This window comes from Lolium perenne, chromosome 2 (assembly GCF_019359855.2).
Source record: "Lolium perenne isolate Kyuss_39 chromosome 2, Kyuss_2.0, whole genome shotgun sequence".
NCBI classification, from domain to species: domain Eukaryota; kingdom Viridiplantae; phylum Streptophyta; class Magnoliopsida; order Poales; family Poaceae; genus Lolium; species Lolium perenne.
The window spans coordinates 223,728,278-223,841,747 of record NC_067245.2 but is presented as its reverse complement, the minus strand read 5'-3'; the positions used below and the strand labels follow the sequence as shown (position 1 = coordinate 223,841,747).

The 113,470-nt window shown below is 42.6% G+C and overlaps 2 protein-coding genes and 1 long non-coding RNA gene across 5 annotated transcripts; 2 read left to right on the top strand and 1 right to left on the bottom strand.

Moving 5' to 3' along the window:
- Window positions 1–26,890: 26,890 nt before the first annotated feature.
- On the top strand, window positions 26,891–27,352 carry LOC139835279 (uncharacterized). Its single transcript, XR_011751069.1, has 2 exons — window positions 26,891–26,977; window positions 27,069–27,352. It is a non-coding gene; the product is annotated as an uncharacterized lncRNA (long non-coding RNA).
- Window positions 27,353–73,787: 46,435 nt separating this feature from the next.
- On the top strand, window positions 73,788–80,651 carry LOC127335024 (serine carboxypeptidase-like 7). Of its 3 annotated transcripts, XM_051361612.2 has the most exons (14): window positions 73,790–73,989; window positions 74,189–74,334; window positions 76,311–76,387; window positions 76,487–76,609; window positions 77,126–77,231; window positions 77,956–77,993; window positions 78,486–78,587; window positions 78,755–78,835; window positions 79,318–79,473; window positions 79,552–79,623; window positions 79,697–79,815; window positions 79,891–80,004; window positions 80,189–80,234; window positions 80,371–80,651. In XM_051361612.2, the coding sequence occupies exons 1-14, from the start codon at window positions 73,847–73,849 to the stop codon at window positions 80,452–80,454; spliced, it is 1,407 nt and encodes a 468-aa protein (XP_051217572.1). In that variant the 5' UTR covers window positions 73,790–73,846; the 3' UTR covers window positions 80,455–80,651. The 3 variants fall into 3 exon arrangements, with proteins under 3 accessions (XP_051217574.1, XP_051217572.1, XP_051217575.1); XM_051361614.1 differs by lacking the exon at window positions 78,755–78,835 and having other exon boundaries at window positions 73,788–73,989; XM_051361615.2 differs by lacking the exons at window positions 73,790–73,989; window positions 74,189–74,334 and adding an exon at window positions 75,627–75,994.
- A 9,589-nt stretch (window positions 80,652–90,240) lies between these two features.
- Window positions 90,241–94,123, bottom strand: LOC127335023 (uncharacterized). The gene is made up of 7 exons (XM_071825603.1): window positions 92,592–94,123; window positions 92,172–92,491; window positions 91,856–92,090; window positions 91,685–91,757; window positions 91,330–91,584; window positions 90,927–91,247; window positions 90,241–90,437 (listed from the first exon to the last, which is right to left on the bottom strand). The coding sequence occupies exons 1-7, from the start codon at window positions 93,522–93,524 to the stop codon at window positions 90,241–90,243; spliced, it is 2,334 nt and encodes a 777-aa protein (XP_071681704.1). The 5' UTR covers window positions 93,525–94,123.
- Window positions 94,124–113,470: the final 19,347 nt, after the last annotated feature.

Sequence of the window (113,470 nt, the reverse complement as noted above, 5' to 3'; positions counted from 1 at the left end):
ATTGATACAAAGCTCATTGCAATCATAAAGGAATATAAATAAGCACTTTACTATGCTATTCTGAATTACTCTCTGGCAAGATAACATCTAACTCAAATCATAACTCAGTGAATAAGTATTCTGTGAAATATAGCCTAAGAGACCCACACGGTGCACACACTGTCACCTTTACACACGTGGGACAAGGAGTCTCCGGAGATCACATAAGTAAAATCCACTTGAATAGCATAACGACATCTAGATTACAAAGCTCATCATATGGATCTCAATCATGTAAGGCAGCTCATGAGATCATTGTATTGAAGTACATGGAGAGAGAGATTAACCACATAGCTACCGGTACAGCCCTTAGCCCCGGTGGTGAACTACTCCCTCCTCATCATGGAGACAGCGATGGCGGTGAAGATGGCGGTGGAGATGGCGGTGGAGATGGCTTCCGGGGGCAATTCCCCGTCCCGGCAGGGTGCCGGAACAGAGACTTCTGTCCCCCGAATTGAAGTTTCGCGATGGCGGCGGCTCGGGAAGGTTTTCTCGGGTTTCGTCAATCGGTGTCGATGTTTTAGGTCAGGAGGCTTCTTATAGGCGAAGAGGCGGAGTCGGAGGGGCCACGGGGCCTCCTCACACTAGGGGGGCGCCCCCCCTGGGCCGCGCCGCCCACACGTGTGGGGCCCCCAGGGCTACCCTCTGGTCCCCCTTTGACTTTCTGGAAGGTTCCGGGAAAAATAAGATGTTGGGCATTGATTTCGTCCGATTCCAAGAATATTTCCTTTGTAGGATTTCTGAAACCAAAAACAGCAGAAAACAGCAACTGGCACTTCGGCATCTCGTCAATAGGTTAGTTCTAGAAAACGCATAAAATCATCATAAAGTGTGAACAAAACATGTAGGTATTGTCATAAAGCAAGCATGGAATATCAGAAATTATAGATACGTTGGAGACGTATCACTGGCCGCGCCAGCACATGGGGTGCAGCCCTGGGGCGCCCTACTGGTCAGCCCCAGGCACTCCCAGGTTGCAATTTAAAAAATAGGACCAGTGGTATAATTTTTGTAAATTTTTGAAAACTTTGAAAAATGCACATTTCTGGGTGTTAAAATAACTGTTTCAGGGCAGAAAAAGATTTTCAAAATTTTAAACAACTAAAGCGTCTTGCAAAACAAGTAGTACTACAGAAAGTAAAACAAGTGTGGAGAAAGAAAAAAATGTTGTTTAGCTCTTCCATGCATTTAAAATGTACTTGTTAACAAGGTTGATCAAGTCTTGCCACCAAATAAATTTTACATGACATAAGAAGAAATAAACCTCAAATCAATCATGTTACCTTATATTGTATTGATATGGACCCAATCATAATATTTTGATATCCTTCTTTAGGCTCATATATAGGGCAATCAATAACTCCCACTTTGATAGTTCTCAAATTAGAAATTGTTTTAACTCCATATACTTTATCAATCTTCTTGGGAAAATAAACAGTATGCTCCTTGTCATCAACATTGAAAGTAACTTTTCCTTTATTGCAATCAATAACAGCCCCTGCAGTGTTAAGAAAAGGTCTTCCAAGAATAATAGACATATTATCATCTTCAGGCATTTCCAACACAACAAAATCAGTTAATATTAAGCAATTATTAGCAACTTGAACAGGAACATCCTCACATATACCAACAGGGACAGCAGTAGATTTATCGGCCATTTGCAAAGATATATCAGTTGGTATCAACTTATCTAAATAAAGTCTCTTGTAAAGAGAAAAAGGAATAACACTAACTCCTGCTCCCAAATCACATAGAGCAGTTCTAACATAATTATTCTTGATGGAACAAGGAATAGTCGGTATACCTGGGTCGCCCAACTTCTTTGGAACTTTGCCATTGAAAGAGTAATTAGCAAGCATAGTGGAAATCTCCTCATTAGGAATTTTCCTTTTGTTAGAGACAATATCTTTCATATACTTTGAATAAGGAGGCAATTTAATAGCATCAGTCAAAGGGATTTGCAAGAACAAAGGTTTCATCCAATCACAAAATTTATTATAGTGTTCTTCCTCCTTTGATTTTAGTTTCTTAACAGGAAAAGGCATTTGCTTTTGAACCCAAGGTTCTCTTTCATTACCATGTTTCTTAGAAATGAAATCTTCTTTAGTGTACTTTTTTAGCATGCTTTTCAGGTTCATCTTCAACCTCTTCTTTATCAGAAACATCATTCTTATCATTATCTTTATCATGTTCATTACCACTTTCAGTTTTAGCATCAGAAATAGAAATACTATTAGGATCATTAACAGGTTCAGAAGATTCTACAACAGTTTTATGTTTCTTCTTCTTTTTCTTAGAAGGAGCACTAGTTTCTTTAGTTCATTGAGAATCTTGTTCAACTCTTTTGGGATGCCCCTCAGGATATAGAGGATCCTGAGTAGAAACACCACCTCTAGTTGTTACTTCATAAGCATGTTTTTCTTTAGAAATATTTTTTAACAAGTCATTTTGCACTTTAGTGAGTTGATCAATTTTAGTTTGAACCATATGAAAATGTTTAACAAGCATCTTAACATCATTGGAGGTTCTCTCCACAATATCATGCAATTTACTAATAGCTTGAGAATTTTCCATTAAATGATTCTCTACTCTCATATTAAAGTTATCCTGCTTAACATAATTATCAAATTCATCTAAACATTGATCAGGAGGTTTTGAGTAAGGAATGTCTCCTTTATCAAAGTGTTGAGGAGAATGTACCTCAATTGTGGATGAAGGGGGAGTTATCTTACATAAATCTTCTATGGGAGGTAAATCTTCACATCTTCAGATTTAATACCTTTCTCTTTAAGAGATTTCTTGGCTTCCCTTATATCTTTATCATTTAATTCAATCATAACCCTCTTCTTCAATATTGGTGTTGGGGTTGGTTCAGGTGTAGTCCAATCATCATGATTTTGGCTTATTCTAGCCATTAATTCTTCAGCTACGTCTGGAGTTCTTTTCCTGAAAACACAACCAGCACAACTATCCAGGTATGCCCTAGACTCAATGGTTAGTCCACTATAAAATATATCAAATAAGTCATGCTTTTCCAAATCATGTCCAGGCCGAGCTCTAAGAAGAGAGCAAAACCTTGCCCAAGCTTCAGGCAATTTCTCTCCATCTTCCTGGTCAAACCTATAAATTTTCTACAAAGCAATATGTTGAGCACTAGCAGGAAAATATTTTCGAAAGAAAACATCAAGCAAACCACTTTGACTATCAATAGAATCAGGAGGCAAACTATTATACCAAGTTTTAGCATCATCCTTTAATGAGAAAGGAAAAAATTTAGCAACAAAATAAGTATGCTTCTTGATATCATCATAAAACAAGCTACTCAAAGTAGAAAGCTCATTCATGTGCTCTACAGCACTTTCTTTTTCAGTACCACAAAAAGGTGTTTTCTCAACAATAGATATATGAGATAAATCAAGAGAAAAATCATAATCCTTATCCTTAATGTTTATAGGAGATGTGGCAAATTTAGGATCAGGAGACAGTTTATATCTAACAGCATGTTGTGCAAGAAGCTTTTTAATGTTACTTGCACCAGTAGTAGCATTACATTTATCAATAAAATCATCATCAAGTTCCTCATAATCTTCATCAGGATCATCACTAGAGTGTTCAACAGACTCAGGTGAATTAACAGGTGTAACAGTATTTTCATTAGGAATTTCAGTATTTTCAATTTGTCTAGACCTAGCAATTGTAGCATCTAGAAAAGGACCTAATGAACCATTATCATCAAGCACAGTAGAAGCATCACCAAAATTATCAAAGCAATTTTCAGATTCAGTAGAAGTACCAACACGTGAAGCTTGTGGTGGTGAAACAAGTTGACTTATCACAGATGGTGAATCAAGAGCAGCAGAGGTACTCAGAGTTTTACCTTTTCTTGTAGTGGATGGTAATATGGCGACTTTAGCATCGCGAGGTTTACCCATGATGGAGGATTTGCGGCGAACACTATCAATTCAGGTGAACTTGCAAATAAAGCTATGCTCCCCGGCAACGGCGCCAGAAAATAGTCTTGATGACCCACAAGTATAGGGGATCGCAACAGTCTTCGAGGGAAGTAAAACCCAATTTATTGATTCGACACAAGGGGAGCCAAAGAATATTTGTAAGCCTTAACAGCGGAGTTGTCAATTCAGCTGCACCTGAAAACAGAGTTGCTCGCAATAGTTTATCAGTAGCAACAGTTTTATAGCAGTAGCAGTAGTGAAATATAAGCAACAGTGTAATAAAGACAACAGTAGTGATTATAGTAAACAACAGGATTAAAATAATGTAGGCATAGGGATGGATGCTGCATGGATAAGATAACTCATGTAATAATCAAGACAAGGCATTTGCAGATAATAAAAAATAGTATCCAAGTACTAAATAACCATAGGCATGTGTTCCGTATATAGTCGTACGTGCTCGCAATGAGAAACTTGCACAACATCTTTTGTCCTACCAGCCGGTGGCAGCCGGGCCTCTAGGGAAACTACTGGTAATTAAGGTACTCCTTTTAATAGAGTACCGGAGCAAAGCATTAACACTCCGTGAACACATGTGATCCTCATATCACAGCCTTCCCTTCCGGTTGTCCCAATTTCTGTCACTTTGGGGCCTCGGGTTCCGGACAGCAATATGTGTATACAACTTGCAGGTAAGATCATAAAACAATGAATATCATCATGAATCAATAACATGTTCAGATCTGAAATCATGGCACTCGGGCCCTAAGTGACAAGCATTAAGCATAACAAGTTGCAACAATATCATAAAAGTACCAACAACGGATACTAGGCACCATGCCCTAACAATCTTATGGCTATTACATGAACAATCTCATCCAATCCCTACCATCCCCTTCTGCCTACATCGGGGATTTACTCACACATGGATGGGAGAAACATGGATGGTCGATGAAGAGGCGTCGGTGGTGATGATCTCCTCCAATTCCCTGTCCCGGCAGGGTGCCAGAACGGAGTTTCTGATCCCGAAATAAGGTTTTCGATGGCGGCGGAGTTCTGGATGTTTTCTGGAAAATTGGTCGAACCCCCGTGCGTTTTTAGGTCAAGGGCTTTAAGTAGTCCAGAGGGGAGCGCCGGGGGCTGGCCGAGGCGGCGTCCCCATATGGCGGCGCGGCCATGGGCCCACCGCACCGCCACGTGCTGTGCGCGCCTCGTGGCCCCCCTCCGTCTCGTCTTCTGGCTCCGTGGATCTTCTGTAAAAATAGGCCCATTGCAATTATTTCCGGGGATTTTACTGAAAGTTGATTTTCTGCACAAAATTAAGACACCAGGGCAATTCTGCTGAAAACAGCGTTAGTCTGTGTTAGTTGTATCCAAAATACAAAAAATTAGAGGCAAAACAATAGCAAAAGTGTTCGGGAAAGTAGATACGTTTTGGACGTATCAACTCCCCCCAAGCTTAGCTTATTGCTTTTCCTCAAGCAATTCAGTTAACAACTGAGTGCGATAAAAGAACTTTCACGAACACATTTGCTCATATGATGTAAATATTCTCATTATATGGACGAGTACTTAGGCAATTCATAATAAGATAAATGCAAGTAAAGTCATCTAATAGTTATGTCAATCATGAAAAAGATACCAACAAACTAATAATAAGCATCATGGAACATATCTATCAGCAGGATTGCAATGCTCATAAAAAGATATGATAAAGTGGTTTCTCGCTTGCCCGTATTTGTACAGCAAAGCATAAATGCCCAGGCACCTCTGAAATTCATGGGAAGACTAGAAGTAAAGATTATCAAAGATAAAATCATCAAAGTTATACCACAGTTAGCCATATTCTGGGACAAACATATTACACTAAGAATGATAATTATGCTCTCAAGAAGGTGCTCAAAGAAAGGATGGTGACTCAACATAAAAGTAAAAGATTGACCCTTCGCAGAGGGAAGCAGGGATTAACATGTGCTAGAGCTTTTCATTTTTAAAACAGAAGTAAAAAAAATTTGAGAGGTGTTTGTTGTTGTCAACGAATGGTAGTGGGCACTCTAACTACCTTGTCAACCAGACTTTCAAGAGCGTCTCCCATGAAGGACGTTATCTGTACCAGCAAGGTAGATAAACCATCTTCTCCTTTGTATGTATTTTAGTTTCATTATGGATGACGCTCCTCCCATCCTTTGCTTACACAAGCCATGGCTAACCGAATCCTCGGGTGCCTTCCAACATTCACATACCATGGAGGAGTGTCTATTTGCAAATTAAGTTGCTTACTGATAAATCAGGGCAAAATATGTGAAGAGAATTATTAATGAAAGTTAATTAATTGGGGCTGGGCACCCCGTTGCCAGCTCTTTTTGCAAAATTATTGGATAAGCGGATGTATATACCACTAGTCCATTGGTGAAAGTCTGACTGACAAGATTGAAAGATAAAACACCACATACTTCCTCATGAGCTATAAAACATCGACACAAATTGAGAAGTACTTTGAAGGTTTTAAAGGTAGTAAATGAAAATTTACTACCAATGGTTTGAAATGCCATGCATAGGTATTTATGGTGGACACTTTGGAATAACTTGGTTTTCAGGGATTTGGAAGCACGAGCAGCATTCCCGCTCAGTACAAGTGAAGGCTGGCAATAGACTAGGAAGCGACAATCAAGAGAGCAATAACCGTCATAATCATGCTTGCGACAAAATGAAATTAACGGAGGCATAAAAGTGTACAAGAACTCTGAAGCAAAGTAAATCATCGAGGCTTAATTGACTTTTTGTTTTTCAGTCATATGGATGCGTGAGCATGTGCCAAGTCAATTCAAATGAATTATTCAGAGGAGGATACCACAATGTCATACCTATCTATGAATAAAACAATGCAAGCAAATATTTTATGACATGCTAGTCATTATTAATAAATTGGAGCTAAACATGAGAGATCATGAACTACTAGACTTTCATTAAATGACATATACCTCACATGAACCAACTAAGCATGCTCACATGGGTGAGTATATGTACAAAAATGAAAACAAATAGAGTCCATACCAGCCTCTCACCACAGTCGAGTTGTCGTAGATCATCATTATTGCCTTTCACTTGTGTGGCTTGAATAATATGAAATGAAAACCAAGCTCCAACCACCGGAGACCGCTGAACTCCATAATAAACTTTACAAAACCGAAGAAGAACAACAAATATTTTTGGTGTTTTCGAATTGGAAACAAGAACAAAAGAAAACAGGCAAACAAAGCAAAATCTTTTTGGATATTTGAATAGCAACCCGAATTAAAAACTAAGCAAACTAATACTAAATACTAAATAAATAAATAAATAAATAGAGAGAAACAATAGAAATATTTTTGGTCTTTTCGTGTTTTGGAAAACAGAAATAAACAACAAGCAACAAAAAGAAAGAAAGAAAATCGAAACATTGATATACAAAGTACCGACAAGATATGATATGTAGATGAGTGAGATGTCGGTGTACCTCCCCCCAAGCTTAGGCTTTTGGCCAAAGTGGAGATCAATGATACGCGTACAGCACGCGTCCGTTGGGAACCCCAAGAGGAAGGTGTGATGCGTACAGCGGCAAGTTTTCCCTCAGTAAGAAACCAAGGTTTATCGAACCAGTAGGAGCCAAGAAGCATGTTGAAGGTTGATGGCGGCGAGATGTAGTGCGGCGCAACACCAGGGATTCCGGCGCCAACGTGGAACCTGCACAACACAACCAAAGTACTTTTCCCCAACGAAACAGTGAGGTTGTCAATCTCACCGGCTTGCTGTAACAAAGGATTAGATGTATAGTGTGGATGATGATTGTTTGCAGAGAACAGTAGAACAAGTATTGCAGTAGATTGTATTCGATGTAAAAGAATGGACCGGGGTCCACAGTTCACTAGTGGCGTCTCTCCCATAAGATAAATAGCATGTTGGGTGAACAAATTACAGTTGGGCAATTGACAAATAGAGAGGGCATGACCATGCACATACATGATATGATGAGTATTGTGAGATTTAATTGGGCATTACGACAAAGTACATAGACCGCTATCCAGCATGCATCTATGCCTAAAAAGTCCACCTTCAGGTTATCATCCGAACCCCTTCCAGTATTAAGTTGCAAACAACAGACAATTGATTAAGTATGGTGCGTAATGTAATCAATAACTACATCCTCGGACATAGCATCAATGTTTTGTCCCTAGTGGCAACAGCACATCCATAACCTTAGAGGTTTCTCTCACTCCCCCAGATTCACGGAGACATGAACCCACTATCGAGCATAAATACTCCCTCTTGGAGTTACAAGCATCAACTTGGCCAAAGCATCTACTAGTAACGGAGAGCATGCAAGATCATAAACAACACATAGATTGATAATCAACATAACATAGTATTCTCTATCCATCGGATCCCAACAAACACAACATATAGCATTACAGATAGATGATCTTGATCATGTTAGGCAGCTCACAAGATCCGACAATGAAGCATAATGAGGAGAAGACAACCATCTAGTTACTGCTATGGACCCATAGTCCAGGGGTGAACTACTCACTCATCACTCCGGAGGCGACCATGGCGGTGTAGAGTCCTCCGGGAGATGAATCCCCTCTCCGGCAGGGTGCCGGAGGCGATCTCCTGAATCCCCCGAGATGGGATTGGCAGCGGCGGCGTCTCTGGAAGGTTTTCCGTATCGTGGCTCTCGGTACTGGGGGTTTCGCGACGAAGACTATATGTAGGCGGAAGGGCAGGTCAGGGGGCCACACGAGGGGCCCAGACGATAGGCCGGCGCGGCCAGGGCTTGGGCCACGCCGCCCTGGTGTCTGGCCACCTCGTGGCCCCACTTCGTCTCCTCTTCGGTCTTCTGGAAGCTTCGTGGCAAAATAGGCCCCTGGGCATTGATTTCGTCCAATTCCGAGAATATTTCCTTACTAGGATTTCTGAAACCAAAAACAGCAGAAAACTTGACAAGCGGCTCTTCGGCATCTCGTTAATAGGTTAGTGCCGGAAAATGCATAAATATGACATAAAGTATGCATAAAACATGTAGATATCATCAATAATGTGGCATGGAACATAAGAAATTGTCGATACGTCGGAGACGTATCAGCATCCCCAAGCTTAGTTTCTGCTCGTCCCGAGCAGGTAAACGATAACAAAGATAATTTCTGGAGTTACATGCCATCATAACCTTGATCATACTATTGTAAGCATATGTAATGAATGCAGCGATCAAAACAATGTAAATGACATGAGTAAACAAATGAATCATATAGCAAAGACTTTTTATGAATAGTACTTCAAGACAAGCATCAATAAGTCTTGCATAAGAGTTAACTCATAAAGCAATAATTCAAAGTAAAGGCGTTGAAGCAACACAAAGGAAGATGAAGTTTCAGCGGTTGCTTTCAACTTATAACATGTATATCTCATGGATATTGTCAATGTAAAGTAATATAACAAGTGCAATATGCAAGTATGTAGGAATCAATGCACAGTTCACACAAGTGTTTGCTTCTTGAGATGGATAGAAATAGGTGAACTGACTCAACAATAAAAGTAAAAGAAATATCCTTCAAAGAGGAAAGCATCGATTGATATATTTGTGCTAGAGATTTGATTTTGAAAACAAGAAACAATTTTGTCAACGGTAGTAATAAAGCATATGTGTTATGTAAATTATATCTTACAAGTTGCAAGCCTCATGCATAGTATACTAATAGTGCCCGCACCTTGTCCTAATTAGCTCGGATTACCTGGATTATCATCGCAATGCATATGTTTTAACCAAGTGTCACAAAGGGGTACCTCTATGCCGCCTGTACAAAGGTCTAAGGAGAAAGCTCGCATCGGATTTCTCGCTATTGATTATTCTCAACTTAGACATCCATACCGGGACAACATAGACAACAGATAATGGACTCCTCTTATATGCATAAGCATTCAACAATTATTAATTTTCTCATATGAGATTGAGGATATTTGTCCAAAACTGAAACTTCCACCATGGATCATGGCTTTAGTTAGCGGCCCAATGTTCTTCTCTAACATTATGCAATGCTCTAACCATTTTGGTGGTAAATCTCTCTTACTTCAGACAAGACGAACATGCATAGCAACTCACATGATATTCAACAAAGAGTAGTTGATGGCGTCCCCAGGAACATGGTTATCGCACAACAAGCAACTTAATAAGAGATAAAGTGCATAAGTACATATTCAATACCACAATAGTTTTTAGGCTATTTGTCCCATGAGCTATATATTGTAAAGGTAGAGGATAGAAATTTTAAAGGTAGCACTCAAGCAATTTACTTTGGAATGGCGGAGAAATACCATGTAGTAGGTAGGTATGGTGGACACAAATGGCATAGTGGTTGGCTCAAGGATTTGGATGCATGAGAAGTATTCCCTCTCGATACAAGGTTTAGGCTAGCAAGGTTTATTTGAAACAAACACAAGGATGAAGCGGTGCAGCAAAACTCACATAAAAGACATATTGTAAACATTATAAGACTCTACACCGTCTTCCTTGTTGTTCAAACTCAATACTAGAAATTATCTAGACCTTAGAGAGACCAATTATGCAAACCAAATTTTAGCATGCTCTATGTATTTCTTCATTAATAGGTGCAAAGTATATGATGCAAGAGCTTAAACATGAGCACAACAATTGACAAGTATCACATTATCCAAAACATTATAGCAATTACTACATGTATCATTTTCCAATTCCAACCATATAACAATTTGACGAAGAAAAAACTTCGCCATGAATACTATGAGTAAAGCCTAAGGACATATTTGTCCATATGCAACAGCGGAGCGTGTCTCTCTCTCACACAAAGAATGCTAGGATCCATTTTATTCAAATAAAAAAAAAAACAAACCGACGCTCCAAGCAAAGTACATAAGATGTGATGGAATAAAAATATAGTTTCACTAGAGGAACCTGATAATGTTGTCGATGAAGAAGGGGATGCCTTGGGCATCCCCAAGCTTAGACGCTTGAGTCTTCTTGATATATGCAGGGGTGAACCACCGTGGCATCCCTAAGCTTAGAGCTTTCACTCTCCTTGATCATGTTGTATCATCTCCCTCTCTTGATCCTTGAAAACTTCCTCCACACCAAACTCAAAACAACTCATTAGAGGGTTAGTGCACAATTAAAATTTACATGTTCAGAGGTTACATAATCATTCTTAACACTTCTGGACATTGCACAAAGCTACTGAAAGTCAATGGAATCGAAAAATCCATCAAGCATAGCAAAACAGGCAATCCGAAATAAAAGGCAGAATCTGTCAAAACAGAACAGTTCGTAAAGACGAATTTTATTGAGGCACCAGACTTGCTCAAATGAAAATGCTCAAATTGAATGAAAGTTGCGTACATATCTGAGGATCACTCACGTAAATTGGCATAATTTTCTGAGTTACCTACAGAGAATTAGATCCAGATTCGTGACAGCAAAGAAATCTGTTTCTGTGCAGTAATCCAAATCTAGTATGAACCTTACTATCAACGACTTTACTTGGCACAACAATGCACAAAACTAAGATAAGGAGAGGTTGCTACAGTAGTAACAACTTTCAAGACCCAAATATAAAATAAAAGTACTGTAGTAAAAACATGGGTTGTCTCCTATAAGCGCTTTTCTTTAACGCCTTTCAGCTAGGCGCAGAAAGTGTATATCAAGTATTGTCAAGAGACGAAGTGTCAACATCATAATTTATTCTAATAATAGAATCAAAAGGTAACTTCATTCTCTTTCTAGGGAAGTGTTCCATACCTTTCTTGAGAGGAAGTTGATATTTAATATTACCTTCCTTCATATCAATGATAGCACCAACAGTTCGAAGAAAAGGTCTTCCCAATATAATGGGACAAGATGCATTGCATTTAATATCCAAGACAACAAAATCAACGGGGACAAGGTTATTGTTAACGGTAATGCGAACATTATCAACTCTCCCCAAAGGTTTCTTTGTAGAATGATCAGCAAGATTAACATTCAAATAACAATTTTTCAGTGGTGGCAAGTCAAGCATATTATAGATTTTCTTAGGTATAACGGAAATACTTGCACCAAGATCACATAAAGCATTACAATCAAAGTCATTGACCTTTATCTTAATGATGGGCTCCCAACCATCCTCTAGCTTCATAGGAATAGAAGTTTCGCGTTCTAGTTTCTCTTCTCTAGCTTTTATGAGAGCATTTGTAATATGTTTCGTGAAAGCCAAGTTTATAGCACTAGCATTAGGACTCTTAGCAAGTTTTTGTAAGAACTTTATAACTTCAGAGATGTGACAATCATCAAAATCCAAACCATTATAATCTAAAGCAATGGGATCATCGTCCCCAATGTTGGAAAAAATTTCAGCAGTTTTATCACAGGCAGTTTCAGCAGTTTTAGCAGTTTCAGGCAGTTTTTCGCGCTTTGCATTAGAAGTGGGAACATTGCCAACACCAATTTTTTTACCATTATTAGTAGGAGGTGCAGCAACATGTGTAGCATTAGCATTGCTAGTGGTGGTAATAGTCCAAACTTTAGTTATATTATCTTCTTTTTCATTTTCTTCTCTTTCCCACCTAGCACGCAATTCGGCCATCAATCTTATATTCTCATTAATTCTAACTTGGATGGCATTTGCTGTAGTAACAATCTTATTATTATGATTTTCATTAGGCATAACTTTCGATTTCAAAAGATCAACATCAGCAGCAAGACTATCGACTTTAGAAGCAAGTATATCAATTTTCCCAAGCTTTTTTCTTCAACAGATTTGTTAAAAGCAGTTTGTGTACTAATAAATTCTTTAAGCATAGCTTCAAGTCCAGGGGATGTATTCCTATTATTGTTGTAAGAATTCCCATAAGAATTACCATAGCCGTTGCCATTATTATAAGGATATGGCCTATAGTTGTTACTAGAATTGTTCCGGTAAGCATTGTTGTTGAAATTATTATTTTTAATGTAGTTTACATCAACATGTTCTTCTTGAGCAACCAATGAAGCTAACGGAACATTATTAGGATCAATATTTGTCCTATCATTCACAAGCATAGACATAATAGCATCAATCTTATCACTGAAGGAAGAGGTTTCTTCGACAGAATTTACCTTCTTACCTTGTGAAGCTCTTTCCGTGTGCCATTCAGAGTAATTAATCATCATATTATCAAGAAGCTTTGTTGCTTCACCAAGAGTGATGGACATAAAGGTACCTCCAGCAGCTGAATCCAATAGGTTCCGCGAAGAAAAATTTAGTCCTGCATAAAAGGTTTGGATGATCATCCAAGTAGTCAGTCCATGGGTTGGGCAATTTTTAACCAAAGATTTCATTCTTTCCCATGCTTGTGCAACATGCTCAGTATCCAATTGTTTAAAATTCATTATGCTACTCCTCAAAGATATAATTTTAGCAGGGGGATAATATCTACCAATAAAAGCATCCTTGCATTTAGTCCATGAATCAATACTATTCTTAGGCAGAGATAGCAACCAATCTTTAGCTCTTCCTCTTAATGAGAAAGGAAACAATTTTAATTTTATAATATCACCATCTACATCCTTATACTTTTGCATTTCACATAGTTCAACAAAGTTATTGAGATGGGCAGCAGCATCATCAGAACTAACACCAGAAAATTGCTCTCGCATAACAAGATTTAGTAAAGCAGGTTTAATTTCAAAGAATTCTGATGTAGTAGCAGGTGGAGCAATAGGTGTGCATAAGAAATCATTATTATTTGTGGTTGTGAAGTCACACAACTTAGTATTTTCAGGAGTACCCATTTTAGCAATAGTAAATAAAGCAAACTAGATTAAGTAGATGCAAGTAACTAATTTTTTTGTGTTTTTGATATAGCAAACAAGATAGCAAATAAAGTAAAACTAGCAACTAATTTTTTTATGTTTTGATATAATGCAGCAAACAAAGTAGTAAATAAAATAAAGCAAGACAAAAACAAAGTAAAGAGATTGGAATGTGGAGACTCCCCTTGCAGCGTGTCTTGATCTCCCCGGCAACGGAGCCAGAAAAAGAGCTTGATACGCGTACAACACGCGTCCGTTGGGAACCCAAGAGGAAGGTGTGATGCGTACAGCGGCAAGTTTTCCCTCAGTAAGAAACCAAGGTTTATCGTACCAGTAGGAGCCAAGAAGCACGTTGAAGGTTGATGGTAGCGAGATGTAGTGCGGCGCAACACCAGGGATTCCGGCGCCAACGTGGAACCTGCACAACACAACCAAAGTACTTTTCCCCAACGAAACAGTGAGGTTGTCAATCTCACCGGCTTGCTGTAACAAAGGATTAGATGTACAGTGTGGCTGATGATTGTTTGCAGAGAACAGTAGAACAAGTATTGCAGTAGATTGTATTCGATGTAAAAGAATGGACCGGGGTCCACAGTTCACTAGTGGTGTCTCTCCCATAAGATAAACTAGCGGGGTGGCCCGCGCATCCGCGCGGCTAGATTCTTTTGCAAAGTGACATGTGCAAAGTTAATTGCCACTATTGTGTCAGCTCCGGTAATGTTCATGTTATAATATTCCTATGATCGCGAAGAAAATTGTCTAATGCTATAGTTTTTCTTTCAAAGCATCTGATTAAATATGTTTTTAGTATAACCATTCCTTTCTCATGAGCATAACAATTAAAAATTAGTTTTTTTTCCTGCAACCGAGTGAAATCAACAGTCTTTGTTTTTTTTGTTCAACAACTATAGCTTCTGCGGTAAAAACTCTACTGAACTAACCATATGAATATGTTGGCTATCCCTAGTTCAGCATGGATGATGTACAGGGGATGAGGCATTTGAGTAGGGAGTAATCTTTATGGAGAAAATACATGGTATTAATATATCATCCTCTGAACCTGATGAATCGTTTAATTGTCTTAGTGTCTTTTGCACTTATAACCGAGTGCAACAATTATGCAATGAGCGCCTTCTATTTTCTTCAAGCCATAAATTGTTAGGTGTTGTCTTGAAACAGACAAAGAGTATACTAATTAAATAAAATATATAATGTGGGAAGTAGATGTAGAAATGATATACATGATTTCGCACAGGAAGCATACAAAAATTTCGAGTAGCCCCACACATCTACACCAGCTGATAGAAGATTCTATTTCTTATTTTGAGCAGTGCAAACTTTGAAGATATTTCCTTTATTCTTCAAACGATTTTGCAGTGTCATCGGAGATGACTAACTGAAGTACATGGTGCAAAATTGTCCCCAAATAGAAACCAATTCTAGAATATGAGATATGAAGCTAATATACAAAATGTACTATGTCGAATAAACATGTAGGTCCTAGTGCAAGCTGCAGCAGCTTTATGAGATGATTGAAACCTGCAACCGGGCATCTGAGCGGGTTAGAACCTTGCATGTCGCTATCGACCGACGTCATGAACCTTCATGAACACCTGCTACATAGGACGATCTCATCGTCAGCATGACCGGTAGTATATGATGATAGTTGGAGTCGACGAACCTGTAATTAAGCACTTGAATTCATCCACGTTTAGATCAGCCATGCTCAACAACAACTACTGAAGATGCCACGGAGGATTGGGCTCAGCTTGCCCAGAAATTTGTGGTCAAAGATCATCTAAATCAGTAGTCCTAATCATATTTTATTAACACAACCCAGACTACCTATTCAAAAAGAGATAAAATCGAAAGTACTGATAGTTAGACAATAATGGAGATATTTTAGATGGCATATTGATAAAATAGAATAAAGCAAATCAGGGAGGTTGAGTAGTGGAGCTTGTGAGAGGTTTATGGTTCTTAGTTGGAAAAAATTAATACATACCACCCAAAGGATTATTGTGTTATGCACTATAGTTAGAAAGGACCAAAAGGGCCTTAATGGGTTGGAAATAACTTACATGTAGCTACTGCCAATAATGCATATCGATAGGATTAAATTGTTCTTCTTGTATGGAGATCAATCTTCATGTCGTGGATTGCACATACTTGGAATCGAACTCCTCCCAAACTATTTTGATCATTCACTCTTCTGTGACATAGGCATAATGATGTGCGCTCTAATGATAGCCCTTCTCTAAGTGCAGATACTTGCCTGCCAATAAATCATGGTCATGGCAAACAATGTATGCACAACCCTCATTCTGCACCAAAAACAGATAGCATGAATTCTTTTGAGCCTTTGAGAAGCATTTGCTTCAGCATCTGTCAACGAATTCAGACTCGGCCGTTGTTGGTAATCTTGAAGGAATCCTTATATCTCCTAGAAACACTAGTGGAAAACAGGGCTTCCGTGGGAGCCTTTTGTCGCGGGCGCGCCTGCACCCGCGACAAATGGCCTGGCCACGTCGCCCCGAAACCATGTGGAGCGCGCGGAGGCTTTTGTCGCGGCCTTTTGTCGCGGGCCGTATTACGACCCGCGACAAAAGGGGTAGGAGCGACGTGGCCACCCCTTTTGTCGCGGGTCGTAATACGGCCCGCGACAAAATGTCCCCGCCCTATATATAGAAGCAGCCAGCCACCCCCCCACCTCATTTTTTCCTTGGTGGTGAAGGTGGAGGTGTATGCTAGCTCATTTTTTCTACATGTGCACAAGAGGTGTTTGATGGAATGCTTGTGAGAGGGATGCCACTTGGTTTATTTGATAAGATTTCTCCTCTTTTTGATCCAAAAAGGTTAGCAACTATTTTCTTGACTATATATATATGCATAGTCCGTACAATACTAATTTTAGCAAGGTGATTGCATCTGATACATATATAATTGTGCTTATGATGCAGATGAGTCATCCATGGATGTACGGTAACCGATGTGCTCCCGATTTCAGAGAGGGCGTGAATTCTTTCTTGCTTGTGGCCGAGGCCAACAAGTCGAAGCAAGGTTTTATGTGCTGTCCATGTCTAAAATGTAAGAACGAGAAGGATTACTCTTGCTCAAGAGATATTAAGAGCCACCTGCTTCGGTTTGGGTTCATGTCCAGTTATAATGTTTGGACCAAGCACGGAGAAGAAGGGGTTATGATGGAAGACGGCGATGAGGAAGAAGATAATGATGAGAAGTATTATCGATCTATGTTCTCTGAATGCTTTGATACCGCAATGGACGACAATGAAGAAGAAGGAGGTGAAGAACAGGCATCGAGATGATCCTGTTGATGATGATCTTCGTCGGGCCATTTCGATGCAAGAAGAGACTGTGACACGGATAAGGAGAGGTTGCGGTTCGACAAGATGTTAGAGGACCACCACTAATTGTTGTACCCAGGTTGTGAAGTAGGGCATAGAATGCTGGGTAGCCTATTGGAAATGCTGAAATGGACGGCAGAGGTCGGTGTGGTGACTCGGGATTTGAGAAATTGATGATAATATTAAAGAAGCTGTTTCCAAGAAATAATGAATTGCCGTCGGTACATATGAAGCAAAGAAGCTTGTCTGCCCTCTAGGATTAGATGTGCGAGAAGATACATGCATGCATTAATGATTGTATCCTCTACCGCGGTGAGAAGTACGAGAATTTGAATAAATGCCCGATATGTGGTGCATTGCGGTATAAGATCGTAAAAGATGACCCTGGTGATGTTGAGGGCGAGCCACCCGGGAAGAGGGTTCTGCGAAGGTGATGTGGTATGCTCCAATAATACCACGGTTGAAACGTTTGTTCAGAAACAAAGAGCATGCCAAGTTGTTGCGATGGCACATGGAAGAACGTAAGAAAGACGCGATGTTGAGGCACCCCGCTGATGGTCGGCAGTGGAGAAACATCGGGAGAGAGTTTCCGGATTTTGCAGGTGAGGCAAGGAACTTATACTTTGGTCTAAGTACAGATGGCATGAATCCTTTTGGGAGCAGAGCTGCAGTCCACGACCTGGCCCGTGACTCTATGTATCTACAACCTTCCTCCTTGGTTGTGCATGAAGCGGAAGTTCATTATGATGCCAGTGCTTATCCAAGGCCCAAAGCAACCGGGCAACGACATTGATGTGTACCTAAGGCCATTAGTCGATGAACTTTTGGAGTTGTGGGCCAAACCAGGTGTACGTGTGTGGGATGAGCACACGGAGCAAGAATTTGACCTACGAGCGTTGCTATTCGTAACCATCAATGATTGGCCTGCTCTCAGTAACATTTCGGGACAGACGAACAAAGGATACAATGCATGCACACACTGTTTAGATGAGACGAAAGTAAATATTTGGGAAAAAGCAGAAAAGTTGTGTACCCGTTCAATCGTCGTTTCCTTCCGCGCAAGCATCCCTTAAGGAAAAAAGGCAAGCATTTCGATGGCGAGGCAGACCGCCGTCCGAAGCCTGTCCCCCGTAGTGGTGCTGATATATTTGACATGGTCAAGGATTTAAATGTTATCTTTGGAAAGGGTCCAGGCAGTCGACCTGTTCCGAAAGACGATGACGGACACGCGCCCATGTGGAAGAAGAAATCTATTTTCTGGGAGCTAGAATATTGGAAAGTCTGGAAGTCCGCTCTGCAATCGACGTGATGCACCTGACCAAGAATCTTTGTGTGAATATTCTAGGTTTTACGGGCGTGTATGGAAAGACAAAAGATACAACAGAAGCACGGGAGGACCAGGAACTTCATAAAGGACGAAACGGCAATCATCCAGGGCAGTTTGTAGGGCCTGCCAGCTATGCTCTTACCAAACAAGAGAAGGAGATCTTTTTTGAAGCCCTATTCAGTATCAAGGTTCCGTCTGGTTTCTCGTCGAATATAAAGGGGATAGTAAATATGAAGGAGAAAAAATTCCAGAACCTGAAGTCCCATGACTGTCACGTGCTTATGACACAATTGCTTCCGATTGCATTGAGGGGACTTCTACCAGAAAATGTTCGACTAGCCATTGTGAAGATATGTGCATTCTGAACGCAATTTCTCGAAGGTAATGGATCCAGAAACTTTGTCGGGATTACGGGAAGATGTGGTCCAATGTCTTGTCGGCTTCGAGTTGTTGTTCCCACCATCCTTCTTCAATATTATGACGCACCTCCTCGTTCACCTAGTTGAAGAGATTAGAATTCTCGGTCCCGTATTTCTACACAATATGTTCCCCTTCGAGAGGTTCATGGGAGTCTTAAAGAAATATGTTCATAACCGAGCTAGGCCGGAAGGAAGTATCTCAAAGGGCTACGGAACTGGGGAGGTCATTGAGTTTTGTGTTGACTTTCTTCACGACCTTAAGCCGATTGGTGTTCTGAATCTCGGTATGAGGGAGGCTGACTGGAAAAGGCACACTAGGAAGGAAAGCAACGGTGTGGAGGGACAAGATTTCTTTCAATCAAGCGCACTACACGAGTTCTATACAATTCCAGCTTGGTGGCTCCGTACATCGAGAAACATAAGAATGTTTTACGAGAAATAAACCCGGGCCAGCCCGAGTCCTTGATTACACGTCAACACATGAATACCTTCGGCGAGTTGGTTGCAAAGACATCTCATTAATGACCCATCTGCGGTGGAGCAGCTGTACTTGTTGGCCAGGTTACCATCTTCAAACATATGTACATTCCAAGGGTACGAGATAAATGGGAATACATTTTACACGATCGACCAAGATAAGAAGAGCACCAACCAAAACAGCGGTGTCCGCTTCGATGCAACAGACGAGAATGGGCAGACCACCACATATTATGGATACATAGAGGAGATATGGGAACTTGACTATGGTCCCACTTTTAAGGTCCCTTTGTTTCGGTGCAAATGGGTGAAGCTCAGCGCTATACATATTGACGATAAGTACGGTATGATAACGGTGGATCCCAACAATCTTGCGTACGGGACGAGCCTTAGGTCCTAGCCCGCGAGGTGGCTCAAGTTCTCTACCTCAACGACATGTCTAGCAAATCAAGAAAAAGAAATCAACAAAAGAATACATCAATCGAGGAGCCAAAGCGCCACATAGTTCTTTCGGGAAAAGAAACATCGTGGGAGTGGATGACAAGACAGACATGTCGAGAAGATTATAATAAGTTTAAAGAAATTCCGCCCTTCACGGTGAAAATTGACCCAAGCATCTTGCTAAATGATGAAGATTCTCCATGGCTACGGCGTAGAAGATCACAACACTAGATGGCGATGTAATAATGTATTCTTCATATATAGTTCCCAAGACAATCTCTACATTTATGTAATAATGAAGATTAAATAGCTTGGCTTGTTGATCCGCTTGGCAAGGCGTATCGATGCTCCTTTTATAGGCACGGCACCGCTTCTACTTTGTCTTATTACTTCGACAGGCCGTCGTGCGCTACATGCTTTATCTCATCGAGCGGTGCGTCCACCCACGCGTCCTTATCCTGCCGACACCTTTAGTCGCGGTTGCAGCCACCAACCGTGAACAAAGGTTCCCGACACATCCTTATCCTGCCGACAGCTTTAGTCGCGGTTGCAGCCACCAACCGTGACAAAAGGTTACCGACACATCCTTATTATCCTGCCGACATCTTTAGTCGCGGTTGCAGCCACCAACCGTGACAAAAGGCCCTCCTAGATAAGCCTCCCCCAGTCTTTTGTCGCGGTTTGAGCCTCCACCCGGGATGAAAGTTTCGCGCGCCACTTCGTTCCCGCCTATTTTCTTCCCGCATTCCCGCCATTTTCCACTATATATATGTAGGCTTGGACTCTCATATCTGCAAACCTCATCACTCTCTCCCATGGCTTCCATCGTATGTCTAACACCCCGGGAGGCGGAGGCGCTTTGCGCCTCGAACTACCCCTGCCCGCCCGGCTACCGCGTCCCGACCGGCTGGTTGCTGAGCGTCGGAGGCGTACCGGTCCCTCCTATCCCTGTAGGTGTGCCACGCGAGATGGCCATCACGAACCACTACTATTTCGAGCTCACGCCTGAGCAGCGGAGGAATCCCCAGTGGCATCCCGACTACAGCCCGACTTGGGACAGCTTCTTCATCAATCGGCGTGAGAGGGCGGTTGCCAGGTACGAGGAGGACGGCCCGCCTCCTTCGAACTTCAACGAGGCCGGCCGTCGGATGTGGTGGCGCGGCCGGACTCTCCAGAGCGTCCTGGCCTATCGTGGCCCCCGCCTGCGCTACCCTCAATCCCAGCCCACGCGTGGTCATCCGCCGAGGTTCGACAACCGCGACCCCGATGCTAGCGACGATGACGTCGGCGACTTTGATGACTACAGTGGCGACGTGTATAGGACTAGGCACGACTATGATTGAATGGCTCCAACATTCGAATCTAGCCATGTATCTTATTTTTCAGTTGAGCTCTGTACTTTAATTTCAGTTCAATCGTAATAAATTTCGTGTCAACCACTTTATTGAACAAAAACAACCGACAACGACTTTATAAACTAAATTTAAACTAATAGAACCGACAACGACTTTATTGAAATTACAATAAAATAGATAAATTACTAGTCTAGTCTCTACTCGTCGTCGGAGGTTGTCTCCGTCCAAAGGTCACCGGCGCGGGTGAGGCGGAAGCCACCGGCGCGTATCTCGGCGGTGAACCTACCGCTCGGATGCACTCGAACGCCACGGAAACCGGACGCCCCTCGACGACATGGAGGCATCCCGGAGATGAATGAGCGGAGGCGGTGGCGACGTGTGGTTGCGCCCGCACTCGTCGCTCTATATAGCGCACGCGGGGCATGGCACGTGTTAGCGGTGGCTACACGTCGCACGCCGGCGTCGGCGGGGTGAGGCACGTGGCAGCGGTGGCTACACGTCGCACGCCGGCGTCGGCGGGGCGAGGCACGTGGAAGAGGTGGCGACACGTGGCACGGGGACGCGACACGAGTGGATATGATGCGAGATGCAAATAGTTATATGGATATCATATTCATGTTCATTGGATTTTTCTGATCAATTTTCATATATAAAACTTTTCTTTTTGAGTTACCATTTAAAAGTTATTGAAATAATAGTTTTTATTAAAAAAAAACAGAAAAACAAAAAACAGAAAAAAACAGAAACACAAAAACTGTTGCAGGCCTGATCCGCGTGAAGCGCATCCAACGGCTCCAGGCCGTTTGAATCCAACGGCCTGGAGCCGTTGGATGCGCTTCACGCGGATCGGCCGCCTCCCCTCCCACCCCCTTTTGTCGCGGGTCGAGCCACGGCCCGCGATAAAGGACCCCCTTGTCGCGGGTGGTGGCACGACCCGTGATAAAAGGGGGCCTTTTATCACGGGTCGTGCCACGACCCGCGACAAAAGGGGTTAGGTATAAATACCTAACCCCGCGGGCGGAGCCCCACCCGCGACACACGGAGGCCAACACTTAGCGAAATTCACGCCGCCGAGCTGCCGGATTTTGCCGTGCCGCCGTCGATCTGCCGCGCCGTCGCCGCCGTCGATCTCCTCTGCGCGCGCCGTCGCCGCCGTAGGCCTCCTCGAGCTCCCTCTGCCGCGCGTGCCCTCTGCCGCCCGCGCCCTCTGCCGCCGTCGATTGCCGCCGCGCGTGCCGCGCGCCGTCGATTGCCGCCGTGCCGCGCGCCCGCCGCCGCCGCTGTGCCCGTGCCGGCCCGCCGCCGCGCCGCCGCGCCCTCCGCAGGTACAAGCCGCCGACCATGTGCTTGTGAGCGCCGGCGCGACGCCCCCGGCCGGCCCTCTTTTTTTTTAATTTTTTTTTCTTAGTTAGATAATTTGTATAATTAGTTAGTTCATTTTTGTAATTAGTTATTAGTTAGTTTATTTTTGTATATAGACATTTTAGTAATTAGTTATTAGTTAGATAATTAGTATGTAATTAGTTAGTTCATTTTTGTATATAGACATTTTAGTAATTAGTTATTAGTTAGATAATTAGTATGTAATTAGTTAGTTCATTTTTGTATATAGACATTTTAGTATGTAATTAGTTAGTTCATTTTTGTAAGTATTTTGTTGTAATTAGTTAGTTTATTTTTGTTGTAATTAGTTAGTTCAAATTTGTAGTTTAAATTTTGTAAGTATTTTGTTGTAATTAGTTAGTTTATTTTTGTTAAATGTAATTAGTTAGTTCAAATTTGTAGTTTAAATTTGATTAGTTAGTTCAAATTCGGATCGGCCGCCGACACACCCCTCTCGCAAACACCCGCCGACACACCCCTCTCGCAAACACACCTCTCGCAAACACCCGCCGACACCCCTCTCGCAAACAATCGACGTCGACTCCCTCCCTCGCAAAAACCCGTCGCCGACACCCTCCCCTCTCGCAAACACGCGCCCTCTCCCGCTCGCAAACACTCGCAGACACCCCTCTCCCTCACGCAAACACGCGCACTCTCCATCTCGCAAACACGCGCCCTCTCCCGCTCGCAAACACGCGCCGACACCCCTCTCCCTCTCGCAAACACGCGTCGCCGACACCCCTCTCCCTCTCGCAAACACGTGTCGCCGATTAGGGTTAGGGTTTGGTTTGTGTTTGATTAGGGTTAGGGTTTGGTTTGTGTTTGAACATTTACTTATCGATTTAATTCTTTTGCAGAAACAATGGATCAATTCGAACGGGACTTGGAACAGGAAGACATATTCGAGGACATGATCCGCGATGGTACAGAAGCCGACCGAGCCGGCTCCGGTGATGGAGAAGCCGACGGCTCCGGTCATGGAGAACCCGACGGCTCCGGTCATGGAGAAGCCGACGGCTCCGGTGACGGAGAAGCCGACGGCTCCGGTGACGGAGAAGCCGACGACGGCTCCGGTGACGAGGTATTAATGGAATTCTATATGTACATATGTATTGAGGCATTAGTATAGAGGCATTAATGCAATTCTATATGTATTCTCTTAGGCCTCCGAAGATAAGATAGAGAAACGAGGCCCGGCAAAGAAGTTGACCAAGAAAGACCACTTCACAATTGAAGTTATATCACCGGAAGGCCAACCGGTGGCACCGAGAATGTCGGAGTGAAGTTCAAAAATCAGTGCGGAGTTGTGGTTAGAGATCGTGTCCCGATCCTTTGTCGAGAATGGAACAAGACGAAGAATGTGTCCGAAAATCAGGTTGCCGATAGGTACAAGGACACACTTTTCAGAGACCTCATGGCACATTACAGTTTCCCAGTTTTGGGATCGGTGTAGGAGAATGCTAAGCAGCGAGAGCTAGTGAAGAAATGGGCTCTTAAGAAGATGGGCGAACTTTTCCGGCGTATAAGAACCGGTTATGGAAAAATTATAAGAAAGACAAGAAGCCTCCAGATTCGAGAACTACCTAGCGAAGCAGGAGCATAGCGGGAAGAATTTGTGAGGTACAAAGAATCGAGGAGGCTGTGAACTGTCGGCGAAAAACAAGAAGAATGCAAGCGAGAAGAAATATCACCATCATACGGGGCGAGGGGGCTACGGAAGAGCCATGCCTAAGTGGGATGCACAAGAGGCTGAGATGGAGCTGAACGGGATCACTCCAACCCACGCGAGAAGGATGGGACATAAGGGCTCGAAATTGGTTCCTCGCGCATGGCTGTGAGTATGACATGAAGACAGGGGAACATTGTTGAAAGTGACACCAGGGTTAGGGTACCCAGGCAAAAATGGATTGAAGTGACGACAGATATAAAGGCGGGAAAACTAAAGTTTGCTCCCGATAGAGAGAAAGACTTGCGACGCTTGTCCTCGGTAATCCTGAGAAGGGAGGACGAACAAGAGGCTTCGGCCCTAGTGTTCCGTGGTCGCTTGGGTTTCGGCCGACGCGGAGACTTATAGAAGCCGAGCGAGAGCTAAACAACGCCACTGGAGGTGCAGAATGACCGGATGGCCGAGTTCCAACGCCGACTTGACCAGCAGCAGCGGGAGCTTCAGCAGCAGCAGCGGGAGATAAATGAACTAAAAGGACAGCGCCCGCCAGATAATACCGCTGAAATATCTCAGCGACGAGACAGCAGCGTGGCCGACTCGGAGGCCCCTCCTACACGGATGATGATAGATGCCGGTCCTGGCGACCCCTTGGATGGAATCAAGGAGACAACACCTTGTGATCTCCATGAGGTGTTCAGGAAGGTTTCTGTTAAGGTGGCGGTCGGCTATGTCTTACCGGCATTTGGACCTGAAGGTGAGCCGGCAACATGGCATGGCAATCCGATTCCAGCTGGCTATGCTCGTGTCGGGGTGGATTCAGTTGTCCCGCAGTGGGAGACATTGGAGCTCCATATCCCTGGAGGTGATGGGGGGCTTACACTCAGAGAGGTGCTGGGAGAAATCATTCTCTGGGAAAAGAAGAACATCAGGCTGCCAGGCTGGGTAGCACCTAGTACCGGTCGTCCCAGCAGGTCACCATCACCTCCTCCAGGTGATCGCAGGCCACCATCACCTCCTCCTACTGATCACATGTCGCCACCATCACCCCGTGGGTACGACGTCGACCACGACATCGGTAGTCCATCTCCATCTCCAGCGCCGCCGCCTCCGCCCACTAAGACTCGGAATGCATCCAGCCGGAAGCGTTTCAAGAGTCCTGTCCCCAAGAGGTCGCCCCTCCCAAAAGTACCAAAGGTTCCTCCCCCCCGTCCTTGGGATCTTACTGTCGAGGAAAATGCGGCCGCTGTTGCGAAACACAACTATGATCATTTCCATAAGCCAAAACCTCCAGCGCCAGAGCCATACACGAGAGAAGCAAATAGAATATGCTACTAGTTTTCTGAACACACCATCGCGAGTATGAGTTACACGAGAAGAAGGATGACTATACACGCACTCTTGCGAAGGTAATTGACCAAAAGAAGGATGAAAAGGCTAAGGAGAAGGACATTGCTGGCACGAGCAAATCATCTGCTAGAAGTGCAGATGAGAAAAGGTCAAGTTCAACAAGTGCACCCCTCAAGGCCAAGCAAACGACAAAAGGCAAAAAGAGAAAGGAAGTTCCCCTCCTCGGTGCTCAGCCCAAACAATCGATCCCACCACTCAAAGTGTTTAATGTTCCCAAGGTATACCAGGAACATGGTGGTTTCGATATGGAAGAAGCTGCTAGCCTAGCGGCTGCCTGTAAAGTTTCCGTGGAGGAATTGCTACTTGCAGCAGATGCTGCACTACCCACTGCTGATATAGCTCCTAAATTTGTCTACGGGGCCGACTTGGTCAGCAGAGCAGCTGCATAAACTACCAACACATATGCGGAATTTGCATCAGTGGTACCTTGATGCATGCAAGGAGAAAAAAATGTACATCGTGGCGAGTATACCATGGGAATATTACTACCGAAAGGAGGAGATCCATATTGAGATGAATGAACTCTGGCAGTTATTCAATCTAGAAGCCCTCGACAAATCTCTCATGAGTTGCTATTGCTTGTAAGTTGTTAACTACATATAAGTTCATTTTCATTCAGTTCATGTTCGTTTTCATTGCATATATATACTCATTATATCTTATGGGTTCTCTTTTGCAGACTGAAGATCAGTGAGTGCAAAAGTAATAATATTATCAATGTTGGGTTTGTTGACCCAGATAAAATACATGTTGAAACGGTGAAGCATAAACGCGAAGAAACGGGGGGAAACCTACTAAGGTTTTTGGGGCAGCAATATTTCTGTGATTCAATATTGTTTCCTTACAACTACGAGTGAGAGTCTTAATGATCTTTTATATATGCACATTCAATTTTTCTTACTCGATGTTAAGTGTAATTCCTGACGTATATGCATAACATGTGCAGCTTCCACTGGATTCTACTAGACATTCAACCTGATAAGGGAATAGTTGAAGTAAAAGAACCATCGAGTAGAGGCCTGGACGGGTTCCGGGACTTGCGAAGTTGCTCCAAGTGTAATTTCCTTCATCGCCGCGCTTTATCTTTCGTGAGATATCAATTAATTATCCACTCATTCAATCATTCTTTTGCATGGCAGGGCTTGGCAAGCTTTGAAGAATGTTCATAAGGAGATTACCTTTGCAAAGAAGCTAACATTTAATCTGTACCGTGCCCCCAGCAGCCACAAGGGACGAATCTATGTGGATACTACGTTTGCGAGTCCATTCGCATGTTAACCACTGAGAAGCAGAACAGAAATAAATTCGACGTAAGCAATAACATTCACAACTTTATTTATTATCATCAATATTTCGTTATCAAGACTGATATAGTCATACTCATCTCATTTTCGTATATAGGTCGACTTCATGCGGGACAGACTCCAACCAAAGGAACACGCACTAGGAATCGCGGAGGAACTGGCGGGACTTTTGGTTAGAGAAGTAATAAACAACAAAGGCTTGTTTAGTCCAGATAGTTGTTCTACCTCCAAATAGACGGTCGTTAGTACCGTTTGTCGATCGTGAGCTCCATGTATATATGTAGGGAACCTACGAATATGTGTAAGGGGAATCGACTTCTGCTTCCAATCTTTGTTTGATCGATCTATATATATATAATGAATGAATGTGTACAACTTCTAGTAGCGTACAAATATATGCAACTTTTATTTTCGGACGAAAAAAATGAAATAACAGGCGGTCGGTGGCGGGGGGGAGGGGTGCTGCACCCCTCAAACCCTAAAGCAGAAGCGTTGTGCGCGCGCCACGTAGAGGGCCTTTTGTCGCGGGTGGTAATACCGCCCGCGACAAAAGGGCCTGTGCCCTGCGCGCCCCGCGGCTGCCACGTGGTGGACCTTATGTCGCGGGTCGTAAGTGACCCGGGATAAAAGGCCACCCTTTTATCGCGCCTTGCTTGTCGCGGCTGGCCGCCCGCGACAAAAGGCCCTAACCACCCGGATCAAAAGGCCTGTTTTCCACTAGTGAAACATGACTGATCAGCAACGGATTCGGGCGTTTCACCTATACAGCGTAAATCATGCTATAAACTGTATACTGCACCATGGTACCATGAACCGATATATACAGTCAAATCTGATGGAACTATGGTATAAACTTTACCCTCGCAGCATGAAAATAAATGTGGCTAATCAGATTAAATAGCATAATTATTAGTTGGGCATTGCCAACTCCTTCTTTTGACAATTCACATGACTTGCCCTGATAATCAAGGATAATATGAACCCAGCAGTTCATGTACAAAAGAATCCTCATCCCGTTGTAATTCATTGACCTGCAATAAAATGGATCGAAAATCCACATCAGAAGAAGAGGATGATATGTTTTGCAGTCCGATCCACACTCAACCTTTTCTAGCATGCTCAACGGGAAAAAAAGCCAAAGTTGTAGTGTTGTACCCGCCAAGCCGAATCTGATGGAACCATGGTATAAACTGTATACTCACAGCATGAAAACATATCTATCTAATCAGATTAAATAGCATAATTATTAGTTGGGCATTGCCAGCTCCTTCTTTTGACAATTCACATGACTTGTCCTGATAATCAAGGATAATATGAACCCGGCCAGCAGTTCATGTACAAAAAAAATCCTCATCTTTTTGTAATTTCATTGACCTGCAATAAAATCAACCGAAAATCGACATCAGAAGAATGGGAGGATATGTTTTGCAATCCGATCCACACTTGACCTTTTCTAGCATGCTCAATTGGGAAAAAAAAGCCAAAGCTAGTTCGACGTTGGACGCAGCTGTTCGTCCAATCTTGGTAGACCATGGTCCTCCATTTTTTGCTTGGCGTTAACACATATACGGAAGATGCTATAATCTTCCGCGGGCAGGAGGAACTGAGGAATGTCAGCGTTCCTGCTGAAAGGTGAAGGAAGCCAAAGATGCACCAAAACTACTCTGCTTCTAGGGATTGGAGAGAGGAAGCCAGAGACTCAGAGGATGAGGTGGGTGGACGGGAGTAGTGGAACCTTGAAGGATCTCCGTTCAAATATCGATCTGGTTCCGTGTTCCATGTTCAGAGCTCGACGACGGACACATGTGCCCACAAATGAGTAATGACAATGTCTTGTCGCCATGGATGGAGCAGTGTGGGGGCCAAAAAGCAGTGGATTCCTGAAACCGGAAGGAACGGCTCGAACCTAGGGTTGGGCTAGGACCAGGATCATTTTTTTCCTCGCGGCCGCCTGCGGCACATCACCTTCGATCTTGTTCATCTATCTTCGACCAAGATCGTTTTTCTCCTCACGGCCGCCGGTGGCGTCATCTCCGATCTTGTCCGCACCTACACCCAGGACACTTAAGAGGTGTAGCTCTTCAGAACGCAATGCATGCATGGATCCTGCTTCATCTTTGATGATGTACGTATCCATGCTGAAATTCGCATGCATCATGGCAAGGGTAGGAGGCTTCGCCAGCCCAAGGAAATTACTGACCGGAATAGGATTTCTCCTTGCCGCCGTCGCGGCATCACCTCCGACCTTGTCCGTGCCTCCTTGATCAGAATCGATTTCCTTCTCGCAAACGCCGCTCCGATCCTGTCCGCACCAGCACCCGGAAACGTGAAGTGGTGTAGCTCTCTAAATTGTATCGCATGCATGAGTTGACCTTGTTCTTTGGCGACACATGCATATGCATCCATCTTAGCTTTGCGTGCATCATGGCATCACCTGCAAGAGAAGTAGATCTCAGAAAATCAAAAGGCAACCTTCGTAAATTCGAAGCCCGTAGCGCTGTACAAAGGGCGATAAGGGCCTGGCGACTGGCTGTACAAAGGGCGATATATCAAGCCTGATGATGGTGGGCAGATTCTTGAGATGCATAGATGGAGAAGCTAGAGACGCCAGCCCCTGGAGAACCAACGGCCTGGCCGCCAACGGCTGCTGGATCGCTTGAGAACCACTCGCCCGGCTGGAGAACCAACGGCCTGGCCGCCAGTGGTGTCCACTAAGGGCGACGGCTGCTGGATCGTTTGAGAACCACTTGCCCTGCCGCCGGCCGGCCGCCCGCAGTATCCGCTGAAGACGACGGCCGCCCGCAGTATCCGCTGAAGACGATGGCCGCTCCTGTTTTCGAGGAAAGACTCCTCCTAAGACACGTACCCTAATGCATCTCCCGGCTTTTGCTTATAGCGTTCGGTCGTGGACTTCCATGCACGTAGTTTCCGTCCGTTCCCTCTATCCCTCCCGTAACCGCAACTTCGAAACGTTTCTTTCTAAAAATAAATCTAAGACGTTCATTGCTATGTTGATAATGCTTGATTAATCTGAGCCATTTATTGTTTGTTGTTTTAATAATATAATAGATAGCATGTTGGGTGAACAAATTACAGTTGGGCAATTGACAAATAGAGAGGGCATGATCATGCACATACATGATATGATGAGTATTGTGAGATTTAATTGGGCATTACGACAAAGTACATAGACCGCTATCCAGCATGCATCTATGCCTAAAAAGTCCACCTTCAGGTTATCATCCGAACCCCTTCCAGTATTAAGTTGCAAACAACAGACAATTGCATTAAGTATGGTGCGTAATGTAATCAATAACTACATCCTCGGACATAGCATCAATGTTTTATCCCTAGTGGCAACAGCACATCCATAATCTTAGAGGTTTCTCTCACTCCTCCAGATTCACGGAGACATGAACCCACTATCGAGCATAAATACTCCCTCTTGGAGTTACAAGCATCAACTTGGTCAAAGCATCTACTAGTAACGGAGAGCATGCAAGATCATAAACAACACATAGATTGATAATCAACATAACATAGTATTCTCTATCCATCGGATCCCAACAAACACAACATATAGCATTACAGATAGATGATCTTGATCATGTCAGGCAGCTCACAAGATCCGACAATGAAGCATAATGAGGAGAAGACAACCATCTAGCTACTGCTATGGACCCATAGTCCAGGGGTAAACTACTCACTCATCACTCCGGAGGCGACCATGGCGGTGTAGAGTCCTCCGGGAGATGAATCCCCTCTCCGGCAGGGTGCCGGAGGCGATCTCCTGAATCCCCCGAGATGGGATTGGCAGCGGCGGCGTCTCTGGAAGGTTTTCCGTATCGTGGCTCTCGGTACTGGGGGTTTCGCGACGAAGACTATATGTAGGCGGAAGGGCAGGTCAGGGGGCCACACGAGGGGCCCAGACGACAGGCCGGCGCGGCCAGGGCTTGGGCCGCGCCGCCCTGGTGTCTAGCCACCTCGTGGCCCCACTTCGTCTCCTCTTCGGTCTTCTGGAAGCTTCGTGGCAAAATAGGCCCCTGGGCGTTGATTTCGTCCAATTCCGAGAATATTTCTTTACTAGGATTTCTGAAACCAAAAACAGCAGAAATCAGCAACTGGCTCTTCGGCATCTCGTTAATAGATTAGTGCCGGAAAATGCATAAATATGACATAAAGTATGCATAAAACATGTAGATATCATCAATAATGTGGCATGGAACATCAGAAATTATCGATACGTCGGAGACGTATCAATCAACCCCAGCGAGGGTCAGGGTTCCACGCCGGTGGATCATACATGGCGTGGTTTAAGATCCCTGTGCAGAAGAAGAGGATGAAGGCTCCACATGCCCAAAATGCTGATGTGAAGAACTTGCTGCGTCGGATGACAAGTCGAGGGGGTCTGATACGTCTCCGACGTATCGATAATTTCTTATGTTCCATGCCACATTATTGATGATATCTACATGTTTTATGCATACTTTATGTCATATTTATGCATTTTCCGGAACTAACCTATTGACGAGATGCCGAAGGGCCAGTTGCTGTTTTCTGTTGTTTTTGGTTTCAGAAATCCTAGTAAGGAAATATTCTCGGAATCGAACGAAATCAACGCCCAGCATCTTAGGATTGCATGAAGCTTCCAGAACACCCGAGAGCCGCCAGAGAGGAGCCACAGGGGGCCCACACATGGTGGCGGCGCGGCCCAGGGGGGCGCGCCGCCCTAGTGTCTGGTGGCCCCAGACCCCTTCTGACGCCGCCTCTTCGCCTATAAGAAGCCCCTGACCTAAGTCTTCGATACGGAAAAGCCACGGTACGAGAAACCATCCAGAGCCGCCGCCATCGCGAAGCCAAGATCTGGGGGACAGGAGTCTCTGTTCCGGCACGCCGCCGGGACGGGGAAGTGCCCCCGGAAGGCTTCTCCATCGACACCGCTGCCATCTCCACCGCCATCTTCATCAACGCTGCTGTCTCCCATGAGGAGGGAATAGTTCTCCGTCGAGGCTAAGGGCTGTACCGGTAGCTATGTGGTTAATCTCTCTCCTATGTACTTCAATACAATGATCTCATGAGCTGCCTTACATGATTGAGATTCATATGAGTTTTGTATCACTATCCATCTATGTGCTACTCTAGTGATGTTATTAAAGTAGTCTATTCCTCCTGCACGGTGTAATGGTGACAGTGTGTGCATCGTGTAGTACTTGGCGTAGGTTATGATTGTAATCTCTTGTAGATTATGAAGTTAATTATTGCTATGATAGTATTGATGTGATCTATGCCTCCTTCATAGTGTGATGGTGACAGTGTGCATGCTATGTTAGTACTTGGTTTAGTTGTGTTGATCTATCATGCACTCTAAGGTTATTTAAACATGAATATCGAATATTGTGGAGCTTGTTAACTCCGGCATTGAGGGTTCGTGTAATCCTACACAATTAGTGGTGTTCATCATCCAACAACAGAGTGTAGAGTGGTTTTATTATGTGATCAATGTTGAGAGTGTCCACTAGTGAAAGTATAATCCCTAGGCCTTGTTTCCAAATACTGCTATCGCTGCTTGTTTACTGTTCTACTGCATCTGTACTATCCGCAATATTACCACCATCAACCACACGCCAGTCCTGGACAGCAAAGCACTTTTCTGGCGCCGTTACTACTGCTCATACTTATTCATACCACCTGTATTTCACTATCTCTTCGCCGAACTAGTGCACCTATTAGGTGTGTTGGGGACACAAGAGACTTCTTGCTTTGTGGTTGCAGGGTTGCATGAGAGGGATATCTTTGACCTCTTCCTCCCTGAGTTCGATAAACCTTGGGTGATCCACTTAAGGGAAACTTGCTGCTGTTCTACAAACCTCTGCTCTTGGAGGCCCAACACTGTCTACAAGAATAGAAGCACCCGTAGACATCAAGCACTTTTCTGGCGCCGTTGCCGGGGAGGAAAGGTAAAAGGTACTCACACTCCGGATCTCGGCTACTAAGCTATTTTTCGGCGCCGTTGTAAGTAATCGAAGCTATTTCCTTTAGATCCTGCAATTGCATCTTTTTGTTTCTTGTTTACACTAGTTAGGCATAATGGAAAACAACAAAAATATGAGAGATCTTTATGAACTTTATCTTGAATTAGGACATGATGTGTTTGAAGAGAGAATTAAAAAACCCATGGAACTTTATATGCATGCTAATGAGAATATTATTAATATGAATGCTTTGAACACTATTGTTGCTAATGCTATGGAAAATTCTAAGCTTGGGGAAGCTAGTTTTGATGAGCATGATCTTTTTAGTTTCCCGGGCATGGAGGAGAAAATTTACTTTGATGATACTTTGCCTCCTATTTATGATGATTATAATGATAGTGGTCTTTTGGTGCCACCTACTATGGAGAGTACATTTTATGATGATTACAATATGCCTCCTACACTTGATGAGAATAATAATGATAGCTACTTTGTTGAATTTTCTCCCACTACTACTAATAAAATTGATTATGCTTATGTGGAGAGTAATAATTTTATGCATGAGACTCATGATAAGAATGTTTCATCTGATAGTTATATTGTTGAGTTTGCTCATGATGCTACTGAAAGTTATTATGAGAGAGGAAAATATGGTTGTAGAAATTTTCATGTTACTAAAATGCCTCTCTATGTGCTAAATTTTTTGAAGCTACACTTGTTTTATCTTCCTATGCTTGTTACTTTGTTCTTCATGAACTTGTTTATTTACAAGATTCCTTTTCATAGGAAGCATGTTAGACTTAAATGTGTTTTGAACTTGCTTCTTGATGCTCTCTTTTGCTTCAAATACTATTTCTTGCGAGTGCATCATTAAAACTGCTGAGCCCATCTTAATGGCTATAAAGAAAGAACTTCTTGGGAGATAACCCATGTGTTTATTTTGCTACAGTACTTTTGTTTTATATTTGTGTCTTGGAAGTTGTTACTACTGTAGCAGCCTCTCTTTATCTTAGTTTTGTTGCATTGTTGTGCCAAGTAAAGTCTTTGATAGTAAGGTTCATATTAGATTTGGATTACTGCGCAGAAACAGATTTCTTGCTGTCACGAATCAGGGCCTAATTCTCTGTAGGTAACTCAGAAAATTATGCCAATTTATGTGAGTGATCCTCAGATATGTACGCAACTTTCATTCAATTTGAGCATTTTCATTTGAGCAAGTCTGGTGCCTCTTTAAAATTCGTATTTACGGACTGTTCTGTTTTGACAGATTCTGCCTTTTATTTCGCATTGCTTCTTTTGCTATGTGGGATGGATTTCTTTGTTCCATTAACTTCCAGTAGCTTTGAGCAATGTCCAGAAGTGTTAAGAATGATTGTGTCACCTCTGAACATGTGAATTTTTTATTATGCACTAACCCTCTAATGAGTTGTTTTGAGTTTGGTGTGGAGGACGTTTTCAACGATCAAGAGAAGAAGATGATATACTACGATCAAGTAGAGTGAAAGCTCTAAGCTTGGGGATGCCCCGGTGGTTCACCCTGCATATTTCAAAAAGACTCAAGCGTCTAAGCTTGGGGATGCCCAAGGCATCCCCTTCTTCATCGACAAATTATCAGGTTCCTTCTCTTGAAACTATATTTTTATTCGGTCACATCTTATGCACTTTGCTTGGAGCGTCGGTTTGTTTTTGTTTTTGTTTTGTTTGAATAAAATGGATCCTAGCATTCATTGTGTGGGAGAGAGACACGCTCCGCTGTTGCATATGGACAAATATGTCCTTAGGCTTTACTCATAATATTCATGGCGAAGGTTTCTTCTTCGTTAAATTGTTATATGGTTGGAAACGGAAAATGATACATGTAGTAATTCTAAAATGTCTTGGATAATGTGATACTTGGCAATTGTTGTGCTCATGTTTAAGCTCTTGCATCATATACTTTGCACCTATTAATTAAGAAATACATAGAGCTTGCTAAAATTTGGTTTGCATAATTGGTCTCTCTAAGGTCTAGATAATTCGTAGTAAGAGTTTGAACAACAAGGAAGACGGTGTAGAGTCTTATAATGTTTACAATATGTCTTTTATGTGAGTTTTGCTGTACCACTTCATACTTGTGTTTGTTTCAAATAACCTTGCTAGCCTAAACCTTGTATGGAGAGGGAATACTTCTCATGCATCCAAAATCCTTGAGCCAACCACTATGCCATTTGTGTCCACCATACCTACCTACTACATGATATTTCTCCGCCATTCCAAAGTAAATTGCTTGAGTGCTACCTTAAAATTTCTATCCTTTATCTTTGCAATATATAGCTCATGGGACAAATAGCCTAAAAACTATTGTGGTATTGAATATGTACTTATGCATTTTATCTCTTATAAGTTGCTTGTTGAGCGATAACCATGTTCCTGGGGACGCCATCAACTACTCTTTGTTGAATATCATGTGAGTTGCTATGCATGTTCGTCTTGTCTGAAGTAAGGGCGATTTACCATGAGTTGAATGGTTTGAGCATGCATATTGTTAGGGAAGAACATTGGGCCGCTAACTAAAGCCATGATCCATGGTGGAAGTTTCAGATTTGGACAACAATCCTCAATCTCTTATGAGAATATTATTCGTTGCTGAATGCTTATGCATTAAAGAGGAGTCCATTATCTGTTGTCTATGTTGTCCCGGTATGGATGTCTAAGTTGAGAATAATCAAAAGCGAGAAATCCAATGCGAGCTTTCTCCTTAGACCTTTGTACAGGCGGCATAGAGGTACCCCTTTGTGATACTTGGTTAAAACATATGTATTGCGATGATAATCCAGGTAATCCGAGCTAATTAGGACAAGGTGCGGGCACTATTGGTAATCTATGCATGAGGCTTGCAACTTGTAGGATATAATTTACATAATACATATGCTTTATTACTACCGTTGACAAAATTGTTTCTTGTTTTCAAAATAAAAGCTCTAGCACAAATATAGCAATCAATGCTTCCCTCTGCGAAGGGCCTTTCTTTTACTTTTATTGTTGAGTCAGTTCACCTATCTCTCTCCACCTCAAGAAACAAACACTTGTGTGAACTGTGCATTGATTCCTACATACTTGCATCTTGCACTTGTTATATTACTTTGCATTGACAACTATCCATGAGATATACATGTTACAAGTTGAAAGCAACCGCTGAAACTTAATCTTCCTTTGTGTTGCTTCAATACCTTTACTTTGAGATTATTGCTTTATGAGTTAACTCTTATGCAAGACTTATTGATGCTTGTCTTGAAGTACTATTCATGAAAAGTCTTTGCTATATGATTCATCTGTTTACTCATGTCATTTACCATTGCTTTGATCGCTGCATTCATTACGCGTGCTTACAATAGTATGATCAAGGTTATGATGGCATGTCACTCCAGAAATTATCTTTGTTATCATTTACCTGCTCGGGACGAGCAGAAACTAATCTTGGGGATGCTGATACATCTCCGACGTATCGATAATTTCTTATGTTCCATGCCACATTATTGATGATATCTACATGTTTTATGCATACTTTATGTCATATTTATGCATTTTCTGGAACTAACCTATTGACGAGATGCCGAAGGGCCGATTCTTTGTTTCTGCTGTTTTTGGTTTCAGAAATCCTAGTAAGGAAATATTCTCGGAATCGGACGAAATCAACGCCCAGCATCTTAGGATTGCATGAAGCTTCCAGAACACCCAAGAGCCGCCAGAGAGGGGCCACAGGGGGCCCACACATGGTGGCGGCGCGGCCCAGGGGGGGCGCGCCGCCCTAGTGTCTGGTGGCCCCAGACCCCTTCTGACGCCGCCTCTTCGCCTATAAGAAGCCCCTGACCTAAGTCTTCGATACGGAAAAGCCACGGTACGAGAAACCATCCAGAGCCACCACCATCGCGAAGCCAAGATCTGGGGGACAGGAGTCTCTGTTCCGGCACGCCGCCGGGATGGGGAAGTGCCCCCGGAAGGCTTCTCCATCGACACCGCTGCCATCTCCGCCGCCATCTTCATCAACGCTGCTGTCTCCCATGAGGAGGGAGTAGTTCTCCATCGAGGCTAAGGGCTGTACCGGTAGCTATGTGGTTAATCTCTCTCCTATGTACTTCAATACAATGATCTCATGAGCTGCCTTACATGATTGAGATTCATATGAGTTTTGTATCACTATTCATCTATGTGCTACTCTAGTGATGTTATTAAAGTAGTCTATTCCTCCTGCACGGTGTAATGGTGACAGTGTGTGCATCGTGTAGTACTTGGCGTAGGTTATGATTGTAATCTCTTGTAGATTATGAAGTTAATTATTGCTATGATAGTATTGATGTGATCTATGCCTCCTTCATAGTGTGATGGTGACAGTGTGCATGCTATGTTAGTACTTGGTTTAGTTGTGTTGATCTATCATGCACTCTAAGGTTATTTAAACATGAATATCGAATATTGTGGAGCTTGTTAACTCCGGCATTGAGGGTTCGTGTAATCCTACACAATTAGTGGTGTTCATCATCCAACAACAGAGTGTAGAGTGGTTTTATTATGTGATCAATGTTGAGAGTGTCCACTAGTGAAAGTATAATCCCTAGGCCTTGTTTCCAAATACTGCTATCGCTGCGTGTTTACTGTTCTACTGCATCTGTACTGTCCGCAATATTACCACCATCAACCACACGCCAGTCCTGGACAGCAAAGCACTTTTCTGGCGCCGTTACTACTGCTCATACTTATTCATACCACCTGTATTTCACTATCTCTTCGCCGAACTAGTGCACCTATTAGGTGTGTTGGGGACACAAGAGACTTCTTGCTTTGTGGTTGCAGGGTTGCATGAGAGGGATATCTTTGACCTCTTCCTCCCTGAGTTCGATAAACCTTGGGTGATCCACTTAAGGGAAACTTGCTGCTGTTCTATAAACCTCTGCTCTTGAAGGCCTGATGACCCACAAGTATAGGGGATCGCAGCAGTCTTCGCGGGTAGTAAACCCAATTTATTGATTCGACACAAGGGGAGACAAAGAATACTTGAAAGCCTTAACAGCGGAGTTGTCAATTCAGCTGCACCTGGAAACAGACTTGCTCGCAAGAGTTTATCAGTAGTAACAGTTTTATAGCAGTAGCAGTAGTGAAATAACAGCAGCAGGGTAACAAAGACAGCAGTAGTGATTTTAGTAAACAGCAGGATTAAAATACTGTAGGCACGGGGACGGATAACGGGCGTTGCATGGATGAGAGAAACTAATGTAACAATCATAGCAGGGCATTTGCAGATAATAATAAAACGGTGTCTAAGTACAAAGCAATCAATAGGCATGTGTTCCATATATAGTCGTACGTGCTCGCAATGAGAAACTTGCACAACATCTTTTGTCCTACCAGCCGGTGGCAGCCGGGCCTCAAGGGAATCTACTGGATATTAAGGTACTCCTTTTAATAGAGTACCAGAGCAAAGCATTAACACTCCGTGAACACATGTGATCCTCACATCACTACCATCCCCTCCGGTTGTCCCGATTTTTGTCACTTCGGGGCCATTGGTTCCGGACAGCGACATGTGTATACAACTTGCAGGTAAGATCATAAAACAATGAATATCATGATGAAACAATAACATGTTCAGATCTGAGATCATGGCACTCGGGCCCTAGTGACAAGCATTAAGCATAACAAGTTGCAACAATATCATCAACGTACCAATTACGGACACTAGGCACTATGCCCTAACAATCTTATGCTATTACATGACCAATCTCATCCAATCCCTACCATCCCCTCGGCCTACAGCGGGGGAATTACTCACTCATGGATGGGGGAAACATGGCTGGTTGATGAAGAGGCGTCGGTGGTGATGATGGCGATGATCTCCTCCAATTCCCCGTCCCGGCGGAGTGCCAGAACGGAGACTTCTGGCTCCCGAGATGGAGTTTCGCGATGTGGCGGCGTTCTGGAGGGTTTCTGGCGACTTCGACTTCTTCCCGTGCGTTTTTAGGTCGAAGGCAATAAGTAGTCCGAAGGAGGGCGTCGGGGGCCGACCGAGGCCGCCACACACTAGGGCCGCGCGGGCCCCTCCTGTGCCGCGCCAGCCTAGTGTGTGGGGCCCTCGGGCCCCCACCTGGCTTGCCCTTCTGGCTCCGCCAATATTCTGGGAAAATAGGACCTTGTGCATAAATTCCGAGGATTTTCCTGAAAGTTGGATTTCTGCACAAAAACGAGACACCAGAACAGTTCTGCTGAAAACAGCGTTAGTCCGTGTTAGTTGCATCCAAAATACACAAATTAGAGGCAAAACAATAGCAAAAGTGTTCGGGAAAGTAGATACATTTTGGACGTATCAACTCCCCCCAAGCTTAGCTTATTGCTTGTCCTCAAGCAATTCAGTTAACAACTGAGCGATAAAAGAACTTTCACGAACACATTTGTTCATATGATGTATATATTCTCATAATATGGCTAACACTTAGGCAGTTCATAATGAGATGCATACAAATAAGATCATCTAACAGCTATGTCAATCATGGAGAGGTACCAACAATTAATAATAAGTATCATGAATCATGTCTATAAGCAGGATTGCAATGTTCATAAAAGAGTATGATAAAGTGGTATCTCGCTTGCCCATATTTGATCGGCAAAACATAAATGCCCAGGCACATCTGAAGTTCATAGAAAGACTAGAAGTAGTGATTGTCAAAGATAAAAGCATCAAAGTTATACCACAATCAATCATATTTTGAGACAAGCATATTATACTAAGAATGACAGTTGTGCTCTCAAGATAGTGCTCAAAGAAAGAATGGAGACACAACACAAAAGTAAAAGATTGACCCTTCGCAGAGGGAAGCAGGGATTAACATGCGCTAGAGCTTTTCATTTCTAAAACAGGAGTAAAATTATTTTGAGAGGCGTTTGTTGTTGTCAACGAATGGTAATGGGTACACCAACTACCTCACCAACCGGACTTCCTAGAGCGGCTCCCATGAATTATTTTTATGTTTATGTGACACTCCTTCCAACCTTTCTTTCACAAACCATGGCTAACCGAATCCTCGGGTGCCTGCCAACAATCTCATACCCTGAAGGAGTGCCTTTTTATTTTAGTTTTATTATGATGATACTCCCCCCAACCTTTGCTTACACAAGCCATGGCTAACCGAATCCTTCGGGTGTCGTCCAACAATCACATACCATGGAGGAGTGTCTATTTAGGTTAATTAATTTGGGACCGGGAATCCCATTGCCAGCTCTTTTTGCAAAATTATCAGATAAGCGGATGTGCCACTAGTCCATAATGAAAGTCCGTCAAGAGTAAATGACAAGGTTGAAAGTTAAACACCACATACTTCCTCATGAGCTATGAAACATTAACACAAATTGAGAAGCATTTTGAAGGTTTTAAAGGTAGCGCATGAGAATTTACTTTGAATGGTTTGAAATGCCATGCATAGGTATTTATGGTGGACACTTTGGAACAACTTGGTTTTCAGGTGTTTGGAAGCACGAGCAGCGTTCCCGCTCAGTACAAGTGAAGGCTAGCAATAGACTGGGGAGCGACAAATCAAGAGAGCAGTCACCGTCATAATCATGCTTGCGGCAAAATAAATTAACGGAGGCATAAAAGTGATACAAGAACTCTGAAGCAATGTAAATCATAGAGGCTTAATTGACTTTTGTTCAGTCATATGCATGCATGAGCATGTGCCAAGTCGATATAAATGAATTATTCAGAGGAGGATACCACAATGCCATACCTACTTATGAATAAAACAATGCAAGCAAACATCCATGACATGCTACTCATATTAATAAATTGGAGCTAAACATGAGAGATCATGAACTACTAGACTTTCTCAAATGACATATACCTCACATGAACCAACTAAGCATGCTCACATGGATGAGTATATGTACAAAAATGAAAACAAATAGAGTTCATACCAGCCTCTCACCACAATCCAATTGTCGTAGATCGTCATTATTGTCTTTCACTTGTGTAGCTTGGATAATATGAAATGAAAACCACGCTCCAGCCACCGAAGACCATTGAACTCATGATGAACTTTACAAACCAAAGAAGAAAAGCAAATATTTTTGGTGTTTTCAAATTGGAAACAAGAACAAAAGGAAACAAGCAAACAAAGCAAAATCTTTTTGGATTTTCTTATAGCAAACCAACGATAGCAAATAAAGCAAAATAAATGCTAGAAACCAAAACAAACAAATGATGAAGAGAAACAATAGAAATATTTTTGGTCTTTTTGGGTTTTAGGAAAGAAACAAAGCAAAAAACAAGAAATGGCAAACTAGAAAAAGTCACATAAACACAAGGCAGCAGAAATTCGTCAAACTTGACAGCAGTACAGTACTCGATTTTTAAGAAATTCTTCCACTGCTCAAATCGAAAAGTGTTCAACTAATGAAAGTTAGATAACAACCTGGGGAACATGCACAAAAATTGGCTTCGCAAAATACTGTTCTGGCTATTTTTGAGAATTTTTTCGGTAACAGCCCAGAATCTGTTTTCAGGCAGCACTTCCCCAAATATCATCTCCCTCTCATTAGAAAACCACTCAAACAAACTAAACAAGTATATACAAGTATCCAGCAACCATAATATGCAAAGAATGAGTGATGCCGGTATACCTCCCCCCAAGCTTAGGCTTTTGGCCTAAGTGGAGTTCAATCCCATCGTGGGTCGCTGTTCCTCGCCGGTGGATAATGCATGGCGTAGTCATAGTAAGGTCCCTGTGCAGAAGAAAAACGTGGAGGCTCCACATGCCCAAAATGTTGATGCGAGGAACTTGCTGCATCGGATGATGAGTCGAGGTGTTCCTCGGCCTCCGTGTTGTCTCTTGCATGATGGCCTCCTCCCTCTATGTGTGCATTCAGTGCACCTTCTGTGACTGACCAATCCTCCCTGGAATCAAGGTTAAATAGAACAGGCGCGGGTAATCTTACTAGTTTTTCAGTTTTCTTAGTTATTCTCCAAGCTTTCTTATAAAATGTCATCTTATAAAACAGGTTACCCAAATTAGATGAATCAGAAACAAATTCATGTTTAATCATGGAGACTATGTCAAGTTTTTCTATGGAAAGTTGAATATCAAGATGGTGAGGTTCTACTCTATGCAAAGCTAGTAAACGAGAGGCGATGAGACCTCCACAAATTCCGCCCTTATCACGGTTGGTAGCAAGTCTATAAGCTATCAATGCCCCCAAATTATAAGTCTTACTACCTTGCAGTGCAGCAGCTAGAAAAGCTAAATCCTGGATAGATAGTTTACTACCATTCTTTCTAGCAAGAACGCATTTAGTAATGAAATAAGCAAAGTAGCGGATAGCTGGGAGTTGAATGCTAGTGATTTTACCACCATCCTCTGAGAAACTCCTTCCATGACAAATCATCTCGAAGAGGCTTAAGAGCTCTCGCGGCGATCCCCTTATCTTCTCGCATGATCCCCATTGCGGTACTCTAATTGCTGTACAAAAATCATTGAATGGCAAGTTGACAGTTTTATTATAAATCTTATACTGAACCATGGGGTTAGATTGTGACCAATTGAACTTAAAATCCGGCACAACAGACATAGTCAATTTTGCATATTGGCATGGTTCTCCATCAACAAAATCATTCAACCCTACACGAGAAATTAGATTCTGAACATCTTCCAATATTCCTGCACTTCTCATGAAATCTGTGCACGGGTAGTAAGAGGGGTATACTCCCTCTTCGCGGTTCACTCTCATGACTTGTTGCACCTCCAATTCTTGTTGGTTTAGTTGATATCTATTCCACTCCATTTTCTGAAATTTTTCAACAAACAATATAAAATTTGATTTGGTGACATATAATCAAGGGGAACTACTATAGGAACTTGCTAGAGTACTAATCATGCATCAAAACTAGTTTATACAACTTAGAACAAGCATGCAAGCTCACTAAACATGTTTCCTACAGCAGCAAAATATTCAAGATATACTCAACCAAACAAAATTCTACTTGGATAATCGGAGGAGTCACATACCGGAGAGCAAATGTGCCAAATTTCAGACAGAAATCTGGGCTGAGCAAAGAGATCGAAAAATCCTAAGCTCTTGAGCAAAAACGCAAGTGAGAGAAAGTTGGTGTCGATTTTTTCGGGAGAGAGAAGAGTCTGGGAGGAAGAGATGCTAAAGTGGGGCAAAGGGGGACCCACACGCCAGGGTGGCGCGCCCCCCTTGCTGGCCGCGCCGGCCTGTGGGGTGCCACCCTGGGGTGCCCCGATCATCCCAGTGCTCCGGGTGCATTTTCGAAAAATAGGACCAACGGTATAATTTTTGTGAATTTTTGAAAACTTTGAAAAATGCACATTTCTGGGTATTAAATTTATTATTACTGGCCAGGAAAAAAATTTGAAATCTCTAACTAGCTAAGTAACTTTGCAAAACAAAAGTGCTACAGCAAGTAAGACAAGTGGAGGGAGAAAGAGATGTTGTTTACCTCCTCTATGCATATAAAAAGTATTTGTTAATAAGGTTGATCAAGTCTTGCCACCAAATAAATTTTACATAGCATATGAAGAAATAAACCTCAAATCAATCATGTTACCTTGAATTGTATTGATATGGATCCAATCATAAGATTTTGATAACCTTCTTTAGGCTCATATATAGGACAATCGATAGTTCCAATTTTGATAGTTCTCACATTAGAAATAGTATTAACTCCACATACTTTATCAATCCTCTTGGGGAAATAGACGGTATGCTCCTTATCATCAACATTGAAAGTAACCTTTCCTTTATTGCAATCAATAACAGCCCCTGCGGTGTTAAGAAAAGGTCTCCCAAGAATAATAGACATGTTATCATCTTCAGGCATTTCCAACACAACAAAATCAGTTAATATCAAGCAGTTATTAGTAACTTGAACAGGAACATCTTCACATATACCAACAGGAATGGTAGTAGATTTATCAGCCATTTGCAAAGATATATCAGTAGGTATCAACTTGTCTAAGTAAAGTCTCTTATAAAGAGAAAAAGGCAAAACACTAACACCGGCTCCCAAGTCACATAGAGCAGTTTTAACATAATTATTCTTAATAGAACAAGGAATAGTAGGTATACCTGGGTCGCCCAACTTCTTTGGAACTTTGCCATTGAAAGAGTAATTAGCAAGCATAGTGGAAATTTCCTCATTGGGGATTTTCCTTTTATTAGTAACAATATCTTTCATATACTTTGAATAAGGAGGCAATTTAATAACATCAGTCAAAGGGATTTGCAAGAATAAAGGTTTCATCCAATCACAAAATTTATTATAGTGTTCTTCTTCCTTTGATTTTAGTTTCTTAGCAGGAAAAGGCATTTGCTTTTGCACCCAAGGTTCCCTTTCATTACCATGTTTCTTAGCAATAAAATCTTCTTTAGTATACGTTTTATTTTTAGCTTGCTTTTCAGGTTCATCTTCAACCTCTTCTTTATCAGAAGCATCATTCTTATCATTATCATTACCATTATCATGTTCATTACCACTTTTAGTTTCAGCATCGGAAATAGAAATACTATTAGGATCATTAACATGTTCAGAGGATTCTACAACATTTTTATGTTTCTTCTTCTTTTTCTTCTTAGAAGGAGCACTAGGTTCAATTCGTTGAGAATCTTGTTCAATTCTCTTGGGATGCCCTTCAGGATATAGAGGATCCTGGGTAGAGACACCGCCTCTAGTTGTTACTTCATAAGCATGTTTCTCTTTAGGATTATTTTTTAACAAGTCATTTTGCACTTTAGTGAGTTGATCAATTTGAGTTTGAACCATTTGAAAATGTTTAACAAGCATCTTAACATCATTGGAGGTTCTCTCCACAATATCATGCAAATTGCTAATAGCTTGAGAATTTTCCATTAGATGATTCTCTACTCTCATATTAAAATTTTCTTGCTTAACAATATAATTATCAAACTCATCTAAGCATTGAGCAGGAGGTTTCGAATATGGAATATCTTCCCTAGTAAAGCATTGAAGGGAGTTTACCTCAATCATGGATGAAGGGGGAATTATCTCACATATATCTTCTATGGGAGGTAGATTCTTCACATCTTCGGATTTAATACCTTTCTCCTTGAGAGACTTCTTAGCTTCCCTCATATCTTCATCATTCAATTTAATTAAACCCCTCTTCTTCAATATTGGCGTTGGAATTGGTTCAGGTGTATTCCAATCATCATGATTCCGGCTTATTTTAGCCAATAATTCTTCAGCTTAAATGCTGAGTTCTTTTCCTGAAAACACAACCAGCACAACTATCCAAATATGCTCTAGATTCAATGGTTAGTCCACTATAAAATATATCAAGTAGATCATTCTTTTCTAAATCATGTCCAGGTCGAGCTCTGATAAGAGAACAAAATCTTGCCCACGCCTCAGGCAATTTCTCTTCATCTCCCTGGTCAAATCTATAAATTTTCTGTAAAGCAATATGTTGAGCACTAGCAGGAAAGTACTTTCGAAAGAAAACATCACGCAGCTCAGTTGGACTTTTAATAGAACCAGGAGGCAAATTATTATACCAAGTTTTAGCATCATCCTTTAATGAGAAAGGAAAAAATTTAGCGACAAAGTAAGTACGCATCTTGACATCATCAGAAAACAAGCTACTCATAGAAGAAAGTTCAATCATGTGTTCTACAACACTTTCTTTTTCAGTACCACAAAAGGGTGTTTTTTCTACAATAGCTATATGAGATAGATCAAGAGAAAAATCATAATCTTTATCCTTAATGCATATAGGAGATGTGGCAAATTTAGGATCAGGAGATAACTGATGTCTAACAGTATATTGTGTGAGAAACTTTTAAATTTTTCTTGCATCAGCAGTAGCATTGCATCTATTAATAAAATCATCATTAAGCTCCACATAATCCTCATCAGGATCATCACTAGAATAATCAAGTTCAGGTGAATTAATAGGTGTAGTAGCATTTTCATTAGGAGTTTCAGCATTTTCAATTTGTCTAGACCTAGCAATTGTAGCATCTAGAAAGGATCCCAATGAACCACTATCATCAAGCACAGCAGAAACATTATCAATGTTATGAGAATTTTCAGATTCAGCAGAAGTGCCAGCAAGTGAAGCTTGCGGCGGTGAAACAAGTTGACTTATCACAGATGGTGAATCAAGAGTAGCAGAGGTACTCAGAGTTGTACCTTTTCTTGTAGTGGATGGTAATATGGCGACTTTAGGATCGCGAGTTTTACTCATGATGGAGAATTTGCAGCGAACAATATCAATCCAAGTGAACTTCCAAATAAAGCTATGCTCCCCGGCAACGGCGCCGAAACTTGATCTTGATGACCCACAAGTATAGGGGATCGCAGCAGTCTTCGCGGGTAGTAAAACCCAATTTATTGATTCGACACAAGGGGAGACAAAGAATACTTGAAAGCCTTAACAGCGGAGTTGTCAATTCAGCTGCACCTGGAAACAGACTTGCTCGCAAGAGTTTATCAGTAGTAACAGTTTTATAGCAGTAGCAGTAGTGAAATAACAGCAGCAGGGTAACAAAGACAGCAGTAGTGATTTTAATAAACAGCAGGATTAAAATACTGTAGGCACGGGGACGGATAACGAGCGTTGCATGGATGAGAGAAACTCATGTAACAATCATAGCAGGGAATTTGCAGATAATAATAAAACGGTGTCTAAGTACAAAGCAATCAATAGGCATGTGTTCCATATATAGTCGTACGTGCTCGCAATGAGAAACTTGCACAACATCTTTTGTCCTACCAGCCGGTGGCAGCCGGGCCTCAAGGGAATCTACTGGATATTAAGGTACTCCTTTTAATAGAGTACCGGAGCAAAGCATTAACACTCAGTGAACACATGTGATCCTCACATCACTACCATCCCCTCCGGTTGTCCCGATTTTTGTCACTTTGGGGCCATTGGTTCCGGACAGCGACATGTGTATACAACTTGCAGGTAAGATCATAAAACAATGAATATCATGATGAAACAATAACATGTTCAGATCTGAGATCATGGCACTCGGGCCCTAGTGACAAGCATTAAGCATAACAAGTTGCAACAATATCATCAAAGTACCAATTACGGACACTAGGCACTATGCCCTAACAATCTTATGCTATTACATGACCAATCTCATCCAATCCCTACCATCCCCTTCGGCCTACAGCGGGGGAATTACTCACTCATGGATGGGGGAAACATGGCTTGGTTGATGAAGAGGCGTCGGTGGTGATGATGGCGATGATCTCCTCCAATTCCCCGTCCCGGCGGAGTGCCAGAACGGAGACTTCTGGCTCCCGAGACGGAGTTTCGCGATGTGGCGGCGTTCTGGAGGGTTTCTAGCGACTTCGACTTCTTCCCGTGCGTTTTTAGGTCGAAGGCAATAAGTAGTCCGAAGGAGGGCGTCGGGGGCCGACCGAGGCCGCCACACACTAGGGCCGCGCGGGCCCCTCCTGGGCCGCGCCGGCCTAGTGTGTGGGGCCCTCGGGCCCCCACCTGGCTTGCCCTTCTGGCTCCGCCAATATTCTGGGAAAATAGGACCTTGTGCATAAATTCCAAGGATTTTCCTGAAAGTTGGATTTCTGCACAAAAACGAGACACCAGAACAGTTCTGCTGAAAACAGCGTTAGTCCGTGTTAGTTGCATCCAAAATACACAAATTAGAGGCAAAACAATAGCAAAAGTGTTCGGGAAAGTAGATACGTTTTGGACGTATCAAGGCCCAACACTGTCTACAAGAATAGAAGCACCCGTAGACATCAGGGTCCTCGGCCTCCTCCATGCCGTCCCATGCATGATGGTCGCACCTCTCTATGTATGTATCAAGTTCATCTTCTGTGACCGACTAATTTTTCCTGGAATCAAGGTTAAACAAAGCAGGTGCAGGCAATCCAACTAGCCTTTCAGATTTAATTACTGTCCACTTTTTCTTGAAAAATGTTATCTCATAGGACATGTTATTCAAGTTAGACCAATTAGAAACAAAGTCATGTTTTATCATGGAAACAATATCAAGTTTCTCTATAGAGAGTTGAACATCAAGAGAGTGAGGTTCTACACCATGCATAGCTAGCAAACGAGAGGCAATGAGACCTCCACAAATTCCTCCTTTATCACGGTTAGTAGCAAGCCTAAAAGCTATCAAAGCACCCAAATTATAAGTTATATCACGTTGCAATGCAGCAGCTAAGAAAACCAAGTCATCGATGGATAACTTATTTGCATTCTTTCTAGCAAGAACGCACTTGGTGATAAATTAAGCGAAGTAGCGAATAGATGGGAGTTGAATACTATGAATTTTACCACTCTCATCCGAGAAGCTTCTCCCTTGACAGATCATCTCGTATAGATTCAGGAGTTGCGGTGGCAGCCCCCTAATCTTCTCACGTGATCCCCACTGTGGCACTTTAATCGCTGCACAAAAATCATCAAAGGGCAAGTTGATAGTTTTATTGTATATTTTATATTGAACCATGGGTTTAGGTTGGGACCAATGGAATTCAAAATCCTGCACCACTGACATGGTTAGTTTTGCATATTGGTAAGGTTCACCAACAACAAAATCTTCTAACCCTGCATTAGAAATTAGATTTTGAACATCCTGAAATATTCTTGCACTCTTCATGAAATCGGTGCATGGGTAGTAAGAGGGGAATGCCCCCTCTTCACGGTGGACTCTCATAACTTCATGCACCTCCAATTCATGTTGGTTGAGTTGGTGTCTATTCCACTTCATTTTCTGAAATTTTTCAACAATCATTATAAAAGTTGATTTTGAGACATATAAATGAGGGAGACTACTATAGGAACTTGATAAAGTACTAAACATGCATCAAAACTAATTTTTACAACTTAGAACAAGCATGCAAACTCACTTAACAAGTCACCTACAGTAGCAAAATACTCAAGATATACTCAACTAAACAAAATTCTATTTGGATAATCGGAGGAGTCACATACCGGAGAACAAATACCCCAAATCTCAGCAGCAAAGATGGGCTGAGCAAGGAGATCGAAAATTTCGAGAAAGAACAGCAAGAAACTCGGGTTTGAACAATGGTGGTGTGTTTTCCCGTGGAAGGGAGTGGAGTGGTAGGTGGATGAGTGAGTGGGGGGCCAGGTGGGGCCCACACCACAGGGCGGCGCGCCCCCCATGCTGGCCGCGCCAGCACATGGGGTGCAGCCCTGGGGTGCCCCACTGGTCTGCCCCAGGCACTCCCAGGTTGCAATTTAAAAAATAGGACCAGTGGTATAATTTTTGTAAAATTTTGAAAACTTCGAAAAATGCACATTTCTGGGTGTTAAAATAACTGTTTCAGGGCAGAAAAAGATTTTCAAATTTTTAAACAACTAAAGCATCTTGCAAAACAAGTAGTACTACAAAAAGTAAAACAAGTGTGGAGAAAGAAAGAAATGTTGTTTAGCTCTTCCATGCATTTAAAATGTACTTGTGATGACGCGTAAAGCACACGCCCGTTGGGAACCCCAAGTGGAAGGTGTGATGCGTACAGCAACAAGTTTCCCTCAGTAAGAAACCAAGGTTTATCGAACCAGCAGGAGTCAAGGATCACGTGAAGGTCGTTGGTGATGGAGTGTAGTGCGGCGCAACACCAGGGATTCCGGCGCCAACGTGGAACCTGCACAACACAATCAAAATACTTTGCCCCAACGTAACAGCGAGGTTGTCAATCTCACCGGCTTGCTGTAAACAAAGGATTAAATGTATAGTGTGGAAGATGATGTTTGTTTGCGAAGAACAGTAAAGAACAATTATTGCAGTAGATTGTATTCAGATGTAAAAGAATGGACCGGGGTCCACAGTTCACTAATGGTGTCTCTCCAATAAGAAATAGCATGTTGGGTGAACAAATTACAGTTGGGCAATTGACAAATAGAGAGGGCATAACAATGCACATACATATCATGATGACTACTATGAGATTTAATCAGGGCATTACGACAAAGTACATAGACCGCTATGCAACATGCATCTATGCCTAAAAAGTCCACCTTCGGTTTATCATCCGCACCCCTTCCAGTATTAAGTTGCAAACAACAGACAATTGCATTAAGTATGGTGCGTAATGTAATCAACACAAATATCCTTAGACAATGCATCGATGTTTTATCCCTAGTGGCAACAGCACATCCACAACCTTAGAACTTTCTGTCACTGTCCCAGATTCAATGGAGGCATGAACCCACTATCGAGCATAAATACTCCCTCTTGGAGTTACAAGTATCAACTTGGCCAGAGCCTCTACTAGCAACGGAGGGCATGGAAAAACATAAACAACACATACATGATAGATTGATAATCAACTTGACATAGTATTCCATATTCATCGGATCCCAATAAACACAACATGTAGCATTACAAATAGATGATCTTGATCATGATAGGTAGCTCACAAGATCTAACATGATAGCACAATGAGGAGAAGACAACCATCTAGCTACTGCTATGGACCCATAGTCCAAGGATGAACTACTCACACATCAGTCCGGAGGCGATCATGGTGATGAAGAGTCCTCCGGGAGATGATTCCCCTCTCCGGCAGGGTGCCGAAGGCGATCTCCTGAATCCCCCGAAATGGGATTGGCGGCGGCTGCGTCTCTGGAAGTATTTCTGTATCGTGGTTCTCGGTAATAGGGTTTTCGCGACGGAGGGAATAAGTAGGCGGAAGGGCAGAGTCGGAGGGCTGACGAGGGCCCCACACCATAGGGCGGCGCGGGCCCCACCCAGGCCGCGCGGCCCTGCGGTGTCGGCGCCTCGTCGCCCGACTTCGTAACCCCTTCGGTCTTCTGGAAGCTCCGTGGAAAAATAAGACCCTGTGCGTTGATTTCGTCCAATTCCGAGAATATTTCCTTTGTAGGATTTCTGAAACCAAAAACAACAGAAAACAACAACTGGCTCTTCGGCATCTCGTCAGTAGGTTAGTGCCAGAAAATGCATATAAATGACATAAAGTGTATATAAAACATGTGAGTATCATCATAAAAGTAGCATGGAACATAAGAAATTATAGATACGTTTGAGACGTATCAAGCATCCCCAAGCTTAGTTCCTACTCGCCCTCGAGTAGGTAAACGATAACAAAGATAATTTCTGAAGTGACATGCTATCATAATCTTGATCAATACTATTGTAAAGCATATGAGATGAATGCAGCGATTCGAAGCAATAGTAAAGACAATGATTAAACAACTGAATCATATAGCAAAGACTTTTCATGAATAGTACTTCCAAGACAAGCATCAATAAGACTTGCATAAGAGTTAACTCATAAAGCAATAGATTCATAGTAGAAAGCTTTGAAGCAACACAAAGTAAGATATAAGTTTCAGCGGTTGCTTTCAGCTTCAACATGTATATCTCATGGATAATTGTCAACACAATGTAATATGATGAATGCAAATAAGCAAATATGTAGGAATCAATGCACACAGTTGACACAAGTGTTTGCTTCTAGGATAGAAAGAAGTAGGTAAACTGACTCAACATAAAGTAAAAGAAAGGCCCTTCGCAGAGGGAAGCATGGATTACTATTTTTGTGCTAGAGCTTTTATTTTGAAAACATAGAAACAATTTTGTCAACGGTAGTAATAAATCATATGTGTTATGCATAAGACATCCTATAAGTTGCAAGCCTCATGCATAGAATACCAATAGTGCTCGCACCTTGTCCTAATTAGCTTGGATTTACATGGATTATCATTGCATAACATATGTTTCAACCAAGTGTCACAAAGGGGTACCTCTATGCCGCCTGTACAAAGGTCTAAGGAGAAAGTTCGCATTGGATTTCTCGCTTTTGATTATTCTCAACTTAGACATCCATACCGGGACAACATAGAAAACAGATAATGGACTCCTCTTTAATGCATAAGCATTCAACAACAGATAATATTCTCATAAGAGATTGAGGATTGATTGTCCAAACTGAAACTTCCACCATGGTTCATGGCTTTAGTTAGCGGCCCAATGTTCTTCTCTAACAATATGCATACTCAAACCATTGGATCATGATAAATCACCCTTACTTCAGACAAGACGAACATGCATAGCAACTCACATGATATTCAAGAAAGGTGTAATAGTTGATGGCGTCGCCAGAAACATGGTTACCGCTCAACAAGCAACTTATAAGAAATAAGATACATAAGTTACATATTCTTTACCACAATAGTTTTTTAGCTATTTTCCCATGATCTATATATTGCAAAGACAAAGAATGAAATTTTAAAGGTAGCACTCAAGTAATTTACTTTGGAATGGCAGAGAAATACCATGTAGTAGGTAGGTATGGTGGACACAAATGGCATAGTTTTTGGCTCAAGGATTTGAATGCACGAGAAGTATTCCCTCTGAATACAAGGCTTAGGCTAGCAAGGTTGTTTGAAGCAAACACAAGTATGCACCGGTCCAGCAAAACTTACATAAGAACATATTGCAAGCATTATAAGACTCTACATTGTCTTCCTTGTTGTTCAAACACCTCACCAGAAAATATCTAGACTCTAGAGAGACCAATCATGCAAACCAAATTTTAACAAGCTCTATGTAGTTCTTCATTAATAGGTGCAAAGTACATGATGCAAGAGCTTAAACATGATCTATATGAGCACAACAATTGCCAAGTATCAAATTATTCAAGACATTATACCAATTACCACATGAAGCATTTTCTGTTTCCAACCATAATGATGAACGAAGCAGTTTCATCCTTCGTCATGAACATTAAAAGTAAAGCTAAGAACACATGTGTTCATATGCAACAGGGGAGCGTGTCTCTCTCCCACACAAAGAATGCTAGGATCCGATTTTATTCAAACACAAACAAAAATAAAAACAAACAGACGCTCCAAGTAAAGCACATAAGATGTGACGAAATAAAAATATAGTTTCACTAGAGATGACCTGATAAGTTGTCGATGAAGAAGGGATGCCTTGGGCATCCCCAAGCTTAGATGCTTGAGTCTTCTTAAAATATGCAGGGATGAACCACGGGGACATCTCCAAGCTTAGACTTTTCATTCTTCTTGATCATATTGTATCATCCTCCTCTCTTGACCCTTGAAAACTTCCTCCACACCAAACTCAAAACAAAATCATTAGAGGGTTAGTGCATAATCAAAAATTCACATATTCAGAGGTGACATAATCATTCTTAACACTTCTGGACATTGCACAAAGCTACTGGAAGTTAATGGAATATAGAAATCCATCAAACATAGCAAAACAGGCAATGCGAAATAAAAGGCAGAATCTGTCAAAACAGAACAGTACGTAAAGACGAATTTTTCTGGGGCACTTAACTTGCTCAGATGAAAAATCTCCAATTGAATGAAAGTTGCGTACATATCTGAGGATCACGCACGTAAATTGGCAGATTTTTCTGGGTTACCTACAGACGGGGCTACTCAATTTCGTGACAGTAAGAAATCTGTTTCTGCGCAGTAATCCAAATCTAGTATCAACCCTACTATCAAAGACTTTACTTGGCACAACAATGAAATAAAATAAATATAAGGAGAGGTTGCTACAGTAGTAACAACTTCCAAGACTCAAATATAAAATAAAAGTGCAAAGTAAAATAATGGGTTGTCTCCCATAAGCGCTTTTTTTTTAACACCTTTCAGCTAGGCGCAGAAAGTGTGAATCAAGTAACATCAAGAGATGAAGCATCAACATCATTACCAGGGGCATTGGGACGTTCCTCAACAATGCATTGTATCTGGTCTATGTAAGTAACTCCTCTTTCGTTGCTTTTAGGCTTACTATTCTCATCAAACAAATTTTCAGGAACAAGCCAAGCATAGTTATTTTCTAGAGCTTCATGCATTCCTAGGAGCTTACTAGGTATCGGTACTTTAATCTCCCCACCATCATTGACATTATTAGTTTACTTTATTCTATCCATGTCCATCTTTTCAAGTGTTCTTGCAAAATCGGTGAAAAGACCAAGCCTCTTATGCTTAATAAAAACTTTTCTAGCTTATTTAGCTATATCACCAAATTCTCTAAGAAGGACATCTAAAACAAAATTTCTATTTTCTCCCATTTCCATATCAGAGAGTGTAAGAAATATATGTTGAATTATAGGATTGAGATTAACAAATCTAGTTTCCAACATGTGTATTAAACAGGCAGTAGCACTTTCATAAGTAGGAACAACTTTTACCAAGGGTGTATCTTCAAAATCTTCATCCATACTAACATGAGTCAAAAATGCTTCTATATTATCTCTTCCAATGATAGACCCTTGTCCTACCGGTATATCTTTCAGAGTGAACTTAGGAGGAAACATGATGAAATAAACAAAAGGTAAATAAAGTAAATGCAAGTAACTAATTTTTTTGTGTTTTTAATATAGAGAGCGCAAACAAGATAGTAAATAAAGTAAAGCAAGTAACTAATTTTTTTTGTATTTTTGATATAGAGAACAAACAAAGCAGTAAATAAAATAAAGTAAAGCAAGACAAAAACAAAGTAAAGAGATTGGATGTGGGAGACTCCCCTTGCAGCGTGTCTTGATCTCCCCGACAACGGCGCCAGAAATTTATTTGCTGGCGTGTAGTTGACGTGGGAGTTAGAAATCTCTGTGGTGTAATTTTCCTTCACGTCCCCGGCAACGGCGCCAGAAATTTAGCTTGATGACGCGTAAAGCACACGCCCGTTGGGAACCCCAAGTGGAAGGTGTGATGCGTACAGCAGCAAGTTTCCCTCAGTAAGAAACCAAGGTTTATCGAACCAGTAGGAGTCAAGAATCACGTGAAGGTCGTTGGTGACGGAGTGTAGTGCGGCGCAACACCAGGGATTCCGGCGCCAACGTGGAACCTGCACAACACAATCAAAATACTTTGCCCCAACGTAACAGCGAGGTTGTCAATCTCACCGGCTTGCTGTAAACAAAGGATTAAATGTATAGTGTGGAAGATGATGTTTGTTTGCGAAGAACAGTAAAGAACAATTATTGCAGTAGATTGTATTCAGATGTAAAAGAATGGACCGGGGTCCACAGTTCACTAGTGGTGTCTCTCCAATAAGAAATAGCATGTTGGGTGAACAAATTACAGTTGGGCAATTGACAAATAGAGAGGGCATAACAATGCATATACATATCATGATGACTACTATGAGATTTAATCAGGGCATTACGACAAAGTACATAGACCGCTATCCAGCATGCATCTATGCCTAAAAAGTCCACCTTCGGGTTAGCATCTGCACCCCTTCCAGTATTAAGTTGCAAACAACAGACAATTGCATTAAGTATGGTGTGTAATGTAATCAACACAAATATCCTTAGACAAAGCATCGATGTTTTATCCCTAGTGGCAACAACACATTCACAACCTTAGAACTTTCTGTCACTGTCCCAGATTCAATGGAGGCATGAACCCACTATCGAGCATAAATACTCCCTCTTGGAGTGACAAGTATCAACTTGGCCAGAGCCTCTACTAGCAACGGAGAGCATGCAAGAACATAAACAACACATATATGATAGATTGATAATCAACTTGACATAGTATTCCATATTCATCGGATCCCAACAAACACAACATGTAGCATTACAAATATATGATCTTGATCATGATAGGCAGCTCACAAGATCTAACATGATAGCACAATGAGGAGAAGACAACCATCTAGCTACTGCTATGGACCCATAGTCCAAGGATGAACTACTCACACATCAGTCCGGAGGCGATCATGGTGATGAAGAGTCCTCCGGGAGATGATTCCCCTCTCCGGCAGGGTGCCGGAGGCGATCTCCTGAATCCCCCGAGATGGGATTGGCGGCGGCTGCGTCTCTGGAAGTATTTCTGTATCCTGGCTCTCGGTAATAGGGTTTTCGCGACGGAGGGAATAAGTAGGCGGAAGGGCAGAGTCGGAGGGCTGACGAGGTCCCCACAACATAGGGCGGCGCGGGCCCCACCCATGCCGCGGGGCCCTGTGGTGTCGGCGCCTCGTCACCCCACTTCGTAACCCCTTCGGTCTTCTTGAAGCTCCGTGGAAAAATAAGACCCTGGGCGTTGATTTCGTCCAATTCCGAGAATATTTCCTTTGTAGGATTTCTGAAACCAAAAACAGAAACAAAGAATCGCTCTTCGGCATCTCGTCAATAGGTTATTGCCGGAAAATGCATATAAATGACATAAAGTGTATATAAAACATGTGAGTATCATCATAAAAGTAGCATGGAACATAAGAATTTATAGATACGTTTGAGACGTATCAACTTGTTAACAAGGTTGATCAAGTCTTGCCACCAAATAAATTTTACATGACATAAGAAGAAATAAACCTCAAATCAATCATGTTACCTTATATTGTATTGATATGGACCCAATCATAATATTTTGATATCCTTCTTTAGGCTCATATATAGGGCAATCAATAACTCCCACTTTAATAGTTCTCAAATTAGAAATTGTATTAACTCCATATACTTTATCAATCTTCTTGGGAAAATAAATAGTATGCTCCTTGTCATCAACATTGAAAGTAACTTTTCCTTTATTGCAATCAATAACAGCCCCTGCAGTGTTAAGAAAAGGTCTTCCAAGAATAATAGATATATTATCATCTTCAGGCATTTCCAACACAACAAAATCAGTTAATATTAAGCAATTATTAGCAACTTGAACAGGAACATCCTAACATATACCAACAGGAACAACAGTAGATTTATTGGCCATTTGCAAAGATATATCAGTTGGTATCAACTTATCTAAATAAAGTCTCTTGTAAAGAGAAAAAGGCATAACACTAACTCCTGCTCCCAAATCACATAGAGCAGTTCTAACATAATTATTCTTGATGGAACAAGGGATAGTTGGTATACCTGGGTCTCCCAGCTTCTTTGGAACCTTGCCATTGAAAGAGTAATTAGCAAGCATAGTGGAAATCTCCTCATTAGGAATTTTCCTTTTGTTAGAGACAATATCTTTCATATACTTTGAATAAGGAGGCAATTTAATAGCATCAGTCAAAGGGATTTGCAAGAACAAAGGTTTCATCCAATCACAAAATTTATTATAGTGTTCTTCCTCCTTTGATTTTAGTTTCTTAACAAGAAAAGGCATTTGCTTTTGAATCCAAGGTTCTCTTTCATTACCATGTTTCTTAGCAATGAAATCTTCTTTAGTGTAGTTTTTATTTTTTAGCATGCTTTTCAGGTTCATCTTCAACCTCTTCTTTATCAGAAACATCATTCTTATCATTACCTTTATCATGTTCATTACCACTTCAGTTTCAGCATCAGAAATAGAAATACTATTAGGATCATTAACAGGTTCAGAAGATTCTACAACAGTTTTATGTTTCTTCTTCTTTTTCTTAGAAGGAGCACTAGTTTCTTTAGTACGTTGAGAATCTTGTTCAACTCTTTTGGGATGCCCCTCAGGATATAGAGGATCCTGAGTAGAAACACCACCTCTAGTTGTTACTTCATAAGCATGTTTTTCTTTATAAGTATTTTTTAACAAGTCATTTTGCACTTTAGTGAGTTGATCAATTTGAGTTTGAACCATATGAAAATGTTTAACAAGCATCTTAACATAATTGGAGGTTCTCTCCACAATATCATGCAATTTACTAATAGCTTGAGAATTTTCCATTAAATGATTCTGTACTCTCATATTAAAGTTATCTTGCTTAACAACATAATTATCAAATTCATCTAAACATTGATCAGGAGGTTTTGAGTAAGGAATGTCTCCTTTATCAAAGCGTTGAAGAGAATGTACCTCAATTGTGGATGAAGGGGGGTTAATTTACATAAATCTTCTATGGGAGGTAAATTCTTCACATCTTCAGATTTAATACCTTTCTCTTTAAGAGATTTCTTGGCTTCCCTCATATCTTCAGCATTTAATTCATTTATACCCCTCTTCTTCAATATTGGTGTTGGGGTTGGTTCAGGTGTAGTCCAATCATCATGATTTTGGCTTATTCTAGCCATTAATTCTTCAGCTTCGTCTGGAGTTCTTTTCCTGAAAACACAACCAGCACAACTATCCAGGTATGCCCTAGACTCAATGGTTAGTCCACTAAAATATATCAAGTAAGTCATGCTTTTCCAAATCATGTCCTACCGCGAGAACGCAATCCAAGCCAAGATGCAATCTATAAGACGGGTGCAACGAGGGGATGAACGAGACTAACCCTTGAAGATTTCCAAAGCCTACAAGAGGAGGCTCTCGTTGCTGCGGTAGATGATCACTTGCCGCTTTCAAAAGCGCGTAGAAGATCTTGACGGTGCCACAATCGGGCAGCACCTCCGTACTCGGTCACACGTTCGGTGTTGATGAAGACGACGTCCTTCTCCCCGTTCCAGCGGGCAGCGGAAGTAGTAGCTCCCCCTTGAATCCCGGCAGCACGACGGCGTGGTGACGGTGTCGATGGAGATCTCCGGCGGAGCTTCGCTAAGCGTTTGCGGGAGAGGTGGAGGAGGAGGGGGCGGCTAGGGTTTGGGGAGAGGGGGTGGCCGGCCACTAAGGGGTGCGGCCAAGGTGGATTTGGTGTATCCGGCCCCCTCCCCTTGCTCCTCATTATATAGGTGTAACCCCCAAGTGTTGGACTACAAGTCTTCGAATAAGACCCCAACCCAAAACCTTCCATGTGTAGGGAAACCTACCCAAGGTGGGATTCCCACTTGAGGTGGGACTCCCACCCTTCCATGAGGGGGGGTGGCCAGCCACCCTTGGTGGAGTCCACCTGGGACTCCACCCCCTAGGGTTGGCCGGCCATGCTAGGTGGAGTCCCTCCGGGACTCCGCCTTCCATAGTGATTTATTCCGGACTTTTCTAGAACCTTCTAGAACCTTCCATAAATGCACCGGATCATTTTCAAACTTATAAAATGACTTCCTATATATGAATCTTATTCTCCGGACCATTTCGGAACTCCTCGTGATGTCCTGGATCCCATCCGAGACTCCGAACAAAACTTCGAACTCCATTCCATATATTCAATATCTACTAATACGACATCAAACCTTAAGTGTGTCACCCTACGGTTCGCGAACTATGTAGACATGGTTGAGACCTCTCTCCGACCAATAACCAATAGCGGGATCTGGAGATCCATAATGGCTCCCACATATTCAACGATGACTTAGTGATCGAATGAACCATTCACATACGATACCGATTCCCTTTGTCACGCGATATTTTACTTGTCCGTGGTTTGATCATCGGTATCTCTATACCTTGTTCAACCTCGTCTCCTGACAAGTACTCTTTACTCGTACCATGGTATGTGGTCTCTTATGAACCATTCATATGCTTGCAAGCTTATTAGATGACATTCCACCGAGAGGGCCCAGAGTATATCTATCCGTCATCGGGATGGACAAATCCCACTGTTGATCCATATGCCTCAACTCATACTTTCCGGATACCTAATCCCACCTTTATAACCACCCATTTACGCAGTGGCGTTTGATGTAATCAAAGTACCTTTATGGTATAAGTGATTTACATGATCTCATGGTCGAAAGGACTAGGTAACTATGTATCGAAAGCTTATAGCAAATAACTTAATGACGTGATCTTATGCTACGCTTAATTGGGTGTGTCCATTACATCATTCATATAATGACATAACCTTGTTATTAATAACATCCAATGTTCATGATCATGAAACTATGATCATCTATTAATCAACAAGCTAGTTAAGAGGCTTACTAGGGACTCATTGTTGTTTACATAACACACATGTATCAATGTTTCGGTTAATACAATTATAGCATGGTATATAAACATTTATCATAAACACAAAGATATATAATAACCACTTTTATTATTGCCTCTTGGGCATATCTCCAACACTAAGAAGAGAGCAAAACCTTGCCCAAGCTTCAGGCAATTTCTCTTCATCTTCCTGGTCAAAACTATAAATTTTCTGCAAAGCAATATGTTGAGCACTAGCAGGAAAATATTTTCGAAAGAAAACATCAAGCAAACCACTTGGACTATCAATAGAATCAGGAGGCAAACTATTATACCAAGTTTTAGCATCATCCTTTAATGAGAAAGGAAAAAATTTAGCAACAAAATAAGTACGCTTCTTGATATCATCAGAAAACAAGCTACTCAAAGTAGAAAGCTCATTCATGTGCTCTACAGCACTTTCTTTTTCAGTACCACAAAAAGGTGTTTTCTCAACAATAGATATATGAGATAAATCAAGAGAAAAATCATAATCCTTCTCCTTAATGTTTATAGGAGATGTGGCAAATTTAGGATCAGGAGACAGTTTATATCTAACAGCATGTCATGCAAGAAGCTTTTTAATGTTACTTGCACCAGTAGTAGCATTACATTTATCAATAAAATCATCATCAAGTTCCTCATAATCTTCATCAGGATCATCACTAGAGTGTTCAACAGACTCAGGTGAATTAACAGGTGTAACAGTATTTTCATTAGGAATTTCAGTATTTTCAATTTCTCTAGACCTAGAAATTGTAGCATCTAGAAAAGGACCTAATGAACCATTATCATCAAGCACAGTAGAAGCATCACCAAAATTATCAAAGTAATTTTCAGATTCAGCAGAAGTACCAACACGTGAAGCTTGTGGTGGTGAAACAAGTTGACTTATCACAGATGGTGAATCAAGAGCAGCAGAGGTACTCAGAGTTGTACCTTTTCTTGTAGTGGATGGTAATATGGCGACTTTAGCATCGCGAGGTTTACCCATGATGGAGGATTTGCGGCGAACAATATCAATTCAGGTGAACTTGCAAATAAAGCTATGCTCCCCGGCAACGGCGCCATAAAATAGTCTTGATGACCCACAAGTATAGGGGATCGCAACAGTCTTCGAGGGAAGTAAAACCCAATTTATTGATTCGACACAAGGGGAGCCAAAGAATATTTGTAAGCCTTAATAGAAGAGTTGTCAATTCAGCTGCACCTGGAAACAGACTTGCTCGCAATAGTTTATCAGTAGAAACAATTTATAGCAGTAGCAGTAGTGAAATATAAGCAACAATGTAATAAAGACAGCAGTAGTGATTATAGTAAACAACAAGATTAAAATATTGTAGGCATAGGGATGGATGAACGGGTGCTGCATGGATAAGATAACTCATGTAATAATCAAGACAAGGCATTTGCAGATAATAATAAAACAGTATCCAAGTACTAAATAACCATAGGCATGTGTTTCGTATATAGTCGTACGTGCTCACAATGAGAAACTTGCACAACATCTTTTGTCCTACCAGCCGGTGGCAGCCGGGCCTCTAGGGAAATTACTGGTAATTAAGGTACTCCTTTTAATAGAGTACCGGAGCAAAGCATTAACACTCCGCGAACACATGTGATCCTCATATCACATCCTTCCCCTCCGGTTGTCCCAATTTCTGTCACTTTGGGGCCTCGGGTTCCAGACAGCAATATGTGTATACAACTTGCAGGTAAGATCATAAAACAATGAATATCATCATGAATCAATAACATGTTCAGATCTGAAATCATGGCACTCGGGCCCTAAGTGACAAGCATTAAGCATAACAAGTTGCAACAATATCATAAAAGTACCAACAACGGATACTAGGCACCATGCCCTAACAATCTTATGGCTATTACATTAACAATCTCATCCAATCCCTACCATCCCCTTCAGCCTACAGCGGGGATTTACTCACACATGGATGGGGGAAACATGGATGGTCGATGAAGAGGCGTCGGTGGCGATGATGGCGATGATCTCGTCCAATTCCCCGTCCCGGCAGGGTGCCAGAATGGAGTTTCTGATCCCGAAATAAGGTTTTCGATGGCGGCGGAGTTCTGGATGTTTTCTGGAAAATTGGTCGAACCCCCGTGCGTTTTTAGGTCAAGGGCTTTAAGTAGTCCATAGGAGAGCGCCGGGGGCTGCCGAGGCGGCGTCCCCATGTGGCGGCGCGACCATGGGCCCATGATACGCGTACAACACGCGTCCGTTGGGAACCCCAAGAGGAAGGTGTGATGCGTATAGCAGCAAGTTTTCCCACAGTAAGAAACCAAGGTTTATCGAACCAGTAGGAGCCAAGAAGCACGTTGAAGGTTGATGGCGGCGGAGTGTAGTGTGGCGCAACACCAGGGATTCCGGCGCCAACGTGGAACCTGCACAACACAACCAAATTACTTTGCCCCAACGTGACAGTGAGGTTGTCAATCTCACCGGCTTGCTGTAACAAAGGATTAGATGTATAGTGTGGATGATGATGTTTGCAGAGAACAGTAGAACGAGTATTGCAGTTGATTGTATTCGATGTAAAAGAATGGACCGTGGTCCACAGTTCACTAGTGATGTCTCTCCCATAAGATAAATAGCATGTTGGGTGAACAAATTACAGTTGGGCAATTGACAAATAAAGAGGGCATGACCATGCACATACATGTTATGATGAGTATTGTGAAATTCAATTGGGCATTACGACAAAGTACATAGACCGCTATCCAGCATGCATCTATGCCTAAAAAGTCCACCTTCAGGTTATCATCCGAACCCCTCCAGTATTAAGTTGCAAACAACAGGAAATTGCATTAAGTATGGTGCGTAATGTAATCAACAAATACATCCTTAGACATAGCATTGATGTTTTATCCCTAGTGGCAATAGCACATCCACAACCTTAGAACTTTCTCACCGTCCTGCATTTAATGGAGGCATGAACCCACTATCGAGCATAAATACTCCCTCTTGGAGTTACAAGTAAAAACTTGGCCAGAGCCTCTACTAGCAACGGAGAGCATGCAAGATCATAATCAACACATAGATAATAGATTGATAATCAACATAGCATATTATTCACTATTCATCGGATCCCAACAAACGCAACATGTAGCATTACAAATAGATGATCTTGATCATGTTAGGCAGCTCACAAGATCTAACAATGATAGCACAATTAGGAGAAGACGACCATCTAACTACTGCTATGGACCCATAGTCCAGGGGTGAACTACTCACACATCACTCCGGAGGCGACCATGGCGGTGAAGAGTCCTCCGGGAGATGATTCCCCTCTCCGGCAGGGTGCCGGAGGCGATCTCCTGAATCCCCCGAGATGGGATTGGCGGCGGCGGCGTCTCTGGAAGGTTTTCCGTATCGTGGCTCTCGGTACTGGGGTATTCGCGACGAAGACTTTAAGTAGGCGGAAGGGCGGTGTCGGAGGGCTGACGGGGGCCCCACACGCTAGGGCCGCGCGGGCCCCTCCTGGGCTGCGCCGCCCTAGTGTGGCGGCGCCTCGTCGCCCCACTTCGATTCCCTTTCGGTGTTTTGGAAGCTTTGTGGAAAAATAGGCCCCTGGGCGTTGATTTCGTCCAATTCCGATAATATTTCCTTACTAGGATTTCTGAAACCAAAAACAGCAGAAAACAACAACTGGTTCTTCGGCATCTCGTTAATAGGTTAGTGCCAGAAAATGCATAAATATGACATAAAGTATGTATAAAACATGTGAGTATCATCATAAAAGTAGCATGGAACATAAGAAATTATCGATACGTTGGAGACGTATCAGCATCCCCAAGCTTAGTTCCTACTCGTCCCGAGTAGGTAAACGATAACAAAGATAATTTCTGAAGTGACATGCCATCATAATCTTGATCATACTATTGTAAGCACATGTAATAAATGCAGCGATTCGAAGCAATGGTAAATATAATGATAAACAATTGAATCATATAACAAAGACTTTTCATGAATAGTACTTTCAAGACAAGCATCAATAAGTTTTGCATAAGAGTTAACTCATAAAGCAATAAATTCAAAGTAAAGGCATTGAAGCAACACAAAGGAAGATTAAGTTTCAGCGGTTGCTTTCAACTTATAACATGTATATCTCATGGATAGTTGTCAACATAAAGTAATATAATAAGTGCAATATGCAAGTATGTAGGAATCAATGCACAGTTAACACAAGTGTTTGTTTCTGAGATAGGAGGAAGTAGGTGAACTGACTCAACATGAAAGTAGAAGAAAGGCCCTTCGCAGAGGGAAGCATTCATTGCTATATTTGTGCTAGAGCTTTTATTTTGAAAACATCAAGAGAGCATAAAAGTAGAGTTTTGAGAGGTGTTTGTTGTTGTCAACGAATGGTAGTGGGCACTCTAACCCCCTTGCCAGACAAACCTTCAAAGAGCGGCTCCCATGAAACATTTTTATTTTTGGGTGGCACTCCTTCCAACCTTGCTTTCACAAACCATGGCTAACCGAATCCTCGGGTGCCTGCCAACAATCTCATACCATGAAGGAGTACCTTTTTATTTTAGTTTTATTTAGATGACACTCCTCCCCACCTTTGCTTTCTCAAGCCATGGCTAACCGAATCCTCGGGTGCCGTCCAACAATCACATACCATGGAGGAGTGTCTATTTTTGTAAAATTATGAAGGTTAATAATTTGGGACTGGGAATCCCATTGCCAGCTCTTTTTGCAAAATTATTGGATAAGCGGATGAAGCCACTAGTCCATTGGTGAAAGTTGCCCAACAAGATTGAAAGATAAACACCACATACTTCCTCATGAGCTATAAAACATTGACACAAATAAGAGGTAATAACTTTTGAAGTGTTTAAAGATAGCACTCAAGCAATTTACTTTGGAATGGCGGAGAAATACCATGTAGTAGGTAGGTATGGTGGACACAAGTGGCATAGTGTTTGGCTCAAGGATTTTGGATGCATGAGAAGTATTCCCTCTCAATACAAGGCTTAGGCTAGCAAGATTATTTGAAACAAACACAAGTATGAACCGGTACAGCAAAACTCACATAAAAGACATATTGTAAGCATTATAAGACTCTACACCGTCTTCCTTGTTGTTCGACCCTTACTAGAAAATATCTAGACCTTAGAGAGACCAATCATGCAAACCAAATTTTAGCAAGCTCTATGTATTTCTTCACTAATAGGTGCAAAGTATATGATGCAAGAGCTTAAACATGAGCACAACAATTGCCAAGTATCACATTATTCAAGATATTATACCAATTACCACATGTAGCATTTTCCGTTTCCAACCATATAACAATTTAACGAAGCAGTTCAACCTTCGCCATGAAAATTATGAGTAAAGCTAAGGACATATTTTTTCATATGCAACAGCGGAGCGTGTCTCTCTCCCACACAATGAATGCTAGGATCCAACTTTATTCAAACAAAACAAAAACAAAAACATACAGACGCTCCAAGTAAAGCACATAAGATGTGATGGAATAAAAATATAGTTTCACTAGAGGAACCTGAGAATATTGTCGATGAAGAAGGGGATGCCTTGGGCATCCCCAAGCTTAGATGCTTGAGTCTTCTTGAAATATGCAGGGATGAACCACCGGGGCATCCCCAAGCTTAGATCTTTCACTCTCCTTGATCATATTGTATCATCCTCCTCTCTTGATCCTTGAAAACTTCCTCCACACCAAACACAAAACAACTCATTAGAGGGTTAGTGCATAATCAAAATTCACATGTTCAGAGGTGACATAATCATTCTTAACACTTCTGGACATTGTACAAAGCTACTGAAAGTTAATGGAATAAAGAAATCCATCAAGCATAGCAAAATAGGCAATGCGAAATAAAAGGCAGAATCTGTCAAAACAGAACAGTCCGTAAAGACGAATTCTTTAGGTGCACCAGACTTGCTCAGATGAAAATGCTCAAACTGAACTAAAGTTGCGTACATATCTGAGGATCACTCACGTAAATTGGCAGAATTTTGTAAGTTACCTACAAAGCCTACTGCTCAAATTCGTGACAGCAAGAAATCTGTTTCTGCGCAGCAATCCAAATCTAGTATGAACCTTACTATCAAAGACTTTACTTGGCACAACAATGCAACAAAATTAAGATAAGGAGAGGTTGCTACAGTAGTAACAATTTCCAAGACTCAAATATAAAACAAAAGTGCTGTAGTAAAATCATGGGTTGTCTCCCATAAGCGCTTTTCTTTAACGCCTTTCAGCTAGGCGCAGAAAGTGTGTATCAAGTGTTATCAAGAGATGAAGCATTGAATGCTTCATTATCTATAGTGGTATTAAGAGCTTTACCAATTTTAGGCCTATAATGGTTTTTTGGTTTAGGCACCTTAGAGACGTACATGAACTTTTGCTCCTTACCCACATAAGCTTTCTCCTTAAACTTAATAGAAGAAAAAGTTGAACCCAAGGTTCCCATAGCTTCTTCAAGTTCACTAATCCTTTGGGTTTGATTATCGTGAATAGCACAAGTTTCTAAGATGGAAATTCTCTCATTAATTCCACCTAGAGATTTGTCAAGTTTATCAGTGCTATTAAGTAATTCTCCCAACTTAGTCTCAATACTTGGAAAATTTTGCTCTATGGTTTCTAACTTTTTCATGACATCTTCAAAAGAGATTTCAGTTTTAACTTCATTAATAGGTGGTATTCCAAATAGACTCTCAATAATGCAACTAGCTTCCAAAGCAGGAGTGCCTAGGAAATTACCTCCCGCGAGACAATCAAGAACATACCTATTCCAGCTAGAGATACCAACATAAAAATTCCTGAGTAGGATAATGGTGGAATGTTTCTTAGTGCACCTATTATGAGCATCACTAATTCTATACCAAGCATCTTTTAAACATTCTCCCCCTTGTTGCTTAAACGAACGAACTTCAACTTCAGGATTACTCATTTTAGCAATAGTAAATAAAGCAAACTAGATAAAGTAAATGCAAGTAACTAATTTTTTTGTGTTTTTTTAATATGGCAAACAAGATAGTAAATAAAGTAAAACTAGCAACTAATTTTTTTGTGTTTTGTTTTAGTGCAGCAAAAAAAATAGTAAATAAAAGTAAAGCAAGACAAAAACAAAATAAAGAGATTGGAAGTGGAGACTCCCCTTGCAGCGTGTCTTGATCTCCCCGGCAACGGCGTCAGAAAAAGAGCTTGATACGCGTACAGCACGCGTCCGTTGGGAACCCCAAGAGGAAGGTGTGATGCGTATAGCAGCAAGTTTTCCCTCAGTAAGAAACCAAGGTTTATCGAACCAGTAGGAGCCAAGAAGCACGTTGAAGGTTGATGGCGGCGGAGTGTAGTGCGGCGCAACACCAGGGACTCCGGCGCCAACGTGGAATCTGCACAACACAACCAAATTACTTTTCCCCAACGTGACAGTGAGGTTGTCAATCTCACCGGCTTGCTGTAACAAAGGATTAGATGTATAGTGTGGATGATGATGTTTGCAGAGAACAGTAGAACGAGTATTGCAGTTGATTGTATTCGATGTAAAAGAATGGACCGGGGTCCACAGTTCACTAGTGGTGTCTCTCCCATAAGATAAATAGCATGTTGGGTGAACAAATTACAGTTGGGCAATTGACAAATAAAGAGGGCATGACCATGCACATACATGTTAGGATGAGTATTGTGAAATTCAATTGGGCATTACGACAAAGTACATAGACCGCCATCCAGCATGCATCTATGCCTAAAAAGTCCACCTTCAGGTTATCATCCGAACCCCCACCAGTATTAAGTTGCAAACAACAGACAATTGCATTAAGTATGGTGTGTAATGTAATCAACAAATAAATCCTTAGACATAGCATTGATGTTTTATCCCTAGTGGCAACAGCACATCCACAACCTTAGAACTTTCTGTCACTGTCCCAGATTTAATGGTGGCATGAACCCACTATCGAGCATAAATACTCCCTCTTGGAGTTACAAGTAAAAACTTGGCCAGAGCCTCTACTAGCAACGGAGAGCATGCAAGATCATAAACAACACATAGATAATAGATTGATAATCAACATAGCATAGTATTCACTATTCATCGGATCCCAACAAACGCAACATGTAGCATTACAAATAGATGATCTTGATCATGTTAGGCAGCTCACAAGATCTAACGATGATAGCACAATTAGGAGAAGACGACCATCTAGCTACTGCTATGGACCCATAGTCCAGGGGTGAACTACTCACACATCACTCCGGAGGCGACCATGGCGGTGAAGAGTCCTCCGGGAGATGATTTCCCTCTCCGGCAGGGTGTCGGAGGCGATCTCCTGAATCCCCCGAGATGGGATTGGCGGCGGCGACGTCTCTGGAAGGTTTTCCGTATCGTGGCTCTCGGTACTGGGGTATTCGCGACGAAGACTTTAAGTAGGCGGAAGGGCGGAGTCGGAGGGCTGACGGGGGCCCCACACGCTAGGGCCGCGCGGGCCCCTCTCGGGCCCCGCCGCCCGAGTGTGGCGACGCCGAGTCGCCCCACTTCGGTTCCCTTTCGGTGTTCTGGAAGCTTCGTGGAAAAATAGGCCCCTGGGCGTTGATTTCGTCCAATTCCGAGAATATTTCCTTACTAGGATTTCTGAAACCAAAAAAAGCAGAAAACAACAACTGGTTCTTCGGCATCTCGTTAATAGGTTAGTGCCGGAAAATGCATAAATATGACATAAAGTATGTATAAAACATGTGAGTATCATCATAAAAGTAGCATGGAACATAAGAAATTATCGATACGTTGGAGACGTATCAGCCCACCGCGCCGCCACGTGGTGTGCGCGCCTCGTGGCCCCCCTCCGTCTCGTCTTCTGGCTCCGTGGGTCTTCTATAAAAATAGGCCCATTGCAATTATTTCCGGGGATTTTCCTGAAAGTTGATTTTCTGCACAAAAATAAGACACCAGGCCAATTCTGCCGAAAACAGCGTTAGTCCGTGTTAGTTGTATCCAAAATACACAAATTAGAGGCAAAACAATAGCAAAAGTGTTCGGGAAAGTAGATACGTTTTGGACGTATCAGTGAGCGCCCCCTGCCCCCTCCCCTCTTTATATAGGGGGAGGTCGGATTGGGTGGCCCCCCAATGCCCCAAACCCATCTAGGGCCGGCGGCCAAAGGGGGAAGGTGGAATTCTTCCCCCCAAGTTGATCCCCCTAGGGTTTCGGGGAAAACCCTAAGGGTGGCTGACTTGGGCCTTGAGGGGCATGTTCCCCTAACCCATTAGAGGAGGGTGCATCCCCTCGGCCCATGCTAGGCCTCCTAGGGTCGTGGACCCACTGGTGGGACCCCCGGAACCTTCTAGAACCTTCTCGGTCTTCCACCGGAAAAATCCCGAACTTTTCCGAAACCTAGAAATCAACTTCCCTTATATGAATCTTATTCTCCGGACCATTCCGGACCTCCTCGTGATGTCTTGGATCCCATCCGAGACTCCGAACAAACTTCGGTCTCCATCTCATATTCCGAATCTACTTATGCGACATCGAACCTTAAGCGCGTCACCTTACGGTTCGTGAACTATGCAGACATGGTCGAGACTCCTCTCCAACCAATAACCAATAGCGGGATCTGGAGATCCATAATGGCTCCCACACATTCAGCGATAACTTAGTGATCGATTGAACCATTTACATACGATACCGATTCCCTTTGTTACGCGATACTTTACTTGTCCGAGGTTTGATCATCGGTATCTCCATACCTTGTTCAACCTCGTTACTGACAAGTACTCTTTACTCGTACTGTGGTATATCATCTCTTGTGACCCAGTCATATGCTTGCAAGCTAATCAGACGACATTCCACCGAGATGGCCCAGAGTATATCTATCTGTCATCGGGATGGACAAATCCCACTGTTTATCCATATGCCTCAACTCACACTTTCCGAATACTTAATCCCATCTTTATAACCACCCATTTACGCAATGGTATTTGGTGTAATCAAAGTACCCTTCTGGTGTAAGTGATTTACATGATCTCATGGTCGAAGGACTAGGTAACTATGTATCGAAAGCTTATAGCAAGTTGAACTTAATGACTTGATCTCATGCTACGCTTATTTGGGTGTATGTCCATTATATCATTCACCCAATGACATAACCTTGTTATTAACAACATCCAATGTTTATGATCACGAAACCATGATCATCTATTAATCAACAAGCTAGTTATACAAGAGGCTTACTAGGGACTCCTTGTTGTTTACATAACACACATGTATCAATGTTTCGGTTAATACAATTATAGCATGGGATGTAAACATTTGTCATGAACACTAAGATATAACAATAACTAATTTATTATTGCCCCTTGGGCATATCTCCAACAAACACCTCCTCTAGCCGCCCGTCACAGGGACGGCACCCTGGTAGCTCGACCAACAGCCGCATGCAGCAGGGGACGCTACCTTGACTATGCCAGCTGCACCACGCTCGGCAGTCGTGCTACTGCCCAACCTAGGCTTGTCGTTGCCTTGTCAACAATAGTGCCATGAGGGGGTACTCACGACTAAGGGTTAGTAGTGCAACTAGATGATGGGATGCTTGGGACGGTGTAACTCGGTAGTTTACACGGGTTCATGTCACCTCAGTGCAGGATCGCTACGCGGCGCTAGAAATCAATATAATGACACAAAGTCAAGATTACAATGATATGAGTCTCGTATTGTTTCGTTCCCTAAAGGTTGTTCCTCGGCTGGCTTATATAATACGCTAGAACCTAGGGTTTGATGGAGGTAAAGACCTAACCGACTACGAAGTCCTAGTATACATAAACAAGTATGACATTTCTTGTACTTCAAGTCCTACGTCTTCATGAACCTTCAAGAATCCGGCTTGAGCCTCTTTAGTCGGATGGGTCTTTAACTTCTCGCAACTGGGCCACCCGGCTATGTTGATAGGAGTAATTATCTCATAATTTATTTAGTGATACTGGAAGGGAAACAGAGAAAAGCAGAAACTTGTCACAGACTATCAAGACTAAAATACACTATAAGAATCTTAGAAAATAAGAATTCACAAAACATTGCATTCACAAGTTACTGCTAACTTACTATGACAGATTTTGCAACATAGCAGGCTGTATGGCCAACCTGATATTTAAGAGAACATGACTGCATTATCATCTAAGAGAACATGACTGCAGTGTAATTTTCTAAAATATTTAAGAGAACATAATGACATATCAGTTTGGTCTGTACCAAGTATTGTTGTAGAACAAGTACAAAAATTTATCTAAATGTCAAGACCCCAACATCAATACAGTCATACAGGGCTACTAATCCATCGGTATAATGTGCAGAAATATGATACAGGGCCAGATTACATAACGTGTTGTAACTAATTAGGTGAAACATAAGGTATTCTGCCATCCTGAATCAAACTTAAACTGAACCAGAACCTCTCCATTCACTAAAGCTACTGCCCATATCTCGTATAGAATATTATATGACCACGTAGCACAACAGTAACTAATAACAGGAACTCAATTATATAATTATGAGTATATAATAGGTACATGTTATGATGCAAAGAAAGCTCCAAAAATTTCTAGTTATTTTTTCTAGTGTCTGAAAGTGTAAGACAAATTTTATTAGCCATAAAAATAAAACCTTGCTATTTCTGCTTTTCTTTGATCTTGGCTTTCTGGGTTCTCTGTGGTAATCTGGGTGGGTTATTCCCGTGTGAAGCTTGCCCTCTCCCACTTACATCTGAGACCAGTCAACACAGCATCGAACCGACATCGCGACTCACCTCCCCCAACCAACGCCACGTCACGAGCAACCACAGGCTCTCAAAAGCCTGGGAGCTTAGAGCTCTTTAGAGCAAGTACAATAAGTTCTAGTCAGTTGGATATAAAAATTAAAATAATATATTGTTGCTTAGTTGAAGGAGAGAATAGAGGAGAGAGAAGAGGAGTGAGCTCTTATGCAAGAGTCAGTTCTAACACGTGCTCCTAGTCACTATGTGAGAGTGAATGGTGGACCATGCACTAATAAAGTAGTACGATTTTATAGCTTACTATTGTACATGTTGACTCTAAGATGACTATAAATGACATGACACTTAGCTTATAGCTAACAATTGGCTCTACTATTGAACTTGCTCTTAGAGATGCCCGTTAAACAAAGAGAAGAGAATTGACAGTTGTGCATTACCATGTAACATAAATAAGCCCTATCCAATGACGCCTCAAATTCGAAAGCATGCAATCTTGAATGTTCAAGTAAGAATTGACAGTTGAACATTACCATGTAATTACCACGAAGTAGATAATAAGATAAATACTCCCTCCATTCCATGAAGGTTGTGTGATGTCAAAATTTGGTTGTATCTAGATGCTATTTAGTGTCTAGATACATTTAAATTTTGACAAATATTAGACAATCTTCGTGTGGGAGGGAGGGAGTAGTTTCCATCTCCCTTTATGGTGCCTCCCCTGCGCCGCGTGCCGCCTCTCCCTGCGAAGGGTGACGAGAAGACGCTGATGCTTCATTAGCGCGTCGTCGCCTGCCCTCCCCTGCTTCGCCGCCTGGAGGGAGAGTTCGATGGTGCGGCGAACCTACTCGTCTTCGCGGGCACGGGCATCGTCCTGCAGCTTCTTCTGTGACTCGAACGACTTGATGAGTGCTCGTTGCTGATCCGCCGCCTCGTTCGGGTCCGGCCCGTCGTCGTTGGACCAGTCGAAGTCGTCGTCCTCCTCCTCCTTCGTCACCTCCGCCTCGTCGTCGTTGTCCTCCTCATCCTCATCCTCCTTCTCCTCCATTTGCGCCGCCACAGCCACCGCCAACGCATCCGCCTCCGCTGCCAACGCATCTGCCTGCGCCTCCCAGGCCGCCTCCGCTGCCGCCAGCACCGCCTCTCGCTGCTGACGCTCCTGCGCCTCCCGTCGCCACTGCTCGATCACCTCCCGCCGCTCACGGTACTGGAGACCCCGATCCATGTGCAGGCACTCACGCTCTGAACACCACTACTCGCCCATCTCCTCCGCCCGACGGCGCCGCGCCTCTTCCGATGTGGCGGCGTCGAACACCGCTATGGTGTCCGCCAACGCCGCCTCCTCCCACGCCTCGTTCTCCGCAGCTTCCAGGTCGACGTCGAACTGCGGTGGTGGAGGTGGTGGAGGGGGGTGGATACGGTGGTGGAGGGAACTGGCCGGCGCGAGCGCGGTTCATCGTTGCGCCGGTGGTGTGTATGCGAAGAGGGATGTACTTGCGGCGGAGAAAGGGGTGCCAGCGGTTGTGGTGGCTACCATTGAGCGGAGGAGGCCTTTTATATACGCCGGCGTCGCCAGAAGAGGCAGGAAGATAGCGGGGGAAGAGGCTAGAAGCGGCGGGAACGCGCGGTGGCATGCGAACGCCGGTGATGCGTGGAGGCTTCGCAGCACCGACGAGACGTCTCGCATGCCCCTCCATCGCCATTAAGCCAAAGTTGCGACGCTTCGTTCGTGTTTCACTGACGTGTCGATCCCGCCACTCCCCGCCTCACATTTTTTGTGTCCGGCGTGCCCGAAGTATCGCGGGGATGGGCTCGGGACACCGGACACCGTATTGGGCCGCACCAGACGGAAAGGGCCTTTGGGGCGCGCGTCTTGGAACGAAATTTTGTCCGACGCGCCCCAAATACCTTTGGAGGCCGCTTTGGGAGACGCGGCTGGAGATGCTCTAACCTAATAAATACTCCATTTGTTCATTAATATAATATGTTTTTTTGTAGGTTCATCTGTTTTGGTATGTATTTAGACTATTTTTAGTGTGTAGATTCACTCATTATGGTGTATATCTAATTTATTTTGAAATGTTTATATTTGTGAATGGAGGAGTATACCACATAAACATAGTGCCATAATGTAGATATGATTATTCTTAGCGATAATAGATGGAAGGGGCAGATAGCTGCCTTTTTCGGAAAAAAGAGCTGCAGCGTATCAGGTGGAGAGAGGAATGAGAGAAGATCGAAACAAGTGGACAGCATTGCACTGCGCAGGGATAGGAAACTTCGTTCTTCCACATTTGGTAAGTTGGATAAGCCGACATGATTACATCGTTTTTCCTATATACAGGCACACAGCCACCACTTGATTTATCCGTCGTGTCACACTTGACACAACCATCGCAGCACTGCCACCATGGCCAGAAGCAGCCGCCACTTCCCGTGGTCGCTCCTGTTCCCCTGCCTCTGCTGCCTCCTCGCTCCGGTGGCCTCGTCGCCGGTCGCCGTGACGCACCTGCCCGGGTTCGACGGCCCCCTCCCCTTCTCCCTCGAAACCGGGTACCCCATCTTATTTTCCCTAAATATATATGAACTGAAGAGGTTCCATTCCATAGAATAATTATCAAGCGAGAACACTAATTTATCAAGACCGTGTCGATCGATACAAATGCTCCATGCTTGCAGAATGCAGCCTTGCTGGCAGCTGTAGCAGTTCGCTTATTTTAATTTGTCTATGGTGCGCTCTGCATGGCTGCAGGTATGTGGAGGTGGACGAGAGTAATGGCGTCCACCTTTTCTACTACTTCGTCGAGTCCGAGAAGGACCCTGCGAGAGACCCGCTGGTCTTGTGGATGCAGGGCGGACCCGGCTGCTCCGGCCTCTTGGGCCTCGCCTACGAGATGGGTAATTCACCAGCCAATAGCTAGCTTGCTTCAGATTCGACTATAAAAATGGTAACTTGCTTCTGATATGTGCCTAAAACACTTAATTAGCTGCAAATGGTTTCTCACACTGCTCCGAAAAGAAGGTCATGAATTTGTCTAAATAGTGGACAAGGCCACAAGGGGGTATACAACATTTTCATTCATCGCGATAGAAGAGTAGACTAAAACACTAGAAGAAACAGTTTGCTATTTTTATCACTTAACCATTACATCTCGGTCATAGCTCACATTTTTCGCCATCATTCTAAACTTCCCATCTTTCTTGGAGCCTGGCCGGCAGCTCTGTCACGATGCGACATCATTGTAGTTTCCGGAGCAACGCTCAGGCTCCGAAATTTCTGCAGTACACACAATGACCTCGAGGACACTTACCAAGTGGGTAAGGAATCGGCCGTCCAAGTGACCAGAGCCAACACCCTATACAACATGACGATAGTTTCCAGAGCCATCGGTACAACTTACTCTCACCACATTACCTGACACCACAACCCTTGCACCTGTCACCCTTCCCGCTAGCTAGGATAACCTTGCAGCACAAAAGAATTTCTGACAAAGGCAATGAATCATATGCTGATATTTCGAAGGAGTAGGCGACAAGGCAGACGACAGCTCGGACAGAAGTTGGAAGCTTGGGCTTCTCCCGGAGGATCCAAAAAAACTCGACAATCCTAGGTGAGCCGAAGAACCCATCATGAGGGTTAAATGGAGGGGAACAACAACGTCATTGACGCTGACCAAGGTGGACTTAGGTTTTTGACGCTCGTCAGTGAGGTGTTCCCTTTTTCAAGTGTTCGATCATGAGGGCACATAGCCTACAACATAATGATTTTTTTCTAAACACGGTGGCGACTGTTTTGTACGAGAGTAAGTGCTCGGAAGAATAGTACGAAGGGTTGAAGCGTCAATATCCTGTTTTTTTTTTATAAAAGTTGAATCATGCAATGTGTATTATAATGTTACAATTTTTTGTTCAAATACAGTATTATGTATTATAATGAATCACATCATTCCACAAGAACCTTAGGGTATTATGTATTTTAAGAAAAATTTAATAATTAATTTAGTCAATAAATATAAGATATATATCACATAGAATTATATCATTGGAAACTTGTTTTGAATATGAATCCAACGGTATAACTTTATAATATATATCTTTATATTTTATATATCAATTTAATGGTCAAAGTTTCGCTTGAATGGTGTAATATGCTAATAAATAGAGGGAGTAACAAATTTCCAGAAGGTTGGTTTGGAAATGGAGCGCCTGATAGTCCTACATCTTCCTCTCTGTTCGAACCAGACCCACCACCCGATTCGTCAGTTCCTCTTCATATCTCGTCGTTCCTCCAGCCCTAGCGCCGTCGCAGCTGCCGTGTAGCAAGTAGCAACAGGGTCTGCAGCGGCATCAGCCGGCGGAAGCGGTAGCGGGAGCCTGGCGAGGCGTGGAAGTCGTCGATGCACAGGATGACCGGAGGCTGGGGAGAGCGACAGGTTCATGGACTTGGCAGCCATCTGCCGGGCGGAAAGTGCGCCGCCCCCGTCTTGCCACGTTTCCTCGGGCGCGCGCCGCTGCAGGATACGGGAGGAGGCAATGGCGGAGGCTTTTTCGACTGGAGGTTTGTTTTGCTGTCTGCTTCTTTCACTACCTCTTCAGACTTCAGTTATGCAAGGCATTCCCCTGTGATCCTTCAGCAATCAGCATTCAGCAGGTTCTATTGTACCCGTCGTGAGAATAGGGGAATGGTCCGGTATTTAAGCGAGCCAGTATTCAGCGTATGCCTAATTTTCTCAAAAACACAAGCATATGTAATGTGTCATAGTTTTTCTGGGGGAATATTTGTGCCATAGTCACTCCTGTGAATGCTGAGAGGTTAAGGCTCTGCAACATTGCAAGACAATCCATTGGTGATGGATACTGAAATGTGCATACAGGCCCCTTCAAGTTCGACGTCGAAGGGTACAGAGGCGGACTCCCCACTTTGCTATACCGACCTGAGACATGGACCAAGGTATCTTGCCAGTCTTTTTCCTGTTTGTAAACATTACATTTCGATTAAAATTACGCCTTAATATTCATCTCTCTATTGATGGATTGCATAATTTTGCAGCTAAGCAATATAATCTTCATTGATAGCCCCATCGGGGCTGGGTTCTCCTATGCCACTTCAGAGGAAGGCCTCAAATCTAGTGATACTATGGCGGTAAAAAAACTAGTCATCTTCCTGAAAAAGGTCAGTGCCTTTGCATCTCTCACACTGCCATGCTTTTGACAAAGCTACTCAGGAGGTTTCGTAGTTAGTCATGATACAAGACTACACTTGTAGCTCTCAAGTCTTCTGTAGATACGGACATGTTGTGAAATTCAACCCAAACAAATTCATCCTACTGCATATATCTCCTCTCTGATGTAAATCCTGCCATATTGAATTACAAAGTTTACCTTAAACAGTTTATTGTAACATGGAAATTAATTTATTCCTGATCAATTTCTTCTATATTATTGTGAAATTTCTGTATCCCAAACAAATACTTTTTAATTTTTTTTGCAGAGTCAACCTTCTATCTCGTTCAAACCAAGATAAAAAGAGCTTAAAGTAATACTTTATTCAGCTGGACCCATGATCTAACCAACACTAGTTAAAGTGGAATTTAATGTTTTCTATGAGAATTGAGAAACATAGACCATTATTCAGCATCTTTCAAAGTAACATATGCTTCCATTTTCATTCTTATCTTCTTAAATGCAGTGGTTACATGAGCACCCCCAGTTCCTCTCGAATCCACTATATGTTGGTGGTGAATCCTATTGTGGTATTACGATACCCACTCTTGCCCTGGAAATCGATATATCAAGTAAGACTCTTGTACTTGTTGTTTAGATGATGAACCAGTACTATGAAGCACATTTTTCCCTTTAATCTTAACAGATACAATTTAAAGTATTCATATTGTTGTGGAGCCAAAATCTAGCACTCATGACTTTTCAGTTTAGCTTAATGCACTGACCGAGCCACCTCCCGCTGATCCTGGGGCTTCCTGAGCTCGTTAGATAAAACTCAATTGAAGTTATAGCAGGATTTTGGATTCAATCAGTTAATTCCATGGGAAACTGCTAGTCTATGTGATAGCAGTTAGACTTTATCCAGTCTCTACGAATCGGCTAGCTCCCAAACAGATTCAGTGTTTTGCTTAATTTATACCAGTTATACAGGAAATCCAAAAAAAAATTTATTACATGTCAAAACTTTATAAAAAGGAGTTACACATTAGGGAAATTTTTAGTTGGATGCCGGTATTTGAAATTCCAGGTTGTACTTCTTTTGGTGGACCAAATTTGTAAAAGCCATAAACAGTTTTTTTCCCAGTATATTTAGCTTCATTTTTCTTCTTATTAACATGTTGTTGTTGCCCCTCACATTTTATTGTTTGAGTATCATATCACCCGGGATGTAAATTCTTCGGGGAACTTGTGATTAATTTATTTACTTTTCACAACAAATTCAATGATGATTACTTAGCGTAATGTGCATCACTGTTACACTCAACATACATATAAAAATGAGTTTACCATTTTCAGACAAAGAATCTGGCGATGAACCCCTTCTTAATCTCAAGGTTTGTTGAAATCCATTTGTAATAATTAAAATGTTTAAGCTTTCCATTGAACGTGGTTATATTGGTCTGTTTCTCAACTAATAAAAGTATGTTGGCCCTGTCCATGTCTAGTTAATTCTTAGCAAAATTGATTTCTCCTAAGTTTCCGAAGCTTTATTAATTCAAGAAAAGTTCAAAAAGTTTCGAAATTTGGGGTTTTATATACCGATCTACCGTAGTGTATCTGCTCAGAATCATCCTGTGAGTTCATGTGAAAAGTAAATAGGTACATCAAAGAACAAAGATGGCAGTCCTCAAAATCAAATAAGCATTTCTATAAACTTTAACTATTTAGATGCCTGCTGTTGTTTTTCCGGAAACTATCTTTCAGATCAGTTAATCTAAATCTAATGCAACAATGTTAGCCTAGTGTGAATCCGGCTTATCACAAAGTATGCTCAGGCCTAATGTTCATCTGCCTTTATTTGTATCACTAAAGAAGAATGTTTGCAGGGGTACTTTGCTGGCAACCCTAGTACTGATGCCAGGTTTGATGTGGCCGGGAATATCCAATTTTTCTATGGCATGGGAATGCTATCAGACGAACTGTATGAGGTGATCCATTGTCTCATATAAGTACTTATAATAGCAGTAGCTGCTGCGGTAGTAGAAGTAGAAATTCCAGTTGTAGTAGTACTAAAGTAGAGGGCTGTATTTGATTTTGGTTGAAGTTTTCAAGACTTTTAAATCATACTCAAAATGCAAAGAAATTCTACCCGCAGACTGCAAACGAGAACTGCAGAGGAAATTACAGTGATCCACCTAATGCTTTATGTGCCGAGTCCGTGCAAGCTATCGCCAATGTAAGTTTTCCCTTTGATACTAGTATCCACGAAATTACTAGTGTTGATTAATTATAATAAGACCATTCAAACTACTTAGCTAGGAATCACACAGTTCTCAACTGGAGGCGTTCATGTGTGATGTTGAATAGTAGTATGTCATTATTTTGCAAAAAACATATACTCCATCCGTCCCAAAATAATTGACTTAGTTTCTGTCTAAAGCGTGAGGGAATACTATCTTTTCCTGTCAGCCAGCGCAAGACAGAAGATACAGCATCTTTCATCGATGTTTGCAATGATGTTTGAAATACGAGAACTTTTGGTTACTCCAATGAGATACTAATTTCTAATTTATGAAAGATGTTTCATCGAACTTTTGGTTTCTGTCTAAATTAATTTCTAATTTAATTGAAGATATCAATTGCAAACATCGATGTTTTCATCGATGTTTGCAATGATGTTTGAAATAGGAGTACTAATTTCTAACAATGGAAAAATAGTGCACAAAAGATATCAACTGGTCCCACGTCCTGGAGCCCTCATGCAACGCGATACGGAGCCCCAAGATTCAGCAAGCGGCTGCGAAAAGTGGACCAAGTGGGCTCATGGTGGAGTACTCTGCTGACGATGATATCCCATTTCCCTTCAAGTGTAGAGTTGAGTACAGAAATCCCCTAACATCACATTTTATCTGTGCGTGATCACTAAACTAATGTTGGTTAATTTGCCTGCAGGGCGATACCCTCGAACTATCTAATATATGGGCAAATGATGAAAGAGTAAGGAAGAGTCTTGGCGTTCGCAAGGTACTGGTTCCACGTTAATACTTTAATGAATCTTGTTTGGGGGCTAGTTGTGCATGAACATTGTGAACTGCAGGGAACAAAGGGGGAATGGATAACATGCGACCACGGCATACCATTCACTAGAGATATAATGAGTACAATAGAGATTCATTTGAGGCTACGCAGAGAAGGATATCCCGCACTGATATTTAGGTAAACTGCTCCATATCATGATAGTATTGCAATCTTATCTAAAATTAAGACAATCTGGTATAATTGATGTTGCAGCGGCGACCATGATAGTGGGGTTTCCTTCGTCGGCACACAAGCATGGATAAGATCTCTTAACCTGTCTATCACAGATGATTGGAGACCATGGTATGTTGATGGTCAAGTTGCTGGGTAAGTTGTTATATGACTGGCGGGAGCCTTTTGTTTGGGTCCAATTCATTATCAAGTTAATTGCTCCAATATATTTTTCTTCAACATAAAAAAATCGACATGTGAATGTTCTGTACAGCTTTGTTTAAGTTACAACATTATGCAGTTGCCTATCTTACATCGCTCCGATTTATTTGTCTTCCAGATTCACAAGAAGTTTCTCAAGTAACCTAACATACGCAACCGTGAAGGTGAGTCATTCACAAACTTTTACTGTTTCTTCCTTTTCCGTAAGATTATAACATAGCCAAATCTTTAGAAACTCTACCATCCTTATTAGTGGTATTTTTTTATCCTGTTTGATTATAACCGTGGACTACCATCTAGGGCGCTGGACATACTACTCCAGAGTACAAGCCCAAGGAGTGCCTTGCTATGTTTACAAGATGGATTTCGGGTGACCCTCTATGAAACATGATTCCAATTGGACGAGCGAGTGTTAGCAGCGCACGAATTAATTCTGCTGTACAATACCTGTGTTCTCAAATTCTCATCTTGCATGTGCTGGAATGCGTATATGGCTCGTACATTTTATCATTCAGACTGAGAGCAACAATTTCAGCATATTAAACCTTGCAGATCAGCAATACATGATACATCGTCTTCAATTTGATTTATGAAATGTCGTTCAGCTAACGTGCCAGAGACCCATCCGGCCTGCAAGTTATGGCCTGTACAACGGGATGATGTTAGCCTTTATTAGAGATAGTCACCTAGAATTTTTACTTAGTTGGAAAAAAGCACTAGTAGAAAAAGAGCCTTTCGTTCGGAGCTGCCTGGAGTATTAGAGTATTAGTCCAGTTCCAGTTCGTGCTTGAATCTCGGACTAAGAGCATCTCCAACAGGCTCGGCAAAAGGTGCCTGCGCTAAATAAACTGCCGATTTGGCGCGCGGGGGAGCCCGCGCGAACCTCCAGCGGGCGCGCGAAAACGCCGCGTGCGCTTTTGCGCCATCCTGCGCGCCAAACTTGCAGCGTCGATTGCCCGTGCACTATAAGAAGCCACACACGCGCACCCAACCGTCTGGAAGCTTCACATCCCCGCGTGTCGTTTCGCCGTGCCCACCTCGCTCCGCCTCGCGACGAGATGCCACCCTGCCGCCGCTCGACCTCCGGCTACCGCGCGTGGCCGAGCGGCACATTCTACGCTGAGATCCGCAGCGGCGGCGAGCGCGTCGGACTCGGGACGTTCGAGACGGCGCACGAGGCGGCGTGCACCTACGTCGCGGTCGCCTGGCGCCTCGGCCGCTCCCGCCGGACGATGAACTTCCACGATGTGTGGACGCGGAAGCAGGCGGAAGCGCTCGCGCCGCCGACTCCGGTCATCACACGCGAGCAGTAGCAGCGCGAGCTCGAGCAGCGGCTCGTCATCGCGGAGCGCGACGAGCGCCTGATGACCCACAAGTATAGGGGATCGCAACAGTCTTCGCGGGAAGTAAAACCCAATTTATTGATTCGACACAAGGGGAGACAAAGAATACTTGAAAGTCTTAACAGCGGAGTTGTAAATTCAGCTGCACTGAAAGCAGAGACTTGCTCGCAAGAGTTTATCGGTAGTAACAGTTTTATAACGATATGCTTGATAGTGAAATAACAGCAGCAGTGTAACAGAGACAGCAGTAGTGATTATAGTAAACAGCAGGATTAAAATACTGTAGACACAGGGATGGATGACGGGCGTTGCATGGATGAGAGAAACTCATGTAACAATCAAAGCAGGGCATTTGCAGATAATAATAAAACGGTGTCCAAGTACTAAGCAATCCATAGGCATGTGTTCCGTATATAGTTGTACGTGCTCGCAATGAGAAACTTGCACAACATCTTTTGTCCTACCAGCCGGTGGCAGCCGGGCCTCTAGGGAATCTACTGGATATTAAGGTATTTAATAAAGTACCGGAGCAAAGCATTAACATTCTGTGAACACATGTGATCCTCACATCACCGCCTTCCCCTCCGGTTGTCCCGATTTCTGTCACTTCAGGGCCTCGGGTTCCGGACAGCGATATGTGTATACAACTTGCAGGTAAGATCTGTAGGGATTCGTTGCATAGAAAACAAAAAAATTCCTACCGCGAGAACGCAATCCAAGCCAAGATGCAATCTAGAAGATGGGAGCAACGAGGGGATGAACGAGACTAACCCTTGAAGATTTCCAAAGCCTATAAGAGTAGGCTCTTATTGCTGCGGTAGACGATCACTTGCCGCTTCCAAAAGCGCGTAGAAGATCTTGATCACGGTGCCACGATCGGGCAGCACCTCCGTACTCGGTGACATAGGCATCCCAAATGGGCCTGCCAAATATAGTACCCGGGGTTTAACTGAAGGCCCACTACCCGAAGAACAAGAAGGTTCGAGAGCCCAAGATGTATTTAAGGAAAAGATAGAATTGTAATAGGAAGTGTTATTTGTAATCTGGCGGGATGAGTTAGAAACCGTCCCGGACTCTGTAAACTTGTATAGCACAAATCCCTCGGCTCCACCTCCTATATAAAGGGGGAGTCGAGGAACGAAGAATCAATCGAATCTACTGTCAACACAACCCTAATTTTCATAATCGTCGAGTACTTTTCGCCTGAACCTTCGAGATCTACTTGCCCTCTACTTCTAACTAAACCCTAGCCTACAATCCATAGGCATTGACAAGTCGATACCTTGTCAATTGGCGCCGTCTGTGGGAACTAGAGGCGTAAGGATCTGATCTCGATGGCACGTTCAAGATCTTCGACATCGTCGACCGCAAGCAACACAATGGACCGAGGTAAACAGATCGCTGCTAGTCTTGTCGATTTTGTTCCTCACCCATCCTCCCGTTTGGATGCATATGCGTATCTGGCGGAGCCCATGGAGATGACGTTCGGGAAGTTTCACTTCCACGTCAAAAAAGAAGGATCGTACCGTGTCGAGGTTCCGATTTCGTCGGGATCGTTGGACGTCGATTCCAATTTTTCAAGCTATACATCATCAACCGAGTCAGGAGAAGAGGAAACCTCGGCGACACGCTACGTCAGCACCAGAGCAAGAGAGAAACTTGCCAAGATCTTCAACGACATGTCGTTTGAGTCATCTGCGGACTCATATATAAGCGATGGCTCAAGCGATGTCGACAGTTACGACTTCATCGACAAATCTCTCACAGTGGGCAAGGTCTTCATCAATCTCAACGATGATGTCACCAAACCCAACGTAGATCTGAGTACAAAGTATCATCAGATTTACGCCATTGAAGATCAAGAGGAGACATCTGAGGCTTTCGATAGTCTGGGAAATCCATACGTCGATCCCTCCAATCTGCGACAAGGCCTGGGCAACAAATACGTCGGGCCAGAGCCACGAGATAGAGTTCAACTTTCACAAGCCGCGTGGGACAGAGCCACGAGAGCTATGAACGGTACAGAACCAATGGCTACCACGGCCACAACAGAGGAATTACAAGCATATCAATATAGGCTCGCACGAGCTGCCAGGGAATTAGAAAAACAGACAGCTGAGTTGAACAGGAGAAAGGAGGCAGCCTCTGCATCCAGCAGGAGAAGGGCAGATCTAAGCCGACAATCTAGAACTACAGGCGATAGCCATCGGGAGGCGCGGAACAGAGCAAGATCAAGGCTGCAACACATACCCGAAGCAGAGAGAGAACACTTGGTCCAAAACCTCGACATGTCCTTTATGTCGATAGATACAAGAGGAAACATCATCCCTAAGACACCAGAGGCTGGGTATATGGCGACACATGCTTTTATCCTTGCATCCAAACCACCTCCAGGTGATCCAAGGGAAACATTGTACAATATGGCGGTCGCAGGAGTTGGAGCTATGGGGACAGCGTTTGTATCAACGCCTCCCGAAGGAGCGGCAAGGCAAAATAGTCCACGACCCGCAGCAGCAACAACGGCAGTACCTGAAGGGCCAAGTGGAGCAAGAGACATAGCAGCACAAGCAAGAGTCGATAGAGCGCGGCAGAGCAGAAGGGATCATCGGCAATCCCCAGAACTTAACGACGAAGATATGTGTGGCTTACCATGCTTCACAAGGAGAGTCCGAAAAACTCGAGTCCCCTCAGGATTCAAGTTACCCGATAACTTCAAGAAGTTCGACGGCCTTCAAGATCCAGAGGATTGGCTAGTCGACTATCTGGAGACGGTGAAGCTGACAGGAGGAACTAGGGCAACAGCCATGCAAAGCATCCAGGTGCACTTGAGTGGAGCCGCACGATCGTGGATAAAGAAACTCGCTCCAGGATCCATCGACAGCTGGGAAAGCTTCGAGGACGTGTTCATCAAGAACTTCAGATCCACATGCAAAAAACCCGCGTCGTTAGAGGAGTTGAGAGCGTGTCGACAAAAGCCAGATGAGTCAATGAGAAAATATATCCAGAGGTGGAATATCATCAAAAACTCGGCAGAAAATATATCTGACGAGAGAGCAATAGATGCGTTTGTCGCAGGAGTCAGGCGTGGAGATTTTGTCGAAGACTTGGGAAGGACCAATCCAAAGACAGTATCCGCGTTAATGGAGATAGCAAATAAATGGGCAGATGGAGAAGACGCTGTTCACAACAAACGACACAGGTCGCCAGAAGAGGACCGCAGTCGAAATTATCAACCAAGGCGACGGTGTCCTCGGCAGTACCAGAATTATGACGCTCCAGGACAAATTTCAGCAGGTTTTCGAACAAACACAGGAGGAAACAACAGAGATGATTATCAGAGAAGCAGTGAGCAGCGAGGTGACAATAGGGATGATTCTCGCAACAACAGACAAAATAGCGGGCCTAGGTTCCCAAGGCCTTTCGTGTCCCCTGAAGAGATGATGAACGGGCCGTGTCAGATGCATTTTTTCATCGACAACAACGGTAAAAGACAGTCAGGGCACTTGCAGAAAGACTGTCGAAATTTCCAAGCAATGCTAAGGCATGCAGAAAACGTTAATGCTCGAGCAGCACAGAGAAATCCTCGAGAACCCAGAAGCGAGGTTCACCTACCACCACCTCCCGCGATTACAGACGACAATCGACACCAGCTCAGAATAGCGGCAGCACCACCACCACCACCTTACGTTGACCCCAACTCTCATGGGGCAGTGTCGATGATTCAGAAGGCAAGACCGTCAAATAGAGCCCAGAAAGTAATTTCACGACAAGTGTTCATGGCAGAGAAAATGCCTCCACCAACTGTCGAATACCTTAATTGGTCAGGGCAAGATATTGGGTTCACCATAGCAGATCATCCGCAACAAGTTCCTCGACCAGGGCAGTCAGCACTTATACTACCAGCAGTTATTGCAGGGTTTGATGTCTCTCGAGTGTTCATAGATGGCGGCAGCAGCTTAAACCTCATGTATGCAGACACACTGAGGAAGATGAACATATCCTTGGCAAACTTGAAACCAACAGACACAAGGTTCCACGGCATCACACCGGAGAAGCCAAATTATCCATTGGGAAAAATCAACCTCGACGTTCAGTTTGGAACCCGAGAGAATTATAGAATCGAGAGGCTGGAATTTGAAGTCGTGGATTTTCCGTCGCAGTACCACGCATTGTTAGGACGACCAGCATATGCTAGATTTATGGCAGTACCACATTACACATACCTGTTGTGGAGATTGCCCGGACCGAAGGGACCAATCACAGTCAAAGGAAGTTTCGCCCTAGCCGATAAGTGCGACAAGGATTTTCATCGACTGTCAGAAACTTTCGGGATGCAAGCGGAGTATTTGGCGTCAAAAAGCATGACCGACTACGACGTGCTGCCAGACGTTGGAAGGCCAAATAAGGAGTCTACTTTCAATACAGAGAAAAATTCTAAGGAGGTGAAGATTCACCCGACAGACCCGAAAAAGACGACATCCATTGCAACAAATATGGATATCGCATAGGAAAGCGCGCTCGTCAAGTTCCTCCGTGAGAACTGGAAAATCTTCGCATGGTGTCCAGCTGACATGCCAGGAGTACCCAGGGAACTTGCCGAGCACCACTTAAACTTGGATCCACTAGCAAAACCAATCAAACAACCTTTGCGGCGTTTTTCGGAACCAAACCGCAAGGCCATGCTATCAGAAATAAATCGACTTGAGGAAGCTGGTTTTATCAGAGAAATATCTACAGAAGCCACATGGGTAGCTAACCCAGTGATGGTGCCAAAGAAACACACGACAGTCCTTCGCATGTGCGTCGACTTTACGTGTCTCAATAAACATTGTCCTAAGGATCACTTTCCCCTCCCAAGGATCGATCAAATCATCGATTCCACGGCAGGCTGTGAACGTCTTTCCTTTTTGGACGCGTACTCTGGTTACAACCAGATCAGATTAAAAGAAGATGATGAAGCCAAAACAGCGTTTATTACACCTTACGGCGTGTTCTGCTACAAGACAATGCCCTTTGGTCTAAAAAACGCGGGAGCAACATATCAGAGAATGATGCAGAAGTGTTTAGCGACACAGATCGGGAAAAACGTGCAAGTATACATCGATGATGTCGTTATAACATCAAAAAAGGGGGCAACGCTGATCGAGGATCTCAAAGAAACTTTTGACAACCTCGACAAATTCTGCCTGAAGTTGAACCCGACGAAGTGCTCTTTTGGCGTCCCAGCAGGGGAACTTCTGGGGTTCCTAGTTTCAGCAAGAGGGATTGAAGCAAATCCCGACAAAATACAAGCTATAGTAACAATGAGGAAGCCAACAAAGTTGAAAGAGATCTGACAGCTAACTGGGCGAGTCGCAGCATTGAGCAGATTCGTCGCCAGGCTAGGAGAAAAAGCGTTACCATTTTACGCTTTGATAAAGCAGGGAGATAAATTCCAATGGAACGAAGAGGCCGATAGAGCTTTCGAGGATTTGAAACGCAAAATTTCGACACCACCAATTTTGGTGGCGCCAAAGGAAAAGGAACCTCTCCTGCTGTATATTGCAGCCACACCTCAAGTGGTTAGCACAGTCCTAGTAGTCGAAAGAGAAGAAGAAGGCAAAATCCATGGAGTACAGAGGCCAGTATACTTCGTGAGCGAAGTTCTGTCGCCCTCAAAACAAAGGTACCCTCAGTACCAGAAGCTAGCATATGGAGTGTTCACGACAGCACGAAAATTGCGCCACTATTTTTCGGCACACCCGATCATAGTGGTCAATGAAGCTCCCTTGTCAAATATACTGAATAACCCAGAAGCTACGGGTCGTGTCTCCCTTTGGGGAATAGAACTTTCCCCTCGGGACATCACGTATGAAAAAAGAAAAGCAATAAAGTCGCAAATACTGCCAGACTTCATCGCAGAATGGATGGAGTTGCAAAATACAGGACCTCCAGATTTATCGAGAACTTGGACCATGAACTTTGATGGGTCCAAGAGACTAGAAGGAGCTGGCGCAGGAGTAATACTCATATCACCTGAAGGCGACAAATTGAAGTACATCCTCCGGATGACGTTCCCTAACGCATCTAACAATGAAGCAGAATATGAGGCTCTCATACACGGGATGAAGATGGCGAAGGCCTGCGGTGCAACTCGACTAAAAATCTTTGGCGACTCACAGTTGGTGGCACAGCAAGTTATGAACCAATGTGATGCAGTCAATGATAGCATGATGGCATACAAGGAGGTGTACAACGAGCTCGAGAAGTTGTTTGATGGATGCGAAGTAAATCATATTAGTAGATTGAGCAACGACGAAGCCGACGTTCTTGCAAACATCGGGTCGCAGTGCCTTGCGGTCCCGCCAGGTGTATTCTGGGAAGAGATAACAGAGAGGTCCACCAAGTCGACAAAAACAAAAAAGAAGGAGAAGAACCCCTCGGGGGCTACCAAGGAAGAGCAAGAAGAAGAAGAAGAAGAACAGGACCTGGTCATGATGATACAAATACCATGGATGCAGACGTTTATATCATACATCCTCAGGAAAGAAATACCCGACGATCCAGTTGAGGCAAGGCGAGTAATTCGACGCTCCAAAGCTTTCACGGTAGTCAAAGGGGAACTATACAAGCGGAGTATTTCAGGCGTCCTGCAAAGGTGTGTCACACCCGAAGAAGGAAGAATAATTCTGAAAGATGTACACGAAGGAATCTGTGGCCACCACGCAAGTAGTCGAGCTATCGCAGCCAAGGTTTTTCGGGCAGGATTCTACTGGTTGACAGCAATCGAGGACGCCAAGGACATAGTGAGAACTTGCGACGTGTGTCAAAGGTTTGCCGCAAAACCTCACTCTCCCGCAGCAGAGCTAGCACCAATACCACTGTCATGGCCCTTTGCTCAATGGGGACTTGATATGGTGGGCAAGTTACACAAATCTTGGCCAGGAGGAAAGGAGTACATGCTAGTAGCTGTCGACAAATTTACAAAGTGGATAGAAGCGAAGCCGATAAATTCACCAGACGGAGCATCTGCAGTACAATTCGTAAAAAGGCCTCGTCTTCAGATTTGGAGTGCCCCATAGTATCGTCACAGACAACGGCAGTAACTTCACATCCCAGGAATTCAAAGACTATTGCGAAGAGGTGGGCATCAAGCTGAACTTTGCGTCAGTTGCACATCCTCAAACCAATGGGCAAGTCGAGAAAGCCAATGGAATCATCTGCAATGGCATCAAGAAGCGCTTGTTAGGACCACTGGAAAAAGCACGACATACCTGGCCAGAAGAATTACCAAGCGTGTTGTGGAGCATCCGAACAACACCAAACACAGCAACACAGGAAACTCCGTTTTTTCTGGTTCATGGAGCAGAGGCAGTACTACCAATCGAGATAGAGCACAACTCTCCACGTGTCATTGAATATGATGAAGAAATGTCGAGAAGAGCGCTCGAAGATGACATCGACGCACTTGATGAAGCTCGAGATGAAGTATTATCTCGGGTAACCAAATATCAACAGGACCTGAAGAATTACCACAGTCGACGTTTGCGACCGAGGTCTTTTCAGGTGGGAGACCTAGTTCTCCGGCTCACGCAAAAAAGCCATGAAAAACTCGAGTCACCATGGCTTGGTCCTTACATCGTCACAGAAGTAATCGGAGGAGGAGCATACAGAATAAAGGACAAGAAGACAGGGGTGGAGGAGCAAAACCCCTGGAACGTGGCACAGCTTAGGCGTTTCTACGCCTAAGTATCAAAAATATAGTCCTCCTTTGTAAAGCTACAATGTACTGAAACGCCCGCGAGTTTTCAGACGCACTCTTTTCCTTTTTCGGGGCACCGAGTGGGGCCGGGAAAGGTTTTTAATGAGGCGGGCTCGCGGTGCTGCAATATAATAAAGATAGTGGAATTATATATCTTTTCTCGACAGGGTCAGGGGTTTTTCCCCTAAATGATACAATATAGATATAAACATAGTGTCGACAAACGAAAAAGAAGCATCTCGCCTTGGTAAAAATACCTCGCCAAAATAAAAAGAGATACAGACAAAATAGTGATCAACAAAAGGCTCGGGGGCTTGCACCCACTAAAAATAGTACACAGTGTATATTATTTTGCCTTGGGACAACCTCGCATTATAATAAGCAACAATATAGCAATCAAAACGCCCGGGGGCTTGGCGACAAAAAAACAATACAGTGACTTTACAATATAGATCATATACACGGGACATAAACTCTGGACAAGTTCATCTTCAAGGATTTCCCAAGATATTGTCTATGGTCAAGCGCTCATTGTTTACAGTGCGAGTGCTGTGCTCAGCATAGCTACCCTTCACGAAGAATTCGGAATCTAACCGAAGAAGTTCATCCATCATATCTTCAGCAACAGGAGTAACAATGTCATCATATTTGCCGAAGTTCCTTCTTCGCTTCGACATCTTCTCCAAACACTTTGGAACAATTTGCTCCATGTCTAACTTCGGGCAGCAGATTTTTATCATGATCATCGCAAATCTTGCGCCAGCTGCCAGCTGGGCTCGTACAAAGCCATGAATACGAGGAGCATCTCGAAATTTGTCCATCAACGCAGGAAGGGTCTCTGGCATCTTATTGCGAGGAAACATGGTACCATAAACTAGGGACAAAGTCCTTGTACAGAAGTCAAGATACTCGCGAACCTGAAGCGCGCGATCTTGAAACCTCACGATTTGACGAGTCCGTTCAGGCGTGCCCCAAAAAGACGACCCATGTTCACGCGCAAGCCGAAGAAGAACATTGGAACGAGCTTCGACACGTTCATCTTCAGTAGCAGCATCCAAAAAAGCACCTATTGTTTCTTACAACAGGTCAGTACGTAATAAGGAGGCAAGCAGCAAAGGAAAAGAAGCACGACAAAGATAAATGAAACATACCCGCCATATCCAAGCTAGCATCCATTAGCAGCTGGAGCATAGAATCTTCCCGAGACGCAGCTGCAGCAGCTTCAGCAACAGCAGAGTCCTTTTCAGCAATGGCAGTTTGAGCTTGTTGGAGTGCAATTTTTTCTTTTTCAGAAGATTCTCGGGATTGTTCCATTAGCTTAAGCGATTGTTTCCTCGTGGACTGAAGCTGCTGTCGAAGTTCATCCAGTTCTTGCGACACGATATCGTCGACAGGTGCAGTATCAGCAAAAGCTCTCCTCGCACGAGAAGAAGGCGACACATTGGAAGGAGCGGAAGTTGGAGTATAGTTATCAAATATCAACTGAAATTTAGACAAGACAACATCAAATGACAGATAGAGTTTTTCATTAATTTCTTGGAATAATTACAAGGGCACTACAGTAGAGCTAAGGAAATGAGTGTCGCCAAACAACTACTTTGGCAACAAAAGCAAAAGAAACAGAAAAAGAAACAAGGAGGCATGCAATTAGACCTCCGGCCTCGAGGAGCTAGGAGTCGAAGCTGGCTTGATCCCCAGATACGCCAAGATCTTCTTCGTGTTGGGCTTGGCTGCCTTGATCAGCGACCTCCATCTCGACTGCTCTATCTGACTGGTGTCGCCAACCTTCATCCAATCAAGCGTCTGTTGGCTGTTAGCAACCAGGGCAACAGTACTCTCGACAGCAACCTTCATATTCTCCTGACGCATCTTCAATCCCAGGTCTTCCGACGAATTGAAAAGCTTGGCAAGGGCAAGGAAAGTCGAAGGTTCCTCTTTCTTCGGGAAGAAGTAGGGGAACAACGCCGACAAACTTGCACTGGCATTGGCCACGCCTTCACGAATTTCGCGCCCATGGAACTCCAGAAGAGAAAGTGCATCAAGGAGAGGGTCATTGACGGGATTCTCCAGATCAAAATCTTGGTTTGTTTGGGCTGCCACACGAGACAAACCATTAGTCAAAAACCAAGAAACAGGAAGTACAATAGAAGGGGTTGATGATATTACTCAGCGTACGTCGACTTTGCGACTTCAAACGCTTGATGATCTCTTGTTCACGCACAGTTTGTGCAGTTTTCTGCTCATCTAAGGCAGATTCGGCATCTTTGAGCCTTCTCTGCAGCTCCTCGACACTAGCAGCTTTCACCTTGGCTTCATCAACCTCGGCCTTGGCTTTGCTAGCAGCAAGTTCAGCTTTCTTGCGAGCCGCCTCACTTTGCTCGAGTTTTTGAGCAAGTGCGTCGACACGTTCGTTGGCCTCTGAAAGTTTTTCTGTCGAGATATGAAAAAGAAAGAAAAGAAAGATCAAAAAATAGCGACAAGCAACAGGAATAGAAAGTCAAAGAAAAATAGCAAGTATAAAAGTCGTTACCTTCGGCTCTGGCGGCATATTCACGGTACCCAACAAATTGGGACCCGATCCGAAGAAGCTCTTTGATCATTGGCTGTTCAAAGGTAAGTACATCAAAAGAAACATCGGCATGAAAAAGAGAAAAGGTGTGAAAAAACAAAATAAGGAAAATATAGATGTCGACAAACTTACATCATCTAAGAGCAGAGTCGACGAACTGCCCAACTGAGGGGCAGGATCAACAATCTTTTCAACCCGTGCCCTTTTTGGTGAAGGGGCACGGGGGCTCGAAGGAGGAGTAGATGTATCAACATTTTGTTGAGGAGGCGACGATTCCTCCCCTTCAACTGGTTTTTCTGAAATAACTAAAGTATGTGACGTGCTCGTTCGAGCAGCCACATCTAAAGTTGGTGTTTCTTCATCATCACTGTGACAAAATAGTGGCAGCATAAAAAGCAAGGCAAAATAAAATTCTTCAAATAGAAAAGGAAAAGAGCAAGGAACCTACGAGCTGATGATACTCTCGATGTATGGATCATAAGCTGCTTTTCGAGGTGCAGGAGCAGTTTCTTCGGGTTTCGAGGTCCCGGAATCTTCGGCATTGCTCCTTTTCCTTTTGCTCTTCGGAGAAACAGCAGGAGGAGGAGATTGTGCTGATGTTGTACCTTCAGAGGCAGCATCCTTCTCAGTAGATCCCGCAGATTTTCGAGAATCTGCGGGTTCATTCACAAAAGAGGGGGTCTCCTGGTTGTCATCATCGACAACGGCTCTTTCTTCGACCTCTCCATCCTCAGGAAGAGGAGGAAGGGAAGCCATAGTAGGATGATTCTACAAGGAAATAGTGACAAAAGAGAATAAGTGAGATACCACTGCAATAAGATACAAGGAACAGTTCAGAACAAGATAGAAATTCGAGAAGACAAAATACCTCGGGAAGAGGATTGGAAGCACTGTATGGTTCCACTCGACAGGAGGAGGGAATAGGATCCTTCTTGCCTAATCGAGAAATTCTTCGAACCAATTTTTCCAGGTCCTTTACAGAAAGATCACTGGAGATTCTGTTGGCGTCATTTTCACCAGAATACGTCCAAAGGGGATTTTTGCGAGCCTGAAGAGGCTGCACTCTAATCCTAAGGAAGTAGGCAGTAATTTGAACACCAGATAGCTCTTTGCCTCGAGTGTTTTGAAGATGACGGATACGAGCCATGAGCGCCTCTGTCGCCTTTTTCTCTTCTTCAGAAGCTTCGGCATCCCAGGAACGGCGACGCTGAATCCTGGCACTTCCGTCAAAAGGAACTATGTTGTGCTCCACAGAATTGGCGCTTTCTTCGTGAATGTAGAGCCACTTTTTGCGCCATCCTTGGACAGAGTCAGGAAATTTGACGTCGAAATAGTCGACATCAGTACGAACACAGATTACAACGCCACCTATGTTATAAGTGACGTTGTGGGAGCCATTACGACGGAGGCAGAAAATTCGTTTCCAAAGAATCCAATTAGGAGTGATTCCAAGGAAGCACTCGCAAAGCGTGATGAAAATAGAAATGTGAAGGATGGAATTGGGAGTCAACTGGTGTAGTTGAATCCCATAAACGAAAAGAAGGCCGCGGAGGAAATCATGGATTGGGGTCGAAAGGCCGCGGATTAGATGATCAACAAAACTAACCCGGTACTCCATTGGAGGCTTGGGGTAGCTTTCTTCGCTGGGGAAGCGGATGGCGTCCTCCTTCTTCATGAGGCCAAGCCTCTTCAGCATGTTGGTGTCTTGGTTGGAGATTTTGGATCTCTCCCACTCAAGATCCTCGGCAGCCATCTTGGATTCCGGAGTGCTGTGGCGAGTGAGTCGCGTGCGCGGTGGCATCAACGGCAATGGGCAGAGTAAGGTCTGTGAGTGCGGAAGCTTGGAGAGATTCGGGCGCAGGAGAAGTTTTGCGAAGGGGAACAGATGAGCGGCGCAAGCGAGGGGATGAACGGAGGTTGAAGAAAGGTTTATATAAGAATCGGGTGAAGCAGCGTGCCGTTGGATGGAGAAATCGTGTGGTGAGAATAGATCTTCTAGAAACAAGGGTAAAAAGGTATTTTTACTGAGATAGGCGTTACCGTACGTGCGCCAGAAAAAGTGGAGGACGTGTGTCCCCCACTTGCACGACGTGTCAACGTGGTGGGAGCAATGGACCCACAGGGCAGAAAAATCACGACTACTCGTCAAGGATGAAGTAAATTTGATTAAGGGAAGAATGTCGACAAGAAAAATAAAAAGAAGATTGGCGACAGCAAGAATTATTCAATACTTCGGGAGCTTTTGATCAAAAACAAGTTTCTGCCCAAACGCTCGGGGGCTACTTTGAAGAAATAGAAAATTTCGAGTGTGACAATATAGAAATGGCGAGAGCCTATGATCAAATACAAGCATTTGTTCATAGCCTCGGGGGCTATTCCCATCGGGAGCGCTGGTCGCGCACCCGATAGAAACAAAATATCGAGAAGAATTATAAATATAGCGACAAAGGATACTAATCTGTGGAGCCTACACCCAAGCACAAGTTCTTGGCTGTAGCCTCGGGGGCTACTCCCATCGGGAACGCTGTTCGCGTGCCCGATGAAATTTTCGAAGTAAATATATTTCGAGTTACACAGATAACTCTACATATACTCCCATCGGGAAGACAAAATAAGTCATCAAATATGACTCAAGAAAATGTGCTATTCCAGCAGCCGAAAAGCACTCGACAATATATTCTCAGAACGCCAAAGTTGCGATCAATTTCTGAATGCCGCAAATTTGCGAAGGTAAGACCCCAGATCCGTTCTGCTGGGCGTGGCATCGCCAAAGACTGCGCTCTGCTACTTTTATCCGTATCAACAGATGCGAAGAAAAATCCTAACGGACGCGTTAGGTACCCGATAAATTTGACTGGGACTCGACAGAATGGTAAGACCTTAAGCGGCACCTGTCGAAGTTTACACCAGTATCCCGAGATCATGTCCAGGGACGTGATCTTGAAGTAGGTTTTTGCGGATTGCCACTAGAGCAGTTAACTAGTACCTGATCCGTCAGATGAACTAGCCCCAACTACCAGTATCCCTGTACAATATAGAATTTTATGTGAAGAAATATAAAAAAGTTAAAGCTTTCGAGAAAAAATAAACAGTGGAGATTTTCCTTAACTCTACGATTCAAGCAAAATCTCGGGGGCTACTGACATAGGCATCCCAAATGGGCCTGCCAAATATAGTACCCGGGGTTTAACTGAAGGCCCACTACCCGAAGAACAAGAAGGTTCGAGAGCCCAAGATGTATTTAAGGAAAAGATAGAATTGTAATAGGAAGTGTTATTTGTAATCTGGCGGGATGAGTTAGAAACCGTCCCGGACTCTGTAAACTTGTATAGCACGAATCCCTCGGCTCCACCTCCTATATAAAGGGGGAGTCGAGGAACGAAGAATCAATCGAATCTACTGTCAACACAACCCTAATTTTCATAATCGTCGAGTACTTTTCGCCTGAACCTTCGAGATCTACTTGCCCTCTACTTCTAACTAAACCCTAGCCTACAATCCATAGGCATTGACAAGTCGATACCTTGTCACTCGGTCACACGTTCGGTTGTTGATGAAGATGACGTCCACCTCCCCGTTCCAGCGGGCAGCGGAAGTAGTAGCTCCTCTTGAATCCGGCAGCACGACGGCGTGGTGTCGGTGGTGGTGGAGAAACCCGGCGGAGCTTCGCTAAGCGTGTGGGAAGTGGTGGAGGAGAGAGGGCCGCTAGGGTTTGGGAGAGGGGGGCGCCGGCCACTAGGGGGTGCGGCCACCTTGTGGTCTTGGGGTGGCCGGCCCCCTCCCCTTGGCCCTCATTATATAGGTGGAACACCCAAGAGTTGGTCTACAAGTCTTCGAATAAGACCCCAAACCAAAACCTTCCATAACACATGAAACCTACCCAAGCTAGGACTCCCACTAGAGGTGGGATTCCCACCTTCCTTGGGAGGGGGTGGCCGGCCCCCCTTGGGGAGTCCACTTGGGACTCCTCCCCCTTAGGGTTGGCCGGCCATGGGAGGTGGAGTCCCACCGGGACTCCGCCTTCCTTAGTGGTTTCTTCCGGACTTTTCTAGAACCTTCTAGAACCTTCCATAGAACCTTCCGGATCATTTTAAATCTTATAAAATGACTTCCTATATATGAATCTTATTCTCCGGACCATTCCGGGACTCCTCGTGATGTCCGGGATCTCATCCGGGACTCCGAACAAATATTCGAACTCCATTCCATATTCAAGTTCTACCATTTCAACATCCAACTTTAAGTGTGTCACCCTACGGTTCGCGAACTATGCGGACATGGTTGAGTACTCACTCCGACCAATAACCAATAGCGGGATCTGGAGATCCATAATAGCTCCCACATATTCAACGATGACTTTAGTGATCGAATGAACCATTCACATACGATACCAATTCCCTTTGTCACGCGATATTTTACTTGTCCGAGTTTTGATCATCGGTATCACTCTATACCTTGTTCAACCTCGTCTCCTGACAAGTACTCTTTACTAAATGCCGTGGTATGTGGTCTCTTATGAACTTATTCATATGCTTGCAAGACATTAGACGACATTCCACCGAGAGGGCCCAGAGTATATCTATCCGTCATCGGGATGGACAAATCCCACTGTTGATCCATATGCCTCAACTCATACTTTCCGGATACTTAATCCCACCTTTATGACCACCCATTTACGCAGTGGCGTTTGGTGTAATCAAAGTACCTTTCCGGTATAAGTGATTTACATGATCTCATGGTCATAAGGACTAGGTAACTATGTATCGAAAGCTTATAGCAAATAACTTAATGACGTGATCTTATGCTACGCTTAATTGGGTGTGTCCATTACATCATTCATATAATGACATAACCTTGTTATTAATAACATCCAATGTTCATGATCACGAAACCATGATCATCTATTAATCAACAAGCTAGTTATACAAGAGGCTTACTAGGGACTCCTTGTTGTTCACATAACACACATGTATCAATGTTTCGGTTAATACAATTATAGCATGGTATGTAAACATTATCATAAACACAAAGATATATAATAACCATTTATTATTGCCTCTTGGGCATATCTCCAACAGTCTCCCACTTGCACTAGAGTCAATAATCTAGTTTACATTTGTAAAGATATAACACCTTGGCCTTCCGGTGCTTTATCATGTATTGCTCACGGGAGAGGTTTTAGTCAACGGATCTGACACGCTCAGAAACGTATGTATTTTGTAATTCATTTGCGTCTCAACGCATCACTCATTTCCAAATGAGTCGGCCTTAAATATGTTTGGTCTTTTGGTGGAACCTTAATTCCGCGGTCTGAAATATGTCACTAATATTGTCACACACAATATAGCTTCAAAGTTCTGACTCTGTCGGAACTACACCAAGTTCTCAAAGAACCTCTTGACTTTAACATCCTTTGTCATTGTCAAAACAATGACATACTCTACCTTATTTTGCAGAATCCGTCACAATATTTAGAAATCTTCTAAATCTAGCATAGACAACTTCTAGCTCATTGTGCTACCTTTTAAACAACACTTAATCTAATTTGAGATTGAAATTTTATTTTCATATGTGACAAAACAAATATTGGTGCAACACTTCACAGCGATTTGTTTGTCATTTCTTCATACAAAACTATATATATATATATATATCCTTGGTTCTTCTTAAGTACTCAAGAATATTCTTACTGTTTTTCAATGATCATCACATGAATCATTCTGATACATGCTCATAACATTTTTAAGAGCACATGACATCTGATTGTGTACATATTATTTGTGATCTATAATCACTCATGTGTTTTTACTCATTGAGTGTCATATACACTCAAGTCTTGTTAAAACTTCACATGACAAGAACATTTTCTTAATATTTCTATATTGAACTACTTCAATATCCATTCTATGTACTTTGACTTAAACTTATTATGTGTTTAAATCTATCTTCATAGATCCTATCACTAAATTTGTTTCAGTCCATATCCTTTCATTGAAGTTAATTTCTCAATGAAACATTTTTAATCAAGTATATAATTACATCATTTATAACCAACTATATGTCATATACATAAAGTATTATAAATATGTCTCAGCGCTCCCACTTAATTTCTTGCAAATGCAAGTCTCTTCATCGTCTCTGATGAAATCAGAAACTCTTTGACTATTTCATCTGGTGAAAATTCCAACTCCATGATACTTACTTCATCCAATTGAAGTTTGTATACCTATCTAGTATTCTACGGACCAACAAAAAAAACTCTTGGTTGTATCTTGTATACACCTTTTATACACACTTCTGATAAGTAATGTATTTTGCCATCCTACTATCATATCTCATAAAAAGAAATATGTAGTGATTACTAGAATAATCCACATAGACTATAAGCATTGTTACAGAAGATCTAATCTTATTGTATTCAACTCTTTGAACTTTGTCGCAAACAACTTTTCGACAAGTCAAGCTTCATCAATTTTTATAGATCCATTTACTTTCAAAAAGTATTCATCTATCTTGGATTTCATGGCGTATAGCCATTTTAACGGAGTCAGGGCCCATCATAACTTCTTTGTTTGTAGTTGGTTTATCATTGTTCAAAATCAATCCTTTGTCCAGAAATCATTTATTTGATCACAAAGTTAACCATACCTACAAGGTTCAATATGTACTTCGATCTTCATGGCTAAAACACTTTGTAGTCATGAGAGCCATGATCGTCGTGGCCGCTTCCGGAACCAATTCCGATGCTGCGCAACTCTGATCATTATGCTCAGGTTCATAAACCTTATCAAGTTCTATTGTCCTCCCACTCAAATACTTTGCTAAAAACAATTTCTCGGAAATAAGAAACATTGACAAATACTTTTGTATTTGTCTCCATAGTGGGAAGAATTCCCAATTAATTCTCTGGGATAACCAACAAAGACATTCATCCGATTTTGGTTGTAAACTTATTTACTTATGCTATGCATACCAAAATTTTAAGAAAACATTATCAGGGTTCATACCCATGCCATAACTTGTATGGTGTCATTTCAACGGATCATGATGATGCTCTATTCAGTGTAAAAGCGGTAGTCACTAAAGCATAATCCACAAAAAAAATAATGGCATCATAATATTTTATCTCATCATTAATCCAACAAGGTTTGGATACATCTCTCGGATACTATATCATCATTATGATACTCCAAGAAATGTGAGTTGTAGAACAATTTTATGACTCTCTTAGATGTTCGCTAAAACTCGTAATTCAAATATTTCCACCATGATCCAATCATAGATATTTGACTTTTCTATTACGATGATTTCCATTTCATGCTGAAATTTATTTGAATCTATTCAAATGTTTCAAACTTCTTCCTTATCGAATATATCCACATATATATACTCAATTCATTGTTGGAAGTTTTCATGAAGTAGAAGAATCTCCCGCACACAACTATGTCCAGTGAACCACATACATCATCATGTATTTTTCACTAAGTTTGTTGCCCGTTCAACTCTTGGCCTATGAACGGTATTTTAGTCATTCTCTTTAGAAAAGATTTGCAAGCGCCAAACGATTCAAAAATCAAATGACTCCAAAAATCCATTTGCATGGAGTTACTTCATGCGTTCCTTTCTAACATGACCTAAATGGCGGTTTCACAAATAAGTGGAATTCAAATCATTTTCCTTATGGCATTTTAGCGTCATTGTTATGTATGTGTGTTTCACCATTAAGATTTATAATAACTTATCCATCATACATGGAGTAATGTCATAATTTAAACAACTCATTGTTTTAATTTGACCAGAGCAAAATAACAATTTATTAAGTTCTTTATTATAAATTCTAAGGGCTAGATAGAATGCCAACGACGAACATAATAACACTTTATTTTGTTCCAGACGTGTATTCCTATCATATTCCTTGCCAGTCACTTAGGCCATTGTACTCTTGTATTGCGTTGTTTTGTATGACACTTCATACCAACCAATATACTACTAATACCCAAGAATTTCATAGTGTGACTTAACTAGGAATACAACCATAACATGTATATCATTTATATACACCTGAGCTAGACTTTCTAGTCTTTTCTTTTCTTTCTGCCAAAATATCTTTTGCAGTTTCTCTTTTAGCTTTCCTCATTATTCAGAAAAACACTTTAACATTATTAACTTCTAGGTTTGTTGGTCAAATACCAATAACCTTGAGGTTCTTACTTTTAAGTTGATCATCATATGACAAGTGTTTTAGATTTCACTATTAGTAACTTTGTAATATGATGAACAATTTCACTCATAATTTTATCCATCATATCATGATGACTTTCCGAGACCATGTCTGTACATGCTAGGCTCGTAAAGTTTTAACCTTGGTATTCGCATGTGCAAATCTGGCTTGCACCCGTTTTATGCACACGTAGAATCTATCACACCCGATCATCACGTGATGCTTCGAAACGACGAGTCTTAGCAACGGTGCATACTAAGGACGATAACTTCATGGATATGCGAATATTATTTGTGCTCCAATAGTTGGAGGATTGTGACGCCTGGCGTCCTCAACCTTCATACATTCCCATAAAACTTATGAGTTTATGTAGTCTCACCAAATTATATTCTATCATCTTGCAATAAGGTCTTAGATATCACATATATCTCATACCTTGATTATTTCTGAAAACTAAATTTTCAGCTCCTTACTTTTCAAACAGATTTGAACTTCAAGTTTCACGGAGACAAGATAACTTTAGGTACTAATTGAAACCATAGCTCTTTGAATCAACAATGTGAGGTTTACTAAAAGTTTGCAATAGGACTTAATCAATTCTTGATTCTTTAACAATACGGTACCAATCCGTAAAGTTTCTTGTCAGATTTTAACAGTATTTCTATCTCAATTACAAGACTAGCGCATGGTAGAAAACGGATGCCAATACTACAAAATTAATTCAAAATACTACTCAGACTATGTTTATGATAATTAGTTAATGTTTTAATCTAATTACTAATGAACTCCCACTTAATACAACATCCCTCATAGTTGTTAAGTGGTACACGATCCAAATCCACTACACCAAAACCGATCATCACGTGAGATGATGTAGCTTCAATGGTGAACATCAACATGTTGATCATATCATCCATATGACTCGTGTTCAACCTTTCGGTTTCCGTTGTCCCGAGGCCATGTCTGTACATGCTAGGCTCGTCAAGCAAACCCAAGTATTCCATGTGTGCAACATGGCTTACACCCGTTGTATATGAACGTTGAATCTATCACATCCGATCGTCACGAGATGCTTTGAAACGATGAACTTTGGCAACGGTGCATACGAAGGGAGAACACTTTATTATCTTGATATTAATGTGAGGGATCATCTTATAATGCTACCGCCGCGTTCTAAGCAAAATAAGATGCATAAAGGATTAACATCACATGCAATTCATATGTGATATGATATGGCCCTTTTGTCTTTGCGCCTTCGATCTTCATCTCCAAAGCACGGACATGATCTCCATCATCAACGGGCATGATCTCCATCATCGTCGGCGTAGCGTCAAGGTCCATGGCACCGTCTTCATGGTTGTTCACCTCATGTAGCAACTATTACAACTACTTTGAAATACTACTCAACATGAAATTTAAAGACAGCCATAAGGCTCCTGCCGGTTGCCACAATACAATAATGATCATCTCATACATATTCATCATCACATTATGGCCATATCACATCACCAAACCCTGCAAAAACAAGTTAGACGTCTCTAATTTGGTTTGCATATTTTACGTGGTTTAGGGTTTTCGAGAGAGATCTAATCTACCTACGAACATGAACCACAACGGTGATACTAGTGTTGTCAATAGAAGAGTAAATTGAATCTTCACTATAGTAGGAGAGACAGACACCCGCAAAGCCTCTTATGCAATACAAGTTGCATGTCGAACGAGGAACAAGTCTCATGAACGCGGTCATGTAAAGTTAGTCCGGGCCGCTTCATCCCACTATGCCACAAAGATGCAAAGTACTCAAACTAAAGACAACAAGAGCATCAACGCTCACAAAACCATTGTGTTCTACTCGTGCAACCATCTATGCATAAACCTGGCTCTGATACCACTGTAGGGATTCGTTGAATAGAAAACAAAAAATTTCCTACCGCGAGAACGCAATCCAAGCCAAGATCCAATCTAGAAGATGGGAGCAACGAGGGGATGAACGAGACTAACCCTTGAAGATTTCCAAAGCCTATAAGAGTAGGCTCTTATTGCTGCGGTAGACGATCACTTGCCGCTTCCAAAAGCGCGTAGAAGATCTTGATCACGGTGCCACGATCGGGCAGCACCTCCGTACTCGGTCACACATTCGGTTGTTGATGAAGACGACGTCCACCTCCCCGTTCCAGCGGGCAGTGGAAGTAGTAGCTCCTCTTGAATCTGGCAGCACGACGGCGTGGTGTCGGTGGTGGTGGAGAAACCCGGCGGAGCTTCGCTAAGCGTGTGGGAAGTGGTGGAGGAGAGAGGGCCGCTAGGGTTTGGGAGAGGGGGGCGCCGGCCACTAGGGGGTGCGGCCACCTTGTGGTCTTGGGGTGGCCGAGCCCCTCCCCTTGGCCCTCATTATATAGGTGGAACACCCAAGAGTTGGTCTACAAGTCTTCGAATAAGACCCCAAACCAAAACCTTCCATAACACATGAAACCTACCCAAGCTAGGACTCCCACTAGAGGTGGGATTCCCACCTTCCTTGGGAGGGGGTGGCCGGCCCCCCTTGGGGAGTCCACTTGGGACTCCTCCCCCTTAGGGTTGGCCGGCCATGGGAGGTGGAGTCCCACCGGGACTCCGCCTTCCTTAGTGGTTTCTTCCGGACTTTTCTAGAACCTTCTAGAACCTTCCATAGAACCTTCCGGATCATTTTAAATCTTATAAAATGACTTCCTATATATGAATCTTATTCTCCGGACCATTCCGGGACTCCTCGTGATGTCCGGGATCTCATCCGGGACTCCAAACAAATATTCGAACTCCATTCCATATTCAAGTTCTACCATTTCAACATCCAACTTTAAGTGTGTCACCCTACGGTTCGCGAACTATGCGGACATGGTTGAGTACTCACTCCGACCAATAACCAATAGCGGGATCTGGAGATCCATAATGGCTCCCACATATTCAACGATGACTTTAGTGATCGAATGAACCATTCACATACGATACCAATTCCCTTTGTCACGCGATATTTTACTTGTCCGAGTTTTGATCATCGGTATCACTCTATACCTTGTTCAACCTCGTCTCCTGACAAGTACTCTTTACTAAATACCGTGGTATGTGGTCTCTTATGAACTTATTCATATGCTTGCAAGACATTAGACGACATTCCACCGAGAGGGCCCAGAGTATATCTATCCGTCATCGGGATGGACAAATCCCACTGTTGATCCATATGCCTCAACTCATACTTTCCGGATACTTAATCCCACCTTTATGACCACCCATTTACGCAGTGGCGTTTGGTGTAATCAAAGTACCTTTCCGGTATAAGTGATTTACATGATCTCATGGTCATAAGGACTAGGTAACTATGTATCGAAAGCTTATAGCAAATAACTTAATGACGTGATCTTATGCTACGCTTAATTGGGTGTGTCCATTACATCATTCATATAATGACATAACCTTGTTATTAATAACATCCAATGTTCATGATCACGAAACCATGATCATCTATTAATCAACAAGCTAGTTATACAAGAGGCTTACTAGGGACTCCTTGTTGTTCACATAACACACATGTATCAATGTTTCGGTTAATACAATTATAGCATGGTATGTAAACATTATCATAAACACAAAGATATATAATAACCATTTATTATTGCCTCTTGGGCATATCTCCAACAAGATCATAAAACAATGCATATCATCATGAAACAATAACATGTTCAGATCTGAGATCATGGCACTCGGGCCCTAGTGACAAGCATTAAGCATAACAAGTTGCAACAATATCATCAAAGTACCAATTACGGACACTAGGCACTATGCCATAACAATCTTATGCTATTACATGACCAATCTCATCCAATCCCTACCATCCCCTTCAGCCTACAGCGGGGAAATTACTCACACATGGATGGGGGAAACATTGCTGGTCGATGGAGAGGCGTCGGTGGTGATGATGGCGATGATCTCCTCCAATTCCCCGTCCCGGCGGAGTGCCAGAACGGAGTTCCTGGTCCCGAGACGGAGTTTCACGATGTGGCGGCGTTCTGGAGGATTTCTGGAGTTTCGTCAATTCGTCCCGCGTTTTTAGGTCGAAAGGGCTTATATAGGCGAAGAGGCGGAGTCGGAAGGGCGCCAGGGCTCCCTCCCCATAGGCCGGCACGGCCAGGGTAGAGCCCGCGCGGCCTTGTCGTGTGGGGCCCCCTGGCCCATCTTCGTCTCTCCTTCGGACTTCTGGAACCTTCCGGGAAAAATAAGATACTGGGTCTTTGTTTCGTCGAATTCCGAGAATATTGCCCGAACAGCCTTTCTGGAACCAAAAACAGCAGAAAACAGGAACTGGCACTTCGGCATCTTGTTAATAGGTTAGTTCTGGAAAATGCATAAAAACATTATAAAGTGTGAGCAAAACATGTAGGTATTGTCATAAAATAAGCATAGAACATCAGAAATTATAGATATGTTGGAGACGTATCAGCATCCCCAAGCTTAGTTCCTACTCGCCCTCGAGTAGGTAAACGATAAAAAGAATAATTTCTGTAGTGACATGCTACTTACATAACCTTGATCATACTATTGTAAAGCATATGAGATGAATGAAGTGACTCAAGGCAATGATCTATAGTTGCTAACAAATAGATAACATATAGCAAAACTTTTCATGAATAGTACTTTCAGGACAAGCATCAAAAGTCTTGCATAAAAGTTACATAAGGCAATAAATTCAAAGTAAAGGCATCGAAGCAACACAAAGGAAGATTTAAGTTTCAGCGGTTGCTTTCAACTTTCAACATGCATATCTCATGGATAATTGTCAACACAAAGTAATATGATGAATGCAAATAAGCAAGTATGTAAGAATCAATGCACAGTTGACACAAGTGTTTGCTTCTAAGATGGAAGGAAGTAGGTAAACTGACTCAACATAAAGTAAAAGAAAGGCCCTTCGCAGAGGGAAGCATGGATTAAATCATGTGCTAGAGCTTTTCAAGTTTTGAAATCATATAGAGAGTATAAAAGTAAAATTTTGAGAGGTGTTTGTTGTTGTCAACGAATGGTAGTGGGCACTCTAACCCCCTTGCCAGATAGACCTTCAAAGAGCGGCTCCCATGATGTAGTTTATTTTTATTTTTGGGTGACACTCCTTCCAACCTTTGCTTTCACAAGCCATGGCTAACCGAATCCTCGGGTGCCTTCCAACAATCACATACCATGAAGGAGTAACTATTTATTTTAGTTTTATTTAGATGACACTCCTCCCCACCTTTGCTTTCTCAAGCCATGGCTAACCGAATCCTCGGGTGCCTTCCAATCATTCACATACCATGGAGGAGTGTCTATTTGTGATTAACTGGGGCTGGGAACCCCGTTGCCAGCTCATTTTGCAAAATTATTGGATAAGCGGATGAAGCCACTAGTCCATTGGTGAAAGCTGCCCAACAAGATTGAAAGATAAAACACCACATACTTCCTCATGAGCTATAAAACATTGACACAAATAAGAGATGATAGATTTTGAATTGTTTAAAGGTAGCACACGAAGTATTTACTTGGAATGGCAGGAAATACCACATAGTAGGTAGGTATGGTGGACACACATGGCATAGGTTTTGGCTCAAGGTTTTGGATGTACGAGAAGCATTTCCTCTCAGTACAAGGCTTTGGCTAGCAAGGTTGTTTGAAGCAAACACAAGTATGAACCGGTATAGCAAAACTTACATAAGAACATATTGCAAGCATTATAAGACTCTACACTGTCTTCCTTGTTGCTCAAACACTTTTACCAGAAAATATCTAGATCTTAGAGAGACCAATCATGCAAACCAATTTCAACAAGCTCTACGGTAGTTCTCCAGTAATAGGTTTAAACTACATGACGCAAGAACTTAATCATGATCTACTTGAGAGCTCAAAACAATTGCCAAGTATCAAATTATCCAAGACAATATGAGGCATTTTCTGTTTCCAACCAAATAGCAATAAATGCAACAGCTTCCAACTTTTGCCATTGAACATTAAAAATAAGAGCGAAGAACACTAGTGTTCGTATGAAAAAGCGGAGTGTGTCTCTCTCCCAAACAAGGATTTCTAGGATCCGAATTTATTCAAAAACAAACAAAAATAAAAACATACAGACGCTCCAAGTAAAGCACATAAGATGTGACCGAATAAAAATATAGTTTCAATAGAAGAAACCTGATAAATTGTTAATGAAGAAGGGGATGCCTTGGGCATCCCCAAGCTTAGACGCTTGAGTCTTCTTGAAATATGCAGGGATGAACCACGGGGGCATCCTCAAGCTTAGACTTTTTACTCTTCTTGATCATATATCATCCTCCTCTCTTGACCCTTGAAAACTTCATTCACACCAAACTTCTCATAAACTTCATTAGAGTGGTTAGTACTAAAAAAACTTTAATCCACCTTGGTCCTGTAGTGACACATTGCAAGAACTCAATAAAACATTAGCTACAGCTCTCCACGTCTAGAAAGCCTTGCTTAAAGTCCACAAGAGACAATGCAAAAAACAGAGACAGAATCTGCCAAAACAGAACAGCCAGTAAAGACGAATTTTTAAGAGGTACTTCCGTTGCTCAAATCAGAAAACTCAAAACTAATGAAAGTTGCGTACGTATCTGAGGAACACGTACGTAAATTGGCAGATTTTTATGAGTTACCTACAGAGAACACTGCCCAAATTCGTGACAGATAGAAATCTGTTTCTGCGCAGAAATCCAAATCTAGTATCAACCTTCTATTAGAGACTTCACTTGGAACAACAATGCAATAAAATAAAGATAAGGAGAGGTTGCTACAGTAGTAACAACTTCCAAGACACAACAAAACAGTAGCAAAATAAAGACATGGGTTATCTCCCAAGAAGTGCTTTCTTTATAGCCATTAAGATGGGCTCAGCAATTTTAATGATGCACTCGCAAGAAATAAGAGTTGAAGCAAAAGAGAGCATCAAAAAGCAAGTTCAAAACACATTTAAGTCTAACCCACTTCCTATGCATAGGAATCTTGTACACAAATAAATTCATGAAGAACAAAGTGACAAGCATAAGAAGATTAAACAAGAGTAACTTCAGAATTTTCAGCATATAGAGAGGTGTTTTAGTACCATGCAAATTTCTACAACCATATTTTCCTCTCTCATAATAATTTTCAGTAGCTTCATGAACAAACTCAACAATATAACTATCACATAAAGCATGTTTTTCATGATCCATAAACACATAATTCTTATCAAGCTCAAAAATAGTGGGATTAGAACTTTCAAACCCACTTTTATCAATAATATAACATGATGATTGATCAATCTCAAGAGATATGGGACTCCTAGATAAAGTCAAGATCTCTCCAATCCCATTTTCATTAGTAGTACAATTAATATTATCAAGTAACATAGGACCATCATCTAGAGCTTTATCATAAACATTTGCTACGCAAAATTCTTTAGTACCATGCATTTCGACATCAGGCACAAACAAAGCATTATCATAAGATTTATCAAAGTAGCATGGATTATCATAGATAACAGTAGCATAATTATTCTCACAAGTTTTACTCATAGGGAATATTTCATGAGAATCCACAGGAACATAACATTCAACCTCTTTCGGTAAGCATGGAGGACAATCAAATAGTGTAAGAGATAAAGAGTTACTCTCATTAGAAGGTTGGCATGGGTAGCTAATCCATTCTTCCTCCTTTTGTTCATCACTCTCCTCTTCTTTTTCATCCAATGAGCTTTCAGGTTCATCAATTTCCTCCTCTTTTTCATCCAATGAGCTTTCAGGTTCATCAATTTCTTCTTCCACAGGTTCCTGCAAATTGTGAGTGCATTCTTGTGCATTAATGAGTCTCTCTTTATAATCAATGATATAAGGATTATCACTGTAACTTTCTATGCAAAAATTAAGGATAGAAGAGACATAATCTTTAAGGTCCTTACAAACAACACAAGTTTCATAATTTTTAACCATGAAGGATTCTATCTCAGAGGCTCCCATAAATAAAACAAATTGTTCTACCTCTTCGAACCCAAGATGAATATAGTTATTCCAATTGTAGTTCTTAATTAAAACTTCTTCACTAAAGTCACATTGGAATTTCAGATGTTTAGTATCCTCTTTAGAGCAACAATTTATATCATGGCGTTTAAGCAAGATTTAAGCAATTGTATTCAATTTTTCTATCACAACACTCATGACTTTCCCCGTTCTTGATTCTCTATAATTATTATATATTTCAATAAGCACCAAATAGGTTGTGGGTTCTTCCATAACAACAGTTTTTAATTTTTCGTTTTTTCAAATTTTTATGGATTTTCGGGTATATGAGAAAAATAAAACAAGACAAAAACAAACTAGACAAAAGTAAACTAAGCAAAATAATACTAGACGAAAATAAACTAAGCACAAATAAATTAGATAAAAGTAAACTAAGCAAAACAAAATAAAATAAAATAAAAACAGAGAGAGAGGTAGAATGTACTCCCCAGGTGAACTTATGAGTAGAGCTATGCCTCCCCGGCAACGGCGCCAGAAAATAGTCTTGATGACCCACAAGTATAGGGGATCGCAACAGTCTTCACGGGAAGTAAAACCCAATTTATTGATTCGACACAAGGGGAGACAAAGAATACTTGAAAGCCTTAACAGCGGAGTTGTCAATTCAGCTGCACCTGGAAACAGACTTGCTCGCAAGAGTTTATCAGTAGTAACAGTTTTATAGCAGTAGTAGTAGTGAAATAACAGAAGCAGTGTGACAGAGACAGCAGTAGTGATTATAGTAAACAGCAGGATTAAAATACTGTAGGCACAGGGATGGATGACGGGCGTTGCATGGATGAGAGAAACTCATGTAACAATCAAAGCAGGGCATTTGCAGATAATAATAAAACGGTGTCCAAGTACTAAGCAATCCATAGGCATGTGTTCCGTATATAGTCGTACGTGCTCGCAATGAGAAACTTGTACAACATTTTTTGTCCTACCAGCCGGTGGCAGCCGGGCCTCTAGGGAATCTACTGGATATTAAGGTACTCCTTTTAATAAAGTACCGGAGCAAATCATTAACATTCTGTGAACACATGTGATCCTCACATCACCGCCTTCCCCTCCGGTTGTCCCGATTTCTGTCACTTCGGGGCCTCGGGTTCCGGACAGCCACATGTGTATACAACTTGCAGGTAAGATCATAAAACAATGCATATCATCATGAAACAACAACATGTTCAGATCTGAGATCATGGCACTCGGGCCCTAGTGACAAGCATTAAGCATAACAAGTTGCAATAATATCATCAAAGTACCAATTACGGACACTAGGCACTATGCCCTAACAATCTTATGCTATTACATGACCAATCTCATCCAATCCCTACCATCCCCTTCAGCCTACAGCGGGGGAATTACTCACACATGGATGGGGGAAACATTGCTGGTCAATGGAGAGGCGTCGGTGGTGATGATGGCGATGATCTCCTCTAATTCCCCGTCCCGGCGGAGTGCCAGAATGGAGTTTCTGGTCCCGAGACGGAGTTTCGCGATGTGGCGGCGTTCTGGAGGGTTTCTGGAGTTTCGTCAATTCGTCCCGCGTTTTTAGGTCGAAAGGGCTTATATAGGCGAAGAGGCGGAGTCGGAAGGGCGCCAGGGCTCCCTCCCCATAGGCCGGCGCGGCCAGGGTGGAGCCCGCGCGGCCCTGTCATGTGGGGCCCCCTGGCCCATCTTCGTCTCTCCTTCGGACTTCTGGAACCTTCCGGGAAAAATAAGATACTGGGTCTTTGTTTCGTCGAATTCCGAGAATATTGCCCGAACAGCCTTTCTGGAACCAAAAACAGCAGAAAACAGGAACTGGCACTTCGGCATCTTGTTAATAGGTTAGTTCCGGAAAATGCATAAAAACATTATAAAGTGTGAGCAAAACATGTAGGTATTGTCATAAAACAAGCATGGAACATCATAAATTATAGATACGTTGGAGACGTATCAGCGCCTCCGCCTCGAGTGGGCGCACCAGTTCCCGGAGGACATCGCCGCGATGGAGGCCTTCTACGCGAAGAAGGAAGAGGAGAAGGGCGGCGGCGAAGAAGGCGGATCGCGAGGAGTGGAGGGCGAAGTCGGCGGCGAGGAAGAATGAGAGGGAGGAGAAGGCCGCGAGGATGGCGGAGGAGAAAAAAAACGGCGCCGACCCATCGACGATCGTCCTCTCATCCTCCTCCTCTTTCGAGTGGACATCCACTCCGGTGTCGGAGCCCACTCGCTCGTCGGATTTCGATTGGGATTCCGAGTAGTTTAGGGTAGTTTCAAAATAAATGTGGTTGTAGCGTCGAAGTTTGCAATATATTTAGTAGTTCCAGTTAATTTTTCATGTGTTGTTTGATCTATTCCGTACGCAAAATATGATCAAAATGTTGTTTGCGCCGTGTTGCGCGCTGCATAATGGAACGTCCGGCGAAGGAACTTTTTAAGCGCCCGAGCACACGCTGCATAAATAGAGCGCCCGACGGGGGAAAATTAAGCGCAACGCGTAGTAAGCGTTTGCAGCATGGTCGCAGCGACATATAGCGCGCTGAATTTTAGTACACCTATTGGAGATGCTCTAATGTGAGCATTAGTTCCCTGTTCGAATGATTAGAACGTCCGCATGGTTTTAGTTAAACCGGGACTAAAGGGGTTGTGGAGGCTGCCTATGGTGCGAAAGTCTTTAGTTGGGGTTGGTGTTACCAACTAAGACTAAAGGTTTTTGGGGTTTTTTACCTTTGTAAAATACAAAAGAAAATGATAAAAAAATTAAAATTAAAAATCCTTTTAGATGTAGGTAGGTTAGGTGATCTAGATATTACGAAAAATAATTTTGACTTATTTTAAAATATATCAAAATGTATCTACGCGAAAAGTTAGATCCAAACTGCCAATTTTTATCCGATTAGCCAATTTTTAGATTCTCAAACTGCCAAAGGGAAATATGAAAATTTTCAGGTTTTAGGTTTTGCAAAAAAATATTGTTATTTATTTATTCAAGACTATTATTATATCATTACTTTTGTTTATTAAAATAATTATTTGAAATTTAAAAAATAAAGAAACGTGATATCGTGACCAAGAGGTTAAAATGATTGATATGATACTAATATTAATAACATACGCACGCAAAGCACTTGAAAGCATGACAAAATGAACTCGGAAGTTAAGCGTGCTAGTGCTGGAGCAGTTACAGGATGGGTGACCGACCGGGAAGTTTGACTACGAGTAAATAATTTGACTAGAGATAAGTGTAGTTAGAAACTAAACAGGTTAAATAACTCAAATACTAGAAGTTCCTGAAGAAAAAATAGAATAGGAAAAAATTAGAAAAAAATAGAATCTCCATCTCCATCTCCATCTCCATCTCCATCTCCATCTCCACTACTTATAAAAGCGCAAACATGGCAGGAACATTTGATCTCAGCCATCTATTTCACTAGATCTAACGGCCCAAAACTCTCTAATGACATTGCAAGTCATTCGCGTTTTGCACGACCCCTAATTCCGGATCACGAGCGTCAGTTATGGATTCACATGCAGCTAGGCATTTTATAGCCGGGGCAATTTCATCCCACATCTAACCTGCACGCAAAATTTGCCTTCCTACCAAGAAGAAAAAACGTATCGCCGATGGCTCCACGAATCGCGCAACAGGAATAAAAGACCTGGCTTCTCTCTACTACTCTATGCTATCCGGCGTGGGTCGCCGCACTCCTCGCCGGCAACACCTCCGCAGTCTTTGTCGTCCTTCTCAACACAACGCGACCCTCCCGCACTTGCCGCCGCCGTCTCGGGTCACTCCCGCACTTGTCGCCGCCGTGGAGAGAGCCCGAGATCCAAACGATATCAGGCCATGTGCATTCGGTTAGACGGCTGCCTCGCGTTGTCCCAAGCGCCGTCAAGAAGGATCGGGAGAGCGGGGCCCAGTTTCCGCAGCCACCGTCAGCATCGCGCATGAGGACCAGGCGGCGGAGCACGAGGTGATGTCTGGGATGATGGCGAGCAGGGCGGAGCATACCTCGCCGGAGTTCCACTTTCGCGTGATGTTGCAGTACTCGACCAGGAGTGCCTCCACGTGGAGTCGTCCATGATGACACTACCACCGTTGGCGTTCGGTCGTTTGACCGCCTCCGGGCTCGGCTCGAGAAAGAAGCTGTCATCCATGGAACCATGGCCGCCGCCCTTGGAGGGCTGGAGTGGACTTAAAGGCCCAGCGGTATTCATCAATGTCCAGCTGGCTGCGCTGCCGTGGAACTGATTGAGGTTTGGATCGGTTGTTTAGTCTTCTTTTTTCTGTAAAATCATATGTCCAGTAATGAGATAAGCGACTTGGGATTTTCATGGTGTTGATGTCATCATGAGAAAAAGAAGTGCATCTATGCCAATTTGGAATGACAAAAACTCATGGTTACTATTTCTGAGCCCTGTGACTAGCTGCATTCATGTCTCTTACTCCCTCTTACCTAAATGAATTGTTAGCAAGTTTCGGAAAAATATTTCCTACAATATGTCTAGGTTCACTGAACCGACTAATTAACAAGTAATTTAGAAAAAAAGAGTATAAGATTGGCTTGCGGAAGACGGCGGCGGTACTTTTTGAGCATGTGCATGCGGTGCACGCTGAGGACATCCTGAGTTTCTCCGGTTTTAAATGATGTGCCGATGCGGCGAAGATATGGCAAGTAATTTAGATGCAACTGAACATTTGTTTGTACCACAATTTCCATTTCCCTCACCAATTGCGAGTTCTATAATGAGAAGTGATGTTAACTTATTTTTAGTTGAAGTATCAGTGCTTATACACAAGGAATTATAAATACATATTTCTTATACATTTCCTCTAGCAGACTTTTTGAATTTGATTGAGTGTCTCTACTTATTTTGTTAATCAATGTTTAGGTTGTTGAATGATGAAGTTGTTCTCAAGTCATTTATTGGGATTATATACATTTGAGTTCATGGTGTAAGTGGAGAAGGTAAGCATGGGGTAGTGATGGCAATGCAACCCATGATAGAAGGATATAGACAGATGCCCCACTTTTCTTTTGATGAATGACATCCATATCAACAAAAAAAATTCTGTTCATTTATGGTGAACCACCAAATTCACTAGGTTTACTTTATGACTTATCACAGATACCATATTCAACCACCGGCATGCTTTACCGATGATCATTTGATCCATCGACAAGGTTGCAAGGTTACAATTTGACCTTAGTAGCCCAGCTATATGCTCCATAGCATAACACTCTAATAGGTAGCTAGCTATGTTTTGTAAACAGTTTAAAACCTATTTATTTCCAATGTAGATGTTCGTATGGTAGATTTCTACTACTAGATGGATTTGGGTTGAGTAATGGTTTGTTGAAAGTGACAATAAGGAGGCATGTCTTTCAGTGAGAGTGACCTTGCTAAGGATGACATGGAAGAGAGCTCTAAGATGACAAACATGAGGAGAAACATGTACATAGTGGCTGGTGAAGTAGTACTTTTTGCACA

Excerpts from the sequence above, each read along its gene's own strand:
- LOC127335024 (XM_051361612.2), top strand. The coding sequence starts at position 73,847 with ATGGCCAGAAGCAGCCGCCACTTCCCGTGGTCGCTCCTGTTCCCCTGC. Across the intron at positions 78,588-78,754 it reads TATCAGACGAACTGTATGAG|ACTGCAAACGAGAACTGCAG; the intron begins GTGATCCATTGT and ends TTCTACCCGCAG. Across the intron at positions 79,816-79,890 it reads TATCCCGCACTGATATTTAG|CGGCGACCATGATAGTGGGG; the intron begins GTAAACTGCTCC and ends TTGATGTTGCAG.
- LOC127335023 (XM_071825603.1), bottom strand. The coding sequence starts at position 93,524 with ATGCCACCGCGCACGCGACTCACTCGCCACAGCACTCCGGAATCCAAG. Across the intron at positions 92,091-92,171 it reads ATCGAGAGTATCATCAGCTC|TGATGATGAAGAAACACCAA; the intron begins GTAGGTTCCTTG and ends ATTTTGTCACAG. Across the intron at positions 91,248-91,329 it reads TTTGAAGTCGCAAAGTCGAC|CCCAAACAAACCAAGATTTT; the intron begins GTACGCTGAGTA and ends CTCGTGTGGCAG.